Source organism: Nilaparvata lugens, chromosome 5 (genome assembly GCF_014356525.2).
Source record: "Nilaparvata lugens isolate BPH chromosome 5, ASM1435652v1, whole genome shotgun sequence".
Lineage (NCBI taxonomy): Eukaryota > Metazoa > Arthropoda > Insecta > Hemiptera > Delphacidae > Nilaparvata > Nilaparvata lugens.
This window is the reverse complement of record NC_052508.1, coordinates 17091632-17201287: the sequence shown is the minus strand read 5'-3', so window position 1 is coordinate 17201287 and position 109656 is coordinate 17091632. Positions and strand designations below refer to the sequence as shown.

Below are 109656 nucleotides of genomic sequence, written 5' to 3'. Positions count from 1 at the left end.
CATTTCTCCAAAGTGAATAGTAATTCTTCTCCTAGATGTTTGTTGTTATAAATTTATTAATGGATTATACAAGTTTTTCTTGAAAATAAATAGTTTCTGAATGTACTTTCTTGATAATAAATAAAATTTCAGATGAGTGCTTGAACTAAAAATTGAATTTTGATCAGGAACAGAATAAGTTTTTTACATAGCTGTAAATATTTTATCAGAATAAAAACTTGTAATTTATGGTATAAAGCTTGAAATATTCCTTTTTTTGTATGGAAGTAAATATATATTAATATTATTGTATCAATTAATTATATTATTACTACTTCAATAATGTCAATATGTACTGTAATTATATATAACCACATTCTTGGAACATTATAAATGCAATAACTACCTATATTATTATACGGATTTGACATTTAAAATTAATCAAGTAAGCCGAAATTCAATGGAAATATTTTATCCGATTGGATTTACTCTTATTGTGACAAGCTCCAGATGCAATTCAAGTTTTATGGTGTGAAACTTTCAGTGTTGCAATTTCCAATTATTGTGGAACCGAAAGAAAATTGAATAGTTTTGAGATCGTTTCAAGAAAATTATTATGTACGGTATTTTCTTTTTCTACTTAGAATAATTGCCAAACAAGCCCTAGGCTTGTAGATGATAGATGCTTTACTTTTATCTGTGTTCCTAACCACCAGGAAGGGATTTTAAATCCCTTAAACGTCTGTTAGCTGAGCTGGTCTCAAGCAGACATCTTCAATCCCAATATCTTGTTACAGAATTTAAAAAATTCTCTTTTATTTCAAAATTCTCTTGATACACCTTTAAACTAATCAATCTGTTTCATAAATAGTCAATGCTTGGAAGTATCGAAACCAAAGAACTATGTTGCATAAGATCTTTTGAAACATTATCATTCAAATATCATTTCCTTTCAAAGTTTATTCTGAAAACAACATTCTAATATAAATGTATAAACTTTTACTACAGATCATATTAACTTCATGGTTGCTCAAATTTTTATTAGCAATTTTGGAATATAATTTATCAGTCAACATAAAATGAATTATATAATGGAAATTATAGCATAAAAGTAAATTAAATCCTACATAATGTAAGTAGTCCTACTTTGGTTGAAAAGTTTCTAAGAAAATACAACACATTTTCTACCAATCAATTTTTATCTTACTTTTAATAATATAGTTTGTGTACAACAAAATTCTCAATAGTGTCAATAATTAATTCATGTTATTTTTGTATAATACTTGTATCAGGGTTTCATTTTTATTTAGACAATTTTATCATAATTTCATGGTAGAAATAATATTAATTCTATTAGATTACATGGCACCTTTAGTAGACTATTGTAAACAAGTGTTGAGTTATAAACAGGCCTAGAAGACTCTTATGTAATTAACTATTGTATTGTAAGTACTCTTCATTAAACTTATTGTTAGCCTTTTTTATAGACCAAACATAAACATTTCCTGTCATCCTTATTGCTAAACTATGTTCACTATCGATGGAATTTACTTGGAATTGAAAATATTTCCAGGCCTGTTGTAATGGCTAATCCAATTTTATATATTATTGGATCAGTGTTTTCATCAAAAGAAAGTCTTTGTACACTACTTGCATTGAAAAGACTAAATAAATAGGAACATGCATTCATGTAAGAAACGTTTTTTTCGTTATAAACTACCTATCCTTCCCATCAACCCATCCTTTTATGAAGAAAATTCAACTTGAAACTCGAGTTATGTTTCTTGATACATTGGACATTTCTAGAGTTGTTATGAATCAACAAAAAAATGAATTGAACTTCTACTGATTTGAAAAGGACTCAAGCACATTATAAGATCAGGAACCATCAACCAGGGAATATGAGATAATGTGGCAACTCAGAATATATTATAATATTTTTATTCAAAAATGGAAATATATGTTAAAAAAGATTCTTTGATTTTTAATTGTCTAGGTAAAGTAAAGTAAGTTATGCAAGTAAAATAAGTAGTTATAAGTTATGTAGCAAGGTATATAGACAACACCACAGTTTAGCCTAAATTTTCTGGTCTTAAACTTTTTGTTGTATGAAACCAGCTAGGTATTGAAAAATGATGGTATTGTTTTGGCAGTACTGATGCGCGTTGAACTCCATGTCAGTTGATAAGTTTGAGTATAAATCAATGAAACTTGCTATAAGTTGAAAATAATTTATGCAAAGTTGATATGAATGGAATTAATATCCTAGTGCACATGATAATATACAGGTAATAGCCTTTTGTAGGCTATTACTCATTACCACAGAATACAGCATCATTGTATTCTGAGTCATTACTATTAATAATAACTATGCTTTAGTATTTAGTAATCATTAAAATTTATATAAACTTGAAATGTACGTAAATAGAATAGAAACTTACGTAAATAGAATAAATCAACAGTACAATATCAAAGCCATTCTAAGAACAAAAAGAATTGGACATCAAACATAGGATTTAATATTTGGAAATGTACTAACAAATGACTCGAAGTATTGTACATACCAATATTCTTCTTAGACGACAAACATTCAAAATCTCAATGTTTCAATTTAAAAAAAAATTGGACATCAAACATCGGATTTCATAGTTGAAATTTACCAAGCAGTAATCAATGATAAGTACAGTATAATAATACCAATATTCTTCTTCGACTAGTCCATGCCAATGTTTCAATTTTCTGAAATGCATACATATTTAATTACTACAACTCTATTCAAATTATTGTATTATCCATATACTGTACGTCGAAGCTTCCTCTATCCTTTTTATATTGTGCATACCAAACATATTCTTCTGCAGTACTTTTATTTGTATATTTTTCAACTTGTCTCTAAGTTACTACAACCATAGAGAAACTACACATAGCTTTCAGTCCTACAAGGACGTTGTTGCTTCTACATATTATAATACCACCGTAAAAGGAATCGATTTAAATTATTAAATCATCCAAATTACACATAGCCTACTCTACAATCTACATTAGAGCTTCTCTTGAAGATTGCACTACGATACCAAAAAGCCAAGACATAACATACACATAACATGTTTGTATTATCGATTATCGTACGCATTCCTGAACACTAATCGAGGCGACTATTCAAATATTCCCGCTGCATTTCGAACGTCGTCAAGTACAACAATGGAAGGGCTTGGTTGCCTAGCAACCGATTTGCGCCGCTACTGTTGCTCTGCCTTCGCGCAGAGAGCATCAACCCACGAACCCAGCCAACATTCAGTTTGTTGTTGTTTGTTGTGCTGCCTGTTGCTTGCTGTCTACAGTTTTCAGTGTCGTAGTACTTGTTTTGCTGACCGGTTCGAACATGTGCGATTCGCGTTGGACATCGCCACAATAGATTATTATTCATTCTTCAATTGTAGTACGAATGTATTTGTGAATTTTACTAGCTGTAGTGTCGATTATAAGAACTGTGATTGAGTTTCACTCTTGAAAACTAACCAGCAAAATGGATTATCCACCCGCAGTGGCCAAGTAAGTTTGGGGCTACAACTTTACGTAGCCATTTTATTTTATCTTCAAACTTTTTCATGATTTAACTCGTCATACAACTTTTCCTCCAGAATATGGAGAATCTTTGAGTTGCAGGAGGATTACTACTGTCTTGAATTACTAAAAATACTTCTATTTCTATCATTGGAGATTGGACGTGACTTATTTATTACAAAATTTGTAATGATGTAAAAGTACAATTTCATCCCTTGAATTTACTTTTGACTATGACCTTGAGAAGCTACCATCCAATTGGTTAGCTCTATTTCAGTTTCTGTTCATAATTATTTGGATAGGGACTTGTTCAAAAAATATTAGAAGTTCTTTATTATAGCCAAGGGAGGAAATAAGTCCAATACACTGGATGTGGATATAAATTTTGAATAATTTATAGATAACGGCGAGTCAAGTTAATTTATGTTATACTTTTCAATAATATTTTTCTGTGTGCTGTGTTTGGTGTGAGGAACGTAAATTTCATGACTACGAACTTGAATTTATTATCCAATAAGCAACAATTCCCAGAAGGCCATTCTACCGAAGTTCATATTATTATTTACTACTATCAGGTAACCCGTGCTTTGCACTTGGAAAAATTTTGTATTGTAAAATGCTTCTTATGTCCAGGATCCAGGGAACAAAAAAAAAATAATTATTTTATATTTTGTCAAAATCACGTGGATGGGCTAATCTTTACCAGAGTTGAAAATTTCCAGCAAAAAGAGTTTGACTGGTTTCTAACCCGCAACCTTTCATTCATGAGTCGTGTGTTCATTCATGAGTCGTGTGTTCATTCATGAGTCTCACATGGAGAAAGCTCTCTGGTAGTTTGGGCTTTTATTGTTGTGAAAACATTGAATAATAAATAGAAAGAATTTGTTTTAATTATTAAATTTGAATTAATTGATTAATTTCAATGAGAATAAGCCTATATCCATATTCGGTAAATTCAAAATCTTGTGTAAAATTGCAAGTTAATCAGTTCATTTTAGTGATAATGCGTCAATCGTGTTTTTTTCTATCACGTACAATAAGTCAATTCCTTCCACTATAATGTTATATATTATGAGAATAATAGTCTGAGAATTTATATACAGTAGAAGAATAATAGTCCATATCGAATATTATCGATTAAATTGAATCTATGAAAGAATAACGAATAAATTATAGATTTGCAGTAAAGATAACTTGGAAGTCTTGGTCCAGCGTCCTGTATAGCTAATGTATTAATATTTTTTCATTTTACACATACTCGCAAGAAAATGAAAGTAATTTTAAAAGCTTGATTGCCACTTGTTTACTGTGTTTTTCACAAAATTTTATCAAGAATCCTAATCTGCATTATGTAGCCTTATTATCTTGAGAGTTCAATATAGTTTCCTCTGAAAGATTATCGACTGGCTGGCCACTATGGTTTCGTATAAAATGAGCGCTGCTCCAGAGATTGTCAGTTTGGTGTAAGGATAAGCATTTCCGACTGGCAATTTAGGAGATACAGGGTTCGATTACCAGGCTGACAAATAATTTTTGGATAGTATCTCTCATCGAATTTTCATCTAGCTGTTAACCGTGTTGTCAATATTTGCAGTAGCAGAAGTCTTCGGGGGTGATTTACAGCATAATTAATAATTATTGATTATCTATTTCATAGATTATCACCATCACACAGTACCGTACTCATTTACTGTTAGTTTATGGACTTCTCTAGCTGTAAGTTGATAAATTACAATATTTGAAAAATCAATTTCACAATAAATCATTACGGTACGTACCATACGGTTTACGGTATCGTAGTTCTGGAATTTTAATTGCTTCTAAATTTAGAAGGTTTACTTCAATTAATTAGACAACTTGAACTGAGAAACTATTATAGCCTAAGCTACTGTATCATTTTACAATAATTTTCCATGTCTTTTTTGTAATTTTAAAATCTTAATTCTGATGATTCATGACATGATTCATTCATTTGAGCTCATTGAGCTCTTCCTGAATGAACAATGCAAACGTACGTTAGTTACACAGCTGGTATCATCCATTCTTCTTCTACAATCCAGATTCCAGTTCATTGTGTTGTGTTCCCTTGTTCTATTAGCCTAATGACATAAAGCACGAATACCTTTCATCTGGAATCAATAAGTCACACTGTATGGTGGCCCACTTTGAATTATTTATTGAATTTTAATAGCCTAGATAAGGTGAAGGCATCGTGACAGTTTCACTGAAGTTACGATACAAATTGATAGGAATACGGTAACTTCTTTGATTGCAGTTGAATATTTTTTTACAGATCCGAAAAATTGAAGGATAATAAGTCGTAAATTCAACATCTGCAATATATTTTATATTCTTTCTAATTTTTTATTGCTTTTGGTATTAATTGTCAAGGAAATTTCTTTTAGTATCAATTTTCAAGGACCTTGTGAGACATAAAGATGAAAAGTCAACCGTAATAAAGCATCAATGTCGTAAAGATCCAAGTTCTACGGATGATCACTAGGTGCGGGCTGCACAAAAGCCGGTTAAATTTTAACCGTGATTAATTCCACGAGAAACAAAAAGAGAAGCCGTATTTTTAAAATGCCATCTCTGATTGGTTCTCTTGAAATTAATCACGGTTAAAATTTAACCGGCTTTTGTGCAACAGGGCCTAAGGATAGGGAAGTAAACTGTGATTGTGCTCTCGGTGGAAGGGTGCCCGCATGAGGTCAGCTCCACTAACAGAACTTATATCAATGTATACGAGTAGGTCTGATAGGTTGAATTTTTCTTAAACAAATCACTATAAAAAATGCTTTAAGTTTCCATCAATTATATTTTTATTTTGTATTCAATGAATAATCACACATTTTCAGTTATCCAAATTTTCAGTTTCCAGTTATCCAAATTCAGTTTCCAAATTTAGGTTCTAGAGAATATGGTACTAGTGTATAGCCTAGATATTTTTTTAAAGATCTTTTATCTAGCTCGTGAATAACTTAATTAGCTTTCATATAATTTGTCCCAAGTCATAAGTAGAGCAAATTAATATGTAGACTATTATTCTCAGACTTGAGATAAAAGTATTTTTTTAATAGTTACTTTCAAGATAACTTAGTTCAATAAAGACCATGAAGAGTAGGATCAATGATCTAATAATCCAATTAATTCATACATCCAATTAGAATTGATAGATATTCGCATGGTGGTCCAATAATTTATTCTGTAATTGATGGAAGTAGTCAAGCAAAACGTAGTTTTCACACAACTAGACTAGATAAATGTTTATTTAGAGCATGTAACGTGTGATTACTGATTAAAGATTCATTTGAATAATAATTGTTTAGTATTGTTCTTTCTGAAATCGGGTTTTCAAAAGTTGATGAAATTACGTGCCCATAACGGAAGTGCGCTGGGTTAAAGGTCGATCTGATTTGATTGCCTGACCAATGTGAAAGAAATTCACTTCAGAATTTCTTATTGAAGTTTTTAACGGTATTTTTCACATTGTAAAGCAGACATTGTGGTTCGTTGACCTCTTTTTGCTATATTTTAATCGGCTTTGTCAGGAGGTCCCTTTATTATTACAATGCACATTTCATAGGCTTCTCTTCACTGGCTCTTTAGAAGGTTTTGTGCTAGGTTTAGGCCAAACTTCAACCATTGGACATTGGAAAGTCAACTTGAAAGACTTCCAGAGATTGATTAAATGGCAGCTATAAATAGGCTCAAGACAAAGCTATAGCGATATCATGTCCTGTGTAGTTTGATATAGAAATCTTGTTAACCTGATTATAATGACAGACACAATCAAGATTCAAGTAAACAAACTTCAGACATTAGACACATTTAAGTACAGTTATTGATACTGGAAGTTTCTTATTTTTAAATGGATAATTCATAAACTATGCTATTGTTAAAGGGCTAAAAACCATTATATTGTAATATTATCACTACAAGTTTGAAATTTACTGGTAATTCAACATGTGTAATTACTTCGTTATTGGTAGGTACATCTATTTTGATATTATAAATTTCACAAAATGGAAGTTCACTGAGTAGATATTCAAAATGTTTTACTAACAATTCATTTAAATTTGAATTTTTGTGTATATTTATAATATTTTTGTATTAAGTATCATCATTATTACAGTATTATTAGGATAGGCACAGTAAATTGTCGGTCCCGGATAAAATAGAGAGGATAAAAGGTGAAGATAAAAAGTCGTGAGACCCATTAAAGGCTGGAAATATCAGGTTTACCAAGAAATTGAAGTTTAGGTACCGTACTGCAGAGTAATGAATAGTTTGTTGACGATCATGAGTATATCAATTACTTGAGAAAAGTTGAAAATGATTGTTCCTATAGTATGATATAGGTGATATGAGGGGGGCCCCTCCACCAATAAAAAGTCATTCGAATATCTTCTATATATAGCATTCAATTTATATTTATGTTACATAAAGCTCACCAAATAGAAACTAAGTTTTCTACAATATTCTATTGTCATTTCAAAGAATATCGAAGTGACGATATCTTGAGGAAAATTTAAAATTATTGTTCTTAATAGTATGAAATTAGTGATATGTGGGGTGACCACTCCACCAATAAAAAGTCATTCGAAATTCAATATCTACGTAACATAAAGCTCAACAAATAGAAACTAAGTTTTCATCTACAATATTCTATTGTCATTTCAAAGAATATTGAAGTGACGATATCTTGAGGAAAATTGAAAATCATTGTTCTTAATGGTATGAAATTGGTGATATGAGGGGTGACCACTCAACCAATAAAAAGTCATTCGAAATTCAATATCTACGTAACATAAAGCTCAACAAATAGAAACTAAGTTTTCATCTACAATATTCTGTTGTCATTTCAAAAAATATTTCCTTATTATATAGGGAATACGGTACGGTGATAGTCCTATAGTAGTGATTTTCACTATAGACGAGTATCATAAGTTAATAGTGTAGTAAGTAGGCTAGTTAATGTGAATATTATGGCAGTTTGATGTTCATTGCAAGGAGAGTTCAAACAATCTAACGGACTGTGTCTGGGAGTGATAGGAGACGTTCCACTTCCTGAATGAGAGCAACAATCGCCCATCACTGCACTGCAGCATGAGCTCATTCAACCAATTAGATTATTCCCATTCAACTCAAGCCTGAAACATGGCCTGCATTCTGTAGCCTATGCCTATCAGGGGTCGACTGCTCACTGCTGGCAATAGTAAAATACTTTGATTTTATCCAAATCTTCTAATATTCTGTTCTCCGTACTATTTTGTAGGTTTAGTTGCTTGGCAGTTTGGTTTTAGGAAAGGCTGTTAGTGGATAGGCTTCATCCTTATCTAAACTTTATCCAACTCTTCTAATCTTGTTTTTGCAATCGATTTTGTAGATTTAGTTGCTTGGCAGTTTGGTTTTGGGAAAGGCAGTAAATTGATAGGCTACATCCTTATCTAATTAGTGGATATATATTCTCGAATTCCAATGAACCATATTGATTGTATCATTTTTATCAGAAAGGATAACTTATAAAATGGATGGAAATAATAGTTACCTCTAGGCTCTACTTACAAATTTTTTCATTCTACTTTTAACTTTTCCTGCTTCTTAATTGCAATCAAACACAACTATTATGCTCCCCATGTTCAGGATTTTTTGAAGAATGACTTGTCTCAAATGCCATCTTGCTAGATTGCATTTATATTTAATAGCAAAGTTTTTAAAACATTAATGAGTGTAGTTAGTCTCCTATTCCATCTTGATATTTCAATTTAAAATCTTTTGATCTTGTCATGTCTCTTAATTGGTCTCAAACACAACTATGATGCTCCCCATGTTCAGGATTTTCTGAAGAATGACTTGTCTCAAGTGCCATCTTGCTAGATTACATTTATGTTTAATAACAAGGTTTTTGAAACATTTAATAAGTGTAGTTAGTTTCCTATTCCATCTTGATATTTCAATTTTTAATCTTGTGATCTTGTTCTGCCTCTTAATTGAAAACAAACACAATCGATTTGAGGTAGTAGATGTGACTCATCATCATTAACAACATTTAGTATGATTACAACATGACACGGTACCCTATTGCTGGTTAACAAACAATGAATAAATTAATTATGATTGAGAAAATTGGAAGGAAGTCGTGATATTAGTACAGGTAGAAGCATGAAAGTCAACGGCTATCACGACCTTGCTTGTGAGATGGAATGATAAGGAACGCATTGAGCCAATAGGATGAACAGAAACGGTAGAGTGAGAGTGACCTCTGTCGAGTTCCAGCTTCAAATCTGGTCATTGCCCCTTCAAATCTTGGCTGCGGTTTATCTTTTCTATATTTGGATACACTCTCGTTCTTCAATTCCACGCAATATTTGCTACTGAAATTGATTCTCTGTAAATATAGAGCTCAGGTGGAGCAGAAGAATATTCTTCCGTTATTAGGAAATTAGTGGAGTAAATTCTCTTTGTGCTGGAGAAAACTTTAAATTTGTGAGTTTATGTCTATAAAATTTAAAAAATAAGACACATTTAAAACAATAAAATGGAATAAAATCCATAATTGATATTATAAAATCATCCTTCTGCACAATAGATAGTGATTTCGAATTAAACTGAGAAGTTGGCATTTGAAAAGGTGATGTTAAGTATTTTAGTATTTAGTACATAATGTGACTACAGAAGCACTAAGACATGTCAAAATAATAAATATAAAACAATTAAGCTTTTAAGAGCTAGTCACTACTATATCAGAAATAAGACCTCACCAGCGTGTTATTCAACATAATGAGAGTTAGTGGTCCTTCAATTAGGTTGCCCCCCTTATCTTGAACATTGCCTTCCTTCACAAAATTCAGTTTCGAATAGATTAGTATGTACATATTATGGTGTAGCAACTTTACTCTACTCTTTCGTATTATAAATTGGAACTCTCTTGAAGAAGTGTTTTTTTCCAATTCGAGTGTTTTACTGTTATCTCATTATTATTCATAATAAATATGTTTTTATGACTATGCTCATTATGATAAATTATATATTAGAATATTAGCTTCGTCATTAACAATGAATTTGATTTTTAAGAAGAGGGTAAATGACTATCGTATTAAACTTGGAACCTTTTAGAAATGACTGCTGATATGAATGCAAATAGAATAAGTATTTCATAACTTAGTCTTCTATTGAAGACCTTTATTGAAAATTAATAAATTTCAATTAAAAATTAATGAAATTTACTCTAGAGTGCTTTCTATGTACCATAACATTCATAAGACCACAACAAACTTATTAAACTATTTTTCCATTATTAGATCAGAGGTCAGTTTTGAGACTTCACTGAAGCAAGGCAATGCTTGATTATTCATTTGAAGATAAAGTAGGCTACAGTAGTCGTTTGTCATTATCGGAATAAAATTATTGTACTTGATATTGTTGCGGGTTTCTTCACAGCACCCACTTTCATATCAGCACCCTATTGCTTATCGCTTCAATTTCCTTATATTCGACCTCTTCATGAATTAAAATATTGATGATCAAAATGGCAAAGTCTGTCAGATAAGTACTTATTCTCATTCGTATTAGACAATCAACAAACGAAAAAATTCAGCATCTGATCTTCTTTCCTGAACTATGATAATCAATAATGAGTCATCTATATTTCTTCGACACATGTACTCGATTTTTTCTATGACTCATGTACATTAGTAAATTTACTATGTACATTGTTTAGTACATAGAGTGGTATTAGAATATTCATTTCTCAATTCTCATGTATTCAATTGAAATCCAGGCACCTACCAATTTTTCGCTCGTCAGTCTATGTTTATGAAGTTTTCTCCAGAACTATTCAAGAAAAATGTTACAATCATATTCCCCGTATGGATGATGTTTGTGAAACCCTATAATAACACGGTAAGATTTATAGAAAGTTTCGATAGCCTTTCATTTTCCAATATCGATCACTCTATTATTCGATGAGGAAGCAAGTTTCTTTAGAACTAAAATTTCTCTGGCACAGTTGAACCTTTCTCGTTCATTTTGATGAGGGTGTTATCACTACCGTACTTAAGATTTCATCTGATATCTGTTCTAAGTTCTAATGCTTCTAGATTGGATTCAATGAACCAAACCATGCTTTAGGTCGTCAGAGATAGGCTTATCAGAGCTTGTTAGATGTCCGTAATTCTAGTTGAGTGTTCTTCAAATTGTCAAGATTCATCCATTCAACATCTGTTGTCCTGTTTCCTGTAAAACAGATTGGGATAATAGATTGATTGCTGTTCACAAAATTATGTAGAATCAAGTACTGTACATTGATCAGTAAGATGAAGGTGAAAGTTATTACCTTTTACATTATCACTCTGTTGATAGAGTACCTACACAATAAAAAGCTGTAGTTTTCCTGTTTGTTAGCGATGTAATTGAGTCACAAAGTAGAAGGAATTTTTCTTTCGTCTCTGTAATTAAGAGTAAATTTCAATTTTTGGTAAAAATAATAATATCGGTGACCTGGCTGGCTCAGGTCTGGTGTCAGATTTTTCAGGTCGCAACTGATCAATTTCAGGGCCTAACGACTGCTGTTTTGGCAGCCGGGACTGACGAATTAACGTGTCCATCCGAAACACACTAGTGGCCCGAGAAAAATATATTGCCCGATTAATTTATTATTGGTTATTCTATAGTATGATATAAAGAGATCTGAACAACTGTTCAAAGATGAACTAATACTACTTGATGCTAATTAGCATAATACATGGAAAATTGATGTGGGTGAAAGTCTCAGTCATGGAAATGACTCAGTCATAGAGAGTTGGAAATTTTTCTACCAAATCTATGAAAACCCTTGTAAACCTTGAGAATTTTTTTCAAAACATGATAAAGTACGAGAAGTCTGAATCCATCGAGATGTTGGTTGTGTTATTGTTAGTTGGAACTTGAAGGTTTATTTTAAAGAAATACGGTACTGTAGCTATTAAAGCTAGAAGTTTCTACTGTATTGGGATATTAATCATTGTTATGTAATTAGAAGTATTCATCATTTTCATACCAATTACTTTTAAAACACAGTTTATCAATCAAGAATGTGAATGGCTGTTTTTAAATCAGTCGCTCTGCCTGATATTTTATTCATGTACTAAAATTACGCTACGAAACTACATTTATCTTGAATCTTATATATTGAGTTAGTACACAAGTTCATGATAAATTGCAACCGGTACGAACAAACTCGTTGATTTATATTGTAAGTGAGAATGAAATTTGAACACCATAGCAGTAAGGTCTTGCATCTTGAACCGTGAACGGAAAAACGAACAAAAAAATTCAAGGTAACAATTTTTTTATTTTTTACACACTGTGACATCAATACAAGGTTGCATGTGTTCGTGTTCAAGATTGTTATCGGAGAAATAATGTAGTTATCATAACATAAATTGAATATGATCCTTACTTTTTCTCTTGATTTATTGGGACAACCATATACTATGACTGTATCGTGTGTGGTTGTATTCTCAAAAAGGTTCCACAACTCTTCATCTTTCTGTTCTCTTATCTTGTATCTTTCTCTTACTAAATCTTGTCTATAATTGATCGAGTGTAACGTATTAAGAGGCATCTATCATGAGTCCTTTATGGAGAAGAAACAGTTTATGACTCAATAATAAAATAAGTATTCATTACGAGTGAGATTATGATTTTAAGAGAAATTATGAAAAGCTTATATGAATAAATATTATTCCAGTAAAAATTTACCAGCGTAATATTTCCTATGTGATGCATATGTTTTGAGTTTTGAGGTCATCATGATAAGAGATGATTTGAGACGGAAGTGAGGCAGCCTCAGCACCCAATTAAACTCTGTGGACAATCTATTATACTTCCTCTATCAAACATTCATAGATATAGGGTTTAAGTTAGCCATATGTGCTTATTCTGTATCGTGAAATGTAGCGTAGGCGAAGTTTGTTAATTTGGTACAGTTGAATGATTGTAGATTTGTGTACTCTATCACAATGTACCTAGAATACTGTATTCTAGGTAGGCCTACATTGCTCTATCACAAACAACGATTTTCACTTGAAATACTGACATACTGGCTAGACTGATTTTAGACTATTTTAGAAAATAGACTACCAGTTTGTATTCATTGTATTATAGGATACAGTTGTTGAGTGACGTAGGATACATATAACCTTGATGAGTGATCAAGGTTTACGATCATCAGTTGAAAACACTATGTAAATCAAAATCAACTACAAACTTCGCAGTGGAGATTTCCAGTTGATTCTCCTAGGATACTGTGGAAAACAAACTCTTGTAAGAACGTTCTAAATATAGATATTTAGGATTGTAGGCCCATCTTTATTTATAGATTACGAACATTTCATCATGAAGCAACTCGTTTTCAGTAGAAGCAGTCTTATTTTTTCCAAATATTCTCAATTTTTCCCCTAAGAGTTTATTCACTTTTGATTCTGTGTCTGTAGAATTTGAAAGACAATGTTTCAAAAACTATTATTTACCCACTATGATTAATATATATATATATATTATATATATATATATATATATTATATATATATATATATATATACATATATTGTAAAGCGTTTTTTAACGGCTTCACATATGTAGAGTGAATCTTGTACAAATTCAACGGTGTTGAGGTTATAAATTTTGTAATTGCGTGCGTGGACGCTAAGTGTACACCAGACTGATTGATTCACTACAAGATTCAATACAATTGTCGGAATCGCGGGAGGCCTAAACGCTCGCTCACCCTTGATTCTTCTAATGACAGGTTGTATGGTGATGAAATTTTTATAAGTAGTGTAGCGGACGCTAAACACTGAATATGGATACCTTAAAATTATTACCTGTGAAGAATGAGCATACAAAATCATACAGGTCGAGCAAAAATCCCGATGTAGATAATTTACGGGACTGAGTCTCTAATAAGTTCTGAGGATTAAAAGATGGTACTTGGACCAAATATCGTTCAGAATATACTTCGAGAACAGAGTCTTGTCGGGTTTTAAGCTCTATTGTAGGAAATTATATGATCTCTGGCTGCATCTGCGGTACTGTTGATGTATTCGCTCCTAAGTCGAGGTCGGTAACAGATAAAAGCTGATATATGGGCAGGTAAGGACAAAGAATAAATAAATATCTCGATCTGACCCCACTCGCTACATCCACTTAGACCTGTTCCAATATCCAGCTTAATTCAATTATTCCAATGATCGTATTCGATCGGTTCTTGGTGATATAGAACGTATCAGACACAATAATTGACAGGCTTGAGAAATAATCGAACTCAGAAAATGAATTAACAAAATTGAAATATATTATAATAAAATATATGATCTCACAGTGCAGATTCAGAATATAATTTACAGATTGAAAGTGGTTTTTTCATTAACAAAAATGATTAGCAATTTTCTTGTACTTGCATGATACCATGCGTGATTCGACAGAATTTTACAATTGATAAAATTTAACAGTTTTGAAAAAATAGTGAAGAATGAATAAAAAATGTTTTTTAAAATTGTTCGGGGTCGTGGTTCTGGCAGCGGAGGATAGCTAATCAACTACAAATTCTTAGAAATTCTATATGAATAAATTCTAGGCTCTTAAATGTTAAAGCGCTTGTCGGCATGGCCAATAATTTAACGAAGAAAATTTCATATCTTTCTGCACTGAAATATTTTCGAAGCGTAGATTGGGGCCCCTTTAAACTTATAACTCACGTGAAATTCCTTGGCGGTCGTGGTTTTCTTCTTTAGACCAAAATCGTTTGGTCGGCAGCAATCCAGGCTTCGGTCTCGGCACGTGGGGAATTTTAATTTAAATATCTCCTTCACCAAATTAATTAAGGGATGATTTAACTTTAAACTTTTAATTTATCGATTGCTGAACATAGATTTACGAATAACAAATAGAATAGCCTAAAATATTGGCTCACAAATAAAACATATAAAATCGAACAAGAATTTTTTACGAATAGGTCTTGGTAACTATAAAGAGATCTGAACGGTGAGGATTTCAAAAGGGAAGTGAAGTCTTTTCCTCTAAGCTTCTTGGCTAGACCTTTCTTCTGAGAATCTCGGTGTAGTAAATTTGCATAAAAATTTGCCATTGGTAGAACGATTGTGATGTAGACATGACGTCAGTGGCAAGCAAGAGAATATAATTCCTTTAATTACGATAATAATTCAATTTATATAATTCTTAAAACCACTTAAGATCCTCGACATAGTTCCTCTTATACAATGTATATGTGCTAGCATATATGATAAGGCAGGTTTGTTGTCTGATAGTAGATTAACATGTGTTGCTTTCAAACGGTCACCTTTTTGGTGCTATTTCTATGCACTATGATTGGCTTAGGCTTGCCAAAGAGATTTAATTACCATGTGGTTCAGTTGAAGTAATAATTAATAAATTAATATTCTTATACAATTTTTATTATGTCTGAGATTGTTATAATTAATTTCTGCTGTCTTTATCAATAATATACTGTTCATGCTATGACCTAGTTAGTTACAATAAGACTTGACATCATAATATAATTTCTTGAATAATAAATAATTTCAACAATAATATAACATTTTTATTTTTTTTATTCGAAATTCTTGGTCCTTTATTGATAGTTTTATAATTTTTAGAAATGATATTATACCTTGCATGAAACCGGCATGACATTTGACAATACTTTGAATCAGTCAGCTGCATTCGAGCCGCTTTAAACATCTGATCGGCAGTAAACAAAGTGTAACCTCAAAATTCAATGAGCAATTCATAAATGAATCGTGCTTTATTTGCAGAATAATTATAATTTTATTGAATAATTTTCTAGAAAATATTCAGTACAGAACGGTACTCTTATCTAATATACAGTTACTGATAAGTAAGTTTTATCGCTCGGTCGCTAACTATTCCTTTAGCAAATTCTTTCCTCTTAAGAAGGTTAATCACAATTTTTCTCTCTTCTCATGAGGTCTATTTGAAAAATTCATCACACAAAAGCCCCCAGGATATTTTAAATAGGTAATTGGGAGACGAGTCGAAACAATGACTATTTGAAAAATCTGATATTGTGATGAATACACCATTTCATCTCCTTACTTCTACGAAAACTCCACACTTAACACTAAAAATGATATATCGTGCACTTTTGGCTACGAGAAAATAAATAATTGATTGTTCCTTCCATTGGATACAATCGAAATACAATAATTAATGAGGTCTCTTTGGATCCTTCATTAAAACAACTCCACAACTTCCATTCACGGGTGGCTTAGGAGCAGACCCATAACTATAACAATATACAAAATTCACATATTATCCTCTTAGGATTCAAACAGTATTTGCAACAATATAGATTTTCATCATTTTTCATGGTTATTACAAGTTTCGACTCTTTGTTCTGGCTTTTACATAAATTGGGTGAGAGTGTGATTTAACTTCGGTGACTTGACAATTGTCTACCGTTTGATTCGAGCAATTCCTTTTTTACGCTTAGTACGTTGTGTACAAACAGGGTTACACTTGAAGTGATTTTTGATTTTTATCAATGCTGGTTACAAATATTATGCTTTCAAGATTATATTTATCAATTTGAATTACAATTCATGATCTTTCGATGCAACAATAATAAATTTTCACATTTGAAGGTAAGAATTTCATTTTCTTTTGAGCTTTTTAGAGATACATTTATATGACATAGAACATGCGCATTTCGTGCAATTTAACATAAATATATATTTTTGGTTGCGTTTTTTACTTATAATTTCACATTAAATAATAGGTTACAATAATTAATAACGATATTGCTTTGATTCCATTAAAATTGACTCTATGATCTCGCACACATTGGTTGGTGTGATGAAGAAAATTATCGAACAGGCTTTGGCTCTGAATAGATTTTTCTATCGATTCTGTATTTCAAGGTTAGATTTACACATTTTTTCAAATAAACTTTGTTTATTTTCTTTCCTCCTATTCACTACTAATTTCATCTGATTTCTAATTTACAATTATTTTCTGTTGATAATATAATTTTTGTTTCTGTTTTTCAGTTGTGTGGATTGTACTAGGCAATTTTTCCTGTGATGACTATGACATGAGGCGGATGGCTTGATTAGGTTGGTAAATTTTTAAAGTTGTTTCATAATTTTAATTTCTTGACTTATGGTTGATAATAATTTCTTCATTTGATGTGGATTGATAATATTTCCTTATTAGCTGAGATGCGGCGAAGTTTAGGTTATGTTGATTAATTAGGCTGCAGTAGAAAGATGCTAGTCTGCAAAGATATGACTCGGTGGGTAGGCTGTGATTATGAAGGTTCAATGATTTGTTGTAATTCACAACATAGCTTCCAGTTAATTCAAAAATTATTTCTTTCTCAAGCCCCCATCTAAATTTGATTTGGTGTCATTCCAGGTCCAATTCCGATTTGTGACTATCTGTTTTATCAAACTTGGTTTAAAACGAATGTGCCTGTGGTGTAGATCATTTCCTACAAATTCATTTCCTCTTGGTCGGCCGGTGACATGTAGTTTGCTATTCTTAAACCTTACATGCCGGTGGTGTCTGTGGGTTCTTCTAAATAATATTTTCCTTTTCTGCATGCTAGTGTACAGTCTGTTTGATTTCAACCTGACATGACTGCGGTGTGAATAGATTCTTCCTGAGACTATTTTTCTTTTTTCTTGCATGTTGGTACAATGTTTGATGTGGGATTTCAGCCTTATATGACGGCGGTGTAGATAAACTCTATCAATGCTTTTTCTTTTCCGCTGAACTGCTATTGTGTTTGTGTGTTGTTTTGATTCATTGGTTTTTAGTTTCAGTTGTGATTTTGATTTGTTGTAGGTTTTCGTTTTACTTCTATTGTTTTGTGAACTATCTTCATGAGTGCTGGGTTTATCTGTTGCAGGTGTTGTCCTCGGTGGATGGGAGATACGGGCGGTCGGTGGTCTGGGCTGCTCTTCTACTCGGCGGGCAACGTCCTTGGACTCCTGGTGTCCGGCGCGCGGTGGTACAGGCTGTCCCTCTACCTGATGGGTGTCATCCTCAGCTTGGCGGGTGATGTCGTCCGGCTCGTCTTGTCATTCTGCGGGCGGTAGTACGGGCTGTCCCTCCATGCCACTGATGACGTCTTCGGCTTGGCTGGTGATGTCGTCCGGCTCCTCTCGGCGTTCTGCGGGATGCGGCACGATTTCAGTCTTGACATTCTCGGTAGGTTGGTCTTCCTTATATCTGTCATGTTCACTTGCTTGTTTTATGACCTCCTCTTCAAGTATGTTTGCTTTCGCATGCATGGGCTCGATCACTGGTCCAATATTGATTCTAATTGTCTGACTTTTCTCCTTGATTTGCCGTCCTAACATCCTGCTTCTTTCCGCTGCTTCCTCCAACTGTTGATCCAGTTTCTCAAAACCTTGTTCACTTGCTTTCCTCCACTGTTGGATTTCCTTCTTTAATTCTTCCCTTGCTTGTTTGTGTCCTTTGAGTAGTTCTTTACTTGCTTTCCTTAATTCTTCATTTTTTTGTTTATTGTCTTCCTTTAGTTCTTCTCTTGCTTGTTTGGCTGCTTCCCTTGCCTGTCGGATTTCTTTCCTTAGTTCTTCATTTGATCGTTTGATTTCTTCACGTGCATCGTTTAATGCTTCCAGGATGATGTCTGTCCAACATAGCGAGATGGGTGTGTAGTCTTCGGTCAGCGGTGGGGATTCTGTAGTGTGAGGTACAGACGTCTGGACCTCTGGAACGGCGGTGCATGGGCGTTTCTCCCGCGCGACATCTTCCGTCCTTGAAGTCGCTGATGTGGGCTCCAGGATGCGGTGTGGATCTTCCATGATTTATTTAATGTTATAACGATGCAAATGTGTTGAAACGACCGCAAACAAGTGAGGTTATGTGAAACGATTATAAGTGAATGATCAAAATTGAAATAGTGTGAAAAATTCGTTCAATGAAGAAATACAAAAGTGTGATTCAACAATGTGTTCAGTGATGAAGTGAATCAAATCAGCAATATCGTTAACATAAAATGGTAATAACATACAGGATACACAATGGATAATTATGCGATAATGAAGGTACGCCTCTTATAATTTATTATTATTATTATTATAAATATTTTACTCTTATAATTTCTTGCCGCAATTATATATAGGGCTAGTATTCTTCGCAAAATTTTATACAAAAGCAGCAGTGTTCTGCAAGAATTATTCCGCAATATAACCGTGATTTAATTTTACTTCCCTCTTTATGCTTTAAAAAATTTTTAAAAATGTAGATAACTTCAATCCTCTTTTCCATAAATTTCTTATAAATTGTTTTGATATAGACCTAATGTTCTTAAAATAATATGACCTTTCTTATGGTATTTCTTATACCTATGACTTATGATATGACCAATTTTCGAATAACACAATAATGAAACTCTGAGTTCGATTTTTTCTCTAAAAAATTCATCAATCGATAAATTTCTTTTCCGTTCAGAAATTGTGTATGGCACGTCTTGCTGTTTTGTATAACAGTGAACAGTTAATATTAAATTCGAAGAAATTCACAACCATGAATTTTTTCAAAAAATTTTCCCGTTGTCAGTGCTATAGTATACTGAGCAACTAAATAATCCTCGTAGTCGATTATCCACCTCTTCAATGCCCCACGTTGGGCGCCAAATCGTGTAAAGCGTTTTTTAACGGCTTCACATATGTAGAGTGAATCTTGTACTAATTCAACGGTGTTGAGGTTATAAATTTTGTAATTGCGTGCGTGGACGCTAAGTGTACACCAGACTGATTGATTCACTACAAGATTCAATACAATTGTCGGAATCGCGGGAGGCCTAAACGCTCGCTCACCCTTGATTCTTCTAATGACAGGTTGTATGGTGATGAAATTTTTATAAGTAGTGTAGCGGACGCTAAACACTGAATACGGATACCTTAAAATTATTACCTGTGAAGAATGAGCATACAAAATCATACAGGTCGAGCAAAAATCCCGATGTAGATAATTTACGGGACTGAGTCTCTAATAAGTTCTGAGGATTAAAAGACGGTACTTGGACCAAATATCGTTCAGAATATACTTCGAGAACAGAGTCTTGTCGGGTTTTAAGCTCTATTGTAGGAAATTATATGATCTCTGGCTGCATCTGCAGTACTGTTGATGTATTTGCTCCTAAGTCGAGGTCGGTAACAGATAAAAGCTGATATATGAGCAGGTAAGGACAAAGAATAAATATCTCGATCTGACCCCACTCGCTACATCCACTTAGACCTGTTCCAATATCCAGCTTAATTCAATTATTCCAATGATCGTATTCGATCGGTTCTTGATGATATAGAACATATCAGACACAATAATTGACAGGCTTGAGAAATAATCGAACTCAGAAAACGAATTAACAAAATTGAAATATATTATAATAAAATATATGATCTCACAGTGCAGATTCAGAATATAATTTACAGATTGAAAGTGGTTTAACATTAACAAAAATGATTAGCAATTTTCTTGTACTTGCATGATACCATGCGTGATTCGACAGAATTTTACAATTGATAAAATTTAACAGTTTTGAAAAAATAGTGAAGAATGAATAAAAAATGTTTTTTAAAATTGTTCGGGGTCGTGGTTCTGGCAGCGGAGGATAGCTAATCAACTACAAATTCTTAGAAATTCTATATGAATAAATTCTAGGCTCTTAAATGTTAAAGCGCTTGTCGGCATGGCCAATAATTTAACGAAGAAAATTTCATATCTTTCTGCACTGAAATATTTTCGAAGCGTAGATTGGGGCCCCTTTAAACTTATAACTCACGTGAAATTCCTTGGCGGTCGTGGTTTTCTTCTTTAGACCAAAATCGTTTGGTCGGCAGCAATCCAGGCTTCGGTCTCGGCACGTGGGGAATTTTAATTTAAATATCTCCTTCACCAAATTAATTAAGGGATGATTTAACTTTAAACTTTTAATTTATCGATTGCTGAACATAGATTTACGAATAACAAATAGAATAGCCTAAAATATTGGCTCACAAATAAAACATATAAAATCGAACAAGAATTTTTTACGAATAGGTCTTGGTAACTATAAAGAGATCTGAACGGTGAGGATTTCAAAAGGGAAGTGAAGTCTTTTCCTCTAAGCTTCTTGGCTAGACCTTTCTTCTGAGAATCTCGGTGTAGTAAATTTGCATAAAAATTTGCCATTGGTAGAACAATTGTGACGTAGACATGACGTCAGTGGCAAGCAAGAGAATATAATTCCTTTAATTACGATAATAGGCGGTTGGCAGCTCTGACTGCTGTGAAAACAAAGCTGAGTGATCGCGTCCGAGTGGAAATCCAATTTTGAGTGAAATTAATTCTCAATATAGGCATTTAGTGTACAAGTTTCAAGTTTGAGAACGTTCTGTGTCAGGTGAACAAATAGGTTTTATTTAATCTTCAACCAGAGACTAATTTTGAACGTTGATAGTTTGCTAATACAGTTATAGGTTAGAAAATATTAACTGAAATCCAAACTTCCACGTGCAGGTGGCTTCGTATTTGGACTTTGAACTCCCTGCATCAACCCTTGAAATAAAAAATTACCTACCAGACATTCCAAGGAGGGAAAAATTAGAGACAAACCGAATCATCAACAGAGGATCTTCAACATACCGTTATCTATTGTGGCTACAAAGGCTCATCCATTTATCTCTACGAAATTTTAAAATGACGCCGAGTAATCAGATAATCAGAGGCTTTAAAATCGTGTGATTCTTCTCAATAAGAATTTATCGAATACTTTCTTCACCACATTTATACACGAAACAGATGCTACACTATGTCGATAATAGAGGGGAAACTGGATAAGATTCTTGAGAAGCTAGAAAAGCTAGACTCTCTGGATAAAAAGGTTGACGCATTGAATTGTCGTTTTGAGAAAGAAATAAAAGAGATTAGATCTGAAGTTCTCCTCATGAAACAAAATGCAAAGAGTAACGAAGAGAAAGAGCGAAAATTCAATCTATTAGTATACGGTGTTTCAGGTAGCAATTTTGTTGACATGAATAGAGAAATCATGAATATGTTGAAGTATCTGCTTCCCGATATAAATAGCAATAGCATCAAGGATTTATGGAGGACAAATAGAAGAAAAGATAGAGCACCAGTACTTGTGAAATTCAACTCCATTATTACTAAAAATATGGTATTGAGGAAGAAAGGTAAACTCCAAGAAGAAGAACACTTCAAAAATGTCCAAATCAAGGAGGATTTGACCCAAGAGACTAGAGCGATCAGAAGAGACTTGTTTGCGCATCTATTGAAGTTGAAGAGTCAGGGAAAACATGTTGTAATGATAAAGGATAAGCTGAAAGTAGATGGAAAACTCTGGAAACTCAAGGACCTGGAGGAACGGGAGGCCAAGTCAGCGAAGCGGGCAAGAAGTGAGGAGTCATATTCGAGGAAGCAGGAGGAAAATTATAAGAATTTTCACGGCGAACAGGTTGTCAAAAAAGGAAGGAAAGTTGGGAATAGCGGAAGCATAAAAAATTTTCTTATTGAAGCCAGTGGTACAAATGGAAAAATGAGTCAGATAAAAGATCTGAAAGTAGTTATAAATGGTGATGGAAGCGTTTTTGAAAATTCAAAAGGGGAAAATTATGGAAGCCAAGGAGTCTCTACGAATCAATCATAGCAAATAATAAGAGGAGAAGGCGAACCTGCATATGACGGAGCATTAAAACCCAAAATATCACAAAACCAACCCTGCCATCGTTCAATTGAATTACCGAGCAATTACAAGATACTATTCTGGAATATAGGAGGCATGAACAATTTTCATTTATTAGATCTTGAACAGTTGACTGTTCTCTCAGGCTTGGATGTCATTTTTCTTTGTGAAACCTGGTTGACGTCGAATTGTGTGCCTCTTCCCCGGGTGATCAATGATAAGTTTAATTCCATCTTCGTGAATGCTATAAAAAATAAGGACATTGGCAGACCAAGTTCAGGTTTGATCGCATTGGTGAACAAGCTACATAGTTACAAAATAATAGATCAATCGCCGTTCTGGCTTGTACTCCTCATTGAGACTACTAAAAATAGAAGATTTGTGGCTTGTTGCGTGTATTTTAGACCGTCCGATTCAATGCAGGTTCTGCTTGATCTCTTCAATTCCGTGATGCATGAAATATTGGAGCTCTACGGAGATTGTGAAATTTTCGTTGGTGGGGACCAGAATAGTCGCATAGGTATTTTGAATAACATAGACGACCCTGACGTTTTCGAAGATAGTCGCATCCGAGAGGTCTGAAATACACAGGATTTCACCATTACAGCAAGAGGAAAACTTTTGGTGGAGTTCATGGAGAGTCATGGAATGTATGTTTTAAACGGCCGTACTGATAGTGATAGAGAGGGTAACTTTACATACTTGAGTAATAGTGGCCGTAGTGTTATTGACTTAGTCTGGACCAACTTCCACGGCTTAACTTCTACAGTGGATCTTGAGATAAGTGATGATTATCTAACCTCAGATCATCTGCCATGCTTGTTGAGAATTAGCAATTCATATGATCAAGAAGAGGAGAGGAGAGACACACCGGCCGTCAGTCGAAAACAGAAACTCATATGGAATCCAAATCTTGAAATACCGTACAAGGAATATTTCGAGCAGAGTACAACCCAGGATTTACATCTAGGTGCTGAATCGATGTATAATAACTTGATACAAGAGATAAAACTATTTGGGCAGGCTCATGGAATGCTCTGTAGTAATCACGGCGGAGTTCAGACTGGACGATGTGTGGATAAACCATTCTATAATCAAGCATGTCGACAAGCAAAAAAAGCTATGTATGAATCATTTAGAATTTATAAAAACAGTAACTTGGAAATTGAATGCTATCAGGGATATTTAGGATTAAAAAGAGAGTACAAGAGAATTGTGAGAGAGTCAAAACGGAATTTCCACAAGGAACAGGAAATTAAACTGAGCAGTGTAAAGAATTCCAAAGAGTTTTGGGGAATGATTCGCAGGATAAATGGTCTGAAGCCCAAAAATAACAGCATCGACCTGAAATGTTGGCAGGATTACTTGCAGAAATGCTACCCGCCGAGAATTGACTGCACAACGTGGGATGTTCTCGACGTATTGCATCCATTCTTTGATGCCCCTTTTTCTCTAGGTGAGCTGCACTATGCAATCAGTAAATGCAAAACGGGAAAAGCTGCTGGGCCTGATATGATAACAAATGAGTTCCTTATAAATCTCCCCTTCAACGGAGAATTACTGATTTTGAACATGTTCAACAAAATTTTAAACAATGAATCAGTCCCCGAAGGATGGAGTAAAGTCAATATGTTCATGATTTTTAAAAAAGGAGATAGCAGCCGACCTGAAAACTTTAGAGGAATTTCTTTGGTCAATTGTATCTGCAAGCTTTTCACTCAAATGATGAGCAATAGGCTTTCCAACTGGATAGAGTATGGAAATCCATTGAGCGAAGAACAGAATGGTTTTCGCATGTCTAGAGGCTGTATGGATAGTATATTTACTTTAAATGCTTTGGTTAGTTTGCAGATTGTGAAACAGGGGAGGAAAGTGTATGCAACGTTTGTGGACTTCCAGCGAGCTTTTGACTCCATAGACCATGCATTGATGTGGGAAAAACTATACAGATATGGTATAAGCAGGAAGTGGATTGCAGTTCTTCAGGACTTCTATCGCAAGGCTACTGTGAGAATAAGTGCTGCCAATGGCTATACAGAGGAGGTTCCAATAACACAAGGAGTGATGCAGGGTGACACTATCTCACCGATCCTGTTTGCAATTTTTATCAATGATATGGAAGACTATTTTGTGAAGAAAGAGTGTAATTATGTCAGCATCAATGAGAGGGCGGGCTTGAATCTCCTGTCATATGCTGATGACTCTGTTCTGTTATCCAACACCCGAGTAGATGCACAAAAGAAATTGAACGTTCTGCAGGAGTACTGTCATCTAAACAAACTTGTTGTTAACGTATCAAAGACGAAGGTATTGATATTCAAGAAAAGTCATGGTAGAGCAAGGAGAGAAACACTTTACTACGAAAATAATCCTTTGGAAACTGTCAGCACAATCAGATACCTGGGTGTAGTATTCTCAAACTCTGGTCTTTTCCACCAGGCTGCCAAAGACATGAAACGTAAAGCAGCATCAGCATCTGGATGTGTCCAGAGAATAGTAGTGGATTCCCGTTGTTCGGCCTCATGGAGTTCGAGAGCAAAATTGTTTGATGCTATGGTAAGATCTGTACTATTATACAGCAGTGAATTATGGGCGCTTAGATACTGGCAACAGCTGGAGGTCATTCAGACAAAGTTCATCAAGTCATCTTTCTATTGGCCAATCAGAACACCAGGCTATGTTGTAAGACTGGAAACAGGACGTCATCATCTTGTCTACAATATTTTCAAATCAGCATTCAACTGGTGGCTTAGAATCCTGAATATGTGCGACAACAGAGCACCAAAGATGTGCTTCAGAAGACTACTTGCAACTGATGCAAATGAGAATAAAAAGTACAATTGGGCTTCACAGATGAAGGAATTCTTCGAGGACATAGGCTACGGTCACATATGGGCACAACAAGACGGGCAAGTGGCAAAGGTTCATAGAACAGAAATATTAAAGTCTTTTCGTCAAAAATTGTATAATTTGGATGCGGCTGCGGCAATCAATTCACCTCTTCGTGTGGCCTACCGTCAGTTCACAACCTACGACATCGCTCCATATCTTGAATCCAACTTACCACATTATAAAGTTAGACTGTTTAGCCAGATAAGGATTTCCATGCATACTGAAGCCATCGTTCTCCACTTGAAAGGTGTCAAGTATACAATCAACCCTCAGGTGCCTTGTCTATTGTGTGGGGACTTTGAAGCAGACGAAACGCTGGAGCACATTTTTCTACATTGTGATTTATATAGCGGTTTCAGACAAAAATATCTGAGGAAATACTCTCTGAATTGCCTAAACGACATTTTAAATATAAGTGATGGTCCGGAAATTAACGACGTCTTTAGTTTCATGTGTCAAATGCTGAGACTAAGATCTTTTGTGCTCTCAGAATAGTATCATAATATACTGTTCATGCTATGACCTAGTTAGTTACAATAAGACTTGACATTATAATATAATTTCTTGAATAATAAATAATTTCAACAATAATATAACATTTTTATTTTTTTTATTCGAAATTCTTGGTCCTTTATTGATAGTTTTATAATTTTTAGAAATGATATTATACCTTGCATGAAACCGGCATGACATTTGACAATACTTTGAATCAGTCAGCTGCGTTCGAGCCGCTTTAAACATCTGATCGGCAGTAAACAAAGTGTAACCTCAAAATTCAATGAGCAATTCATAAATGATTCGTGCTTTATTTGCAGAATAATTATAATTTTATTGAATAATTTTCTAGAAAATATTCAGTACAGAACGGTACTCTTATCTAATATACAGTTACTGATAAGTAAGTTTTATCGCTCGGTCGCTAACTATTCCTTTAGCAAATTCTTTCCTTTTAAGAAGGTTAATCACAATTTTTCTCTCTTCTCATGAGGTCTATTTGAAAATTCATCACAATATATATATATATATATATATATATATATAATATATATATATATATATAATATATATATATATATATATATATATATATATATATATATATATAATATATATATATATTTGAACACAGTGTGTTCTCAGTTTACATAGATTGGAATAGAATAGTGAATAAATTGAGATTCAAGACTTTAGAGCCTATGACTTAGAGAAGACTTAGAGGCTATGGAGTTTTTGATCAGGAACCGATAATAGCTGCACCTCTAATTGGTCTAACAAATTCTGGATGTACCTCCTCCCATACTTTCTCTAGAATGATGCCATAATTTATTTATTTATTTGCCATACAATAAATACATATTCAAAACATAATAAAAGAAAATACATAATTTTATAATCAAAAGTATAAAATAATAAAAATAAAAATTAAGCATAAATAATACCAAAATCATAATTAGATTCTCAATGGTAATCCGGCATCACCAGCAAAAGGAATGAAGCCTTGCCCGATTATTTTCTCTCAATTATGACATCTTATAGATTTCTGTTGATGTGTTTTTATCTCAATCTCATCCATCACTGTAGTCATTTGACAGTTTTGAGAATAATACGAGCAAAAAATAAAATTCAAATGATGCAAGACAAGTTTTGTTATGTGATCCCTGGTGCGTACATTAAATATTACACGTGTAAGAAATTTAAGAAAACTAAAACAATAGATCCAATAAATAACAATAATTTTCAAATTTTCATAAATTTTTCTATATGTTGAAACAACATAATCCTAGTAGTCTGAAGAGACAAAGACGTCTAGTTTTGCGATTAAATTATCTGACGTCATTCAGGGTATTGAGTCATTTTCCATTTATATTCGACTATAAAATCATTACAGTGTGTGTTTTTATCATCATTATATAATTCCAACAAAGGCGTCATTATGTTGACTCTTATTTGTTCTCTATTTTTGTTATTTTTTTTGTATTTATATCAATCTATGAGCTGGCATGCTATATCAATAAAACTACGGTTGAGACGCAGATTATGAATTCACAAAGATAAATTATTAACCTTTCAATCGCAATAACATTGGACCAACGGAATTCGTTTTAAGGTATGACTGTACTACTCCTGGAACCCTTTATCCAATATTGATTCTAGTGGGCAAAAACCAACCACGTTTATTCGTGTAGGATACATTTTTCAAATAAATTAGATCAGAACCTGTCACGGTTGATAAGTAACTTGATTGTACCTATTTTTGTGATCTACATCAAAATTTGATATGAGATGCATCTTAATCATTTACTAGATTGACGTTCAAAGATGCATCTTAATTATCCACTAGATTGAATACGTTCAAAGCCGAATAAAGAAGAAGTTGGAATAATGCTAACTGGTGTATCATTGAGAAAAGGTTCGCGTAAAGGCTTTTCATTATCTCATGATAAAGCTTGAATAAATGGAAACGATGAAATAATCCTCATCCGCCCAACGCAAATTAGGTAGGTTATTGAACTTTTTTATTTCCTGACTGATATTTGCCTCAAATTGTATTTCACCAACTGAATGATTTTCAAATCAGTAGAAACAAAAATGTTCTCAACTTTCTGAACTGCGCTAAATCTTGTCTATGATCCAGTCCATTTGATTGTTGAAAGTTGCAAGTTTTCTTGCCAAATCTAGACATTCATCATACGTTATTACCTATTCAGGCATATTCGATCAAACTTAGGGCCGGTTTCCGAGCTCGGGATTTAGCTAAGTCCTAGACTTGAAACAGCTGGAGTCAGAAAATTGGCTTTCCAAAACGGGGGGTAGTCGCAGTTTTTATAACAGTAGTCGCAGTAAATAGTTGCAGCAAAATAAAGATTTATTTTCTCATTTCTATAATTGGTAACGGTTTTCCTTGACGAAATTAGACATTCCTAAATAATTCAAAATAGCTGAAACTTTACACTATTTTCTCTTTATTTTATTTTGTGTTCAATTTTCTAGTTTTTCGAAATTCAATTCAAACGTGACTATGACAATGACTTCGACTACGCCCCGTTTTGGAAAACCAATTTTCTGAGTCCAGCTGTTTAAAGTCTAGGACTTAGCTAAATCCCGAGCTCGGTACCCGGCCCTTAATCTAGTCTTTATTCTTCAATATGTAACGGCGTTGGGTTGATATTGAATACGCAAACCTTTCCACTACTGTAGTAGGCTATGTACCACATTCACATACACCCTCACCCTTGACAGTTACCTTTTGATTAATTCTGATCCCTAAGTTTCCATTTTTTATTAATTTTTGAACCTATTCAAAAGAAAGAATGATGATAGTCTTGACTTTTATGGCACTCTTGCTAAATTTTCCTTAGCTAAATCCAACACATAGTACCTAACTATACCAAACAGAAGTCAAGTTTTTGAAATAAACAGAAATTTAAACTTTCGTTAGAGGTTTCATTGGCGGACAAGATAGAAATGATTGAATAAATTACAGAAAAAAATAGATGTTGATTTAATAATGATTCATGAATTGCTATAAAACCCTATATTTTCAAACAAACTTCAATCATAAATAATATTATTGATGTTTCGGGATAAAATCATTATGACAAACCAAAAATTAGCTTTTGTAAATATTCATATCATCGTGAAAATTGATGACTAGATCATTTTAAGTACGTGATAAATTTTCCTGTAATAATTTTCATACAATTTTGTATGCAGATAAATAATGATCAAGTGTCATGCGAAAATGTTAATTGCGCGTATTCAGAATTTAAGAAAAGCTGCATTGTCATGACGTCTCAATGTTGATTATGAATATTGTGGTTTACAGCTTATCTTATACTCAATTATAGCCCGTGATTTCAGGATGCGTGTTGTTTTATTTGAGAACATTTTAATTTCGTTGAAAACATTTTTTTCTGTGGAGTCACAAAAAATAATTATTATGACATCATTCGGATCATTCCATTGATAATGAGATTCATATTGTCATCGATTAATTATAATTGACCGACCGAGCGAAGTGAGGTCTAAGATTCAAGTCGACTGTTTTGCATTTATCTTTATGTTTATATGTTACGCATTTACAGCGAAACGCAGCAATAGATTTTCATGAAATTTGACAGGTATGTTCCTTTTTGAATTTCGCGTCGACTTATAAATACGGTTTTTTGAAATTTTGCATTTTAAGAATAATACAAATACAAAAGGAAAAGGAGTCACCTTTGAACGCCAATATTACCGTAAAAATCACTTTAGAATTATTCATCATAAATCAGCTGTCTAGTGGACTATAATACTACCCGTTCGAAAACATCGAACATCTTGAAAATGTATCTTTCCATCAACGTTAGTAGACAGTTGACTATAATACTACCCGTTCAAAAACATAGAACATCTTGAAAATGTATCTTTCCATCAACGTTGTAAACAGTTGTAGCCAGACCTGATAACAGCACTCACACTCACATTCCGGGACGACACGTCACGGTACGATAGGACAGAAAGCTCTATGTTTATTTAGGATTTTTTCTAGATATTTTAAATTGATAAATTATTTATTAATTTTTGAGAAAACATAACAACAGGTCAATGTAAGTTACTGAGCGCGAGGTCTACTGTTCACAGAACTACTAGTTATGTAACCTAATAAAAATGTTCTTTTTTCATATCACTAGTCGAGACAATGAACAAGCTCCAACACGAGGGTTAGCATTCGGAAAACTTGAATAACGTTATGAATTCTCCTATAAAAAGACAAAAGTTCTCCTAAGTTTCATAAAAGTTAAAATTCTCCTCTATAGACAAGAGTGATGGGTCAATCAATACATCCTAAACTATTGAAATTCCAATAAACTTCGACTCAAATGTTGAATGATCGCACTGCACTTCTTTATCTTATTCTGTAATAAATTCTATAACGATTGAAGACTGTATTCAAATTAGATTGTGGTGAAAGTCCGTGTGAGAGGGAGATAAACAATCTGTTTGGCCTAATCTTTTTTAGCGATGTATTTGTTTTTCACGCAGTTTTAAGTGTGACAACGAGATAATTGATGGGGGCCGATCCAGGCACTTTTTATCCGTGACTAAAAATCTAATTGAGTGAAGCTATTTAGTAGCTTGTATTTGTGAATAAACACAACGATTTCTCTCAATTTGAAGCATGGAAATCGTAATTTCCTTGGTTTTAAATCTGAAATTTTAATTTTTTGAAGTGGATTGTCTTCTTAATTGACTCTTTAAAAATTATTCTAAGGGAAAGTCATTGTCTTTTATCTAGCGTATCAACCTAATCGTCATTCCATTATGTTTATGTCTTAATGATATTTCCTTATTTCTTCCTAACAATCTTCAAGTTAGTCAAACTTTATTTGCTTCAGTACCTCATATTTGTTCTTGACCTACAATAGGCACCTGATAAAGAGAAGGATAGAAGAGTAATTCCTCAGGCTACTTCTATTTTTTATTTGACAAGGATGCATTTGTACTTGTTCAACAAAATCCACCACAGCAGAACTAGTTTTGATTATCTAAACAATAATTATTATCATGTTTCAATCCACAAGTTTGAATGAAAATGATTGTAAATGTCAGAGATCCGTGGTCTTTACGGTAGTCTGTTGTGGGACCTACTTATGTATGAAAAACTTGCTCCTCCAAAAATAAAGAAATAATAAAGTTGATCTAGCTAAACAAGTTTTGCGTCTCAGAAAGAAAACTCATGGTTCATGGCTGTTCTTCATTGAAAGACTATGAATTTCTGAATCGATCTCTTTATTTACGATCACACTATTTCGAAACTCAATATTTCTCTGATCTCGTTATCGCACGATTTAGATCGATTAAAGATCCAAGTTGTATAGGGTAGAAGTGATAGGTTCTCATAATTTTGAAAATACCTTTAAAATACCTTTTTTTGAATATTCTTAGATTTGGAACCAAAAATGATAAGAGTCCTGCGCGACCACTCAATTAATTGGAAATTTTATTATCTTTAATTTTGTAGAGAATGCTTTTTCTCGAAAACCTTGTTTTTCGAGAACCGAGTTTTGAAAACTGAAAACCGAGTTTTTCGAGAAAAAGCATTCTCTACAAAACTGAAGATAATAAAATTTCCAATTAATTGAGTGGTCGCGCAGGACTCTTATCATTTTTGGTTCCAAATCTATGAATTTTCAAAAAAAGGGTATTTTTAAAGGAGTTTTCAAAATTATGAGAACCTATCACTTCTTTAAACTCAAGGTTTTCGAGATTAGATGGAAAAATTAAAAAAAAAATCAGAAATTTTGGGGGTTTTGGGGGTGAAGCCGCCCCTTGGCGTGTCAGATTCCAATTTCAGCGCCCCAAAGTACATATAGAACCGTCGAGAAAAATTCTTTCTGGGCTGTTTCCTGAAAAACGACCATTTGACTGAACTAATATGTCGGTTGGTCTGCATGACTATTTAATTGAGTATTTAATTTACAGAGGAATAGCCCCATGTCCAGTCCCCCATCCATTTGCATCTTTTGGTCAACGTTATGAAACCAGATCTTCTCTCGAGGCTTTTATCTTCATAATTATAAGGTACTAGTTTTTTGACAAGTTTATGTTTATATTGAACTAATCCCTGTTCATAATCTCCATAATCCAGGAATTGATCTAAAGCTTTTAGATCTATCCTGCTAATTGGGTGTTCTCTCTTAATTGGAGAACATAGATTGTTATAATTTATTAAGAAAAAAGGAGTGAGGAGGTAAGTGTTTGAAATGTAGGGCTGGTTGAATATAGAAGCGCCGTCTGGTAATGAAAAATAAATAACCAAAAACATTGATTACTGTAAACAAATTAACCATTACGTAAATATCATACCATAAAGATATGAATTTGTTTTTATGTGAGCAAGAGGTCTTAATATTTATGTGTATCTTATCGAATTGCATTAATGGCTTATTTCACAGTAATTATAACCATAGAGAAAGGATAAGCATAAGCAAAGGATAATCATATATTGCTTGTCTCTGTTACTGAACGTGAATGATTTCACTTCAAATCATAATCCAATCAATTCTACATAGAAAAATCCATTCAATTCTAACAGTAGGCTTACTGTTGAGATTGTACCAATTATGGATTGTACCAAACCATGTAACATTGGATTTGAATATTGACGCAGGGGTGAAGCTTGCAAATCAAAAGTTAAAATTAGAATCCGTTGGCTCATGCATGAAATGAAAATACTTCTTTGTTCTCACACGGTCTGGTTATTTCTGTATGTTTTGAAACGGAGGCAAGCCATGTCTTTGTTTTGTTATATATATTTTGACTCACAAGAATAATGTAAACCTTGTAGGCTGTCATTATTTCAATATATTTCAACTTTTGAGTTCCGTTTTGCGTAAATTTTCAAATGTGTGCTCGGTACAATAATAATATACACAGCCGCCATTTTGGATACAAGTATCATAGAACATTTTTATTGAGTTTTTTAAAAGGCCTTTAAAATGATGTACCACACAATGAGTGTTTACATTTAAAATATTCGAGTTACAACCCCAAGTCAACCCCTTATGAGGGGTTGAATTCAATTGTACGTCAAAAGGTACCTAGAGTTATTCGAACAATAACTTATCCTGAAAGTTACAGTATTATACCTACAACAGTCTTCAACTTATTGAAGGATTCCCATACATATCACTCACTCTGTATAATTTATTATTATGTAATAACTTCCCTTGAATTATTAGGACAAACTAATCCGAAATAAGATTCTTGATAATTCTCCTTCGAAGCTTTACTCACAGCGCACTAGCAGAAGCAGGTCCACCTTTGAGCTAAGTTTTGAAATCAATGAAAGAGTTGGAGATTTACGTTATCTGTAGCTTTGATTGAAAATCCATTCATTACACGAGTCAACTAATTAAAAATTGAAAGTCTTCCACTCAATCTTCCAGAGTAGCCTGAAGTTTTAAAGCAAGCTGACTAATAATTATGTAGCCTGTTGTAAGCAGAGAGTTTAGAATGTTCTGGTTGTAAGGTGATTCCAGTATCAGATACCAATGTCAATGTTTTTTTCTTGTTAGTCTATATTTTATACAATTTACGTAATTGTTATCTTGTTTTCAATTTTTATCTTACGCAAAGGAATAGGGTGCTACGAGGAGTTCAGTTATTGGGAATTTCTATTTTCATTGATTATCGATTCAGTAATTTTAAGCTGTTTGTTTTTACCACTTACAATACCAGCAATGACTGAACTTAACGTTTCAATCGATAAAAGTTGGGAAATTTATTCGTGAGAATAAGTTGTGAAATATTGGATGTCTCTGAAAAAATCCAAATGAAACTCTGGTTTGCGCATAGGCATTTGCCCAAACATTTTAGCAAGTCCTTTCAATAAAAGTTTGGGAAATTTATTCGTGAGAATAAGTTGTGAAATACTGGATTTCTCTGAAAAATTCTAAATGAAACTCTGGTTTGCGCACAGGCATTTGTCCAAACTATTTAACTTAGTGTATTCATGAGATTGTTTTTATTTTTTGTTGTTGTTTGTATTGAAACGGTGTTGGAGTAACATAAGATTTTTATTTTGTAAATTGCATTTTTTTTTAAATGAATATCTTTCTGTCTGTCTGTCATTATAAAGATTTTTTTCATTACATTTGTAATTATTATCAATATACGTCTATTCAAGGGCTCCCATCCCCCAATCCCAAGGACGCTCCCTCACCCCCCTAAATATCCCACATTCAAGTATCAACCCCGCTCAAAAAATTCATTTTCGCAAAAATGGTCGTCAGTCGTTATACTGAACACTGCTGACTTTTAGGTCCCCCAAGAAAGATTTTTGAATCCTCTCCCCCCAAAATAAACGCAGTCTGCCTCCTCGCCCCCCTTTGGATACCCATGACTTTACAGTATCTTTAGGTTTTAGACTAGTACACTTAAATACCTACCATACCCAACAATTACCATACCATTAAAAAAAATCTGTGTTTCTTGTCCTCAAGCATTTTGAATTAAATTTTACAATTATCTCCAAGAAGATCAATGAATAATGAATATAGTAGCTGATTGGTTGAAAATAATCTAGTGTACATGGGCAAGGTCACGAGCTGACACTGACAACTTTTTACAACCTGTTAGACCGCTTCGTGTTTTTAAGCCGGCTATTAGATAACCCAATCCCGATTCAGAGTCAATGGAGCTTATAGGAAACATTTTATTCAGATCTATACCTTGAACTGCAATTTTTTATTCAGTTTTTTCTGCCCCTTTTCAATGCGGAAATGTATAGTGAGCATCAAGTGCTGTTATTACACAAAGTAATCGACAGCAATTCCTCAATCAATTAGAATGTGAGAAAATGTACAATTATTGTCGAATACGCTCATTAAAATTAATAACTCTGGTATTGTACTGAAAAAATGGAAAACTTCATTGAGTGTCCTTAATAACATGTGTAGCTTTCTTTTTTGGTTCACAATTGAACATTTAACTGATAGCTTTGATAATTTGACTTGCTTATTCGAGAGATCTCTACTTATCAAGCAGGTCAGTGCTTATTATGTAGATGCTTTGTTGCTTTATTCTTTTTGAAATTATGGTGATTGTGGATGTGGTGCCTAATCTTCCTAGACGTTGTCACGTTATTCTTTATATTTAAATAACGATTAGCCTCCTGCTTGGCATCAGTCGGTAAAGCATGAGATTTGATATAATTAGGTCGTGGTTTTATAATAGTATTCAGTCTTAAAAAATCTTGATAGGCCTAGATATGGGCTTCTCCTATAACTCTTGTAATTCAATAAATAATAATTATATATAAAAATATGATACTTATACTATAGTGTTGAGGAATAAAAAATAAATTGCACACCATGAAAGTTTCATACATATATTACACAAATAATGCAAAAAATAAATCGAGGCAAAAAATATATATAGAGCGATAAAAAATATAATATAAAAATAGAACAATAATTGAAATCAATAAAAATATCACAGGCTAAACTTTATATTCTAGATTTATGGCACGAATCATTACCATGTGCCTTTATCTTAAAATCATATGTATTCTGTTGCATGTAGCTGCGATATGCACTTGCTAATACTTGTCGACTTGGATAATTCAATCAAAAAATATGTGCTCTAAGATCAGCTTGATAAATTAGCCACTAATAATCCAAATATATATTATATATTAAAATCTCTAGTATTTAGTAGATTTATTTGTATCTAATATACATTTTATCTCAGGGTGCAAGATTCGGCACCTGACGGAATAGGTAGAGCCATTCATCTAGTGAATTAGAACTATGATAAATTATCGCAAATTGTATTGCAAAAAATTAACTATTATATGCATGTGTTTTAATAGCCTAGATTTCGTACTTCTTTGATTAAATAGAAATTTCTAAAAATATTGATCTATATATTTTTCTTTCAATTAAATACCTTTAATACTATTTTTACTTGCGCAAGTATTACTCTTATTAATTTCTCAATTTATAATAACCCTTTCGGCGAGCTAGCTTTGATCATCAGATTAATTCGAAGCACTAGGGCGCCCATCACTAAATTCAAATTTAATCACTCACTTGTCGAAAATCTTCTTGTAAGCCGCCGATGTCGATCCAACTCCATGTGGTCCGGGAATATGGTAGCCGGAATCGTCTCCTCCAAGGGGTTATAAATTTAATAAAAATGAAAAATGACTTCTGCTTCACAATAGCATCACGAAGTCTTTTAAGAAATTTAATAATTTACTTTAACTTTAATTTTTACAAAATTATTAATAAGGTACTTCGCTCTAAAATATTTGGGGTCCTCTTATGGTGGCATCTGGCTGGCGAGTGCTGGTTCTTCCTTCTCAAGTTTTACAGATCCTCTTTCCGACTTTCAAATTAGCATAAAATTTAAATATCTCAATCTTCCGCCATTAAATTCAAATAGATCTTGCAAAGAATGCCAAAATATTGCTTAGATTATATGATTATAATTTCTTTGCATTCGAGCCATATTGATAACATAGATTACACAAATTTTTACACGAAAACTAGTACATTTATATAAATATATATAAATATTTTTAAATTGGCCTACAGTTGCCGCCTATTAACTGCCGTTTTACTATTGGTGCATGCAAATTTATTCGGTATTCATGCGCCTGGTAACTCTTATTTCCTGAATACATTAAATTATTTTTATTTGGTTTTTTATTTATGCTCTTTGCATGCTAGTTAATATTCTATACATTAATATTAATTCCATGCTACCTAATAATTAGCCACGTGGACGGGTGTTTTTTCACATTGCACACCATCCGAATGCAATAAAGCTCTGCCCAGGGGTTTTGGTCAGATTCTACGTTCCTCGGTTTGATCGATCTCTAGGTCACCGATCCGTGAATACATGTACATAACCTCAATCTTCAAATATTTTATATAATAATCTATTTATGAGCAATAAACTTCCTTCAAATCCTTTTTAGGTTCTTGTACCATTTAGCCAGAACAAGCTGATGCTATCTAATCTTGTTATTATCTGCTTGGCGATATTAGCCAATTACTTTATTTTTAGACCTATTACGATTTCTGTTAGGGCTTTTTGTCTACCCAGATTTAATATGTTACACGCGCCCCTGGGTTTGAATTCAAAATATTTGAGAATCATAATGTTTTTAATGAAAACCCACCCTTCAATACATCGATATACACTATACTTTATTTATAAATTATACTCTCATACTTCTATCACAGATCACAGACATATTTGCTGCATCTCCTTTATACCTTTATCAAATACAATAACAAATTCTCCTCCTCAACACACATAAAATATCATAAATATAAACTTCTAAACGTACTCCTCCTGACAACACTTAGAACATAGTAATTTTTAAATTCGCCGCTTGCAGGGCCGCCAACTTAACTACACACATTTCATAATTCTCATAAATGATTCCTTTTAGACAATAATTTCGATTCATAAACTTCTGGGCTTATATCTTATAGTATTTCTTAGGTCTTAATATAAATAATTTTCTATACATCAGGTACAATACTTTCTTTTGCTAATGGTTCTTTGGTTTTTGTAGCTGGTATTCACTTTAAGTCTTTTTCAGGTAACAAACGTGGCATAATTAAAAGTAATAAATATAAAACATATAAATAAATATACCGACATTAATAAATATAATAAATAACAATAATAAATAACTTTTTGGGTACAGTATTTCTTTTTATAATCATATGATTAACAGACGTTACATATTTGATTTGGGTGGCATTGGCCAGCTGGTCACTGGTTCTACAGAATTTGCTGTCGAATTTCAGAACTAACCTAACTGCTCAATTTTTTCTCTTAAAAAGGTAATTAACAAATTTTAATTTTACTATCCCCGCTTGTGTCCTTTTTTATCTGATGTATATAAATTTAATTACATATTTAAAAATTATTCTTTTTCTTATTGCAGGCTTCTAACGGTTGGAAGGAATTAAAACACTGGATTGTTGCCACGCGGTCCTATACCAAGATTAAATTTATTAAGGAAGGTTAGTAATCGGTTTGATAATAATGTTTTCCTTGATTTCTTATCATATTATTTTAAATTCGATGATATTTCATGTAGAATTGTTGTGGTTTTCCCGTATCTTGGTTTTCTGCTTGTAGCTGTTGTAGGCTGGCTAGGTTATCTGCTGTTGATTTGTGAGGCTGTCCTATTGATAATTTTTTCATCATAAATTTAAAGCCCTTGTATCTCGTGTATTCTTTTAAAACAATTCCTTGATCTGGTTCTGTTTTCTTCCTTATTATTTCTATTTATTCCGTTGAGTATCGATATTTCCACTTTAGTGGCATTGTTTATAATTCTAGTTACACCAATAAACGACTTTATAATATAAAGCTTCCAATCATCTTCATCCGATACTTTCCACTTAAATTCATTATTAGGCTTCATTATCATAATAAACAATTCAATAATATAACACTTCCAATCAACACTAATAAATTCTTTCAACAATAACATGGTCTTAATTACAACATCAATAGCATCACTTCTCAATATTATCACAGCCATCATAACAAATATTAAACACCATAACAAAACATTTATCATCTCTTTAATAGTATTATCTCTCATCATATAATATCCAGGTACTTCCATTTTGTTAATATAATTCCTTGTTTCCATCACTCTTCTTAACCACCTTCCATTATTCATTAGTCCATCTTCCATTTTCTTGTTGCCCATGCACGAATCCGTATTTGTTCTGGTAGTAGCTCCATTTTTGTTATATTTCTTTGGCCTATTATTCCGGTCACATCGTTGATCATCTTCCTTAAAACGAATGTGCCGCGGATGCACGCCGTCGGTCCGCTCCTGTCCTCCTCGGTGTCGGTCCGATGTTCTTCTCGGGCGTTTGAACCGTGCATGCGGCCGGGTATGCGCGCGCGCGGTTCCTCCTTCGTCGCTTCTTCCGCCTCCGGGCCTTACGGTGCATGTTCTTTTTTCGGTCATGTAGTCCGTTCTCCTCGTCCTGATGCCGGTCGGGTGTCCTCGGGCGCCTCCGTCTCCGGGCCTTGCGATGCATGTTCTTCTCCCGAATGCCGTCCTCTCTGGTGTCATCCTCTTGGTCCACTATCCTGGGTTCCTTGGGGTGCCTTGGTGGGGTCGAATGATGCGCGGGTGCGGTGTGCAGATACATGGTGGCGGTCTCTTGATGTGCGGGCTGCTCTTCCTGCGGTGATGTGTCTTCGGCGGGAAACAATATACTTAAAATGGGTTGATGTTTGCGGCTGGCTTTAATTGCATGTTTGGCGGCGGTTTTTTGTAGTAGGCTGTCTTGTATTGGCTTTTGTTCTCCTAATAATATTTTCGGTGGATCATTTCTAAAGGTGGTGTATGATGTTAAAATATCTGGATTTTCTTTTTTTGTTTCATTGGAGCTTGTAGGTGTTATATCGGGGGCATCATATAGTCCTGGTTTATTAGCTGTAGTTTTCTGTATATCTGGTGGCGGGTCGTTGGGTGCTGGGTTCCGGGTTTTTTGTTGATTCAATCCTATTGCATGTGCTAATGTATAATTTGTGCTTACTTGTTGAGGTGGCGGTTTATAATTTCTGTTGTAATTGTTCTGTGTGTGATTATTATTTGAGTTTAATTGATCACGGCCATCATAGTGATTCTTACGGTTGCTCTGTTGGGCATAGTGGTTGGTTGTGCGATTTTGAAATTTTTCATTATTCCAGTTACCATTTTGCCTGTGCTCATAGCGGCGTTCAAATTGAGGAGCAGATCGGTAGCGATCATATGATACCGGTTCATAATTTTGGCTGTTATGCTGATTAAATTTTGAATTATGTTGATTTGTTGCGTATCTCTGGTCTGAGCGGTGGTTTGATATTGCCATTGCAGACTGTATGCCATATAAATGATTTATCAGCTGCTTACAATCAGTAATGGGTTGTGTGGCGAGTGCCATTCTAACTTGATATGGTAGCTTCTTTAAAATAATACTTGCTAATGCCGATTCATTAATGGGCTCGCTCAATTGAGAATTTTTAAACTGTAGGGCAGTGACGAAAGTGGTACATGCACCGTCTAAATTAGGGTTGAAATCGCATGATATAATGTCCGCTAGCACGTCCAACTGTTTACTTCTGCTCCAATACTGTTCCAGGAAGACAGCTACAAACTCATCCAATGATGTAAATTCATGGGCTCTACTCCGAAAGAACATCAGGGGTTCGCCAATCAATAAACCAGTCAAACGAAGACGCCAAAAATTCCAAGAGGTGGGTGTTAATGATTGAATTAGTTTTATCTGATCTATAAATTCTTTAGGTTGGAGATAGCGGTCTGTATTGTCAAAACGGCCTAATTCATTGAAACTGTGTAGTGAATCAAACGTTGCTATGGGAATAGGCTCTAGATTCTCGTGCGGAAATTGATGTATTTGATTTTCAAGTTGTACTATGTTTTGATTTATATCAGAATTTGGGTGAGCTATTTCATGAATTTGCGAAGTTTTTTGTGCTGGTAGGTTATCTATTCTTTCGTTTAACTCACAAGTGACAGTATCTATTTTTGCTGTTAAATCGGTTGTAATTAGTTCTTGATTTTCAGCGGTAGATGCTGATATTGTGTCCGCAGTTTCCTTACCCGTTCTTACCGATGTATCCTTCACTGATTCCCGCATTTCCTTCATTTCCGCCTTCAAGTCCTTCATTACCATGGTCATTGTTTTTTCTAAACTATTAGAAAATGACTTGATCATCCCCTCTACTATAACCCTTCTTATTGCTTCTTGGGAGACATTTAACGGTTTATTACTGTTCACAGGATTCTTGGCGGTGATTGAAGAGATCTGGGCGTTGGACTCCATCGCGCCCCCCTCAGCGTCGATCTCCGCTACTATCGCCGTCTGCAGTGTGTCTGCTACCTTACTCTGCGTGGACGAAAAGAGACTCATATTTTAAAAATGGATTAAGTGTCAAGTGTTGTTAAAAAAGTGAAAGTTTTGGCCAACAAGGCATTAATAAGGACACAAATGAGGATAGGCCTATGGACATTACAAGCCAGGTAACCTATTTATTACTTAAGCTCTTATAATATAATAATACTATTCATTGATTTCTGACTAGCAGTTTAGGCCCATAAAATATAATAGCTCTCTCTATAAAATATATTTTCTATAATAATAATATAAAATTTTCTTTAAAACATATAATTTCTCTTTATTTAAAGCTATTGATTCCCCAAAAAGTAATACAAATTTCCCTTCGCCAGTTTTCCTCACAACTCGTATAAGTTATCTATAATTTTCAATATGGTTATTGACCTACTTTCAAGTAATTATTCAATGAGCTTGGCTCTCATCATCAGTCCCACGTTGGTACGACATGTCTTTGTGTCGTATCCGTGGCCCCACGTTGGGCGCCATGTCTTTGTGTCACGTTATTCTTTATATTTAAATAACGATTAGCCTCCTGCTTGGCATCAGTCGGTAAAGCATGAGATTTGATATAATTAGGTCGTGGTTTTATAATAGTATTCAGTCTTAAAAAATCTTGATAGGCCTAGATATGGGCTTCTCCTATAACTCTTGTAATTCAATAAATAATAATTATATATAAAAATATGATACTTATACTATAGTGTTGAGGAATAAAAAATAAATTGCACACCATGAAAGTTTCATACATATATTACACAAATAATGCAAAAAATAAATCGAGGCAAAAAATATATATAGAGCGATAAAAAATATAATATAAAAATAGAACAATAATTGAAATCAATAAAAATATCACAGGCTAAACTTTATATTCTAGATTTATGGCACGAATCATTACCATGTGCCTTTATCTTAAAATCATATGTATTCTGTTGCATGTAGCTGCGATATGCACTTGCTAATACTTGTCGACTTGGATAATTCAATCAAAAAATATGTGCTCTAAGATCAGCTTGATAAATTAGCCACTAATAATCCAATATATATTTATATATTAAAATCTCTAGTATTTAGTAGATTTATTTGTATCTAATATACATTTTTATCTCAGGGTGCAAGATTCGGCACCTGACGGAATAGGTAGAGCCATTCATCTAGTGAATTAGAACTATGATAAATTATCGCAAATTGTATTGCAAAAAAATTAACTATTATATGCATGTGTTTTAATAGCCTAGATTTCGTACTTCTTTGATTAAATAGAAATTTCTAAAAATATTGATCTATATATTTTTCTTTCAATAAATACCTTTAATACTAATTTTTACTTGCGCAAGTATTACTCTTATTAATTTCTCAATTTATAATAACCCTTTCGGCGAGCTAGCTTTGATCATCAGATTAATTCGAAGCACTAGGGCGCCCATCACTAAATTCAAATTTAATCACTCACTTGTCGAAAATCTTCTTGTAAGCCGCCGATGTCGATCCAACTCCATGTGGTCCGGGAATATGGTAGCCGTAAATTTTCAAATGTGTGCTCGGTACAATAATAATATACACAGCCGCCATTTTGGATACAAGTATCATAGAACATTTTTATTGAGTTTTTTAAAAGGCCTTTAAAATGATGTACCACACAATGAGTGTTTACATTTAAAATATTCGAGTTACAACCCCAAGTCAACCCCTTATGAGGGGTTGAATTCAATTGTACGTCAAAAGGTACCTAGAGTTATTCGAACAATAACTTATCCTGAAAGTTACAGTATTATACCTACAACAGTCTTCAACTTATTGAAGGATTCCCATACATATCACTCACTCTGTATAATTTATTATTATGTAATAACTTCCCTTGAATTATTAGGACAAACTAATCCGAAATAAGATTCTTGATAATTCTCCTTCGAAGCTTTACTCACAGCGCACTAGCAGAAGCAGGTCCACCTTTGAGCTAAGTTTTGAAATCAATGAAAGAGTTGGAGATTTACGTTATCTGTAGCTTTGATTGAAAATCCATTCATTACACGAGTCAACTAATTAAAAATTGAAAGTCTTCCACTCAATCTTCCAGAGTAGCCTGAAGTTTTAAAGCAAGCTGACTAATATGTAGCCTGTTGTAAGCAAAGAGTTCAGAATGTTCTGGTTGTAAGGTGATTCCAGTATCAGATACCAATGTCAATGTTTTTTACTTGTTAGTTTATATTTTATACAATTTACGTAATTGTTATCTTGTTTTCAATTTTTATCTTACGCAAAGGAATAGGGTGCTACGAGGAGTTCAGTTATTGGGAATTTCTATTTTCATTGATTATCGATTCAGTAATTTTAAGCTGTTTGTTTTTACCACTTACAATACCAGCAATGACTGAACTTAACGTTTCAATCGATAAAAGTTTGGGAAATTTATTCGTGAGAATAAGTTGTGAAATATTGGATGTCTCTGAAAAAATCCAAATGAAACTCTGGTTTGCGCATAGGCATTTGCCCAAACATTTTAGCAAGTCCTTTCAATAAAAGTTTGGGAAATTTATTCGTGAGAATAAGTTGTGAAATACTGGATTTCTCTGAAAAATTCTAAATGAAACTCTGGTTTGCGCACAGGCATTTGTCCAAACTATTTAACTTAGTGTATTCATGAGATTGTTTTTATTTTTTGTTGTTGTTTGTATTGAAACGGTGTTGGAGTAACATAAGATTTTTATTTTGTAAATTGCATTTTTTTTTAAATGAATATCTTTCTGTCTGTCTGTCATTATAAAGATTTTTTTCATTACATTTGTAATTATTATCAATATACGTCTATTCAAGGGCTCCCATCCCCCAATCCCAAGGACGCTCCCTCACCCCCCTAAATATCCCACATTCAAGTATCAACCCCGCTCAAAAAATTCATTTTCGCAAAAATGGTCGTCAGTCGTTATACTGAACACTGCTGACTTTTAGGTCCCCCAAGAAAGATTTTTGAATCCTCTCCCCCAAAATAAACGCAGTCTGCCTCCTCGCCCCCCTTTGGATACCCATGACTTTACAGTATCTTTAGGTTTTAGACTAGTACACTTAAATACCTACCATACCCAACAATTACCATACCATTAAAAAAAATCTGTGTTTCTTGTCCTCAAGCATTTTGAATTAAATTTTACAATTATCTCCAAGAAGATCAATGAATAATGAATATAGTAGCTGATTGGTTGAAAATAATCTAGTGTACATGGGCAAGGTCACGAGCTGACACTGACAACTTTTTACAACCTGTTAGACCGCTTCGTGTTTTTAAGCCGGCTATTAGATAACCCAATCCCGATTCAGAGTCAATGGAGCTTATAGGAAACATTTTATTCAGATCTATACCTTGAACTGCAATTTTTTATTCAGTTTTTTCTGCCCCTTTTCAATGCGGAAATGTATAGTGAGCATCAAGTGCTGTTATTACACAAAGTAATCGACAGCAATTCCTCAATCAATTTAGAATGTGAGAAAATGTACAATTATTGTCGAATACGCTCATTAAAATTAATAACTCTGGTATTGTACTGAAAAAATGGAAAACTTCATTGAGTGTCCTTAATAACATGTGTAGCTTTCTTTTTTTGGTTCACAATTGAACATTTAACTGATAGCTTTGATAATTTGACTTGCTTATTCGAGAGATCTCTACTTATCAAGCAGGTCAGTGCTTATTATGTAGATGCTTTGTTGCTTTATTCTTTTTGAAATTATGGTGATTGTGGATGTGGTGCCTAATCTTCCTAGACGTTGTCACGTTATTCTTTATATTTAAATAACGATTAGCCTCCTGCTTGGCATCAGTCGGTAAAGCATGAGATTTGATATAATTAGGTCGTGGTTTTATAATAGTATTCAGTCTTAAAAAATCTTGATAGGCCTAGATATGGGCTTCTCCTATAACTCTTGTAATTCAATAAATAATAATTATATATAAAAATATGATACTTATACTATAGTGTTGAGGAATAAAAAATAAATTGCACACCATGAAAGTTTCATACATATATTACACAAATAATGCAAAAAATAAATCGAGGCAAAAAATATATATAGAGCGATAAAAAATATAATATAAAAATAGAACAATAATTGAAATCAATAAAAATATCACAGGCTAAACTTTATATTCTAGATTTATGGCACGAATCATTACCATGTGCCTTTATCTTAAAATCATATGTATTCTGTTGCATGTAGCTGCGATATGCACTTGCTAATACTTGTCGACTTGGATAATTCAATCAAAAATATGTGCTCTAAGATCAGCTTGATAAATTAGCCACTAATAATCCAAATATATATTTATATATTAAAATCTCTAGTATTTAGTAGATTTATTTGTATCTAATATACATTTTTATCTCAGGGTGCAAGATTCGGCACCTGACGGAATAGGTAGAGCCATTCATCTAGTGAATTAGAACTATGATAAATTATCGCAAATTGTATTGCAAAAAAATTAACTATTATATGCATGTGTTTTAATAGCCTAGATTTCGTACTTCTTTGATTAAATAGAAATTTCTAAAAATATTGATCTATATATTTTTCTTTCAATTAAATACCTTTAATACTAATTTTTACTTGCGCAAGTATTACTCTTATTAATTTCTCAATTTATAATAACCCTTTCGGCGAGCTAGCTTTGATCATCAGATTAATTCGAAGCACTAGGGCGCCCATCACTAAATTCAAATTTAATCACTCACTTGTCGAAAATCTTCTTGTAAGCCGCCGATGTCGATCCAACTCCATGTGGTCCGGGAATATGGTAGCCGGAATCGTCTCCTCCAAGGGGTTATAAATTTAATAAAAATGAAAAATGACTTCTGCTTCACAATAGCATCACGAAGTCTTTTAAGAAATTTAATAATTTACTTTAACTTTAATTTTTACAAAATTATTAATAAGGTACTTCGCTCTAAAATATTTGGGGTCCTCTTATGGTGGCATCTGGCTGGCGAGTGCTGGTTCTTCCTTCTCAAGTTTTACAGATCCTCTTTCCGACTTTCAAATTAGCATAAAATTTAAATATCTCAATCTTCCGCCATTAAATTCAAATAGATCTTGCAAAGAATGCCAAAATATTGCTTAGATTATATGATTAATAATTTCTTTGCATTCGAGCCATATTGATAACATAGATTACACAAATTTTTACACGAAAACTAGTACATTTATATAAATATATATAAATATTTTTAAATTGGCCTACAGTTGCCGCCTATTAACTGCCGTTTTACTATTGGTGCATGCAAATTTTATTCGGTATTCATGCGCCTGGTAACTCTTATTTCCTGAATACATTAAATTATTTTTATTTGGTTTTTTATTTATGCTCTTTGCATGCTAGTTAATATTCTATACATTAATATTAATTCCATGCTACCTAATAATTAGCCACGTGGACGGGTGTTTTTTCACATTGCACACCATCCGAATGCAATAAAGCTCTGCCCAGGGGTTTTGGTCAGATTCTACGTTCCTCGGTTTGATCGATCTCTAGGTCACCGATCCGTGAATACATGTACATAACCTCAATCTTCAAATATTTTATATAATAATCTATTTATGAGCAATAAACTTCCTTCAAATCCTTTTTAGGTTCTTGTACCATTTAGCCAGAACAAGCTGATGCTATCTAATCTTGGTTATTATCTGCTTGGCGATATTAGCCAATTACTTTATTTTTAGACCTATTACGATTTCTGTTAGGGCTTTTTGTCTACCCAGATTTAATATGTTACAACGTTTAATTTGGTGTGAAATTCATTCCTCCTTTTTATTTCTGAGCTAGTTCTTCACTATTTTGCTAAGTCTTTAATAAATAACCTGCTGCCACAGAATAAATTTGATAAAGAAATATAATTATTGATCGATAGGACTAGCCTGATCAATTATTTCAAAGATGCACTTTCCACCTAAAAACTGAAATCAATCAGAAAACTGTATATAGAAATAATCAAAATTGAAGTGCTAATTGCTCTTTACTAATACTTTCTCTATATAGGCCAATCTACCATATCGCTTCCATTATCATGAGATTACTGTCACAAAAACTATAAATCATTGAATATTAATTATCATAGATAAATCATTATATCAATATTTATCATCAAAACTGAAATTCCAATAATTGCTCTTTACTCATACTATATGTATTCCAATATATCGCTTCCACTATCATGAGATTATTGTCACCAAAAATATAAGATGTTTCATACCTTGAATTCTATCAATAGACCAGAGTTACCTGGATAAGAAAGTGAGATAATTTGTGGGATTATTTATACTAATCATCAGTTAGGCCACATATTAACACAAGGTTTCCAAATTTAAGTACTGTAATATTAAAGTTTTAAATTATAATAAAAAATGTTGACTTATCAGCGTTATTCATGATAGCTTATCTTACATAATTATTCATGTTCTATTCTACAAATGGCGTTCAGACTAATTCAAGAATGACATTGTATAATACCGGATGATCTCTATGTTACTATTAATCAGTGATATGAGGTGAGGTTTCAATCAAAATCTAACATTTATCTCTGTCATCGCTTTCAAAAGTTCAGGAAGTTATTGAGCTCTATCTAGACACATGGACACATGACAGATGGATTATCCTCATAACAGATATACTGTTTATTAGTATGTAATATTTCTGCAGGTTCAAGAGGTCACTTCTGCTTCTGCTCTCCATGCATGTTTTTGCTACTCCAATCTTCTCATCTCTAGAAAGTTCTCAATAAAGCGCGCAATTCTAGATTTCATCGTGACTATCAGAGCAAACACAGCGATCTCTGGGGCTTGAGAAACAGGAGACGGGCGTAGATTATTAAAAATGAATCATAATTATTGTTATTGGTGAATTAACTGAGCAATAATCTTCGTACAACGGTGAAACTTGTCATTAGGTGGTGAGTCCGTAATAAAAGGCGAGCCAAGGAACAATAACCTCCTACGTTGAGGTTTGAAGATAGTAATTTAGAAAATGAGCACTCTCATGAACTGATGAGCCAAGTATGAGATGTGAAGTACAACAATTAAAATTGTACAAGGTAATGTTTCGTCACAGATTTATTACTTATGGAAAGTTTCAGTGCACGGCGAGAGGGAGATCAGCTTGCGAATCCTTAGAGTGGCCTTCAAAGCAGACATACACTAATCGAAATAGAAAGAAGAATAAAAATCTCAATACCCTTTTTGAATTATTTTATCACAACATGTTTCAACATTGATGCCATTTTGAAAATATAATAATTCAAAAAGGGTACTGAGATTTTTATTCTTCTTTCTATTTATATTACAAGTAGCCCTATACAGAAAAGAGATACACTAATCGATACAAATAAACTCACTTATTCGTATTGTATTTTGGAGTTATTTATTGTTGAATAGCAGGTAACTCGTGCTCCGCAAGAGTCTATTTTAAAACTTGACAAATTGAAAACTTAAAACTTGACCGAGTGGAATCTTGAAGAGTTTGAATTGAACCATCCTTGATTAATTAAGAATCTGTATGCAAAATTTCAAGTTAATCAGTTCAGTAGTTCAGAAGTGATAATGAGCCACACATAACTCTCCTATCCCGTACGTGTATAAGCCAGTTCTTTGCTTTATCATAGTATAGATAAGTCATTTACACATTTATAATTCCACCATTATAATAAAAAATTGATATACCTTATTACTTTACGTGTTTAAATCTTTATAATTGATCAATTCCAATATGCAATCAAACCTTCCCTAATTAATTGTCAATAGGAATTGAACCTTCATTTCCATTAAATTTGAACCTTTAATTTGTTCAACTAATTCAAAGACGTATATTTTGATTTGGCCTTTCAACTCTCTTGTTTTATTTTGGACTATATAAATCTTCGAAAATGAGATAAATGTATAAATTGAAATAAATGAGAACAGTTTTGGGCACAAGCCTGTTGGGTGCAGTGAGGATAGAATGTAGCATTACATTGGGTGAGTCATTTCAAAAGTTATAATCATACAATCTGAGATGAATAAATAATCTAGATAAATAAACTCTATAGCCACAGTTGAAGTTCACAGACTGTATCAAATCTATAGCAAAATATGTTGAATGATGATATGAATAATGATTATTATTGATATCATCAATCCCCTCATTTTTATGTTATATTTTATTAACAACCATTGTTCCAATTTATTCCCGAGTTTGTGTACTGAAGAATATGATAATAGTAGCTGAAATGGTGAAATGTTTTGTATTGAATAATTTCATTAGTCAGTGAATTAAACATTCAACTTTTGGAGGTGTACCAACTTCAAACTTTACCAATGAAGTTTACATGAATTAGGCATTACATGAACAGGAAGTCGATATTTTCTCTTGAGGATCATTATACACTGTTTATCCAGAGAGAATAAGAATTATCTCTGGTTTTATCAGTATCAAAACAATTTTCCCTGCTGCATGCTCAATTTCTTCAACACGCATCGACGCACCCTGCATACTAGTACAGTAATTTCTTACTAATCAACTTCTTTACTCTTTCTCTTACTCTCATACTGACTTTCATTGTGTTTGCTACAGTCGTCAACATAGAATAAGCCTTGGCCATGACAGTAGAGATGTTTCTCGCCTTGAATAACTAATTCGAAGTTTATGTCAACCCGAATATTGTTATGTGACGAAGTCCTCCATATAAGGAGCCATGTGGAATGTTGGACGATGACTTGAAGATTTAAGATTTGAAGTTGAAAGTTTTGCCAGTCATTTAACACAAATTACACGTGTTGTAACGTCATAATTCAACTTTGAAGGTGTTGGAATTTTTTGTCACTGATTGGAATTTCTTTTTAGCTTTATTCTTGACTTGCAGGTAACCCGTGTTCCGCAAGGGTCAAATTAGAAACTTGACAAACTGAAAACTTGACGTAATGAAATCTTGAAGAATTGAAAATAGGCCTAGCCTATAACCCCAATGTAATAGGCCGTAATGAAATCTTGAAGAATTGAAAATAGGTCTATAAGCGACCATCCTCGGTGAATAAACAATCCATATGCAAAATTTCAAGTTCATCAGTCCATTAGTTCAGACATGATGATGCGTCATTCGTGAATTCTCTATCCCGTATGTGTATAACCCACTTATTTCCTCTATTACAATATAGATTGTTATATATTTTTTACGAAACTTTTATTCATCAAAATTTGGGAGAAAGACAGTTTTGGGTTATGCCTGTTGTCTTCTCCTCATCATATTTCAATAATTAATGATTTGTAATTTTGTCAATGAAATGAATAAATAAGTAATAGATTGATTAATAATAATATCAATTAGATTGTTATTTAATATCTAGTAAATTATTCCTAGAAACTCGAATTCAAATATTACTTCGAAGTATGAAACTTTATTCAATAGTTGAAAGTCTGTAAGAATTTAAAAGAAATTTTACATTAAATTACAGTATTCTATTTAGCTAGAGTGAAACAATACCTAGAGATAAATGGCTTCCAAATCAATTCAAGCATTACACATCAATGCATTAAGAACTTGAACTTGAAAGCTTTTACTCATAGGAAATGTGGATATATTATTGTCTGTAAAGAGTTCCTCTACCCATATCTGTAACGTCTATATTTAGCTTACATGTAAGGATCAAAATTTATTTGAATATCTCCAAGTTTTAACTTTTACCTTCACATGTAAGCCATTGCTCACTCGTAGCCTTGACCGCCAGCTGCCGAACAACCTTTTAAGTAAAGAAACTCGGTTGAAGTATTTCTGTTGCATTAGAAGTCAATGTCAGCGTGGCCTTTCCTTTACATGCTGAATGAAGTTTAAACTGTGATTCTTATTTTATATCAATTTATGACAGACATCGACGGGTTCTATTGTTCTGTGTGTAACGTTTGTAGATTTCCCTTTAAAGAACTACTATTTCTTAATATTTATTTATTTATTTATTTATTTATTTATTTATTTTTATTTATTTATTTTTATTTATTTATCTATTTATTTATTTATTTATTTATTTATTTATTTATTTATTTATTTATTAGAACAGTCACAAACACGATATTTGGAAAGAGAAACAGGCAATTGCCCAAAACTTCTTCAATTCCTTGATTTTGGCACATAAATAATAATATGAAGTCTGAAGTGTCATAAACTTGAGAATTTGTCTCTTGAACTTTCTGGATCTCCTGTTTTGAAGTCTTCCTTCTTTTTTCAGTCTTCCTTCCTTCCTCCTTCTTAGTCAGTCTTCCTTCTCTTCTTTCTTCTTACAAAAATATTACAAACAAAGCTTTTGAAGTGAAAGAGTTGTAAGACATAATTAATCATTTAATTATTGAAAAGTTCCATGTATACAAGTAACATAATAGAAGGCATACCATAGGAATGTAACATATCTGGATAACTTTGATAGTTCACTTTACATATACTTGATGTGTTTGGAGTAAAGAAGTAAGTATCTTACTTATATTACTACAAGACTTGACCTGTTTCGAACTATATACTATATACTTAATGTGTTTGAAGTAAATAATTAAGTATCTTACTTATATTACTACAAGACGACCTGTTAGAAAACTATGTGCAATTATTATTACCGATTGTTATCATCATTATTAATAAAGTTTTTGGCTTTAAGCCTGTTGTTCCTTCCCCAATCATTCATAGTTGAGAATGATATTGTATGTATCAATGTATAAATAAATAATAAATAATATTAATGTGTAACCTTATTTAAATTTGGGAGAGAAATAGCACGAGGTTAACTTATCTTTCCTCTCCCTATCATTCCAATAATGTACTTATTGTGAGAATAAATTAAGAATCAAGAATAGAGATGCTCTTAGCCTAACTTTATCTTCTGTTTTGAAGCCATTTTTAAACTAAGTGTTTTGTCAAATACTAAAATTAATTAATACGGCATCACTCATGGTTGATGTATAGTAGACTCCTTAGTAGACTCCTAACTAATTATTGGATATATATCTATTGGAGACAATTACATTGGAGAAATTTGAAGTTTTGAAAAAAGAAGTACCAAGGATAGCATGTTGTCAGTGATAATAATAGTGATACAATTATTGATAATGTGACAAAACTCCTTGGAAATGTGGATGATTCTCTTTGATGCTGTTTTACTAGCCTAAGGCCCGGTTGCACATAAGCTGGTTAAATTTTAATTGTGATTAATTTCACGAAAGCCAATCAAACTGCATTTTTCAAATCAGCTTGCTAGTATAATCGACCTGTTAGAAAACTATGTGCAATAATTATTATTACCGATTGTTATCATCATTATTAATTAAGTTTTTGGCTTTAAGCATGTTGTTCCTTCCCCAATCATTCATAGTTGAGAATTATATTGTATTTATCAATGTATAAATAAATAATAAATAATATTAATGTGTAACCTTATTTAAATTTTGGAGAGGAATAGCACGAGGTTAACTTATCTTTCCTCTCCCTATCATTCCAATAATGTACTTATTGTGAGAATAAATTAAGAATCAAGAATAGAGATGCTCTTAGCCTAACTTTATCTTCTGTTTTGAAGCCATTTTCAAACTAAGTGTTTTGTCAAATAAAATTAATTAATACGGCATCACTCATGGTTGATGTATAGTAGACTCATTAGTAGACTCCTAACTAATTATTGGATATATATCTATTGGAGACAATTACATTGGAGAAATTTGAAGTTTTGAAAAAAGAAGTACCAAGGATAGCATGTTGTCAGTGATAATAATAGTGATACAATTATTGATAATGTGACAAAACTCCTTGGAAAATGTGGATGATTCTCTTTGATGCTGTTTTACTAGCCTAAGGCCCGGTTGCACATAAGCTGGTTAAATTTTAATTGTGATTAATTTCACGAAAGCCAATCATAAACTGCATTTTTCAAATCAGCTTGCTAGTATAATCGGCTTGGTAGATATACTAGCCTACTCTAGTATTATAGTAGATGTATTATTCTAGTACCTACTGTATTGGATGTACAGTATTACTCCAAAACTATAGATGTATTACTCTAGTATATAATAGTGGATATGCGGTATTACTCTAGTAGGTACTCTAGTATCTTTGTATTGGTTGAGTGGAGAGCCGTCTGGTATTGGCTGGAGTTTCTCCTGGTCGCTAGTCTACTGTTAACTGATTAGTGTCGGATCGGCATCAGCCAATTTCATACTTTCGTTTTCTGAACGCAGGCCACACTGCAATGCAAGCTGCAACTGCGACCATCACTGCCATGTTATGCTTTAATACTTCCCTTCAATCTCAACAATGCTTCGATGCGGTTACTTCATACTTCCTATTACATTTCAATAGTTTGGACTTCGATTATGATCGATTGATGTTCGATTTTCTCACTCTCGTTTGTAATTTGACAATTCTATACGTTTGATAATAAATGTTTCCTGTGATCTTGAAGTGATTAGAAGAGATGTATGTATCTGTTGGTTAGATTCATGTTGTTTTACTAGACAGTCCTGGTTGCGCATGAGCCGGTTAAATTTTAATTGTGATTCAATTCAATACATTTCATAATACGTGTTTCCTGTGATCTTGAAGTGATTAGAAGAGATGTATGTATCTGTTGGTTTGGTTCATGTTGTTTTACTAGACTAAGACCTGGTTGCGCATGAGCCGGTTAAATTTTAATTGTGATTCAATTCAATATATTTCATATTACGTGTTTCCTGTGATCTTGAAGTGGATAGTTAGAAGAGATGTATGAATTTGTTGTTTTGGTTCATGTTGTTTTACTAGACTGAGGCCTGGTTGCGCATAAGCCGATTAAATTTTAATTGTGATTCAATTCAATATATTTCATATTACGTGTTTCCTGTGATCTTGAAGTGGATAGTTAGAAGAGATGTATGAATTTGTTGTTTTGGTTCATGTTGTTTTACTAGACTGAGGCCTGGTTGCGCATAAGCCGGTTAAATTTTAATTGTGATTCAATTCAATATATTTCATATTACGTGTTACCTGTGATCTTGAAGTAGGTAGTTAGAAGAGATGTATGAATTTGTTGTTTTGTTCATGTTGTTTTACTAGACTGAGGCCTGGTTGCGCATAAGCCGGTTAAATTTTAATTGTGATTCAATTCAATATATTTCATATTACGTGTTTCCTGTGATCTTGAAGTGGATAGTTAGAAGAGATGTATGAATTTGTTGTTTTGGTTCATGTTGTTTTACTAGACTGAGGCCTGGTTGCGCATAAGCCGGTTAAATTTTAATTGTGATTCAATTCAATATATTTCATATTACGTGTTACCTGTGATCTTGAAGTAGGTAGTTAGAAGAGATGTATGAATTTGTTGTTTTGTTCATGTTGTTTTACTAGACTAAGGCCTGGTTGCGCATAAGCCGGTTAAATTTTAATTGTGATTAATTTCACGAGAGCTAATCAGAGAAGGCTTTTTCGACAAAAAGGCTTCTCTGATTGGTTCTTGTGGAATTAATCACGATTAAAATTTAACCGGCTTTTGTGCAACCGGCACATAGTTTGTTTCGTTATTCAAAAAATGTGCTTCGATTTAGGTTCTTCCACCGGGAAATACAATAACAAATACTGGGAAAACAAGAAGTAATAATGAATAGAATGATAGGGCAAATAAATATGCATATCACATCCTGAAAGAACTAAATATCCTTCTAGATGGAAATAAATTAAAAATTACATTTGTTCAAATGCTAATTGATGAATAATATTAATATTAAACGAAAATGCTATAAATCACCCCGAAGACTTCTGCTACTGCAAATATTGACTTCAGGTTTAACAGCTAGATGGAAATTCGATGAGCGCTACTATCCAAAAAATATTTGCCAGCCCAGGAATCGAACCTGGTACCTCCCAATTGCCTGTCAGTAATGCTTACTCTTACACCAAACTGACAGGCAATCTCTAGATAGCAGAACAATTAAAAGGAATCCTATTCTCTTTGATCTCACCAATTAAAGTTTTAAACTTGGAAATCTTGTGCTATGGCTGAAGAAATAATCCATTTTAGAATCATCAACTATTTTGAATAATGTGTTATTAAATAATATCAACTAATTGATTTCATTCAATTTTATTTGAGTGATAAGTGCTGTATTATTAGTATTAGCTGTAGTGTTAGTGCTGTAGTACCTATTGAAATAATAATGCATATTTCATGTTGTTACACAATTGTTAAATTGTGTATTTACGCTTATCTTGGTAATATAAACGTTTCTTCAATTTTCAGCATAAACCATCTAATCCAGAGGCCACCGGTTGATATAGAGTTCACAGATCTCACCTATACAGTTCCTCATGGGAGAAGTGGTGAGCTAATTATATTATTTTTTCACCTATAGATTATATAAATCACCTTGTTTCGATTTGAAGTTTTCAATTGACTAAAATAGAAATAAGAATTAATATTATTAACTTAGTTTGAGTTCTAGATTAAGTTAAATGGGCAAAAATAATTTTGTAAATAATAAAACAGTTGTTTGAATAAAATTCAATTCACTGCTGGATATGAATTGCATAATGATTAACAAAAATAATTTGCATTTGAAATTAAGCTTTTTATCATAATTTTAAGCATTTGATAAGTAGGGGTTATCACTTCAAATACTTCATTATTATTCAGATAACTTGCATGAACGTGAATTCCTTTACAATTATTATTCAAAATATATTATTCATGAAATTCCAATTTATTCATTGTGATCATAATCAATAAATCATTCAAACTGATGAAAGTCATTCCATCAATTATTACCGTAGTCATTTGTCCTTTTCAAGAGTTTCTAATCAGCGAGATTATCGTTTGCTCCAATGAATCAAATTATTGCTTATAACTACTGCAACTTACTATTGTGAATGTCAGAGTTCATATGCTTTCTAAAGTGGAATACTGTATCATAATAATCTGGACAACTTTTCTGAAAGTAAAATTTCAACTGTCAAGATGACTTTATAGTTATTTAGTGCTTTATGATTGACTGACATCAGAGTGACTTTGATAGATGAGTAAGTTAGTTCTAGTATTACATCTCTGCAACCCAAAGGAAAGTATTTTAATGAATCACTTTCTTCGCAGAATTGCTATCAACGATCAGTTCAAATGCTTCAGTTGATTATCATTATATTAGTGAAGACGGGTAATTGATAATGAAGTCTGATATTAAATGAAAAAAAATACAAAAGCCTTCCTTACTATGTCTTTTCTTACCCGTCCTTACCCGTATTTCGGAGGAGACGATTAGCCGTCGCTCCCGATTACCTAAAAAGTAGTCGTCATCTCTCATCATCATCATCATCCATCTCACTCATTACCCACGCACAAGCCTAAGAGCTTATGTCGGCATCACCCTCAGAATTATCCTATACTATTAAACGAGCAATTTCTGTTTATATGTTTGTATTTTACCGGATCTCGAAAACGGCTCTAACGATTCTCACGAAGTTCAGAACATAGTAGGTTTATAATATGAAAATTCGATTGCACTAGGTCTTATCCCAGGGAAAACTCGCTGAAGGACATTGAAAGGATAATTATTATTCATTTTTGGAGAAACAGCTGATAATAGCTATTTCGTCGTCTGTTGATGATGGAAGTGAGTGAGCGAGTTCATGTGTGTGGGCATCACCCTCATTATTATTATTATTATTATTATTATTATTATTATTATTATTATTATTATGTATGATTTCTCATAGGATTTATTCAATTGATTAATATTTATTCCTATTATTGCAATCATTGTTCGATATTTAACTGAGAATTATGAGCTCAAAATGTTTGTTTTTGATGGTAAATGTTTGTGTTGGAACTTGACTCAGCTCCTCCGTTGGAAGAAAGCTCTGTTAGCTCCACTAACAGATATTTATGAGCTCCTAAATAACTTTATATTTGTTGTTGGTTATCCATCTTGTTTCCACTATAATTATCACAATTAAATTTTATAAAACTTTTAAGTGAAAAGAGAGTTTTGAAGAGAGTTCCTGTTTGGCTTGAAAATGTGCGATACCAGCACGAAACGGACGTCGTAACATCAAATAATGTGAGTGCTTTTTCACTTAAAAGTTTTTTAAAATTTAATTGTGAACTTTATATTGGTTCGGAAATCACCTATAATGATATTTTAATTATCCCTGATCATCAACATCATCATCATCCTTCTCTCATCCACTCATAGGGCTTGTTTATTTATCTGATACATTCCTCGATACACAGTCATTCATCCTCCCTAAGTATTTCAACGAAATTGGTGAAATAAACAATTTTGGTTTATCCAATATGTTGGATAAATATACCCCCCTTCCATCCATGTCGGCACCCCAGTTTTGACAGATCCCAAAACAAAATTACAAATCACAAATTCTGATTTTAAGCATACTACAAATTCCAACTGGACATACATGCTGTATCATTACCGTAAATAGTCTATGCTTTGTTCTACGAGCCGTGAAAACTGTTATTCAACCAACTACTGGTGTAATCTTGCCTGACTTGTTTATGTGTTAATAAATGGAAATCGACTATTGTTCAAAGAAAATTACATGCAGTGACTAACTCTAGTTTATTCCATTGATTTGGAAACAGGCACTTTGTCAAAGCCTACAAGTTGTATAATATGGTGTGACCCTCATAAATCAAAATTACAATGTGTTTTTGTTCCATAAATTTGTGTGCTCAGATGTGTTGAGAATTTGTAGCATCTTTGTTCTTGTAAATGTATATTTGGGGTTTGAATGTGACCAATGTGTGATGAATAAAACAAAGGTAGGGACGTAGGGAGTATAAGAAATGTATTCTCCATTCAAACACAGTATGTTGTTTGGTTTTGTGAATGCATATTTTGGTTTGACTGTATTATGACTAGAACAAAGGTGAAGAGTATAAAAAATGTATCTCCATTCAAATTCAGTATGTGTTGATTGTTATGTTTAGAAAATCTTAATTCTATAACTATTATCACATATTTATTATACAGTTCTCTAGTGTCTAGTGTAGCTGTATGCGACTTTTTTCAGCATATTCCAGAATTAGATCTGAATAAGTGATTGTATAGATTACACTTCGATAATTAAAATGATTTGATAGTGGATCAGTGGAAGGGTAATAATAGCTGTTTAATTTCTGATGAACAGAAAAAACGAACACTCATAAGAGAAATCACTTCCGGAGAGATGAAATACATAACGGTGTCATAGGTAGACCGTAGCTCTCTGCAATACAATTGCAATTCTTCATTGCAGACTCTTGCAATGAGAGTTGATACTAGAGAGACTAGCTTTTAATTAAGATAGAGTGAATCAATTGAGAGAATATTTATGCGAAGTGTGCTGGAGAAAAAGAGAGGATAGAGTTGTGTTTCCATGTGTGGAAGAGAGAAAAAGAAACCAAAACAAGCAAAGCTTGAAGGATGATGGTGAGGGGGCGATGTTAGGGGGAGGGGGAAATGATAAGTGCATGAGTGATAGGACGCAGTAGTTTTCTATTCCAGCCTTGAAGTACATTGTCCTACAATTGCAGACTTTATTATCATTGTAGTAATGGGGTCAGAATAGCAATTGTCTAAAAGGTGCACTATAATGATAACCTTTGCATCTTGTGATTACACGCAGAACTGCATCTATAATACATAGTATAGACTGCATCTATTATATTTAACATCTAACATTGTAGTCGAGTTTCAACTTGGATATCATGATCAATAATCACTGCTGTTAAGCTATTGCAACTTGGTAGAGCACTACTCTATTGTGTATTGTATGTATGTACAATATTATATCTGATAAAATATTTTGTTTTGGAAATAGATGTTGAGAATAAATTGCTCCAATGCAGTAGCATAATTCAAAAGATCACTATTTATACTAGCTACATCGTTGATAAGATAAATGAATCTAACAAGATAACTAAGTGACTGTTAATGATATACTATGATAGTCGATAACTGAAACTTTCAATGCAACTCATCAATTATTATATTACGTATTATTCAATTTTGATTTGATACTGTATATCGAAATGGGAAACTAAAATTATAAAGTGCTAAACTATTTTAAGTGTATCTCATTTATGATAACTGGTGCCCTCGTCTCCAGTGCTCTGTAAGTTTTATTAAAATTATTGACAATTAGGCTTGCAGTACCACAGAATTTGGGTACTTCAATTAAAAAAATGTAGTTGATTTGTTTCTGTAACTAAAATATACAACAGTTTGTTATAACTTATCCTACATGGAAGTGAAATAAATAAATATGAAAACTTGTATTAATTTAAAAGTAGGCTACGCATCTTTATTGGTTGAGAATGAATCGTTCAACAAGACAAGACCATAAGACAGACTCCTTCTACACAACATATTATAGGCGATCATTACTCATGAACGTAACTGATATTCATCAGGCCATTCTCATATTATGTTATCATTGATGATGATTCTTATTTCGCCGGGACAAAGAAGCAAACTATAAACATAACATTCAAACCATAACATATCATTATCATTGGAAGTGATGATTCGTATTTGGCCGGGCCAAAGCAGCAAACTAGAGCATTATTATTCTGCATTTTATCTAGAAGCAGAGGAGTGAACATTATATTTTTGATGAATCATGCTGCTTATCGTTGATAAATTTGTCGAGCATGATAAGTCCCATGTTAAACAGTAGAATTGTTTTATCATTTCAATGTCGTCATTTTGTTCCAAACAGTTGTTCCAGATAAGTGCTGTATCATTTCATTGTTCTCTAAATGCATTGTTCAGAAATACAAACACATGTGCTCAGCTCCCCATGTTATTATTGGAATTGACTTGTCCATGAACAAAAATGTCTGTGATTTCGGACCAAACAAATACAGTACTTTGGAGAGAATTACAGTAATTTGATTTTACAAATAGATGATAATCAGGTAAATTAGAAAAATTGCTACTTCGATAAAAAGTGCAATGTGCAAACTCTTGGCAACAATGGTTGCCAAGTTGCCAACTATCCATTTAGAAGTTATATATTTATTTTTGTATATCTAGATACAGTAAAGAGTGAACTGGGTCCTCGTTTAATGATGCTATCTCTGAGTTATTTATGTATTTATAAGAAGAAGGATTTGAAACTAATTGCATTCCAAATAGGACTATTTCAGGATCATAACTAAGACTGAAAGTTTACAAAAAAGCATAAAAAATGTCATCCATTGCTCCATTAGTGCCATTACTCCATTAGCAAAGTAATTACTCTAACAATTATGAGATTTACTGTATAATAATTATTTCATAGTATAATCATGGCATTCACTGGTAAATGCCCCACGAGATCAAAAATAATAATTGACAACAAAGTATTGGAGCAAGTGTCACAATATTGCTGCCTCGGTTGTGGTATCAGTTTCAAAGACGAATTGGATATTGAAAGAAAATAGGTAAATTCCAATCAATATGTGGCAACATCAGCAGGACCCTTAACAAGAAAACGAGGAAAGAAACACTCATGAAGTTCTATAGAGTGATAGCTGCCCCTGTTTTCCTATACGGAAGTGAATCATGGGTCACAACAAAACGTCTAGAGAGCAGGGTGCAGGCAGCAGAAATAAGATTCCTTCGCAGAACAAAGGGCTGTATCCGCTGGGACAACATTAGAAATGAAGATATAAGGCAAGAGCTGGGTGCCTTTAACATGAATGAAAAAGTTATATCATATCGCAACCAGTGGAGGGAGTATGTCAACAGAATTCCACTTGAGAAAGGATTCCCTTGAAAATTCTTAACTACCACCCTATAGGAAAAAGAGATATAGGTAGACCTAGGAAAAGATGGCTGTAAAATATAAAAGATGAATAACTGATTTAATGATTATTTTAATTTTAGATTACCGTACTGTAATAGATAGATACACAATTATACCGTTGTGAGTCGGAACAGGCAAGAGCCTAAACCTTTAATGAAGGAAGAAGAAGAAAATTATATCAAATGGAAGCTATATCAATAGAAATAAGGACTGCTACTGCTAATATTAACCGAAGAACTAAATAACAGAAGCAAATTTTCAAGTCCAAAAATTGCGCCCAGACCGGGAATTCTGAGATTCATCCCAAATGTGTGTAGTATTTCCTAATTGTGTGTTAGGTGTCTTAAGCTATTGGAGCAACAATAGCCGATACTCTGGAACAATATCTACTGTGCTTTGGGGAGGATCGTGAACACATTTTTTCTATCCATGCTTCTCTGTTATATTAAACATTTTGAAGTTCAGGATAAAATCAATATTTGCGATTTGAACCAGCAATTTTGATGCCGTGAATGAGTTTACTAATAATAGCTGACTTGGATGAAAATTAAAATCAACTACACATTCATTTACAAAAATGTTTAATCATACACATTTACATAGAATTAATTTTCAACTTTTATTATCCTCCAAAAGTACCCATTGAAAATTAGCAAATTAGATGTGTAGGAGGAATCGTTTCAAACGATATTGTAATAAGAATATTATTAGGCCTACTCCTACTCAACAACAACTCCCATTTATTGGCCAAATTTAGTCAACTATGTCTTCAAGTGTCATCAAGAATGAGATAAGCAAACGAATGAGAGAGTAGCTTTGTTGGTAGGCGTGTCCCAACTCTTGCAAAAATACCACTTCAACAGTTACTGCCATCTATACTGGTCTGGTTCAGAGTAAGCTACTCCTTCAAGTGTTGACCAATAAGGAGAGAGGAGGCGTGTCCTAATTTGAATGCGATCCAGCAGTTACTGGTACTGCCACCTAGAAGCCCAATTCACAGTTAGTTTTGTTCTGAACATCGACCAATCAGGAGAGAGTAGGCCCTACTCTTTCCTGATTGGTAGAGTAGGCATGTCGGTGGGAGTGTTCTGATCATGAAGTTATGGTGGGAGAACTTTACCCAACAATTGCTGCCATCTATTTGTCGTATTCAGGATTAACCACGTCCCAAATTAATCATGAGATAGGAGGTCGAAACGTTTTCGATCTGTTCAAAAGATGAACATTGTTAACTTTATACAGATACTATTGTCACTGTAGTCTACAGTAAACATAACATTCTTACGGTGATAACAAAAAGTTATCTCAACTCATGTGTATGTACGGAGTTTGAACGTTTGCTCTTTCTCTTATTTGTAAATTTTTTCTATAGGTATAACCTTTTCATATCTCCATTACTTCATATTAATTTTGACAAATTTGTTAGAGACTGAAACCACTTTTGCCTTAATTAGCAAGATGATGCCTCAGTCAATAAAGCAAGATGATTACTATTTCAAACTTCTTCAAATAATCTTTAGCACATAACCTCAGTTCAATTGAAACAATCACTATCCTTTTCCTGCTCATGCATCCCTATATACTCTAGTTCTAAACTCAATGATTTTTTTCAACTCTAGTCTCGAAAAAAATAATAACTATACAAGTAATACCACTCAATTTTTATTGGTGGTGGTAGAAAAAAAACAAAAATGATGATAAAAATCATCTTGAGAAATTCAATAAGGAAACTAAACGCAGAATATTAAATAGGTTTCTTTACCAAAATGCTGGTGCAAATAATTAAACTGCTAGGAAAAAAACAAATAGCCTACCTCTGATATTTATTGAGATATAGACAGGATCGTAATAACATCATTACTGAAGATAAGTGCGGTCTGTCTAATGAAACTCCCATTCTATTAGATTTAACAACTCAACTTTCACACGATATGTGTTAACGAACTGTGTTAGCAGAATTAATGACATTGAAAATGAAAATGTTTTTAGTTTGCGTCATTTCCTGCTTCAATTATATTCATATTTTTTGTAGAAAATATTTTGGAGCCAGGAGTACTTTCCTGCAAACTCTACCACAAAATAAGGAGATGATTTATTTTCTAGCAATTTCCATGATCATCTCAGAGTGCTAGCAAACATTTTTATGCCAATAAATCATCAGATTCTAAGAAACCATTTAGTGAAATAGTTTGCAATTTTTTCACCCCTGCCTATAAATCTCGAAAATGCTATTTTCTGCAAAACCTTCACACTTCCACCCTCGTATATTGTAGCTTCTATTTCTGTGGTTACTCCTAGAGTCACCTTGAACCACATTATTTACTCTCATTTATGTACATCAATCAAACCAATAACACTTTTAAATTCAAAATCATTCAGTCAACAACCAAGGATGAACTTGGATGATATGTTTCAGGACAAGGATGATAGCCTATGTTTCATAACATGAACGGTTAGCTGGATTTAAAATATCCTTTCGAAGTAGTCTTCCAACTAATGTTATCATGATTGATGACTAGCTAAAACAAACATTGTCTATTATAACAAATATAAAGCGAATCCATGACTTTTCCAACGTGACCCAACACAAAAGAAGAAAAGTACTTGTGTGCCTAATACCACTCACATGACTAAGTGGACAAGGATTAAGAACATACTCTAACCCATTCAAACCATTTCGGTTCGAAGTAGTCTTCATAAACGAAGGCCTTGGCCCGAAATACGGCACTCATATAATTTGCTCTTTATGAACTTGTAACTATTTTAGTAATGAGCTTCATGGGTATTGATATAGCCGCGTCATGGTAATAATAATCTTAATAAGACTTATCAAGTATGTGCCACTCAATGATTCAATTGCAAAGACTGATATTAATTCACCAACTGGCATTATTCGATCTGTCCAGTCACTGATATTAACTAATTGCTATCAGTTTGTGTTTCTGATCACCTTCAAATACAATCATTAGGCAGACGTTATCAACCAGGACTACTAACGCAAAATTATCATTCCAAACTCTCAAGACTTTGACTTTCAAGCTTTCTAACTTAGCCATTGGTTTGAACATTTTCAAAGTTGATCAAAAATTCATAGTGGCGGAGGTTTATTACTGGAGCGTAATCACTGGAGGTGAATTACTGCTTAGAGGTAAATTACTCAACTTAATGAGGACACATATTCTAAATTACGTTGCCCAAAATTCCGAAATTCAGATGAGAGCTTATATGCTATGAAATACCATTATATATTCTATTGTCAAGTTTACTGTTTCTCTACAAAAAGAGGATTTTGCTATATTATACTAGCAGGTAACCCGTGCTTTGTACTGTGGAAGATTTTGTGTTGTTAAGGCTGTGTAAAGGCTAAAAATAAACTTTCTACTCTGACTTTATAAAAATAAACTGAACTAAAAGTTATTTTTGGTTATTTTTAGTAAATTCAATAACTATCTTAAAAATTTATATTTTCAGAAAATTTTTGTTTACCAGATCAACAATACCATGAAGAATCTATCCTCTAAATCTCATGGATTTATCTCTTACCGAATTTGAAATGTTCTGTCCCAAAAATTTGAATTTTAGGCGCTCATATCTCAAAAAGTAATGATCAGAAAAAAATGTTTTTCCTGAGAAAACTTTTTCATTTTCAATCAACTTTTGCACAGCCTTAAATACAATTCTCTTATGTCCAGTAAACATGAACAAGTAGAATTATTTATTTTTCAAAATTATGTGGACAATCTTGATCAGAGTTTTAAATTTTCAGCAAAAAAAAAAAAATGACTGATTGGTCTCGAACCCGCAACCATTAGGCCTAAGTCACGCGTGACACCAATTATTGCGCTACGGTACAGATTCACTTGAAGAAGCTCTGTTTGGTTGAACTTTTATCGTTGCGTAAACTTTGAATCACAAATTGGATAAATTTGCTCCAACCATCAAATTATAATTGATTGATCTATAAGAATGAAAATAGACCTATATCCAGAGAGTGTATGAAATTCAATACATTTCAAGGTGCGTACAGATATACGAGCCTCCAAAACGCACCACGAACGCTCCGCACTAGCTCCACGAACGCTCCGCACTAGCTCCACGCACGCTCCGATCATGAACGTTACGTCACGGGAGATGTTAGCTCTTCTCGCGTTCCACTCTCTCTCCCCGGTCATCATCGATCGATCTGCTCGAGTGACGTTCGATTGCGGAGCAGAGTCTGTACGCACCTTTACATTCTACACTTTCTGCCTATATCCATCCTCTGTAAATTCAGGATATTAATGTAAAATTGCAAGTTTATCAGTTCATCAGTTTTTAAGTGATGTTGCGTCAATCGTGTATTTCCTATCCCGTACATGTAACTTATAAGACAATTTCTTTCTTTATTCATAAGATAGATTATCACAAATAAACAAAGATACGGAGTCAAATAAATTACATGGGAACAAGTGGAATTGACAAGATATAGTAGTGTTTTATTTTGTTAGGAAGTTCTACGATATCAACAGAAATTTCACAATAATTAATATACCGTACTAACGACTCATAGAGGTCAATCTCCTGGAAAGCACCACAAAACACCCCGAGTGAAATTAGCCCACAGAGCACAGAAAAGAGTGAATGAACAATGAGCGCAATTATGGAAATGGTATGGGAGCGTCTTTGTTCATGTTAAATGGACCGGCCTGATCTCATTAAAGCACTCTGGCAGGTCTTTTTGTTCATGAAGCTGAAGGAAAACATTTCATAGCTATGCAGTCATTTTTTTGGTATGTTACTCTTGTCAAGTGAAAGTAACCTGGACCATTCAAAAGAATTCTAGACTAAAGAATTTATGAATATATTCTAGTAGGTCTGTTCAAGTGCTCAGTCATCTGTAGGCTTGAAAGTTAGTCGTCAAAGTAAATATGAAGTTATGATATATATCAAAATTAGGGAGAGATACAGTTTTGGGTTTATCATGTTGATTCTCTCCCAAACATTAATAATTTGATATTGTTATTGTGGAATGTAATAAATAAATATCTAGATAAAATGTTGTTGAAGATATCATAGTTAGTTTCCAATTGGAAAAGATTTCTCAGTTATTCGAAGAAAATTTTATTGTTAGATCCATTCTAATTCAATAAACAAAACTTGATATTATCAAAATCACTAATTTATTAGAAACTAGTTTTGGTTTTTACAAATCAACAGTATAATACAAGCTCAAACATTGAGTAGCTCTTTTAGAATAGATGATTATACGAGTATACAGGAAACTTCGAACAAATATATTTTTTTTTTAACAAATGCAACTTTTTGTTGTGAATGTGATATCGTCAAAATCACTAATTTATTAAGAAAAAGATATCAGTTTTGGTTGTTACATACACCATTATAAATAAATTTCCAGTATACTGGAACCTTAAATATTGAGCAGAAGGATATATGTTTGGTTGAAGCCCTACGATTGGTCATCAGCTGTTGACCAATAAAGGTTGAGGAGCTTTACTGTCATTGGCAGAGGCTAGACACGCTGCTCAAGTTCAGTATTCGTAAGGATTCATCCACACTATATATTTTGCTGCTCACTATATATTTAAGCTTTCAGTTTGCATGGCATTTTAATTATAACGGTGTATGTAACAACCGAAACTAGTATCTAATTTTTTTAAATAAATTAGTGGTTTAGACAATATCATTTCCACAAGAGAAAGTTAAATTTATCTTGAAATAATGTTTGTCCAAAGTTTTCTATTTTTAATCATCTATTCTAAATAACTTTTATCGTCGTTCAAACAGAAACTATAAATTGAAAATTCTAAGTTTTTTTTATAATTGGAAGTTAAGAGCATGGTTTGTATTTTGTGTTAGTATTTTATAAAACGCTGCAGTACCTTTATTTGAGAGAGTACGTAACTACATCCAATTTTCTTGATAATTCTCCTATAATTTGTGGAAATGTAGCGTAAAATCTATTTAAACTCTGTTCAAATGCAATTAGCTCTCTCTATACCATAAGATTCACATCTTCGATCTTGCAAAAAAATCAATCATTTCTTTTATGACATTTGAAAACTATATTAAGATACACTGTGGAATTATAGTAATCTCCCTGTTGTTTTGGAAAAACACTGTCTATAAATTTTGTAGTACAGTACTACGGTTACAAAACAGTGCTATTATTCTTGAAACATTGCACATCTGTATTTCTTCTTATGACCGTAATAACCGTCCTGAAGCTATAATCTGGTTGAAAACAATGGAAATACAGCTGAGAAAACTTGAAATTGCACAAGAAATAGTTGAGGGTGAAATAACAGTGAAAGCGGGATCTTTCAATTGGTGAAAGGACGACTTTAAAGTTGGATACTTCTCAGTTGGCCGGAATATTCAAGTGCGAAAGTACGAAGCATTCACTGCAATTTTCAAATGCTATAAAAGTTTACAGTTTTATATTTCCAGCATTCAGTTTCTATAGAAACAATGTTTCCTGCTAATTTTTCTCTGGAAAAAATGAGTTGCAGTTTGGAATTCCCGATCGTAAAAAAACTTGTGCAACCAGTAAATTGCATTGTTCAACTTGCATCTAGAAGAAGAGAAAAAGTGGCAATCGAAGGTGATAAATTTGTAGAGCTTGGATCTTGGAATAATATATAAGTTAATTGTGAGCTGGGGGATTATTTTCGACGTCATTGATTGGTGTTCACCTTGGATCGCAACCAAGATGACTGCATAAAGTGTGTCACCACCAGTGCAGTGCATCGTTGTTCTATGGAGCTCATTAAATATTTTTCAAGTTTCCCATCAAGGATTGCGAAACTTGAAACTTGTTGATCACTGCACCTATAAAATATTTCTATTATTAAATATTTATCCATTCATACGTATTCATGTTGGTCAAATTTATTTATTTATTTTCTCAAAGATATATGAGTGAGAGCTCTGCAGTGCTAACGTAGGGAAAAATCAATCAACTATAGTGAGGTCTGCGTTATAATGGCAGTGTTTGATCAGCAATTGTATTGCTATCCTTGTCTTTCATTCAACAAAGCGGATACCACTATCTCTCTCTCGTTTGGCTTTGTTGCCAGTTCGGTTTTTAACAATGTAGAATTGATAATTAATTCACAAAATATTTCATCTTGATTATGAAAATTTGCATGGCTAGTCCGTGAACAAATTAAATGATTAGTTATTTTTTTAATTATGAAAATTCATTATAAAATTATTGAAAAATATAATTTCTTGCTTAATAAAATATAATTGAGTATTTTAAACGAAGACGAACAATAATTAATATCACATTAATAAACCTGTATCAGCTACCGTCAAGAAGGCATTGACTAGACAGTGAGGATCGGCAACGTTGTTCTCCTATCTCTCTCCATTGCCATTATACCATGGACCTCATCATAGTAAAACTATAAGAAACACGATAAACAATCGTTTCGTTGTTAGGAACAATATCGTTTTATCGGTTAGTGGGATTTAAATTTTTTAATTTTTGATTCTAAATTCAGAAAGTTCAAACTAACTGTTATAATATGAAAAATTAATCCCATTTTGAAGCCCTTGTCCCATGACTTACGATGCAAGAATATCTTGAGATCGGAATTTTCAGAGATAAACATTTCATTTCCACTCAAAATGTCTGTGCAGTGGACAAATAAAGAAATGATTATCGGTAGGGTACTGTTCAGTATATTTCTTAGGTTTCAACCAATTGAAAACTGTTGAAAATGTCGGCCAATTTCCGACGAAGGCTGGAGTGTTATCGAAAAAATAGATAAGAGTTGGCCTACAACTTACAGCACAAACACTCGCTTTTTCCAACCTATGACAAAACTTAGATCAGGGGAAGGTTGAAGAATAGTTTCCAAAACGCTCCTAATTTCCCAAATTCTTATTCGAAGTTATCCTTGGTAATTATTCCTTTTCCTATCCAGCAATATCTTAGTAGTTTTTGAATGTCTGCTTTCAATCCCTGAAAATCGTTAAACAAAGTTTTTTGATTTGTATATCATTAAGCTATCAAAATGAAAAAGTTTTCTCAGGAAAACATTTTTTTCTGATCATTACTTTTTGTACTTTTTGAGATATGAGCGCCTAAAGTTCAACTTTTTGGGACAGAACATTTCAAATTCGGTAAAAGATAAATCCATGAGATTTTGAGGATAGATTCTTCATGGTATTGTTGATCTAGTAAAACAAAACTTTTCTGAAAATATCAATTTTCAACTCAACTAAAATAACTCAACTGAAAGTTATTTTTTGGTTATTTTTAGTAAATTGAATAACTTTTCCAAAAATTGATATTTTCAGAGAATTTTTGTTTCACTAGATCAACAATACCATGAAGAATCCATCCTTTAAATCTCATGGCCAATATGATCGGATATATATCGTACCGAATTTGAAATGTTCTGTCCCAAAAATTCAAACTCCAGTCGCTCATATCTCAAAAATTAATGATCGAAAAAAAAATGTTTTCCTGTGAAAACTTTTCCATTTTGATAGCTTGATGATATACAAATCGAAAAACTTGGAAAAATATCACGAGTAGAAAGTTTATTTTTAGCCTTTGCACAACCTTAAGGGCCGTTTTCTAGCTCGGCATTTAGCTAAGTTCTGGACATTAAACAACTGGAGACAGAAAATTAGCTTTCCGTAGTCTTAGTTTTCATGGTGATCTTTATTTTCTCATTTCTATAATTGCAAACGTTTTTCCTTGACGAAATGAAAGATTCCTAAATGATTCAAAATAGCTGAAACTTTACACAATTTTCTCTTTATTTTATTTTATGCTCAATTTTCTAGTTTTTTGAAATTCAATTTAAACGTAGACTATGACTACACCCCGTTTCGGAAAGCCAATTTTTCTGACTCCAGCTGTTTAAAGTCTAGAACTTAGCTAATTGCCGAGCTCGGAAACCGGCCCTCAGTGGTGAGTTGAACATAATTCAACGTTCAATATCACGATAATGAAAACTGCTATTACGTAGCTGCTCATCAAATTGCTGTGTGTTTAAATACAATGGGATATTAGTGTTGCGGCTGCTCCATCTTGTCAATGCGGTTTTCGCGTTTAACATGATTGTCCAATCCTTGCCAATTCTCTTCAGCACAACTATTATATCTATGTACGAGAGACATGAATGAAATTTTGCACGTATTGCATCTATATATCGAGCGTTCAAGTCTGAACAATCGACCCATCAGTTTTCCCGCATTCTCTTGTGAGCCTGGTGTAAACATTGTTTTATGCCACTATAATAATGCCGCTATTATAATTGATGCCACTATAATGCACTCCAAGTGTTTGGCAACAACTGAGTCAAGGCTTTGAGTCTCATCTGTAACCATTATAGTAATATAGTGGTGTGATGGTCAGTGCAATATGGCTGATATTCATTTGAAAATACAAGTTTTGCAATCTGTTACTTGTATGTATGATTTGTATGTACAGTATTAGGCTACATATTATTATTATTATTATTATTATTATTATTATTATTATTATTATATTATTATTATTATTATTATTATTATTATTATTATTATTATTATTAATTTGTTGCGTTTAGCCGCTTAAGTGAGCAGGGCTGTTGCAGCATGCAACATGTCAATTTGTTTATTATTCTATATGCTGGAGTTGCCTCTATCCCCTGATAGCTTCACAGCATTCACCCAATGTGTAGGGTACTCTTTCCAACAGCCTTTCAGTCAGAGTTCTTGAAAGAGTCTTAACATCTAAATCTCTCCATGATGTGGAGAGCTGGTTGAAGAACCTTATTCCAGAATAATACGGTCCTTTCTCGAACAAAGTTGTTCTATGAACTGGGTAATATAGGATGGAATTCTTATTTCGGGTGCCATACGCATGTTCCCGTATACGCATAATTTACAATATGTCGCAAGATATGCAAAATGTTTGTTAAGAGCACAACAGGGTTTTGCTCAAATTTGCTACTATTCCAATTCACTATATACATCTTCGAAATGTGTAAGATTTTTACGTATGTAAATTTTTATTTTTGTTCAAATCGCATATGAATGGGTCCAATATAACGGTCACAGTCTCTGTTTTTAGTTTTACAAAAGTCTTATTGATGACGATCGATATTGTTATGATTCATTTTCTTGAAGTAATCAGTTTCTGACCTAAATTAGAGCAATCAGTTCATATTGAGAGAAGTCTTCAACACGAACTTCAATAAACAAAAATAACACTGAAGATTTTTTATTGTGAAACCTTTGTTAAAGAATGGCAGTGATTGACTTATAGGCCTATTTATAACTTTTGTCATTTTTGCCTACGTCCATCATGTTTTATTCAGATGTTAAAAATGTGACTAAACATTCTGAAGCAATGGAGGCCCATAACTCATTGATATTCTTCTTGAAAACACATGTCACCCGTTGAACAAAGGAAATTTATATGTAAAGGTCTCACTATTTCTAGTGAAGTGACAGTTTAATTGAGTGCACTCGTGTTTGTACTACATAACTAATTTATTGCATCGGGTTATCCCATACTATTTACCATTTTGTTTTTCTCTCAGTGATGGTTTGAATGAGAAATAAATAATACTTTTCCATAAGAGGAAATTCGTACAGCCTTCGATTTTTACTGAGATTGATTCTTATTTATATGTTATTAAAATTAATTCGATTGTTTCTATTATTCTATTTGAATTTCATTTATTCACCAAAATACTTTCACATTAGATTTCCAATTTTATCCTGTTTCTTATTCCTAGTTTAATTCGAAGAATAGCTCAGAATCCCAGACGCACACAATTACTTATATTTCCACTTTTTTCGGAAGGAAATTTTTAACTTACGGTACTGATTCTGTTCTAATTTATCCGAAAACCATTACTCACATTGGCATCTTTCCATTACCTCAATTCAGTTATAAACTCCAGTTTATCACTTGTCTAGTTTAAACTACAGTTTCTATATCATATACAGTTTAGCCATTGGAATTTGTTTCCCACCGCCGCCGTTCCCAAATAAGATCCCAAATATTTGAATTTTTTAATGGAGCTTATATGAAATTATAAGTAAAATCGCTCGCCCTTACTTTCCAATCGATAAAAGAAGTGATATGTTCCTAATTTGAAATGCAATAAGAAAGGATTATAACGTTTGTTTGGAATCTTAATGGCGGATTTGGTGATGAGGTGATCGAGCTAGCCAATCAAAAGCGTGACAGTCAATGAGTCAATGGCCAAAATATAGTAACTGTAGTCTGAGCCAGAATAGATGTATTCTATCTAGCTTGGTCTAAACTAAATATTATAAAGGAAAAAATTGGCTTATACGAAAGTACGAAGAGGACGCGCATCCTACCTGGCTGAAGGTTGGTCATAAATCATTTTCGTGAGAGTACGAACAGAGCGCGCTTCATTTCAGTGCGCGCTCTCTTCGTACCTCACTGATTTACCCTTCTGACAGCTTGACAGATTTTCGTTCTCCCTGATAATATATATAAATATACATGCTACTACTTATTTTCTAGTTTTCTTCAATAAACCCCTTTAACAAATATCGACGTGTTGAGGACCGAATGGTGAATGTTGAGAAATATTAATATTGTAGATTTCTGTTAGTGTTCTCCAATTATTGTGTTGAAGTGATTTGATTTGAGCCAAATTTATTGATATGAATTCCAGTGAACTTCGATTTATGTTAACTGTTAATTATATTTTTGTTGTTAATTTTAAGTGTTAATTTTATTTTTTGACGTTTGATTCTGCTAAATGACTTCAAAGCTGCTTGAAAGCTGCAATAATTTCAACAACATGGAAGTAATTTAGACTTCTATGTTGTTGAAATTATTGCAACTGAAATCATGTATCGGCACATAAAGTCTGTCCGTCTGACAGTCTGTGTGATATAAAATCAAAACAATTTTTCATCTTATGCACTTCCAATGTTATTTCTATATCCCGAAGGAGTGAGTCAATTTTGTTGTCCAACGAACCTCAGCTGTGAAAAGGTTTGAAGAATTCGTGTTCAAAATTTGAAGCTGATTGATCAATTTTCTCTAAAGTTCTTGTCGAACATAAAAACAGGCAGAAAACGCCTTCAGTAAGTCAAAAGTGAGAACTTCGCTGACGCTCGTTCTAATGTAGAGACTTACGTTTCAAGCTAAATATATCAGCATGAATTTTGAACCCTTGTCAACACTAACTTGTCAAACTCGAATCGTAGAGGTACGAAAAGAGCGCGCATCATTTCAGAGCGCGCTCTCTTCGCAGCTCACTGATTTACCCTTCTGACAGCTAGACAGAACTTTTGCATTCGCGATGTCTTCGTTTTCTCGGCTTATACACGTACGGGATAGGAAATTTACGAATGACGCATCATCACGTCTGAACTACTGGAATGATTAATTTGAAATTTTGCATAACGATTCTTAATCAATCAAGGATGGTTCAATTCAAACTCTTCAAGATTCCAATCGGTCAAGTTTTTAGTTCATCAAGTTTCAAAATGGACCCTTGCGGAGCACGGGTTACCTGCTAGTCTTGAATATTGAAAAAAATATTACTCAGATTTTTTTTTCATTATCATTGAATTAGTTTGTGATCATGGTTTCCATACCCTCCTTATACTATTATCAACTTGATTAACCTTCTGTGCCAACAATCAAGTCTAATATCACACTTATGTAGGATGAGATTCAAGTTTTTTCAAACTAATAGTAGTGTGGCATGATGAATGGACTAAACGAGATGGATTAGCTTGAACGAACACTTAAAATGATTGACTATTATGTTTAGTGCTGCTCACCACAGATCACAGAATACAAGTGATGCCCACTGAATAGGCCTAAATCCTTGAAATATTTCATGTGAGGCTTTTATAGAGGAAGTAATAAGTTGCTCCATTAGAACAATATTGAGGATAACAATCGAATTGCACTTTTAATAGATGAGTGATATTAAATTACAGTATATATTAGACTAGTGGAAGAAAGTGCAGTAGTGAAATTAATCGAAATGAACTTGTTTGTAAATGCATTAGATATTCTCCAAAAAACGTAATGTTTCAAATTTAAATAACTCGATGATTTGAATGGCTATTTTCGATTAATGGAACTTGAGATTCTTGAATGGATTCTAATTGACCGAGCGAAGTGAGGTCTAAATGTGCGTACAGATTTACGCGAACATGAGCAATTCACTTTTAATCAGCTGATGCCAGGCTTTTTATATCTGTATCTTACCGTTTCTGAAAAAATACAGATATAGTCAGCTGATTGAAAGTGAATTGCTCATGTTGGCGGCGCGTATATCTGTACGCACCTTTAGATTCAAGTCGACGGTTTGGCATTTCTCTTAGTGTTTAAATGGTTGAATGTTTAAATGTTCATATGTTGCGCATTTACAGCGAAACGCGGCAATAGATTTTCATGAAATTTGACAGGTATGTTCCTTTTTTAATTGCGCGTCGACGTATATACAAGGTTTTTGGAAATTTTGCATTTCAAGGATAATATAAAAGGAAAAAGGAGCCTCCTTCATACGCCAATATTGGAGTAAAAATCAGACTATAGGATTATTAATCATAAATCAGCTGACAAGTAATTACACAGATGTGTGGAGAAGCCAGTCTATTGCTGTATTTCCATAAGGTCTATAGTTTCAATCAGGTACTTGTGGATGAGAATACTGCGTGAGGTCTACTGTTCACAGAACTACTATAAGAATCTCATTAACAAGATAAGAACCTAGAAAGGATTTGATTATTGATGAGGAAATCTGGGAAGAATCTGCAATTTAAAAAGTTGGTCAATTGTTTGAAAATGATAAAAGTAGTCAAAACAGTCAGAAGTTTGGAAAATATGTGAGCTCTGATCGATAAAATAACAAATTTACGAGCTTTAAATGAATTTTAGGCAATTGCTGGAATTGAAATTAATAAGAATTAATTTGACCGATTTATTTGGACGATACTTGGAAATCGATTATCTACAGCACTACAGGTTAAAGCAATTACAGCTTGGCATGCCAACAATGGCATGGTGAAGGGGGAGGGATTAAAATGGTGACATAAGACAGATTTACATATGAAAGTCTTTCATAAAAAAGAACAACCTCCGACAAATGATTAACTAAAACAATTTATTGTTCTTCTTCTTCCCTCTTCCCTAAGAGCAAGGTCTCAAGAATTATTTTTATTAGCTTGCTTTAGAGTGTATTTCAATGTATATTTTCCTATGAGATCCTTTCTCTGCAAGTGCACTATATCAGTTCACGTCATCTTGTGCTTGCAGTGTTTTGAAGATTATTGCATCGAAAAAGAAAGCTCTCCATCTATGTCTCGCAGGTCCGATTAAATTTGCTGCATTCAATTATTCTCTCGGACGGATCTGTTTGAACAATGCCTTGCACTTATTATCAATGTTAGCTTATCGTCGCTTTTCACATTTGATTACAGCGGACGATTATTTATCGACTCGTCAGTTTGTGGCCATATGTGTTACAGTGAAAGTAAATAAATACACGAAGAAAGAATGATAAACCTGCATAAATTTTCGAGCCGGGTCACATGTGTCCTACTGAGATGGCCCGCGATGCTTTCATATGCGTTACGTAACTTAACAAGGCACTCTGTAGATATTGCATCGACTTTCTTAATTTCTGAATCGGACTCCAATTAGAATTTTCATCGACAATAATAATTATTCGGAATTGTGTTGGAGCGACATGCGTTATGTAAGGGGTTTCAGCGCACATCAACGATTTATGATACTTTACCGTTATAGGTAACTAGATAGCTTTGTATCTTTTGACACCTTCAATTCAGACTAACCAGAAAGAATGTCTTCTGTTTAACTAATGCATCTTTGAATTCACATGCGTTACTATCTCAGCTTCTTGTTAATTTGGTAATCTGTATAAATGAAGAAGTATAATCCAACTTCTTGACTTGGATGATCTCTCACCATCATCCCTCCTCTCATTCTCCAAGCACAATCCAAGGGCTGATGTAAGCATCATCCTCACAAAACAATTATTTCGTCCGGAACTCATGTCTGCTATCGCTGTTCCAGTAAATGAATGATTACAGAAAAAGTTGAGAAGTTCGGAAAAGTATTAGAAAAGTTAGAAGTTGCAAAAGTTTCAACATAGTATCTAATAAGTATATATTTATATGAGTTTTATAATAGGTATCTATTGAAGATTGAACAGTTCCACGACTTTGAAAGAGATAAAAATTCTATGTTATTAGTTCATAGAGCAATGGATACATCTCATTTATTACTCTCTTGTTTCTCAAGATTACTAAGAATCAAATCAGTGAATAAAATGTCGTTTTTTGATTCTGACTTCAAAGTTATATCCTGGGGAGGATCATAGATTGCAGCTTATTGATTTCCTATATTTTGGGAATATACTGGATTTGTGTATTTGAATTTATTTAAGGATTATAAGATATTAACTTGATACTTTTTATAGTGTAGCCTGTCTAATACATAAATTAATTTCAATTATGATCTTCATAAATATTATATTTTTCATAAATCGATTCTTAACTTGATTCCATTTCTATCATTCGTCTTTGAACTATCATCAATTGAACGGAATTTTAATAAAAATTCAATATTTTATTCAAATTTAGATAATTTATATTTTTTCAATTCTAGAACAAGTAATACTTATTCAATATTATTATATTATTGTAGTCTCATTATTTAATATACCGAGAATAATAAATTGTTCAATTTTGTCAAAAATTCCCTATTAATTAGTTCGATATGAGCATTCCATAATCGATGATCTGTGTTTAGTAAGCTATAAAATTACGCTAATTTCTAGCTTAATTATTTAATTGCTCTACCCTGACGCTTTGTTAGCTAAACTATTTTCAATAAATAAGTGTTCAATGACCTAGAGTGCAGGTATTTATAACCTATTCAAATCGTTTGAATAGAAAATATGAACAACTCATATGAATTCCTGGCTGCTATGATGGAAATGAGAGTATGGAAATGAATGAATGCATTCATGAATTAAACATAGGGTGTAATAATTATCTCAATAACTTCTAAATGCATGGTTTGAATTGAATTAAACATTGGATATAATAATTTATCTCAATAAAATTGTAAATGCTTGGTTTGGATTTTTGAAAGCTGATAGATATATCAATAGGATAAGTAGGTATCCATAGGATATCTATATGATCTATAGGATGTGATAGGAAATATCTATAGATATAGATATGGGTAATTTAATAACAACCGAACCGTATTATACCATAAATGCTAGTTATAATTGATTTGATGTAAACGAAAGATAGCGGTATCTGTAAGTTTAGAAAGTTGGAAGGAGGTGGATGGAGTGATAGATAAGCGAAAGATAAGAGTGAGAAAGAAAAGAGGAAGAAAGTTTTCCATCCGTAAGAAGTAGGACATTGTAGTTCATAATGCTACGATTGACTTATAAAGCGCATAAAGTTTTATTTTTACTGGTGATGTTGGAGTAAGTCGGAGCATGCATTGGAGAACTGAAAGACGACAGATTTATTGCATTCTAGTTGTGCATTGAATATTAAGAAAGTACTGTTAAACTTGAATATAAAGAAGGATATAAATTTCAGTTTGAAGAGTGGCTTGTTTCTGTGAATAAGTAACGCGAACGTGGTAGTTGATTCTTGTAAATTGTTTCTCAAATTCCACCTAGAGTCTAGGCTGTTATCTAGAATCCTAGCTATCCTGAAAAACTCAGCTTAAATGGTGAACTTGGGTTTCTTTCCACTAGAATTTGAACAAACAAGAGATTCCTGCTGTAAGTATAGGGCGGCTTTTTCAGCTATTCACATAATTTATTATCGTATAGCTCAATTTGGTTACTGATCTATTATCCCGAATTATTAGCATATCTTTCAGTATTCAATTTGGCCTGTGATCTTTCTATGAATCTATTCGTGAGTTTTTTAACAAAAAAAGGTATTGCAACTATTTTCATGTAATAAATTGTATAATATTTATACTTGAAAAACATAACATAATATATTGTGGATTGATGGATTTGAAGCAATAGTAGCATAAGGTCACTCCCTCAATGTACATTCTACATACATGGTAGTCCTAATTACTCTGTTAGAATCTCTCTGGAATTGGAGTGCATCCCTTTCACTTTCACAATTTTTTCCGAAGAAAGGACTCAATGAATAGCAATTATTGATAATGCCAATTTTTCGGAAATTTTGTACAAAAATTGGATCTGAATTGCAAGAAAAATTATGCTGACTTTCTCCAGCGTTTACGTTCCTTTATTATTGTAGCTGCTACTCCATCCCCCGACAGTTCAAGAATAATTATTAGGCATTTCATTTCTGTATCATCTCACAGAAACTTATGCAGATATCCGTTCATTGTACAAACCTGTAAGATCCTTGCTCAGATGCAGAGGAGGGAGCATAGTATCAGGTTATATTCTATTCAAGATTACGCCTTTATTTTTCAGACAAAAAACTTTCTTAGCATTGTAAAATAGATGCATTAATCTCGTGATGAAATGATGAGGAGTTAGGCACTCATTTCATCTTGAGCAAAATTTATCTCAATGCAAAATACCAAGAAGTGGATGATTTTCAATATACACTGTGAAATACTCGTCATAATCTTCAATTGAATCTCAATATATGTAAATCTTAATAAACCCGTTTATATTCCTCATGGAAAACAAGGAGATTTCATTCCTTCAATATGGTAACAGAACTATTAACACCGGACCACAGAATTCAAGTTACCGGGGTTCTCTCCCACTAATCTAGTATAGGCCAACTGCTACTGTAGGAGTAAAATTTAAACAGAAGCCTCGATATTGTTAATATCAAACCTCTAATTGTTTTTATATCAGGGTTCAAGGTTGTAAGGTGATCCGGAGTTTATAACTCGTTGAAGATCACAATTTTTTCTGAGGGTGATGCCCACATGAGCCCCAGGCTTGTAGTGACATATTTGATATTTATTCAATTCTTCTTACATTGCCAGGTCTGAGAAGACCTATGGCAAACACAAAAAATAACTAAAATATCTACATTTAAATACAATACATAGTGAAATAGCCATAGTATAAAAGAGCCTAAACCATTTAAGCAAGCTCTAAAAAATACCTTCTAGACAATCGACTCTATTCACTGAAGGAATTTCCAGTGAAGAGTGTGATTGACAAGTAGCGACTTTCATTCGCTTCCTTGACGTGCCCCTCATACTTGTGATGTAGGTGGTGAGATAAAAATGAAAAAATGAAATGAAAAATGAAAAATATTAGTGAAAATTAATACAAATGATGAAAATAATGTAGGCTAATTTATTGGATGTGCAGAATTCACAGGGAAGTGAAAATTTGAAAGGTACAAGTGGGAGGATATTTAAGGGTTTTTAAGGATTATGGATATAAGGAACCCGGATTTTTGGTGGGGTTCTACCACTCTAGCACCTTGGGTTGTTGGGACGCTAGGCCTGCTAGAGTGGTAGAACCCCACCAAAAATCCGGGTTCCTTATATCCATAATCCTTAATAACCCTTAAATATCCTCCCACTTGTACCTTTCAAATTTTCACTTCCCTGTGAATTCTGCACATCCAATAAATTAAAGTGAATTCTGCACATCCAATAAATTTGAGACGGATGATGATGAGAGATGAGTAGACCTACAGCTTTAGGTGGGCTCCGAACCACCGGAATATCCTTTGATATGTGTCCTCGAATTGAAAATCTATCAAACCTATCCATTCAGCCCTATCCTACTCTTGCCTCAAATAGAAATAAGTCTTCAATAAATATACTGTAGTGTAGATGTAATAGCATAATATATGTCCTTCAATCTAAAGCCTGACAAACCTACTTATCATTTCAACCCTATCTTAGTCGCCTCAAATAGAAATAAGTCTTCAATAAATATACTGTAGTGTAGATGTAATAGCATAATATATGTCCTTCAATCTAAAGCCTGACAAACCTACTTATCATTTCAACCCTATCTTAGTCGCCTCAAATAGAATAAGTCTTCGAATGACAGTATAAATATACTGTAGTGGTTTAATATCATAGATAAAGATAAACAAGTTGTTTGCCCGTGAATATGAAGTGAACAGCACTGCAACAGTGAGAGGAGTGGACCGAAAATGATTCTCGTTCAGTGAATCTGTGTCTAGGTTAAGGCCAATCCATGGATTCATGGCTATAAGCACCTGGTCGGTCACTCTATCCTAGCCTACACTACAGATTCAACCAAAGCGTAGGCCAAGCTATCAGAGAGTAGCTCACATTATTATCATTACCATCAAAATACAGCTTGTCTTAAAACAGGTTTCGTCGGCCTATAAATTTATTCAACGACACTCCTCTGCACTTCTTTACACGCTTGCCTGATTCTGACTGCATTTTCTCTTCTTTTCCTTCCTTCGCTTCTCTTCTACTTCCTTCCGCACTCATGTTTCGCGTCTAGACAGAATGAGAAAATGCTGAAGCTGGATCAAGGTCAAGTTGAAGTAAACCTGTTCAATTTCCATTTCAATAATAACAAACACGTAATACTCTTGTAAGCTGCCCTCAATCGATTGTTATGCCATCAAAACTGCTTAAAAATAGTTGTTGAACAGATTTTTTCAATCTTAAACTGAAAAAACTGATTTTTATGGTGTTTTTTATAGTTTTTAATCGTAGTACACAACATTTTTGACCGAGCGAAGTGAGGTCTAAGATTCAAGTCGACGGTTTGGCATTTCTCTTAATGTTTAAATGTTTGAATGTTTGAATGTTTAAATGTTTTTATGTTGCGCATTTACGACGAAACGCGGTAATATATTTTCATGAAATTTGACAGGTATGTTCCTTTTTAAATTGCGCGTCGATGTATATACAAGGTTTTTGGAAATTTTGCATTTCAAGGATAATATAAAAGGAAAAAGGAGCCTCCTTCATACGCCAATATTACCGTAAAAATCAGACTATAGAATTATTCATCATAAATCAGCTGTCTAGTGGACTATAATACTACCCGTTCAAAAACATCGAACATCTTGAAAATGTATCTTTTCATTAACGTTAGTAGACAGTTGACTATAATACTACCCGTTCAAAAACATCGAACATCTTGAAAATTGTATCTTTCCATCAACTTTGTAGACAGTTGCAGCCAGACCTGATAACAGCGCTCACACTCACATTCCGGGACGACACGTCACGGTACGATATAGGACAGAAAGCAATATGTTTATTTAGGATTTTTTCTAGACATTTTTAATTGATAAATTATTTATTAATTTTTGAGAAAACATATCAACAGGTCAATGTAACTCACCGAGCGCGAGGTCTACTGTTCACAGAACTACTAGTTAAATTGCTATTTCAAGAATCTCAAGATCAATATTGCCAGCCAGGTTGGTCTAGTGGTAAGGAGCGTTAAAAAACTTCGGTCTGCTCTAGCACCGCCCCGTCCATGGGTTCGAATCCCGCAGATGGCATGGACGTTTTGATCATCTCATCAATTCCTCAACACACTTGCCATTACCCATGCACAAGCAAAAACTTCATGTGAGCATCATCCGCAATAAAAATAAAAGTTGAGAACAAACCTTCCCATTCTAGATCTAATAGTTCCAGGGTTAACATAAGAACATGTTAAACTTGAAACGCTTTCAATTATTATTGTTGCTAAATTTTTACTTGTTTGTTTCATTTGAGTCTCTTTTTTTGTCGCCAGTGTTTTTTATGTTTGTTTGGCATCATTTGAAGCGTGTTATCTGATAAAACTAGCATTTTCATATTTTTCAAGATTCAAATCCACATTAGAAAGATAAATATTGTGGAATTTCTCCTTATCTCAAGGTACAGTAATAAATAAAATAAATAATGTATTGTCAATTCAACAGGTGATGTTAACTTATATTGCAATTCACATGTGTGATTGACAATATCTATTTTATAGATTTTTAATTTTATGTCAATATTTGTAGATAATTTCATGTTCTAAAATAAGCTCATGTGGGCATCAACCGCATTGCAATCAAGCATTAAAGTACTGATAGTCAAATCAAATCATCGTTTATTGTCATAAAACATACAATATGTTGAGACAACCGTCATTATTCATTTAAAAAATTACAAATTAAAGAACTTATCTATCACAGTCGAAACTACACTAAGTTACTACACACTACAATTTACTCATAATTAAAATAACAATGAATTTATGAGCAAGTATGAACAAGTGTCCTAGTAGAATAGCTCACTAGCCTACTTGTAGATGAGTCAAATTAGAATGATTGGACATTTTCAGCGGTGTTGAAAATGGGCTTCAAATGTAGTAAACTTAGTAAATTCATTACACACATAGTTTTAACTACATTACCATGGATTTTATTGAAATATTAAATTTAATGTTTTATGAATTACGGTAGTATTCATAAGCAGTTCGACATGGGAAACCAACAAAATTAGAAGTTAATATCTCTTGTATCTCACGCCAATAAGGAATAAAAATTTAATTAAACAATTAGTTTTCGTAATAATATTCGAGGTACTGCACATCTGTATATCCTTTAGCGGTGCCAATATTGATAGTATAATAATCTCGAATTGAAAGTTCTGCAGTTGAAATTAAATCTGTATTAATTTACTTATAAATTGTAGCTTGAACCGTGAAGTACGTGAGAAAATCTTTCGTAGCATTTATTTCTGTAATTAACATATTCATGCTTTCACTCCGCCAAACATCAGCCGAACAAATGTGATTTAATTGCATGCCTCAGAGAATTGTGGAATACATTGAGAGATCCGACACAAAATTATATTCATGATGCATGCTTTCTCCATGATGCAATACAATTTATGTAGGCCTCCTTTCAAAGAGTACTGTATTTATCAAAGTGGTATCTAGTTCTTGGATATTTATCAATTTCAAAAGGAAGAGGAAAACTAGACAGTCACTGATATAGTCACTGACAGTAATTGACATTTTAAATGAAATTTGTAAGCCTATGAATTTCATATATTCTGATCACGACAAGAGTATTGTGAAGTGAGACAATATAAAAATACTGTATTACCTATTGGCATACCTACTGATTAACGGAATCTATAGGTATACTGTAATAATGAATATGGAATTTAAATTCATCTCGAAGAGAGAATAATGAAGTGAAAATATTTACTGTATCCATTATTATGTGATAATATTATTTATCTCATTCTACTAAAAATTCTCTGATTTGTTTCAGGTTCAAAGATTATCCTTAGAAGTGTGAGTGGTTTATTCAAGTCGGGACAATTGACTGCTATCCTGGGACCCTCAGGAGCCGGGAAAAGCACACTTCTAAATGTACTAGCTGGATATAAGTGAGTATCATTTTATAAAAATACAAATTTCTTCAACTCTTTTCTTTCTCTTGCAATGATTTTCTTGGTGAGATAAATTTCAACCATGCAATCATAATTATTTGACTTAAATGGGAGCAGTGATTTTGCCAATTATAATTTTTTCAGTGATTTTGCCAATAAATGTCACACAGCTAATGGGAGTTGAGTAAGAGAGAATCCAATCACAATCTAACTAATGAGAGAGAAACTTTGTCATTATGGGGGTTGAATAATAAGAGTTCATAAAATCACATGTTGATCAAAGAGAGAGTAGAAATTTTGTCACCATGGCAAAAGTTTATGAGAAATGAGTAAGAGACAACTCAACTAATCACAATCTTACCAATTAGAGAAAAACAATTACGTCATCAAGTTAACGACCAATAAGATGACAACCAAGAAGATGGCGGACCTGCCGAAAGATCTCGTTGTCACAGTGAGTGATTTATTCATTTATTGTAAAATATCTGACTGCTAGTCATTTTTTCTAATAGCAAAAAGTGATTTAATAATAAGCAGTTCGTGATGGAAAACAACATTGAAGGACCAATAAGAGTTGAGTGAGAAACAATTGAACCAATCACAATCTAACTAATGAGGACAGCTTTAGTATCTATGATCTCTTATTCCTTCTATTCATTTCAATTTTATTATTTTCATCATTCTCATTTCTTTTTCTTCCTTATAAGCTGAGATTTTTTTAAATAAATAAATAAAATTCACACCTTTTTCTTTTCTCGATTTTAGGTTCAAGCCACACGAAGTGGTTTTTGGGGAGTTTTTCAGACGAGTCGGCAGGGCAGGAAGCTCTCATATTGGCTGATTATCAGCTGATTCCCGAAGGCCGACCCAATCAGCCAATCAAAGAGATTCCTGCCCTGCTGACTCGTCTGAAACCTCATGAAAAAAAGCTTTGTTTATCTTGGCCATTAGTTACAAAATTTAATAATGTATTATTTTTAATAACTTACTTTATAAGATACTTAATTCGTTTATTTGAAAGAATTTGTATGATGTATATTATATTCTATCTTTTATCATCTATAATATTATAATCATTTGCTATTGTTTAATGCATGAATTATTTCAGATTGTCACAATAATCCGATTTGTATTTTAATTGATGCGATTTGTGCAGTGACCTTGAACAGAAAAAATACAGTAATTTGAATCAGTCAATACTAACTTTTCAGAAATTCATATCTGTATTTCAGTAGTCAGCATCTTAATTAGTTCTTGATTGATATTGGTTTCTACTTAGATTTTTTTTCTCATTAATAGAATTATATCTTTCTTCATAATATTCATAAGATGATAAAAATAAATAATATCATTATTATTCTATCTCTCATGACCACATATAACAATTAAACATTGACAATATTGTACTTCAAACTCTAATAGGAGAAATATCACAACTGAAAACAGCAGAATTGATTTGACAGGTGTGCAGATTCTACCGGCTCCATCCTAGTCAATGGCCGCCCTCGAGCTCTGCAACAGTTTCGCAAATTGTCACGCTACATAATGCAGGAGGACATGCTTCAGCCCCGCCTAACAGTGCAGGAATCCATGCTGTTTGCTGTCGACTTGAAGCTTGGAACCACCATTTCACGGGAGGAAAAGCTGGATACTGTGAGTTCAATCAACTGTTGTACTATACAATTGAAAACATCAATCCAATTTTCATTTTCCAGTTTACGGTTAAAATCTTCAATATTAGTATTGGTGTTGATGCATATGTAGGGAATATTCACTTGGTAAGGGCTACTCTTATTTACATAAAAATTAAAAATCGAAGTACACTTTTTTCAACTTTATTTTATTTTTACTCAAGTCGAAACATGTGAGAAATAAGATAGAGTTGTGTAGAGGGTAGGCCTACTTTGAATGTAATATTTTTATCTTAATACGTAGGGGAATGAGGGTTTCTTTTCTCCCAACTTCTATTTTTCTCCTATCAATATTTTTCTCGGTGGATTCTTTGTATTATTCGACATCGGAAACTTTACACTGCTCTCCTCATGTTAAAAAAAGAACAGGGGGTTTGCTTTTACACAAAGTTGCCAAAATATATTATCATATAATCTATTTCTGTACCTGATTTATTTGAGTAGGAACATTTGTAACTTTATTAAGTGACAATTCATTTGTAATATTAACGGAAAGTGCGTGTGAATAACTAAGCTGCTTGGTCTTCAAATAATGACTTTTTATTCAGAAATTCGTAAATTTGTATAGGCTAATACGATATCAATAAGACTGTTCATTATCTCAATGTTCTCGTAATTTGTAATGTATCAAGAGATTCAAGACTTCATAATAAAAATATGGAGTAACTTATGATATGGAGCAAAATATGATATCAAAATAAAAATTATTATACTCTGCAAATAGTCATTTTACTGTTAAAACTTGATGAAACATGTGAAGCATAAGGTCGTAATGGATCAAGAAATTCATGTCTTCATAATAATAATTATATGATGTAATCTCTTATTCACGTTTTTCAGTATTCAAGACTGAATATTTTTCTCTTTTTTCGCAGATTGACGAGATTCTGAACATGTTGAGGCTTTCAAAAACGAAGAACACTCTGTCTGGTCACTTGTCTGGTGGAGAGAAGAAGAGACTGTCCATTGCTCTCGAACTGGTGAACAACCCACCTGTTATCTTCCTTGATGAACCAACAACGTAATTATATGAATATATTTACATTATCAAGTACTAAGTACTATTAAGTTGACTATTCATGAATTGCAAGAATTATATTGAATTTTGATTATGTATTGCACTGCAATCTTTTATCATGAATACATCAAAGAATGTGCCATGATAAAAATTCTTCTGGAGACTGAGAGAATGCTAACGTACTATCATTTTCTGTATTTAAAAATACACTTTTGAATCAAATCGTGGAAATCAAAAACATATAATACTGTGATAATTATATTATTTAGTGAGCTCACTCTATTATTTTGTAGTGAAACCTTTTTTATTATTTGTGTGAGTTTCGATAATTTCAAATAATTTTATTAAAGAAATGAAAAATCATAATATCAGTCTACTTACATTTTGGATTATCAGTTCCCTAGTTCAGGATCTCCATTCAAATAGGAGGTATAGTATTGGAGAAATATTAGTCAAATCAAGTACGATGAGAAATATTATAATAGTTGCCTGACAACGTTTTGGAGAACGATTCAAGTAGTGCTTCAATACCGTATTGCAGTAGTACACTCCACTCTGCTGTTATTATTCACAACAACAGTGTTTGATTATAAATAATAAATAAATAAATAAATAAATAAATAAATTTTATTGTCATAAACCAACATTGGTAATTGACAAAGTCACACAGTAAACAAAATATAGAACACAAAATACATTCATGTATACATATAATTTGATATTTGATTAAAATATAACAGTATTTTATCCACCTACTGAATTTGTTCTATACTGATCCAGTTAAGCCAGTTACACACACATCGATTTTTGAACGTACGATTTTTTGCCGTCCTTATAAATTCTATTAGACCAAACATATTATGTTCGTCAAGTTCCGTTTAATCTGGTAGAATTCATGAGGCTAGCTTCACACACATTGATTTTTGTTCGTCGGTATTTTGCCGCCCTTATAAATTCTATTAGATTAAACAGATAATTTCAAACAGATGATGTTCGTCAAGTTGCATTCAGACCAAACATATTATGTTCGTCAAGTTCCGTTTAATCTGGTAGAATTCATGAGGCTAGCTTCACACACATTAATTATTGTTTCCGTAACTGGCCTAGAATTTATTGGACAGTAAATATTCACATTTTTCAAAAGCATGGATCTTCAGGAAATGTATGAGATAAGGTAATATCAGAAATCTTTTTAGTATGTTGTGGAGAAGTTATATTTGCACAAAACTTGTAGTACATGCAGTATGCGCTTGCCATGTAATATAGGTACAGTAATAGTGTACGATTACAAAAACTATTGAATAGTTTTTCATAGCCTTGTTGATGAGAGATAGAGCCTACTACTATAGAGAGATTCACGGTATGAAGTCAGTGGAAATGATAGGAAACACTGTTATCAATTTTCTTTCTCTACCCATGGCTTACCTCTAGGTATCTGTGATCAAGTTATCCCTGTGAATTTGATCTGATATTAATAGTCGATTCTTTATATTGAACAATTCTATCTCAAGTATATACCATTCGTCAAGAAAGAAATTAATCCTTGTAGAATCTATTAAATTGAACATAACTTATCATACACATACCCAGTCACGCCAAAAACTATTGTAATTTATTGATTATTTTATTTGTAAAAATATTTCTTGTATTTGGCAATAAATTCATTATTCATCAACATGTCAATACCAAATCTAGGCAGTATGAGATTAAAAATAAACTTGAGAAGGTCTTCTACAAAACTCTACTTATTGGTCATAGTCTCTGTGTTTGTATGTTTGTAACCACTCTATCTTACTTAGAGGATCACTAACACTCTATCTCACTCTAGAGGATCACCTTATACGATCATCTCATTTTTCTCTAAAATCGAATAATTCATGGTTTCAGTGGTTGAAGTATCTAGTGGAGAGTATGGTGATTATCTGGAGAGAATGACTAATGCCATTGAGAATGGGAGGTGCTATAAGTGGAATCAGAACAAAGTCACTGACGTCCGATACCAAGGTAAGTTTCATGATAAGTTAAAATCACGCTAATAATAATATTGTCTGTGAAGAAACTAATGTACACATCTTGTTATTCAAATTAAATTGCATTAAAACATTATTATAATTTTGGAAGTATAATGATAGAAAATGCTCAGTTTGAAATTGTTTACTTATCCAAAAATTACCGTATTTTTACCCTGAAGCATCACAATTGGTTTATAACAAATTTTCAGATAATTATTGATTGATCTAATTGTAATTAGTGTGTGATCTAAGCTTGGTCTCATGTTAACGCGTCAAGTTAAAGGAAGTATCAAACAAAATACTAAAGCTGAAAGCTGATTGGGTGAAATTATTTCTCTTGTTCATTTGTTTTTCCTCTTATTAGACCAACATTGCGGAATATACAGTAATTGATTGAATTATTCAATCAATTACCGTATATTTCAATTTTTGAAAAAATTCAATGAGGCTTGTTTTGGAATAAAGCTGCAAGCCTCTATATGTTGTATTTTTTCTATTTAAGTGAACAAATAAATAAATATTGATTTCATTAAAAAATAATTTATTTTTTCATCCTCCACAGCAAATGAAGAGGAAGAGAATCTAGTCAGTACTGATCTCCATCACATGTACAATTTCGAAAGTTCAGCGTGGTTACAGTTTAGGATATTAATAAGTAGAATGTCTCTACAAGGTAGAAGAGATATGGTAAGTTGGATTTCTATAAATTTATATTTTATCACTTGGAACTGAAAATGCTGTTCAGATATTGCTATAAAAACTAGGCTGAATATCAATAGTAATAAGAGGGAGAGTTTCTTTGAATTTATTGATAATGCATTTATATTTTGAATTATTATCTTCGGTTACTGTTAAAGGCTAAGGCTCAACTCACACTTACGCGACTCAGGTTGAGAAGAGACTCGACTCTAGTCGAGAGCATATGTTTTCAAATGGGTGACGTCGCGAAGACTAGAATCGACTGGTCTGAGTGTCACCATTTGAAAACACATGCCCTCGACTAGAGTCGAGTCTCTTCTCGACCTGAGTCGCGTGAGTGTGAGTTGAGCCTTAGTCTATTGATTAAGAATAATAAGGATCTAGGAACTTCAAGTCTAGAATAAGTTATAAAAGTCTAGATATCATACATTCTAGGATGGAATGCTAGGAGAAACTTACAAAGATTGGAAAATTTTCTAGTAAGATTATTTACTTTGTGGTACGGAATCATCTTACAAAATTGACTATTGGTTTAAGATATCAATTATATTTAAGAGCATAAATTAATATACAGTATTTTTAGTGATTCTTATCACTAGATTTCTATTATCACTGAATATCTATTTGGAATTGTGTTAGTTTATTTGTTTTGTATAATAGCATTGATTCTGTAGAAATTATTGATTTTCTACTATTTCTTCTGTGGTCACTTTCTTGAAGTTGACTATTATTGGAAAAAACCTTTTCTTCAATAATTAATCATTTATCAACAGTATTCATAATTTTCAGTTTTATAGTTATAATCATTAGATACAACTCTATTATTTTTTTTTCGTTTAACTCACTGTTCATTTTTTCATTTTCAGGGATATATTATATTGAAATTAGCAATGCATATTTTCATAGGAATGATTATTGGAGGGATGTTTTTCCAAATCGGCAATGATGGCTCGAAGACTATTTTCAATTTTGGTTTCTGTTTTGTTACGATTATCATTTTCTTGTATATACCAATGATGCCAGCGCTCTTATGGTGTAAGCTTACTTTAATTTTTATATTTTAATTTATTGTTAATTTACTTTTATTCATAAATTTCCAATAACTTCATCTTTTTTGTGACAGAGGAAAAATATCCAATTCGAATTAGACAAAGTGTAACTAGCTTACCCGTAATAACTTGTCTCAATCTTATCAATTATTGATGTATTGACATTTCAAAATGTATCATAGATACTCTTTAGTAAAAAACTATTGTTGATAGCTCATTGAATAAAACTTTTATTCAAATACAATGGAATTTAGAATAGAAGAATTCAAATTGCTAAAAAGAATTCAAATCCCGATTGATTAAACTTGAAAGCATAGTTAATATTTTCTTATATTCACTCTAGTTTCTTCTCAGCATAAATTTATTCCATATTGCCTTGGGTCGTACTGGAATAATTCTTCTAGTGGCAAGTGCTTGAGATTGACTTAAATTACTAGCTGCACGATAAGTTACTAATTGAATAAGATTTTATTATCTTTTTGCTGCCAAATTATGCTTCTAATAATGCCTCTACGTCAATGTAACTAGTGTCACTAGTTATATTAGTATCATGCAATTTGTTTTCGAATATCAAAATTTAGAACTTCTCAACTTCATAATATTCAATACATTGTAGAGTAAACTGTTATTCTACAGTTATAAGTTTCATGCGAGTAAAATATTATTTCATTCAATTTCAGTTCCTCAAGAAGTGCAGTTATTGAAAAGAGAATTCTTCAATAGATGGTATGATCTAAATCCATACTTTTTCGCCATGACATTCTGTCAGTTGCCGTTGCAAGTGAGTATAATGAAACAAAAATAATATAATAAACACCATTGTTCAAAACTTTCTCCCATTCAGAGTTGAATTTGATCAATAATACAATGATGTCATCTCTATTAACATCTCGAGCAATTGGTGATTTGGATCAGAGGTAGTGAATTGGAGAAAGCTCACTACACTCTCGATAAAATAATTATTGAAAAATTAGATTTTGCGTTAGTGATAAATAAATTTATTCATCTCATCATTATCAGTACCGTACTGAAAATAATTTAAAATTCTTGTCTGTTCAGAGTATATTTTTATAAAGTTTTAATTCCAAGAGATTTTTAATTTAAGTAAAAAATAATATATGGGCTTGGATTTGAATGAACATTTTTATAACATACTAGCTGGCCCGGCGAACTTTGTACCGCCAAATAGTTTAATGCATCTCATGACAAACTTTAGCTGGATGCACACCTGAGGAGGCGCGATGCGGCCTTTTTATTTGTATAGATAATTTCAACTGCAAAAAAATTTTACTAAAAATCAAATAATTCCGAACACCGAAGACAGCACAATAATTATTCGAAACAAAGCAATGTCTTTATAGCATGTAAGTCTTTAACCTGAGGCCGCACTGCTGGATGGTTACACACAGAACAGTCGTTTTGTTTTTAGTCGGGGCGTTTAGAATAAAATACATGGGCGGTTATGGAGCAGCACACACTCTTGTCTACTATCTACCGACGGCTGTTGTATGACACAATGATTATAAAAGCTGATCTTTATTCCTATGTGTGGCCAGCTCACAAATCTTGTCCCATAAGGATTACATGTAAACTTTGAAGGACCGTAGGAAAGAGTCTTGAAGTCGGATTATAAATTTGACCATAACACACACAACTAAAAAAACCATCAAATTCGGTGCACACATGAGAAATTTATTGAATATAAAAATTTGAGGCTTGATTTTTATTTATATAGATTGTTCTTCAATTATTGTGGATCAAACTACAATTACTATAACGAGATTTTTAATTTAAATCAGCATGATCATGTTCTTCTGTTTCTTAATGCATTATATTTTTCTAGATTGTTTTTGGAATCGGCTATGCACTGTTAACGTACTTCATGACAGATCAGCCAATGGAGTATGAGAGAGTTCTCAAAATTCATTCTGGTGTGCCTGATGATCTCCATTGTGTCAGAAGCCATGGGCTTGGCAATATCTGCTCGTCTCAATATTGTCGTGAGTTTCCATTATTATTAAAAATGCACAATTAATTTATTGAATCAGGTAAAAATACAATATGTAGGAAAGATAAACGGGCGTTTGGCCAAAACAACTTCAAGTCGAAATTTAGACAAACTAAAATATTGTTGTGGTTGAATTTTCAATAATTTGATAAATAAAGTAGTAGATAATATAATATATTGAGTAATGTCCATTGAAATGATTTATATTCAGATTTATTATTTCTGAAGAATTGAGTGCATCATTCTTGTTCAGTTTAGTGTTTATAGGTGAATAGTTAGAGGTCAAGTTTATTTATCACAGTTGGAAATGACGGCTAGACTTGTTATAAGTAGAGTAGGCCTATTCCATTAATTGTATTTCATAGAATTGTATTGATAATTAACAATAACGTAGTCATGATTCCTTATCTGTATCAATGTTCTAGGATTGATTAAAATTAAAATTCAGCCAGACCTCGGCGATGACAAGATCCGGGTCGAATTATTCACTAGAAATGAATAATTCATCCGAGCCAGTTTTTTTTTCTAATTCATGTTCTTTTTATTGATAAATACAAACTTTTGATGAAGTAGCCCACCTCTTTTCAAATATTTTTTTCATTATTTAAAGTACAGTATATTTAATATCATTACCATCTTTGAGCTATATATTCATCATCTTTCATACTTCGACAAAATATTATGCATTATTTCTACAGACTCATAACACTATACACTATTTCACTATTGTAGACAATGATTAGTGTATAGGCCTAATGTGTTATCCATGTAGATTCAAAATACTAATTATATCATAATTATAAAAGTATATGATGCTGTAAGGATCCTTATCATACAAAATAGATCATGGAAAGCGTAGATTGTGATATTTACTAAGACATACATGTCTATATCTAAATATATAGACTTACAAGCAGTAACTCTAGAGTTTAATCTTCAATAGAGCTCAATCTTTATATTTCTCTATATCTTTAATAGAGTTCAGTGTATTATTTTGTATTGTTACAAGCGATGATTTGCACTTTGTTTACAATACTTGACCAAGTTACTCAACTAATTTCGGTTGCAATTTCAATTCATGTCTGATAAATTTCTCAACTTCTGCATATTCACAGAACGGCATTTTCGTGGGACCAGCCGTTTCAGTTCCTTTGATGTTACTGGCCGTGTACGGCCTAGGCACGGGGAGCAAATACATCCCTTCGCACATCCGTTTCGCCATGTACTTCAGCTACCTGCGCTACGGACTGGAAGGCCTCATATCGTCCATCTACGGCGGCGGACGCACCAAAATGGTCTGTCCCGACTCCGAGATCTACTGCCAACTGCGCGAACCTAAAGCGCTGCTCAAGGAGGTTGGCATGGAGGACGTCAACTATTGGTTAGACATTGCTGCGTTGGCAGTTTCTTTCCTGGTCTTCAAGGTCATATGCTATGTGCTCTTGAGGAGGCGTTTGAAGTCCACGCAATCGTTTGGCGCACTCGGGTTTATCGGCAGATTTATCAAGACCCATTTCAATCTAGCTGGAAATATAGGAAGGTAATACACGGATGTTCCAAAGCTCATCACACTATTTTCATATGATGATTCCAGATACTCTATGAGATGAATAGTATCATAAGATATTATAATATCATTATCTTATACTAGATACTCTATGATAAATAGTATCATAAAGATATTATAATATCATTATCATATCTCAATTTAGATATTTATGCTGGATAGTAGTAATCATAACTCAGATACTGTACTCTATGTTGAATAATAGTTATCACATCTCAATTATTATTGTTATATATACGAAACCTTGATTTTTCCGATAGTATGAAACATACCGAAAGACTGTATGATTTTAACGCTAATTTTCAATAAATCGCAATATTTCCATACGTAGATACTTTATGATGAATAGAAATCATCATAAATCTCAATTATTACTTCGGAACCAGGATTTTGTGTAGGTACTATATTTTTGGTTTTGTAGTTGGTATCTATAAAACTGGATGTAGCCTTTTTAAAGCTAATTTTTAAGAAATCTCAATATTTTCTTGCATGGATAGATTACTTTATGATGAATAGTACGGTACCGTAGTCATCAATACTATTACTTCCAGGATTTCGTTTACTGTATTTGGTTTTGTAGTTGGTAAAACTACTATAAATCTGGATGTAGCCTTTTTAAAGCTAATTTTTAAAAAATCTCAATATTTTCTTGTATGGATACTTTATGATGAATAGTAGTCATCAATTATTTTTCCATGATTACGTTTACTGTATTTGGTTTTGTAGTTGGTAAAACTACTATAAAACTGGATGTAGCCTTTTTAAAGCTAATTTTTAAGAAATCTCAATATTTTCTTGTATGGATACTTTTTGATTAATAGTAGCATCAATTATTATTTCCATGATTACGTCTACTGTATTTGGTTTTGTAGTTCGTTTCTATACAATTGGATGCCCCTATTTATTTTGTTGTATTTTGTGATATGTTTTATGAACTCTCATTTTTGAATATGATTCAACATTGATATAATAATAATAATTCTTCAGTTAAAATTACACTATGAAAAGAGAAATATTTTGAATTTTCTTCATATAGATGTGAAATAAAAAGGATATTGTCATTTTCACATAATTTATTTGAGCCAAACTTAAGTTTCAATGCACTAAGGCATCTTTATGAGTAGTATTTTTTTGGTTAGACTTAGTGCATTAAAACTTAAGTTTGGCTCAATTAAAATATGTGGAACTGAAAATAGGAGTGCATTAAAACTTAAGTTTGGCTCAATTAAAATATGTGGAACTGAAAATAGGGGAACTCCCTTTCATTTCACCCTAATTCTTCAGTTAACTTTTAAATAATGCTATAGTAGCAAATTGAACTACAGTAACATTATATTTGTTACTGACTAAAGTAACAATTATTGTTCAACCACGGTAAGAAGATTGATACTGGTGTTGCGTGTCATCAGAACATGGTTCACCGTGACGGTATATGGTACGATACTTCAGATGTGTTCACTCTGTTCCCACCTCTGGTGTCTCTTTTCTGTGAGTTTTTATAATAATAATAATAATAATAATAATAATAATGATAATAATAATTTTATTAACAGAGACAACAGGATAATAGAACAGATAATAGAACATGTAGTAATAATGAATATTTCAAGAATTCAAATTCCCTCTTATTTCAAGAAATTCCTTTCTTGAAAAATGATGATATATATTCAAAGCAAATATATTTCACTTTTCATTGCATAATTTAAATGGTAATCGACTGGTTTTCGGCGTGTTTGATTATTTTCTCTTGCGGATGGATTTTATGACGTGAAAATGTTCATGGTTTCTCATATTCAAGTTATTTGAAGGTGAACACAGTGTTTGACAAACATAATAATTTTTGAGAGCAACAGAGTATAGTATTTTAATAATTTATTTTTTATAAAAATGTTATTTATGAAAACTCAAACTGAAATCCAAGCCTGAGAATCAAAAGTTCGAAATTTTTCCACGATTTTTGAAATGTCTATTTCTATTCGCCCTATTTTTTGGCACCTTGAATAGTCTATGGTCCTATAATTACTTCTATAATCTTTTCTGCGCCCTATAACTATATTATTGAACTATATTATTTTATAAAATTCGAATACTAGACTGAAATTTTTCAAATAACCTAATATTAAACCGATTAAGATCTGATTTGTGTCCCTCAATGTTGGCTTTCACTAAACTTGTATGGAGTTTTCATTGCTTTGGTGTGCGGAATAATATTATTATAGTTTTTATTAAAGTAGTTCGTGCCTCTTAAATATTTGATTGTTCACCATAGTTGAATTTTCTAGTATTTATAACTCGATTTGGCATCGTTGAACAGCTTATCAAAATTTGATAAGAGGAAATGCTATCGAGAAAGCTACCACCACAAATGTTGGAATGTGCTCTTGTTTTCCTTAGTTTACACGATTTCATGCAATATGTAAAATGTGTGCTTTTGAAATCCAATTGATATATTTTATCATGAATCTATCACTAAGAAAAATTGCCTATAGTTTCATACATGAGGATATATTAGGCCTATGTTACTTTTATTATTATTGGCATATACTATGATAAAAATTCTGTGATTTTTCTCCCACCTATTTATTTTGTAAACAGAATTTGAACAAAAGTAAAGGCCGGCCTACAAGCTTGAAGATTAGAGAAAATATTCGAAGAGAAACTCTAGTTCAACTGAGAAAGTTGCAAGGGAGCGTGTCAGAGTATCATGAGTGCTCTAGCAACCATATTTACTCATTTTTTACCAATCTATGATATTTTTGTACACTAAAGTAATATTGAGCAAATATTGATCATTTTGTATACTTTTGTGTATTGAAAGTAATACATTATTATAAGTGCATTACAAGAATAAATATTATGTAGCCTTAGTACAGTATTTTTGTTGAATTTGAAATGAGACTTCATGCCTTATTGTTGTACCAGTATATTATATTATTTTGTTGAATAAAATTTGTTCCTTTATCATTTATCGTTGGCTTAGAGATATTGTTATAAATAAGAGGATGTTGTTTTGTAAATGATTTATGTTAAGATAAGTTATGAATATCATAACCGAGATTAAACTTTTTTTTATCAAAATAGACTTTTGTAATCTCTTACTCAAGCCTTGCGCTATAATTAGTAGTTATATTTCAAATTCTATCATATTCACAATGTGAGTAATTATTATAAGCAGATTCCTCATACAAAATAATTATTGGTCTATCAAATCAAATAGTACTTTGTTCATCATAGAATTCATACGATATAAATAGTGTAAGACTAGAGAGTTTGAAAATTATATGAAGTTCCATGCCAGAATCATAGATGAATCACAGATTGATTTATTTGTGATAGAGTTAAGGGTTATATTTTGAATTATTTTTACACATCGGCAATGGAATTGACACTTCGGAATCGACAATACGGTCGATTCTTTGTAGATAATTTAATAATTTCTATAATTTCCCGGTATACTTTTCCTATTTTCTCCTTCTAGAGCCTAACTAGATGATTGACATTACAATCATCAAGATCAATCTCAAGATTTTTCCTAGTGAGTTTTTCTTTGCTATTTCACTTTTCGTTGAAGATAAAAATATTTTTGCAAGTGAAATATTTTATTGTTTTTAAATAAAATAATGAGAATGCAAAATATTAACATTTTTTTGAAAATACAAAATTTATTAACAAACAAATAATTATTCAGGTTTCTTCTTCCCTAAGCCAGTTGCATAATAAATCAACAATAAATAGAGCTCCATGAAAATCATAACAAATAGTTCTTTGATTCTTGGAGAATTTGGTTTTTGATTACAAATTGTATCATCACTCTCTTCAGGTGATTTGTTATCCTGAAATTGTGAAGATAATATCAATTATCAAAATAAAGCGTTCATAAAGCTAATTAATTTGTCTATCTCTGAGTGAAATATAGTAGCCTAGACCTATATTACGCAGCCCAAATATTTATCAGCAATTCTCCATACTAATTCCAAATCAATAATTCAGATTCATAGTAAACTCTACAAAATCCTTAGAATTTCATAGACTTGAGAGTATCAGGGGGGATAGTACCCTTAATAATTACTATAGTACCCCTAAACAGTAGTACTGTTGTATAGTACTGTACTATCCGTGATTAGTACTATAAAGTACTTTATATACTATCACTACCATCATCAAATTCCATTGATTACAAAAAAATTATCTGTGGACAAATATTTTAATGTATTATTGCTGATATCAATGATTGTTAAGGTATTGTGCATGTTTTTTTGGGATACAGTGAGAACTTCATTATTCATTTATGGATACAATATACGGTAAATAAGAAATAAAAATACTGAACAGTGAACAATTACAGATAAAATAAGCATCCAAACCTCTATTTTATCAGTGTTATCTTCTGGAATGGTGTTATTGGATTCTCCTAAAGCAGCAGCTCCATCTTTACTGTCCAAATGCATTGGTTGTCCATCTAAGATACATGTACTTCCAGGCCTAGCTCTCAAGTCAGTTCCACCGCAAGATCCATCATCCAGAGTCCTCTTTTTACCTCTCGATTTTCTCCTTTTTCTACTTGAGGTTGAACGGCTTTCACTGCTACTTCTAGAACCACAATTATCATCAGTGTCACTAGCTGAGGTATCAGAAAGTAAGGATGGTGGTTTAATATCAATCCCCATACTGTGTGAACTCGTATTTGTATGAACTATCACTGTGGGTTCAAAAATAATGCTTTTCGATTTCTTTCTCTGTCTACACGTTTCATTAATTCTTGAACCACTGTTATCATCAGTGTCACTAGCTGAGGTCTCAATACCTTCAGATGGTCGTACACTATAGTTTTCCTTTCTTTCCGAATTCTCGTTTATCCATACTGAGTCCAAAGTAATCCGATCAGTGTTTGCTTCAGATGGCTCAATTGAGTCACTTCCATTCGAGTCACTTATAGTTCCCTCTTCAGTATCAGATTTATTGGCGATATTATTTAATGTCTCATTTTGAATACTCTCTACTGCCCGAGACAAATCTTCATCATCGCTTCTTGAACTAGTTCTCGACCTTTGTTTACGCATCTCTCTTTTGGAAACATACTTTACAAACCCTTCAGAATCCTCAGCAAGACTAATATTAACTCTGGAGGCAACTCTATCACATACTTTGATTCTAACTGTTTTCGAAAATTCTAATGATTGTTGTTTGTTCTTGTGCTGATTTTCAGATGCATGATCTTGTGAGTCGTCAGTTTTTGTTTTCGCTTCTTTAGCTGCAACTTGCGACCAAGAACACATTTTTTGTGCAGATGACTTTTCATCACAACTACTGGCTGTAGTAGGCCTACTGGAAAAGCTTTCAGAGAATATTGTTTGCAGATCTGGATTGACAATCTTACTTGTTCCATCAGGTATTTCCCCAAATTCATCTCCAGAACAGTTAACATGTAGTTCATCAGTAGTTTTGGTGTAGTTATCATTGGTTGAATCATTGTCTGATTCTGTAGTTAGAACATTATAACAATTATTATTATTTCGGGAAGCATTGTGCACACTTTCCAACAACTTGGCAAATCGTTTTTCTGCATCATATATTGCAAACAAATCATATTTTGGAATTCCAAGGGAATCCAAATGTGGATTGAAATTTGAGAATTTGTCTGATTCTGTAGCTAGAACATTACAACTATTATTATTGTGTTCTTTGTCCAATAATTTGGCAAATCGTTTTTCTGCTTCTGATATTGCAAACAAATCATATTTTGGGATTTCAAGGGAATCTGAATGTTGAGAGTTTGTGAATTTATCTGATTCTCTAGCTACAACTTTAGAACTATCATTATTATTGTGTTCTTTCTCCAATAATTTGGCAAATCGTTTTTCTGCTTCTGATATCGCGAATAAATCATATTTTGGAATTTCAAGGGAATTCAGATTATGAACAGTTTTGCTTGAGTTACCATATTTTGTAGTTTCACATTGACCTGATGCTGGAATAATTGAATCCCTCTTACTTGATACTGAATTTTGATAGTTTTGAGTACTTACTGCAGCTTCAGTAAACAGACAGGTTGGCTGATTGTTATCCCTTAATGGTATTGGATTTTTATCAGAATTCTGCATTTTTATTTTCTTCGATTCAATCTCATTCTTCACGTGTTTGTCCTTTTTCAATTTTCCTCTTTTTCTTTCATCTTTATCAACATTCTTAGGGGTTTTAATAGATTCAGAATGCCTTGAGACTGCTTCCTCATTTATGCTGGAGTTTTGAGAAACAGAGGAACTACTATCTACTGGCACTATATAGTCTACTTCAGATTTGCCAGTCAACTCTTCTGAACTTGATTGAAATATAGTTTCATTATTCACGGTTCCTTCATTAACTGGCGAGACTTCAGGTGTCTCAATTTGTGAAACATTGCGTTTTTTCTTTTTTGATTTTGACTTTTTGTTTCTACTATCATCCTGTTGTGTGTTATTTTCACTTGGTTTCTTGAGGAGTGATTCATCATCCTGATTTATGTTACCATCGAATTCATCACTTTCTTTTCCCACAATCTTAAACGTTATCTCTTTCCCCACTTTAGGTGCCGAAATAGTATTATCCCCAATATTTGTTCCCAGTGATTTACTGTTAGAATAAATTATTTGATTGTCAGGCACCGAAACATGTTTCACTCTACGTTTTTTAACATTCTTATCTCTTTCTGCATGTTGAAGAGGGTCATCATTTTCCCTCACATCTTTGGCAGGTATCTTCTTGTCATCTGGCTCATTGTTTTCCACTTTACTTGTAGCTAATATAGGTTCTACATTTTTAGAAGCTCTTTTAGTATTCTTCTGCACTAAATTCTCCATCGAAAATAAATTACCATCTTCATTTGACTCACAGTTAGATTCTAATATAGGTGGTGATATTGGTTTAAACTGTTTGGTCTTAGATTTTGATTTCTTACATTTCTTCTGATCTTCCATTGAAATCTCAAAAGATTGTTTGGAATCATCAACCCCTCTCAAAATAAAAACAAGCTTTGATTCCTCTTTAATTTTAACACTTGATTCTTTGAGTTTATCTGCATAAGTTTTCTGAACTTCAACATTATTTACTAAGTTAACGGAATCACTGCTGTTTGGATAACCAGTTATATTATTAATGGATGGAACTTTTAGAATGGGTGACAATTCTAGCTCATCTGAGTTGGTGATCGGTATTTCAGAACTAATTTCGTTATTTTTCTCAGTTTTATCCTGACTTTTATTATATGAACCCAAAAATTGATTTGATTGTATTTTTCCTGTACATGTTTGATTGTATATCTCACTTGGCTTTCTTCTAAGAGCAGCTGCTTCCTTCTCATGCATTTCTTGTTCAATATCATTCTGGAAAAGAGATTGATTTGTGCCATTTAAATCTGATCTTATTAATAATGCGGATCTAGATGTATTCACTTTGCGACGTCTGCGTTTACTTTTCTTAGCAATCTCACAATCATCTGTCAGATTGCTAATATTTTCTTCATTCTCTTCATAAACCTCCGATTTAACTTGTCTAGCCATTTGTTTCTTACAAACTTTTTCCTCTTCAACTTTTTTGATGCTCACCTCCTCTTCCTCCGTCATTGACTGCTCCTCATTCCTCAATTTATTCTTATTCCTTCTCCTTCTCTTACTCATACTATTTGCAGAGTCACTCTTCACTACCTCATTTGATTGTGTAGAATCAATAGCATCAACTTTACTTTGCACTTCTTCTGAAATAACTTCTACTCCACTAATTTCTGAATCGGCAGAAAATTTTCGTTTGCTGATTTTTCTAATATCCTTTTTACTGTTAGTATTAGAACGTGATTCTTCCCAGTAATCTGCTGGATCTTTGTCATCTTTTGTGTTTTGATCTTGTATATCATCGTGATTGGAGGATGTTCCATTTATCAATTCAACAGAATCTGAAAATAATTGTTCAGACGAAGCACTTTCCAAACCAGGTTTTTGTTTATTCCTTCTTTTTCTCCTCTTCTTGGGTTACTCCTCGTTCTCAACTGTTGTTGGAGAAACATTGCCTTCTTTCGAATTTTGAGCTTTCATTATTATCTCAGTCTCTTCATTCTTAATAAGTTTTTCAGGAGGGACTGTTTCTAATACACTTTTCTCCTTCCCATCTTCCAATCGTCTTTTCTTATTCGGCTTTTTTCCATTGTTTTCTCTTGTTTCAAGGATTTTATCATAATTCTTCAAAGTGTGCAATTCAGAGTTTGATTTACTCCCAACAGATTCAGTTACATTCTCAGGGGAACTAGTATTTGAATCTACTTCTTCCTTGATAACTAACAATCTATTTTTCTCCGGCGTTTTTTCTTTTTTGTTTTCAACACAAACACCATCTCCCACTTCTAATTGTTGTAATCTTTCAATCTTTACCTCTTCGTTATTGATACTCCTTCCATCCTCATTAATTAGAGGGGTTGATGACTCCTTTTTGTGGGTTTTCCCTCTCTTTTTTCTGCTCTTTTTGGGAAATACTTCGCATTTCAATTGATCAGGAATTGGCTCGAGGCTTTTTGTGACAGTATCAACTTCGTTTTTGTTCGGGTTCTCAGATTTTTTCTTAGATTTTCCTTTACTTGAACACTTTTTTTGGACAATATTTTCAGACATCGTTGTTGGATGGCATTGCTAGGGTGGTTTTTGGACAATCTCTTATAAATAAATTACATTAGAGTGTTTGGAGCACTTTCCTGAAAAAAGACAATAAGTTTTTTATTTTGTAAAACTATATTATCTTGAAAAATGCTTAAAAGTTTTAACCAAAGCTAAAATTAAAAAAAAAGAATTTTAGAATAGGTTGAAGCTAGAAAAATACAAAGTGCTCAAAAGTTTCATTGCCAAAACTAAGCGCCATCTTACAGAGTGAGCCATGGAGCTACAAATCGGAATTTTCCAACCTTTCAGAATAATGCTGATCATTGCTCAGGCCTACATCTTAAAAACAAGAGCTGCTCATTTTCATGCAACACTTAAATTAAAATTAATTTTAATTTTTACTACAATTAAAGATTAAATGAATTTTACATATTATATTTAAAATTGTAAATGAATACGATGAAAGTTAAAAAAAAAAAAATTAAAACCATCATCGAAGTATTCTTTATTTTTGTTAAAAACAATTATATTAAAACCTTATATTCTGCCTAGTAATATAAATTATTATTAATTTATTGGAGTTGAATTTAATACATGTTTTGAAGTAACTACAGCATATTAGAAATCAATAAATTGTTTGAAAATCGGAATCATTATATTCAAATATTTTTAACCTTTTAAAAAGTCTAAGCTTGAGAAAAACATTATATGAAACATTTTATCATTAGCCTATCACAACATTTATTTATAAAGAAAAAAAGTTAAATTGACATACCAATTCTGTAAGTTTTCTTTGATTGACTATAATTTTTAATTAATTTTACAATTATTGTCAATAACTTTTACAATTTTGATCAACCAAAAACTTCAGGGCACACCACAAAACATAAATGCAATACTTCAGAAATCTTTCCATAAAATAAAATAATAATATAGATGTACAGATGATGTGCACTTGATTTCTGTCGTTACTATATTTCATGATAGCCTACATATCAACATATTTCGAGAATCTTGATACAATCAACATGTGATAATATAAACTTGATATTTTCCCTTTTGCCAACAAAAAACCTTAAATACGGCATTATTTGAATACAATAATTAGTTGGGTCTTTCTTATTTACTCATATTTCTTCAGGAAATGAAATAAAAGGTATAATTTTGTTGTTTTAAGCAAACTGGCTATCTTATTTTTGTTATTTGATAAAATTTATCACTATCTCTATTATGATACTGACAACTTAATAGGACAACTTGCTAGTTGTATATAATATGGACAGCAGCTGACTTTATTTCTAGATGGAGGATCTTTTATGTAGGCTATTTTGATATTATCATAGAGAAAGCATTCAATTATTTATCAATAATCGTGGATCTAATGATCTTGGTTGCTAGTTTGCTACACCGCACGCGAGATCAGTTTTGCAGGTTACCTATTATTCTTTTTGGAAAGAGGTAATGTATACTTTGAGTGATCCTATACAATTTATTAGGTAATTTCCACTCTTTATGTTATTATTCATTATCTATCATTATCAACCTTCTGATACTGTAATCTGATAGAGCTGCGTTTACACCGGCGGAGTTAATGACACAAGTTCTCAACATTTTTGTTACTAGTTGACCGAGCGAAGTGAGGTCTAAGATTCAAGTCGACGGTTTGGCATTTCTCTTAATGTTTAAATTTTTTTATGTTGCGCATTTACGGCGATACGCGGTAATAGTTTTTCATGAAATTTGACAGTTATGTTCCTTTTTTAATTGCGCGTCGACGTATGTACAAGGTTTTTGGAAATTTTGCATTTCAAGGATAATATAAAAGGAAAAAGGAGCCTCCTTCATACGCCAGTATTAGAGTAAACATCAGACTATAGAATATTCATCATAAATCAGCTGACAAGTGATTACACAGATGTGTGGAGAAGCCAGTCTATTGCTGTATTTCCATAAGGTCTATAGTTTCAATCAGGTACTTGTGGATGAGAATACTGCGTGAGGTCTACTGTTCACATAACTACTAGTTAACTTTTGTTGATAACAAAACTAGCAGCCAAAAAAAAGTTATTAACATTTATGTTGAAAACTTTTGTTGTTCAGAAACGATAGCTATATATAGGCTTCAACAGCGGGAACCTACCAGACGACAAGCAATGATAATTTCTGATGAGCGTCGCAGGAGGTCGGAGAGATTGGAGGATTACTGGAGAAAAATAAAAATAGGGGAGTTTAAAGGCAATAATTATTAAACAAAATTTGTTGAGCTTATGTAGTCCAATATGCGGTATTAACATTAAAAGAAATAGTTTTAGAAGGGTTCACTTTGAACCAATAATAAAGTGACAGCTAGATTGATTTTCGCTATCCTCGAATTTAATTGGCTGAAAATTTGATCATTTTTTCAATGGTGCTCAATTGAGCCTTTGGCTTCTAGGTGGGCCATGGGAGTGATGATGGTAAGACATGTTAGAGAACCTAGATTTTTAAGTAAGTTCTGAACAACCAGGAAATGATTATTGATGCTGGTCATAAACAAGAATAGTATATAGCTATATACCCTACTATCCTTGGGTCATAAATGGTTCATACACGGTATTGCAGCGCAAAATGATCTGCTATTGAATATTAAAAAAAAAAAAAACAGCAACATTTTTGGACTGATTTCCGTTAATTCTTTCATGAAAAGACTCATGTTGCAGAGCAATTCTTTGCTAGTAGGCATATATACAGGCAAATTTATAGCAGCATCTATTGATTCCAACCATCCATAAACCGGTCATTGAATGGTTATGTCGGAGCACAATTCTTTGCTATTGAGACATATTTGCAAGCAGGAACAGTAAACGCTGGGAATAAATGTCTGCTACTGGTTGGGAGCCAAAAATCTAAAGTTAGCCGCAGACGTGAGTTGCGCTGAGGCGGTGGAGACGTCGGCTGAGGGCTGAGAGACTTCATCTCACTCAGTTGATCCCAACAGACCGAACCTTAAGCACCACCTATCCTAGGTGAGCGACTAGACAAACCCCAGTTGGTGTGTGTGGATGTGTGCAACAGTAGTGCATAGTGTTGTGATTATTAGCGGCGTTCATGATGTGTATAAAAATAGTAGGTGCATTTTATGTCATTCTTGTGTGTTGGAATGTTGGTTTGTGATTAGGTATAGTACTATAACCGAATACCTATATTAGGTATTGTACCTACTATAGTGAAGCCCACGTTGTAATGACAGTAAAGAAAAACAGCGTTGCCGATTCTCTGCCTTTTCACTGTCTTCTATAGAGTATAGCTGATACCGGTGAATCTCTCTGTTCTCTCTTGTTTAGAGTGATCGGTTATATTTTAATCGACAAGGAAACATATTCCTCAATGATTGAATGATAAATTCTCATAATTGAGATGAAATATTTTTGCTAATTAATTATACGGTACTTCTACATTGTTGAAAGAACTGGCAACATTGCGGAGCTAGGAAAAGATAGAGCTATCTGCTTTGTCAAGAGAATAGGCAAGGATATAGTGACACCAATGTTAATCAAATACTGCCATTATGACGTGGACCTCACTATGTAATAAAAGGTTTCTGATTTTAAAAACACTTTTGAAATGAACATCGCACTTACATTTTATATTTTACGATCTTTTCGACATGGTGTGGGTACCTTTTCATTAGATTCAGAGTAGTAACTAAGTTTACTAAAATTAAGTTCGTTTTCAACTTCTCAAGAGAGTACCGTAGGTATTAATAATAGTGGAAAAAACTGGATATACAACACATAAGGATGGTTTCTATAGTCTTATTGGAAAACGTATTTCAGTGTGTAACTCTTAGTTGGAATGGGCGTTGAATGTCACTATGTTTGCTGAGATAATAATTCAATTGTGTCAGTATTGTGTTGAATCAGGACCTCCTGCATACCCACCTGCATATAGGAGGTACAGGTTGAATGTCATCATTTCATGGGGATATTGAATGTGTGAATTGAAAGAAGTTGTAGATTTATCACTGTGATTTCTATTTACGTTTATTGTAGCACCAAACATATTATATAGGCGTATTTTGATTATCAAATCTGTAATATTATAATAGGAAATAAGAGACAAATACTCCCACTACCTATATAACAGAAGATTACTCATACAGTCCGAAAAATCTCTTCTTCTTGGTGAAAAGTTCAAACGTTGATTATGTAATCATTCTCAGTTCTTCAGAGACTCCACTTTGAATGCCAACAGTTTTATACATTCTCAATGATGAAGTTTAAAAGCTGATTTAGGAAAACTTTTTGTTTTATTTTTGTAAAAGGAAAATATTTCTCCTGTCACAGTTTTTGTGGGCTTAGTACAGTATTAGGTACTTTCTAACACTTCTGCCTGTTCAATTGAATCCAATACGGCACTATTGCATAATAGTTGTAACAATTTGTGTGGAAAAATTATGCCTTATGATATTTTTATATTAGAGATTATCCTGACAAGTTATACAGTCGATAGTAATTAATCGATGGCTAATCAGAATAGCGACGTGTTTCGATACTCCTGTTGGAAGAGTGACTTATCAAAGTCAGCTGCTTCCCTTTCTAACAAATATCCTTAGAGCATATACTTAGGTATCAAAAAGAATGTCTTATGATCATGCAAAGCTTTCTCCGGGGGTTCGGGAACCAATATAAAATTGTGGATCCAAACATCTCTCACCGCCATAACCAAAGCACAATCACGTATGCACAGAAACATAAAAGAAATATTGTTCTTATCAAACGAATAAAAACTACTGGAATAATATCAAGAAATATAGGTAAAAGAAGTTCTGGCTGTTCTTACCGGTTAGTTATGACATCCAACATACTTTTCTCTCTATAGCGGCCCTTTTACTAAAAAGGTACAGAATTTTTTAGTTTATTGTACATTTCCATTTTCGATAACAAGTCATCAAAAATATTACTAGTAGGAGACTACATCAATCAAGTATAATATTGAGTTGCTTACTTAGGATTTTGTTATTAAAGCCAGTGATTGATAATATCATTTTTCTTAGTAATAGGTCTATAATAGAGACAGAAATAAAATAAAATTATCATTTATTTGTACGGTACTTGAAAATGACAATAATTAGTCAAAACATATTGTGCATATTGATAAAATATCATAGAAAGGGCTGATGATTTTTATTTCATTTCAATACCATAGCTATTGTAGTAGCCCTATAAAAGGAAAAGTGAATGAAAACAGGGTACATAAGTTAATGTAAAGATGCACAAAGAAAGGATTCCTGTATACTTATTCTCGGTAATATAACTTTACTGGAGTATTAGAGAATAAATACCATCCCAGATAATTTATAAATCTTCTGGATAGGCCTCTTGATAACAAATTTGAATAAAACAATAAAAATAGAAGAAGCTGTTGGGTACCTCTTTATTGCTGATAAATATATTAACTTTTTCTCACGAAATAATAATAAAACCTACAGATAAAGGATTACTAGCCTGTGTTTTGTACAAATCGCATGAGAATTGGTTCATTCATAGCTCATAGCTGCCACAGTAACTGTCATTAGTTTAGTATGACGTCAACAGAACACTGATGATATTAAACAATTCTACAGTTACTTCATTAGTTTTATGAGACTACATCAAAATACTTATATCAAACAAACCTTTTTTTCGAAAAACAAATTGAATCTGTGCATATATAGGAACGCTCACCTTGGTTTTAGCGCAATCCGCATGTAAATTAACTCAATATACCCCTTCATGGGATGTCATTAGTAATTTCATTATTGTAGCCTACAGAGGGTGTTTCAGAGAAACGGGAAATTTTGAAAGCTAAATAATTTCAAGAAAAACAAATCTTCAAATAAAGTTTTTCATATCATTTAATAGTAAAAATAATGCCATTTTAGAATAAATAATACCGTAACATTTATTTTTTGAAGATGACATCTTGCAGGTGTGTTCCTTTTCTACGCAAACATTCCTGTAGTCTCTTCATCACATTTTCCATGGTCTGACGTAACATTACAACTGGAAATTGAAACCGCTTCTCCAATCTTGGCTTTCAATTCTTGCAGAATATTGAAAGCCAAGATTCGAGAAGTAATTTCAAATTCCAGTTGTAATGTTACGTCAGACCATGGAAAATGTGATGAAGAGACTACAGGAATGTTTGCGTAGAAAAGGAACACACCTGCAAGATGTCATCTTCAAAAAGTAAATGTTACGGTATTATTTATTCTAAAATGGCATTATTTTTACTATTAAATGATATGAAAAACTTTATTTAAAGATGTGTTTTTCTTGAAATTATTCAACTTTCAAAATTTCCCGTCTCTCTGAAACACTCTGTATAAGGCGTGTCTCTGAAACACTCTGTATAAGGTTCGGTTGCTTGAAAGTCTGTTGAATTTTAACAGGGATTAAATTTATTTGAAGTTGCTTTCCATGACGAAACACTATATAATAACTTTGTTGAAGTTCTGACACTGTGTTACTTGTAAATATTTGAAAAAACACTTACTTTTGTTGGAGTATTGAGGAATGCATTTCACTCCTGAAGAGGAGCTTCATCAGCCTCGGCATGTTTTTTCAAATATTTACTAGTAACACAGTGTCAGAACTTCAAAAAAGTTAAATTTATTTGAAAATATATACATATTTGAGGGCACCATGAACTAATTCTATTATTGCCCTCATAATACTTACTGAGCAGTACAATTTGAAAAACAACACATGGAGAAAATGCTACGAGAACCAATCAGAGAAGACTTCTTTGAAATATTTTATCCTATATTGATAGGCTTTAAAATGATGATTATTATTTGATGATGTAAAATACTAGTTTACAATATTACAATTCTATCAGTATTATAATATTATTGTAAACTACTGTGGTGTTTTTATCTAATGTCGCTACATGTGTACTCGCGCGTGCGAACGCGTGTCGTGCCAATATTAGCCGGTCTCTGTGTGCGAGTGTGAGTGCATAACCGACAATTTTAGAATGAACGATTCGGGCCAACCAGTCAAAGCGATTAATACCAGTCATGTTGTCGCCTACTGCTACTGCACTGTGGCAGATCAACTCGACGCGAAAATCAACCAAACTAGCCAAGCCAAAATAGATTTCGTACCCATGCCGCAAATTTCCCCTTATTTTTATTCATCCCTACTCCCTTTCCCCCTCCTTCAAGCCAGCAATGCACCCACGCAGATTAGATCTTAATTCA

General features: G+C 32.9%; 2 protein-coding genes across 2 annotated transcripts; one reads left to right on the top strand and one right to left on the bottom strand.

The window, feature by feature from the left end:
• Positions 1 to 3246: 3246 nt before the first annotated feature.
• On the top strand, positions 3247 to 95016 carry LOC111052403 (ATP-binding cassette sub-family G member 1). Its single transcript, XM_039429395.1, is given in 12 exon segments — positions 3247 to 3531; positions 55873 to 55952; positions 83649 to 83766; positions 85233 to 85422; positions 86336 to 86481; positions 88361 to 88482; positions 89053 to 89177; positions 90056 to 90224; positions 90919 to 91019; positions 92082 to 92156; positions 92158 to 92238; positions 93362 to 95016. Coding segments are annotated over 12 exon segments (1662 nt in total). The 5' UTR covers positions 3247 to 3505; the 3' UTR covers positions 93791 to 95016.
• Positions 95017 to 97455: 2439 nt separating this feature from the next.
• Positions 97456 to 103527, bottom strand: LOC111052404. The gene is made up of 3 exons (XM_022339063.2): positions 103207 to 103527; positions 98178 to 102526; positions 97456 to 97646 (listed from the first exon to the last, which is right to left on the bottom strand). The coding sequence occupies exons 2-3, from the start codon at positions 101463 to 101465 to the stop codon at positions 97494 to 97496; spliced, it is 3441 nt and encodes a 1146-aa protein (XP_022194755.2). The 5' UTR covers positions 101466 to 102526; positions 103207 to 103527; the 3' UTR covers positions 97456 to 97493.
• Positions 103528 to 109656: the final 6129 nt, after the last annotated feature.

Bases quoted from the DNA above. Each gene is read 5' to 3' on its own strand.
- LOC111052404 (XM_022339063.2), bottom strand. From the start codon at position 101,465: ATGAGTAAGAGAAGGAGAAGGAATAAGAATAAATTGAGGAATGAGGAG. The intron at 97,647-98,177 runs GTTTGGATGCTT...TCACAATTTCAG, and splicing joins ATAACACTGATAAAATAGAG to GATAACAAATCACCTGAAGA.